The sequence below is a fragment of the Tasmannia lanceolata genome, unplaced genomic scaffold (genome assembly GCF_043159265.1).
Source record: "Tasmannia lanceolata isolate RefF3 unplaced genomic scaffold, GAP_Taslan_0.1 ptg000037l, whole genome shotgun sequence".
Classification (NCBI taxonomy): domain Eukaryota; kingdom Viridiplantae; phylum Streptophyta; class Magnoliopsida; order Canellales; family Winteraceae; genus Tasmannia; species Tasmannia lanceolata.
Window position 1 is genome coordinate 7,943,187 of NW_027518714.1, and position 110,161 is coordinate 8,053,347.

General features: G+C 38.3%; 7 protein-coding genes and 1 long non-coding RNA gene across 19 annotated transcripts; 4 read left to right on the forward strand and 4 right to left on the reverse strand.

The window, feature by feature from the left end:
• The first annotated feature begins 256 nt into the window (after positions 1 to 256).
• On the forward strand, positions 257 to 7,932 carry LOC143861066 (uncharacterized). 5 transcript variants are annotated; one of them, XR_013239869.1, is made up of 7 exons: positions 257 to 375; positions 911 to 1,134; positions 1,235 to 1,509; positions 1,639 to 1,719; positions 1,836 to 1,883; positions 2,270 to 2,320; positions 7,715 to 7,932. XR_013239869.1 is itself a non-coding variant. In XM_077371954.1 (5 exons), exons 1-5 carry the CDS (start codon positions 1,504 to 1,506, stop codon positions 7,757 to 7,759), a joined length of 231 nt encoding a protein of 76 aa, XP_077228069.1. In that variant the 5' UTR covers positions 1,456 to 1,503; the 3' UTR covers positions 7,760 to 7,932. The 5 variants fall into 5 exon arrangements, 1 of the variants encoding a protein (XP_077228069.1); XR_013239867.1 differs by having other exon boundaries at positions 301 to 452; XR_013239868.1 differs by lacking the exon at positions 257 to 375 and adding an exon at positions 459 to 706.
• Positions 7,933 to 20,926: 12,994 nt separating this feature from the next.
• On the forward strand, positions 20,927 to 23,950 carry LOC143861718 (glucan endo-1,3-beta-glucosidase 11-like). Of its 3 annotated transcripts, XR_013239990.1 has the most exons (4): positions 20,927 to 21,149; positions 21,595 to 22,643; positions 23,096 to 23,231; positions 23,763 to 23,950. XR_013239990.1 is itself a non-coding variant. In XM_077372609.1 (3 exons), the coding sequence occupies exons 1-3, from the start codon at positions 21,083 to 21,085 to the stop codon at positions 23,835 to 23,837; spliced, it is 1,191 nt and encodes a 396-aa protein (XP_077228724.1). In that variant the 5' UTR covers positions 20,927 to 21,082; the 3' UTR covers positions 23,838 to 23,950. The 3 variants fall into 3 exon arrangements, 2 of the variants coding, with proteins under 2 accessions (XP_077228724.1, XP_077228723.1); XM_077372609.1 differs by lacking the exon at positions 23,096 to 23,231; XM_077372608.1 differs by lacking the exon at positions 23,763 to 23,950 and having other exon boundaries at positions 23,014 to 23,230.
• Positions 23,951 to 28,459: 4,509 nt separating this feature from the next.
• On the reverse strand, positions 28,460 to 42,117 carry LOC143860853 (polyadenylate-binding protein-interacting protein 9-like). 5 transcript variants are annotated; one of them, XM_077371694.1, is made up of 10 exons: positions 41,489 to 42,114; positions 40,912 to 41,022; positions 40,736 to 40,780; positions 32,177 to 32,249; positions 31,959 to 32,071; positions 31,732 to 31,791; positions 31,539 to 31,586; positions 31,366 to 31,434; positions 29,027 to 29,088; positions 28,460 to 28,580 (listed from the first exon to the last, which is right to left on the reverse strand). In XM_077371694.1, the coding sequence occupies exons 1-10, from the start codon at positions 41,744 to 41,746 to the stop codon at positions 28,553 to 28,555; spliced, it is 867 nt and encodes a 288-aa protein (XP_077227809.1). In that variant the 5' UTR covers positions 41,747 to 42,114; the 3' UTR covers positions 28,460 to 28,552. The 5 variants fall into 5 exon arrangements, 4 of the variants coding, with proteins under 4 accessions (XP_077227809.1, XP_077227808.1, XP_077227811.1 ...); XM_077371693.1 differs by having other exon boundaries at positions 28,460 to 28,934; positions 41,489 to 42,110; XR_013239822.1 differs by lacking the exon at positions 28,460 to 28,580 and having other exon boundaries at positions 29,026 to 29,088; positions 31,516 to 31,586; positions 41,489 to 42,113.
• A 7,451-nt stretch (positions 42,118 to 49,568) lies between these two features.
• Positions 49,569 to 61,021, reverse strand: LOC143860066 (mitogen-activated protein kinase homolog MMK1). The gene is made up of 6 exons (XM_077370577.1): positions 60,651 to 61,021; positions 60,419 to 60,548; positions 59,132 to 59,269; positions 52,538 to 52,870; positions 51,830 to 52,010; positions 49,569 to 49,928 (listed from the first exon to the last, which is right to left on the reverse strand). Exons 1-6 carry the CDS (start codon positions 60,857 to 60,859, stop codon positions 49,756 to 49,758), a joined length of 1,164 nt encoding a protein of 387 aa, XP_077226692.1. The 5' UTR covers positions 60,860 to 61,021; the 3' UTR covers positions 49,569 to 49,755.
• LOC143860067 (uncharacterized) lies at positions 54,618 to 56,782 on the forward strand. The gene is made up of 2 exons (XR_013239571.1): positions 54,618 to 55,395; positions 56,678 to 56,782. It is a non-coding gene; the product is annotated as an uncharacterized LOC143860067 (long non-coding RNA).
• An 848-nt stretch (positions 61,022 to 61,869) lies between the features above and the next one.
• On the reverse strand, positions 61,870 to 77,507 carry LOC143860933 (dihydroneopterin aldolase 2-like). Its single transcript, XM_077371793.1, has 3 exons — positions 77,318 to 77,507; positions 66,427 to 66,631; positions 61,870 to 62,328 (listed from the first exon to the last, which is right to left on the reverse strand). The coding sequence occupies exons 2-3, from the start codon at positions 66,621 to 66,623 to the stop codon at positions 62,103 to 62,105; spliced, it is 423 nt and encodes a 140-aa protein (XP_077227908.1). The 5' UTR covers positions 66,624 to 66,631; positions 77,318 to 77,507; the 3' UTR covers positions 61,870 to 62,102.
• On the forward strand, positions 69,855 to 70,940 carry LOC143860361 (zinc finger BED domain-containing protein RICESLEEPER 2-like). The gene is made up of 2 exons (XM_077370948.1): positions 69,855 to 69,881; positions 70,002 to 70,940. The coding sequence occupies exons 1-2, from the start codon at positions 69,855 to 69,857 to the stop codon at positions 70,938 to 70,940; spliced, it is 966 nt and encodes a 321-aa protein (XP_077227063.1).
• A 2,431-nt stretch (positions 77,508 to 79,938) lies between the features above and the next one.
• Positions 79,939 to 107,968, reverse strand: LOC143860599 (syntaxin-43-like). Of its 2 annotated transcripts, XM_077371320.1 has the most exons (9): positions 107,459 to 107,968; positions 96,920 to 96,961; positions 82,111 to 82,387; positions 81,323 to 81,412; positions 81,115 to 81,192; positions 80,854 to 80,931; positions 80,701 to 80,766; positions 80,529 to 80,609; positions 79,939 to 80,420 (listed from the first exon to the last, which is right to left on the reverse strand). In XM_077371320.1, exons 1-9 carry the CDS (start codon positions 107,647 to 107,649, stop codon positions 80,313 to 80,315), a joined length of 1,011 nt encoding a protein of 336 aa, XP_077227435.1. In that variant the 5' UTR covers positions 107,650 to 107,968; the 3' UTR covers positions 79,939 to 80,312. The 2 variants fall into 2 exon arrangements, with proteins under 2 accessions (XP_077227435.1, XP_077227436.1); XM_077371321.1 differs by lacking the exon at positions 96,920 to 96,961 and having other exon boundaries at positions 107,459 to 107,948.
• Between the last annotated feature and the right edge of the window lie 2,193 nt (positions 107,969 to 110,161).

Consider the following 110,161-nt stretch of genomic DNA (forward strand, 5'->3'; position numbering starts at 1 on the left):
GCCAATGGAGGCGCTATCTCAACCAATTTCTACAAAGGTGTCCTTCAGTTTAGCATTCCACTTATTTTTCCTTTTCATCTACATGAGGTGGCACTTCTTCCTGCAAAAGAGGGTGATATCATCTGTCTTCCTTTATTTATATGATATGATATGATGAGGTGGCTTCTATACTGCAACTGATTCTTTTTCTAAAAACAGGTTTGCGAAATCTATTTCGCGTAATTGTACAGACAGTTTTTAAAGATAAAAATAGAAATCGAATCTCTGAAAACGTAACGCTCGCCACAGGCGCAGAGGCTGACCAACAACACCCATGCTTGTGTGAAAAAAAAAACATTATAAATAGGTGTACAAAAGCCCCACAAAAAACCAACGGTAGAGATCCCACTACACACTCTCCCATCGTTTTCCAAACTCCTCCTTTTCCTCTCTTTCCTTTTTCACCTGCCAAGGTAAGCTCATAAAAAAATAGAGAAAAAAGAAGAGAGAAAGATAAGCAAAAAAAAGCAGTAGCAGAGCTTCTCTTTCTCTTATTCTCCTTCTCTGTAGGAAAATGAGACTAGGGTTAGGGTTTCTGATTTTTTCAGAAAGGAAGAGAAAAAAATGGCGAGAGAAGCGAAAATCATAGTAGCTTCACTTTCTCTCTAGAAGCTCCCGATCTTATTAATTTTCTCCGTCTCTGCAGAAAAATGGGAGTAGGACTAGGGTTAGGGTTTCTGATTTTTTTTTTTTTTTTTAAATTTTTATGCTCTTATTCTCGTCTTATTTTTATTGTTCAATAGAAGCGAAAAATATAGTAGTTTCGATTTCTCTTGCACTATTGAAGCTCCCGATCTGATTCTCTGTTAAATGAGACTAGGGTTAGGGTTTCTGATTTTTGCAGTTTTTTTTTTTTTTTTTTGTCTTTTAGGTTTTCATGGCGGAATCTAGAAACAATGAGAGCCCTGAGAGCCAACGATCGGGAGAGCAGGGCATGCAATCGAACGGTGGACGAGAGATGGATCGTTACCTTCCGATTGCTAACATTAGTAGAATTATGAAGAGAGCTATTCCCACTAATGGAAAGATTTCCAAAGATGCCAAAGAAGCTGTTCAGGAATGCGTATCCGAGTTCATAAGCTTTGTCACTAGCGAGTAATAAAAATGTCTTTTTATTTTTTTTGTCTTATAGATTCTTATTTTCTGCTTTATTTTCTTGATGGATTGAAGCTTTTTTTCTTTTTTCTTTTGTTAGGGCTAGTGATAAGTGTCAGAGAGAAAGGCGAAAGACGGTCAATGGAGATGACTTATTATGGGCAATGGCAACTTTAGGTTTCGAAGATTATATTGATCCTCTCAAGATTTATCTACAGCGCTTTAGAGAGGTAAGTACTGCCCATTTTTATTTTTATTTTTATTCTACTGTTAAATATTTATTTTCATTTTTTTTGTAACTTAATTGGGGATGATAAATTTGATTTGTATTTCTTATTTTGGCGGGTGCTTTGGCTATCGGCTTTATAGATGGAGGTAAGTTGTTTCGGCCATTTGTGCAATTTCTTCTAGCACCTTTTTTTTTTTTTTGATATCAAATTTGGGTTTTTGTTTATTTTTTGGAGAGATTAAAAATTATCTGGGTTTGGGCAATGCTTTTGGTAGGACGAGAATAGGGGGTCTCGATCTGGCGAGCAGTCAAGAAGGAAAGATGGAGCTGAAAGCTCCGGAGACGCGGGCATTCCGGTAGAGAAATATCTTTTTGATACATTTGATTGTGTGTGTGTGTGTGTGTTTTTTTTTTTTTTGTGTTTTCTTTACTGGGTTTTGTTTGATCTATATTGTGTACAATGGGTTTCTAGGTTGGTCAGCAGGGATCTTTTGATCCAGGAATGAACTACCAATCCCAGGTATGTGATGGAATTCCCTATATTTTTTCATTTTTGACGTTTAAGGATATGACTATTGTGGAAAATCTCTGCTATATAGTATTTGAGAATAGATGCATGATTCACCGATGATTTTTTTTTTTTTTTTGAATGACACTATTCACCGATGAGTTTTCAGTATTTGTGGTTAATGTGATGTGAAGTACTTTGAAAGATTAAAACCTTTCTATGAGACTAGGCAATGAAGATTGTTATTAAAGGCTCATGCAAATCTCTTGATACTACATATAAAGAGAATACTGGGTTGCCATACTGGAAGTTTCCACGTTCACTCCTGTGTTATTTGAGTTTGTGTTCTAAATAGATATTGAAATGTTTGATTAATTTTGTGTACAATGGATTTGTAGGTTGATCAGCAGGGATCCTTTGATCCCGAAATGAACTATGTTCAATCCCGGGTATGTGATGGATTTCCCTATGTTTTTCCTTTTTGACATTTTGAGTATTGTGGAAAATGTCTATCTATACTATATATAAAGCGAATACCGTGGTTGCCATACTAGGAGTTGTCATGTTCACCCTTGGATTACTTGAAAGCCTTATGTTCCCTCTGTCCATATTACATTTAAGATCATTCCTCTCGCACGCTTTCTAGAAAATAGAGCAAAATGTTCTTAGATTTGTATAGATGAACGATAAATAATTACTTTAACATCTTCAAACTTACTATAATCCCATATATCTTTTCAAAATCGAGTCTCTTTCACTTTCTCAATTAGGGGGGAAATTAAAGGAAAAAAACGAGAAATGCTACGAAGACGCACAACCAACACACATGTTCTGGTTGGTTTAATGAACTGATATTTCACTCAGTTTCTCATTAAAGCAATTACATGTGGCACAAAATATTTTTTTTGTCGTCCCGGTGTTTTCGGTATTTGTTGCTCATATGATGTAAAATAATCAGAAATATTAAGCACTTGGTATGAGACTCGAAATTGAAGATTGTTATTAGAGGCTCATGCAAATCTATCTATACTATATATAAAGCGAATACTGGGGTTGCCATACTGGGAGTTGCCATGTTCATCACTGGATTATTTGACTTTGTGTTATAAATAGATATTGAAAGCCTTATGTTCCCTCTAGTTTTGCCCCTATTACATTTAAGATCATTCCTGTCGCTCGCTTTCTAAGGAATAGAGGTAGACGTTCTTAGTTTTGTATAGATGAACAACAAATAATTAATTTAACATCTTTAAAATTACTATAATCCCATATATCCTTTCGAAAGCGAGTCTCCATTTCACTTTCTCAACGTGGGGGGTGGGGGTGGGGGGATACAAAGGAAAAAAAAGGAGAAATGCTAGGAAGACGCACAACACACATCCTTGGGATGGTCAATCATTTTTTGCCACATTTTCCAGTTGCTTTTATGAACCGATGGTTCACTCAGTTGCTCATCAAAGCAACTACACGTGGCAGATTTTTGTTTTTTTGGTCGTTCTGATCTTTTCGGTATTTGTTGTTAATGATCACTCAGTTGCTCATATTTTTTAAAAGGCAACTATACGTGGCAATTTTTTTTGTCATCCTGACGTTTTCGGTATTTGTTTTTAATGTGAAATAAAGTAATCAGAAAGTTTGAGTCCTTGGTATGAGACTAGACAATGGAGGTTTTTATTACAGGCTCATGCAAATCCATCTATACTATATATAAAGCGAATACTGGGGTTGCCATGTTCACCCCTGGATTTTTTTTGACTTTGTGTTAGAAATAGATATTCAAATCCTTATGTGTCGCCTCTATTTCTGCCTCTCTATCTGTGTGTGTGTTTATATATGTATAACTACATTATATCTTTCCATATTGTAGTTAAGATCATTCCTCTCATGCGGTTTCTAGGGAATAGAGCAAAATGTTCTTAGTTTTGTATAGATGAACAATACATTATTACTTTAACTTCTTCAAAATTACTATAATCCCATATATCCTTTCAAAATCGAGTCTTTTTTTCACTTTCTCAACGAGTTATTATCATTATTTTTTGACTTTTGATGTGTGTGTGTGGGGGGGAGGGGAGGGGGGATCCAAAGAAAAGAAGAGAGAAATACTAGGAAGATGGTCATCCAGCGAACATCCTTCGATGGTCAATCATATTTCGCCACATGTTTCGGGTGCTTTAATGAACTGAGTGACCATTCACTCAGTTTCTCAGGCAATTTTTTTTTCGGTCGTCCCGGGGAGTAGCCTGTATTGGAGGGGCACTTCCTCATATACTTCTCGAGAAAACAAAAGAAACTAAAATTTTCCTTTACATGTACCTATTTTTTTTTTTTGAATGGTCCTTTACATGTAGCTATTAAATACCTTACATAACAAAAATACTAATCTCTACCATAATATGAAATAAATATACGAAACTATTCTATGCATGGCAACAGAATCACATAAAAAGAAGAAACCTTCTAAAAGAAAACTGAAAAACATGACTATCCCATAGTCTAAACCTAAGGATATCTTGTCACCCATGCGCATGTCATGCGTATGTAAAAAAATCTGTTGAACTGATGAGCAACCACAAGTCTCACCCATTGCAGCTCTATTAAATACCTTACATAACAAAAAACTAATCCCTATCATAATACGAATTAAATATGAAAATATTCTATGCATGGCAACAAAATCTCATAAAATGAAGAAACCTTCCCTATATAAAAGAAAACTGAATAGCATAACCATCCCATAGGCTAAATCTAAGAATTTCTTGTCACACATACAAAGGAAAAGGAAAAAGGGAACAGAAATAGTTGTCTCTAAGTCCTACGCATGTCACGTTTACGTAATCAAATCTGTTGAACTGATGGACAGCCACCAATCTCACCTGTTGCAGCTGTTCCCACCATAATTGGATGATCCTAGAATGTTGATGAGATAAGGTGTTTGTATGATTCCATTCTAGCTTACAGGTAGTCCAAGCAGTCCCATTCAACCCGGTCGTATGCTTTTTCCATATCCAGTTTACATAGAACTCCCTCCTTTCCCATTTTTGTGTAGAATGTGAGAGGGATCTTACCTTGTGTGTCTGGTGTATGTGAGAGGGATCTTGATTGATGGAATATATCCACTCAGTATGTGGGGTTAGGGGTGCAACTTGGGTTGGGTTGAACCCGATTTTTGGGCGGGTTGGGTTGACCAATTTCGGGTTGGGTTCGGGTCTGGGTTGGGATTTGGCAACCCGACTTAAATTCGGGTTGGGGACCAGGCAACCCGACCCCGACCCGTGAACCCGCCAAAGATAAACACAGTTTGTCAGTATACATGTTTTTTTTTGGTAGTTTTTGACCTTTTGTTGACTTTTTTGTTTTTTCTTTCCATCCTTACAATTATAATACTTATTTAATATTTCCTATTAACTTATTTCCAAAAAGTAAAGGCAAACAACAAACTAAAGTAAAAAGTAAACAGGTGATTGTCATGGTCAACCCGACCCAACTTGGGAAATCGGGTCAGGTCGGGTTGGGTTCGGGTTAGGGAAAAATCAATTTGGGTTGGGTTGGGTTAGCCAAGCCGGGTTGAAACTCGGGTTGGGTTGGGGGTTGAAGTCTTCGGGTTGGGTTGGGTTGGCCTCAACCCGACCCGAGTTGCACCCCTATGTGGGGGGCACTTAGCAAAGCGCTTTTAGCTAACTTGCCTTTGTACTTTATGTGTGTGTGCGTGTGCGTGTGCGCGCGCGCGCGTGCGTGCTGACTAGGAAGGTGTGGATGTCCCCCGCCCCGTTTCGGTTGTGTCTTACATTGGATTAGCTGCCTAAACAAGATTCTGAAGTTCGACCATTTGCATATTCATTAGTGGGCATTATGTGCGTCTCGATAGAGGGGACGGTGGATCACATCTTTATCCACTGCTGTGTCATGACTCATGAGGGGATGGATTGATTTATTTAGGGAAAGCAGGCAACTCATACCGATCCGAAGGTACAGAATAAACTCTGGCGATATAGCTTTCATCTTTACTCTTTTTGGCATGGCTTGGGTTATGCTAATCCATATTGCCAACCTGTTGGAGGCAGAGGACCCAAGAGTACAATGCAGGGGCTGCCACAACAAATATTTTCTACGATGATCAATTGGAATTCCATTCAATTGTTATCGATCTATGTCAATAGACCTCCTTGATGTCCCTCTCTTATTCCTCACTCCTCGTCTGCTGATTTCTTTAATCTGAACTTTGATGGGTCAAACTTAGGAAACCTGGTTCCATGAGCTTTTTGCCATTTTCCAACGGCCTATTGGCCTTCTTGGTCCGACCATATCTATCCAAACAACGACGAGATTTCTTGAGAACCCTCTCTTAGGTTTTTTATTTGTTCCAGTGAAAAGGTGAGACTAGACACCTGTTTTTTTAATTTATTTATTGGGCCACAACCTTTCACATTGGTGAGCGTTTTGGTATGAACTGATGTTGGCAATCAACACACATGCGCACGTGCACACACGCACACAAGCAAATATGATGTTTCATGTTCTTTTTGCCATTTTCCAAAGGCCTATTGGCCTTCATGGTCTGACCATATCTATCCAAAACAACGACGAGAGTTCTCAAGAACCCACTAAATTTTCCTTTATGGTCTTGTCAATATAGATTCTATTCTAAGGATCTGCCAGATGGTTTGGGTCCGTTGACACCCCTGACAACCATGTGCAATGCATCCAACTCTAGGCCAAATTTATGGTGACAAATTCTTGGCCCTTGTTTCATTGGATGGCCATTCACATGTACTTTAAGCACAGATGTAATTAATTCTTGAAAAACTTATCCAGATAGCACAAACAAACTCATAATTAGACGAACTTCAAGATTGTGAATGCCATATTTCTGTGCTGCATAGGTTGATTTATAAATAATGTGCATGCTTACAAAGAAACAAGGTCGCAACTCGCGAGGAACAATGGTTTCTATTTGATGGCAAACTGCTTAAGGTGTTCTCAAGTGCAACTGCATCTGATGTCTATAAGCTACTTTGCTGTTTTTAAGGGCCAAGTCTGATTTTTCTTTGAAATCTTTTAACTACTTAGCAATAAAGATATCTCTCTAGGAATCAAGTGAGTTGTATGTAGGACTTCCTATTTCCATTGACGTTTCTCATTTTATTTTGACTTAAATGGTTTAACTAGTTTATGGGATTTGTAAGCTGGGCAAAGGCAATCCTATTTCTTGTTTGTTGGAAGAAGTAAGAATAGCTAGAAGAGCCATACGATACAGTTTTTACCAGATAAGTCCGCAAGAAAATCATGGTTTCGGAGATCCTCTGATATGAGGAGGCTTGGGGCTAGCTCCGGGCTTCCTGATTGTGTATGTCATATTACTTTGTGCCTGAATTTCTCCTCCTTATTTAGTATTGCTGACAGGGGCATATATTGGCTCAATATTACTCCACTCATTGCATGATTTAGCCATCTCTTACATGATAAACTTGTAAATTCTATTTTCTTTTCCCCTATATAGGCTCAGTAGTCCTTGATGCCAAGACTTATGTAATTTCAATCATTTTACAAATCACACTTAGGTTATGAATCACCTGTTTATCGAATGCACAGTTCTCAAATAGGATGTAAAGCTGGGATTGAGGCCAATTCACTGTAGACGTCCATATTAGATTAACCCAATGATATTGGAATTGTATTCACATTGTGGTTTCTAGGTGCTTTGTGTCACTGCCATGAGGTTCTGGGCTCATCCAGCTAACTTGAAAATAAAATGAAGAAAATCTGCTTTTCTCTAGTTTCTGTTGGTTCTGTATAATAATAGATGGGAGTTGATTACATGCTACAATTGTCTCATTTTGCAGATGAACGCGCAGCATCATATGGGCAATATGCAGGGGAAGAACTAGCTAGTTTCTTTCTGCTTGTGTTCCGTGAGATAAACTTAGTTCTTTCTTATCATCTTCTTCCTTCTTCAGTGAACTCATAAACATTAAAAACATGTTACTAAATAATATAATATTATGTACTTGATGAACCTTATAAAATATTACCAAATATAAGCTTAGAAAATTTACAGCGATATGAGCTTGTATGTTGGTTCCTGTTTGCGTTATCATATTTGGAATGACTTGCCATTGGCAAAATTACTGGAAATCTCATTATTGAGAAAGCAGCTATGGAGATTCTGTAAAGAATTCGTCTTCTATTGCTGTAAGGGATGTTTTTTTTTCTTTCAGTTGAGTGGTTCTGAAATGAATTGGTCTCTCGTTAAAAACACTACAGGAGTTAAAAATAGACAAGGTGGAGCGAATATTCAGCCAAGGTTGGTCACACCTGGGATTGAGCCTCAAGCTCAATGGTCAAGGCTTTGTTCTTCAACCTGGAGGTCGGAGGTTCAATCCTGGCTTACTTGCCCAAAAAAACGGGTGGGTTAGACCTGCTCTCAATATCCAATGATTGGGACATTTTGTTTCCAAAAACCATACAAGGAGTGGGCTTTAGTTTCCGAGCTAAATGATGTGCCTGCAGCATAATGATGTGGCTTCAACATCCTAACCTTACTGATCTCATAAAAATTGGGTGGTCTCAAGTTGGTCATTTGCTTGGGTTTTCTTGTTTAAGAAGTTCAAATTTGTAGTCTAAGCTCCTTTCTTGGAAAGAATCTGCCTATTGGGATGTTAGATCAATAATCTCTTATTGGATTGGAGGCTGTGAGGTCCAACAACTATCTGGGTCAATACAACCATAATCTCCACAAAGAAACCTTGCTTGGCCTCTATTTTTACACCCGGAGGAATTCTTTTAGAAGCGGTTATCCTAACTTCACAACTCAACTCAACTCAACAAAGCCTTTGTCCCAAACTAGTTGGGGTCGGCTAAATGAATCCTTTAGAAAAAGTTCATGAAGAAGGTGAAAGGAATCTACCGGGCTCTAATCCTAGCTCTAGTTCGGGACAAGGTCATGTTCTCTTTTATGTTCCTAGCTATCAAGTCTTTCCTCTCTGTTTCTACCCAAGTTGTTTTAAGTCTGCCCCTACCTCTTTTTACTCCGTCAACTTGGCACGAGTCGCCTCTTCTCACTAGAGCATCTAAAGGCCTATGTAGGATGTGTCCAAACCATCTTAAATGACGCTATCTCATCTTCTCCTTAATTGGTGCCACCCCACCTTTTTACGAATGTCTTCATTTTTAATTCTATCTAACCTTGTGCACATGCTGCTTCTTGGCGGCCCAACATTCTGAGCTGTCCAACATGGCTGGCCTCGCAACTGTCTTATAAAATTTTCCCTTCAACTTGGTAGGGATTTTACAGTCGCATAGAACTCCTGAGGCAAGCTTCCACTTCAACCAACCTGCTCTTATTCTATAGTTAACATCCTCTTCAATATCTCATTCCTAATGTGGAAATGAACCAAGATAGTGAAAGATATTCCTCTTAGGTATCTTCTGTCCAGTCATATTTACTACATACTTGTCCCGCTTCCTGACATTACTAAAGCTGCACTCCATATACTCTATCTCGGTCCTACTTAGTCTAAAACCTTTGGATTCCAAAGTACTTCGCCATAACTTTAACTTAGCATTTACTCCTGCTTTGGTTTCTTCGATTAGTACTATGTCATCTGCAAATAACATACACCATGATAAGCTCATCCATAACTAGCGGAAAAATATAAGGGCTTAGAGCTGATTCTTGGTGCAGTCCTATTGAAATTCACTAGAAGTGCCATCCGTGGTTCTTACATTAGTTACTGTTCCATCGTACATATCCTTAATCACATCAATATATCTAATAGGCACTTTTTCCTTTCAATGACCTACCACATAACACTCATGGGAACCCTTTCATACGCTTTCTCCAAATCAATGAAAACATATGAAGGTCCTTTTTATTTTCTCTAAATCTCTCTATTAATCGCCTAATCAAGAAGATAGCTTCCATAGTCGATCGTCCGGGCATGAAGCCAAACTTATTCTCTGACACCTTAGTCTCTTTTCTTAGTCTATGCTCAATTACCCTCTCCCAAAGCTTCATGGTGTGACTCATTACCTTAATTCCCTGGTAATTGGTGCAACTCTGAATATCCCCTTTATTCTTATAAATAGGTACTAATATACTCTTCCTCCACTCATTAGGCATCTTCTTAGTCTTTAAAATATTGTTAAATAATCTAGTTAACCAAACCAAACCCACATCACCCAAGTATCTCAAAGTCTCAATAGGAATATCGTCAGCCCCCTAGCCTTATCTAATTTCATATTTTTCAAAGCTACTCTTACCAGAATGTTCGGATTCAACGAACAAACCTCCGGTTTGTATCACAATTGTCCCTGCTAATCTAACGCCTCCATTGAACTGCTTCCCACCAATGTGGTTCTCTCTCTCTCTCTCTCTCTTAAAAAAAAAAAAAAAAAAAAACACCTAGAGATTTGAGCTTGAAGATGTTTTGGTAATCACTGTTTGAAAGGTAAGTTGTACCTCTTTTTAAAATTCCCTTCAAACCATTTTTAATGATATTGATCCCTCTTACAGGTGGTTTCGTACAAAGAAAATGTGAAAAGCGTGAGTTTAAACCAAAATGTGACTTACTAGGAGTAAAATTTTGTTATTTTATACCATTTACCCTATTTGGAATAATTTTACCTTGTTTAATAGGGTTTGTTTTTGTGTTATTTATAGGGTTTTATGCTGTTCAATAGTTAAATTTGCAGTTTGATAAACTTTTACATCAATCGAAAGTAAAATTGGTCAAACATACTTTTCAAGGTCGTTAGTTTTAATCCAAGGCAGTCAATTGATGGATTGTGCATGTAGATTCTTGTTGATTTAATTCTTTTTTCTTTGTATTTTCTAGATTTTTTATGATAATTCTTTGTTATTGCTAGTTGCTTAACAAAGGCTGAAATTATTACATGGGGATTGAATTAAAGAAGCTAATAATGATAAGAAGCCATGATTTCAAAGAAAAGACTGATTGTATCTTGGACGAGAATGGTGCTTCTTTCCTTCAATAATCTTAACTAAACGCAACTGATGTAGATGACATACGCCTGACTATCCTGAGTCATAATCGGCGTCCTAAGTCCTTAGACATAGGTGGTAAATCTATTAATTTTTAACCCAATTAAGGTTGGGAGACTAAGGAGAGAACCACATAAATGTTTAATTAGTCAGTGCCAAAGCACCATTGGATGGAAGCCTTTTCCACTGATGTTTATCATATCATCGACGACAATTCCACATGGAAAATGTTCTCATGGGCCAAAAAGAGAGAGAAAGTCACCCCACGCCCCCGCTGATTAGTCTCTTCTTCCACCATTTGTTTCTCAATATTTTCTATACATAGGTCCCTAAAAGGGAGATTAAGTCAGCCCAAATCATTGACATGCATTTTTTGCGTACTACTGGTGCTATGAACCCAAGTAAGGCTAAATTCATATTTCCCCACATGTCCGCTTAAATGAAAACATCTTGCCGGCCACTTGCTGATTCATGACCTCTAATTCCCTCTCAATTGGCTCTTGAATCCTCCCATGCCCATCTTGCCTATCTCATCTCGTCTGCCTACAGGTCACTGATACACCATCTTTGGGGAGAGTCATTCTATCCACAATAGATAGAATCAAATAGAGATAGATGAACAGAGCCTTAATACAAAATGCCAAGATCTTTTAAAGACATTTCGTGACTTTTAGGGGCTGTTGGGATATCAATATTTTAAAATCTTAGATGTTTTCTTAAAATTCTGGATGGGAAACGAGAGAATAAGGAGACCATCCGTCATTTTCTTATTTCTCGCCCCTCTTTTCATCGAGCGAGAGAGTAAGAGTTTGTGTTTCCAGGTTATAGAAATCTTGGGAGGGGGGAGAGATTTCTAAAACCTGGATTTCTTACTTAATTCAGGATAACGTATTGTAAAATCTAGAATTTTACAGTGCTTTCAAACTAAAATCTGTACAGCCCCTTAAAATTTCCTAGGCCGAACTTTGGAACTACGGTCAGGATCGACAGACTCATTCATTCCCACTCCATTGTGTGTGTGTGTGTAGGGGTGGTTATTCGGTTTAAAACGAACCGAATAGACCAAAATTTGGTAACCAAAATAATTTGGGTTACCAAATTTCGGTAACCGAACCAAATTAAAATTCGGTTATTTGATAACTGAATAACCGAATTGTGGGAGAAAAGAGGGGGGAAAAAAATCAAAATCTTGGTTTAGATCGGAGGGCTAGGATCATCTGATCGAAATGATTTTTGAGCACAACCTAATTAAGTTGTGATCAATCAAATGGACGGTTTTAATCATCCTAAGGAGTGCACATATAGCACTTTTTTTTTGGAAAAAAATGGTTTTCATCCATAATTTTGGTTATTTCGGCTATTCGGTTAACCGATTTTTTTTTGAGAAATCCGAAACAGAAACCGAATAACCGAATTTCCACAAAAAAAAAAAACAAAACCGAACCGACCAATTCGGGTGGGTTATTCGGTTTTAACCGAATAATGCTCACTGTGTGAGAGAGAGCTAAAATCCGTACAGAGAGACAAAAGACAAAAAGAGCAAGACTCAAGGGTCAAAGCGAACGACTTATCTTTGCGGTATACACATACAGACAAAAAAAATGGATAGATTTGAATTAAAAGAATCTCGAAATTTTCGAAAGAAAAGTCTCTTAGTACCAGGTAGACTTTGGTGGGTGCTTCCGCAAGACCTTTTCCTACTTGTAAGGGATAACCTAAACCTCTCAGATTTTCTTAGGCACGCCAAGATGATTTTTATCATTTCCTTTTTGCTTGCTTTGACCTCATCTTGGTCCTTCTAGACAGCTTTTCATGGTCAGCATAGTAGACCTTCTAACAGTCAGCTTCTCTTTCTTTCAACGTTCTCCCTCTCTCAAATCCTTATAAAACCCATGTCAGATCGATCAGAATAAAATAAACGAACCCAAGTGAAGAAAGCTCCAAATTCGAGTTTCTTATATTTTCTCCATGTCTCAAAAAGCAAGAAAACCGATGAAAGTGAGAATTATCACGACCCATTTTGTGGAAACAGATGCCTTGAACTTCAAATCTGTTGTTCAGAGTCTAACAGGAAGGAACTCGAATGTGCGGCCGAAGGAAGAGGGTGTGGAGAGATCACACCTTGACAGGAAAATGGTGATGCCTTGCGATAAAGAAGAAGCTTTGTGGGGTTCTACGCCAGAGGGAATTCTCGCTAAGGAAGAGGATTCACGGGGTTATATGCCTGAGGGAATTCACGGTAAGGAAGAGGATTTGTGGGCTTCTATGCCTGGAAATTTGCAGTTTGATGAGATAGATAGAATGTGTTTGGAGCTGCAACCAGTAGATGAATTCCTTGACTTGTGGATTGATTGAATTGCCATAGCATTGCTGCTTCTAATGGTATTACAAAAATTTCCGCACTAATATCTTAAATCGTCCCCGTCTCTCTCTCTCTCTCTCAGCACTGCCCTATATGGGGGTCTATTTAAGATATATGGGGGTCGATTTATCAATGCCCTAATCTTTATATTGAGAAAGTTTCAGTGTAGATAAGCTATCTTTGTTCAAGTATAAATAATTAATTAACACCAACTCAACAGCTTAGGCTTTTAGAGTAATTTGTTGTTTCACATGGTACCAGAGCTTGCCGTGAACTTTTGCCTCACGGTAGGTCGTAGGTTCAAAATCCAACAGCTCCTTGATGTTAAAAATCCAAGTGGATGGGCAACCCAAAAGAGGAGTCACTTGTTCCAGCCAACCCAAAAATGTGAAACAATCTGAGTATTTATAAAATGGATATGTAAGCCTGAGTATTTAAAGAACCTTTGGTGGCACTCCTAAAACAAGCGAGAAAAATTGTCTTCCACTATAGCGCGGCAAACACAAGATTACAAGAAGATAATCGCCAAACCCGTAACACAATCCTTGCATGCTCAATACCATGGTTTTAAATTTCGGTTTCGGACCCCACCGAAATCAAAATTTCGGTCGAAATATTTAATTAATAAAAAAAAAAACAGGTTTTTAGGTGAAATTTCGGAAAAAACAAAATTTCGACCTAAATTCCAAAATTTCGGACGAAATAAAATACCATTTCTATGGGTTCTCATCAAGCTATGAACCCATGTATACCCATATATAAACTTGCTTACATGCGTAGAATCCTCAATCATCAAAATCATGCACTTTCAAATTAGCATGCCTTTTAGCATTAAGTGGGCCCCCATTTCTTCCTCTTCTCCATTAACATCTTCCCTGCAGTAACATATCTATTAGGGCCAGTTTGGATACCTCATATATTGTATTTGGATTTGGAATTGAGTTTTGAATACAAAATGAATAGATCCGGCAGCTCATGTTGAGAGAGAGAGAGAGAGAGAGAGAGAGAGAGAGGGGGGGTGGGGGGGGGGGGGGTGGGGTGGGGTAAGGGGTACTTTTTTTTTTATTGGTAAAAGTAAGGGGTACTTCCTAGTGGAGGGGAGAGGTTGAAGAGCAAAGAGGGTGCAGGAAACGGCCAGATCTCTGTGGATTTCCAATTTCTAAGTTGAAAGTTTCCGGTTATCAAATGTTTGACATGAGAAAAGAAACAGGACGTAGCGTGAGAGACTGAGGTATATGGTACGTGAAAGAAAAAGAAGAGTAGCAGTGGGACGAAGTCTTGAGGCAGTATAAAACTTCCTTAAAATATTTACTGTGGAAAATTTTTTCTTAGAATATGTACGTTTTTAAGTTTCCACAATTTAGAAGGAACTAATATGGTTATGTCTTACTTCTTAGAGTTATCATCATAAATTGAATGTCCTTCTAAATAAAATTTCATCCTTGCTGTTTCAAGGTATTTACTTTCCAAACTTCTCCAAAAAAATGTCAGCAATCCAAACAGGGTGTTAGGGCATGGCACATTCAGGCTAAGGCCTATAGCAAATGAATGTTTCTGAATCATTAAATATGCTGACTTGGCCTATACTTTTGCCTACTAATTTCGGACCTTTTTGGAATCATATGCATGGAAAAGCATATATGCACATGATTTTAAAGGATAATAATTAGTCGATAATGTTTATAATTATTAGGGTTGGGCCTGTAGGTCAATGATCGAGGCTTTGTATCTCTGAGGTCGCATGCAGGTTTGATCCCATTACTTGCCAAGAAAAAATGTTTATAATTATTCCACAATTGATACAAGGGAAGTGATATATTTGCTTCCCACTGCCTTTTTTTACTTGGGACAGCCCGCTTTGGTGTAAAAGAGTAGTGATAAATACACTAGGGGGGCTGCCCCAAGTAAAAAAAAGGGTGAATATATCATTTCCTTGGATATAATTAACGACTTCCAAAGACGTTTTAGGCTTTGTTTCTTTGCATGTAAAATGAGGGTAAAACTTATTTATAAACCAGCCTTTAGGCTTTGTTTCTTTGGACATAAAAAGTGCGTAAAGCAATTTTAATGCCCATTTTTAAGTGGAAAAATGGGGCATAAAATTTGTTTTTTTGCCATTTTAAGTGAAATATTTGCAAACAAGATGAAGTTAAAATAATTATAGTGCAAAAGAGTATTTCTAAGAAGACATCCTTTGTCGGGGATGCATCTTACAAAATAACCTTTTAAAAAAAAAAAAATGACAAACATATATAACCATGTGCAATTGGCAGTATAAATAGGACTGTTTGAGACAACATTGATACGTGAATCTTCAAATAGGACTGTGTTTGGTTGCACAAAATCTCGGCAGCCGTCGAAATTTGGCTTGGAATTGGAATGCAATTCCAAATTTGGTAGCCAAAATGGCATTGGTCTCCGCTTTGACTATTTTGGATGTCTCTAATGCAATAATTGCATGTCTGCTGAGGTTGATTTCTTGTCTCATCTTTATGACTTTTAAATCAAATTCTTCAAAAACAAGGAATTTTGCTTGAGTTTTCTAGGGAAAGATGCATCTCTCTCTCTCTCTCTCTCTCTCTCGGTAAAGACACCCCCTAATTATTATCCTACTCTCGGAGTATATGCCGCGCAACCAAACACTAACACTATATCATGTGTTGCTCTTATGTGCCTCTTATGATTTGTAATACAAGACTAAGACTGATTATTAGACTCAAAATTACGTATTCTGAGAATTGATTTTGAGCCCAAAACTAGCTATTGGAGTCAAATTTGTGTTAAATTTGAGTCCAATAATCAGCTTTCGACTCACAGTCGGTTCTCAAAATCCCAAACAAACAGGCCCTTGACTATCGATGGATGGACACAAAATTCAATCCCGATGAATTATTTACTACCAAACAAAATGACACGGAGATACGATTGTTGTACGGCTGTCCAAAACAGCCTCCTAACATTGCCATGCGTTAAAATAAAAGAGTAAGGTTGTCATCTTATCAAAGAAATGAGGGTAGATTTGTAAAAAAATAACTTGTCATAACTGTGGGTGTTTAATTTATTAGGGACGGCTGTTAGAAACTTCCTTACAGGGGCTTGTCTTCCTAGCAGCTCTCACTTAACAAAGGGAGAAAATGCAAGGATGTGTATCTATATGAGCCACTTTTCCACTGGGCCCACCTATGTGTGACTATATACAACCTTCATGTGAAAGGTCCTAAGAGTCCCTCCTCTAATGGACCTGTGAAATTGGGCCACTGGCCACACATAAGCACTCAAAATGGATGGCTAGGATTGCCAGATGAGTACATTTTTTATGCTTTGGCGATGATCATATGAGTAATCCCGATCATGGCAGGCCCGAACAGGACATACCTCGCCAATGTCTTCTACAAAAGCAACTCATCCCATCGATCAGAGGGTAGAGATGGTTATACACCCAGTCTGGGTGTATAGTATATGCACAAGATAAAGATAATGCTTAAGAATTTCCTACCTAAGTGTAAGAAAGAAGCCGATCTTCGACCATAGACTTTACAAATTAGCACATGCTCTAGAAAAAAGGGTGTATGCGTGTGTACCTAACTACGAATTCACCAAATTTACCCCCTTTTTTCTCGTTTCTTATCTTCGTTTTTTTGTCCCCTGCTACTTTATGACGAGACAATGCTAAAGCTCTTTTCTACCTTTGGAAAAAGCATTGACTAGATGACATGGACACGTTGGTCTTAGACAAATTTAGGTTATTCGACTAGGACAGTGGACGTGAGTGATTCTACTATGAACGTTAATTCCTTTCGGTGCATCTCCAATATATTATATCTAATTCTCTCTTAGTTGGTCGTTTGTTCTACAATTAGACATTGTTAATTTGTACTTTATAGCGCGGCGGTTTGTCTGTTTAATCTGAACAGTTGGTCGTTGCTGTCTTTTATCAACTTTTGTTTGTAGGCCGTTGATCAGATGGTTGGGGGGTTGATTTGGTTCTCTCGGTGCTAAATTTGTAGTAACTCGGAAAGCCCATAACCAAGTTGACTCGGGGTGCTTTTCTAAACAATGTCTTTGCCATGTTTTAAAGCTTGCACTCTAACCAAAACTACCATGGTAAGACCTACGGGTGTGGTTCTTTGGCTTAAAGGCTTGGGTATGCTACCCATTGATGCGAGTTCGAATCCCTCCTGGCTTACCAGATGCGCATGGTTTACAGTTGATTGCGCGCTTCCCTAAGGAATATTCCCGCCCTAAAAATTGGGGTGTGGATACCCTATGTCATTAAAAAAATCCCAAGGTAGAAAGTGAGTCGACTCGGATGAGAACGAATGACTCGGTAAGCCTATAACCAAGTTGACTCGGGGAGCTTTCTAAATAATTGTAAGAATTTTTGGACAATTATAAGAATTTAAAATGTCAAAAAGGCAGTAGTTGTTGGGCTCTTTCCTAACAGCCCCATTTTAGGCCACGTGTATCACGTGAAGGCGATCTAGATTGGATCCGATGATCTCTGGCTGACTATGAGTTGATCTGGCGAAATGCAATTGAGAACACCTTGATCAGATCAAGCCTCCTTTTATGGTTTCACCAAGGAAATCTAAATCATATCAATGATTTTTTTTTTTTTGAAATATTTCATCTTAGACATGAAATGTCTTTTTAGGGCATGGAGTCATTCCATTTCATGATGTCCTACCAGATCAACTGTCCCTATTACATTTACATGTTCCATTGCGTGGACCCAAACAGGAATCATTAGTATTTACCCCAACATTGGTTGTTCAGTGCAAGTTATCTTTGTACACGTTGATGTTGTAGTATAAATCATTAAATAACACCAACTCTAACAGCTTAAGCTTCTGGATTAATTGATTGTTTCACATGGTATTAGAATTATTTTCTTACCGTTCCTGGATTCAAAACCCAACAACACTTTGATATTAAAAATTCATGTCTATTTGGAGGAATTGGTTTGTTTCACATACAATGTGTCACATTTGTAAAGTAGACCATTCCTTACTAGGTTAGTGGGCTTATCTCTCAACAATCAAATACATATAATAACACGTCAAAACCCAATATAAACCCCCGGCATTGGTTGCTTGGGGTGAGAAAAGCTCAAAAGAAGTTGATTTTGCAATGCAGAAACCTCATCCCCAATCTCCTTCTCTTTTTTATTCCTGTGCAGACGTATGCTTTTCAAAGCACCTTTTTCTACGTTGCTTTTGCTCCCTTTCCCTAATCACATGCATGGTTGGGGTGTGAAGTTTTACTAAATAAAAACATTGAAGCCTCTGGACCCGGAAAGCAATATTGGATAAGGAGACTTATGTCCCATCACCACGCATTCCATTATCCAAACCAACTTTCTAGTTATGACAATATCAAGCAACTTATCTTTGGATTTTCATGAAATATATTCATTGGTTTGTCTCTTCGACTACTTCTGTCATTGACCAAGACAACCCTATTCGTTTTGGCTTATGACATGAGTCATTTATGAGGAAAATTATGAAAAGGAAGTGAAAGATTACATTTAGATCCCCTACTCTTTAGAATAGGGTCTTTTTCTCAGAAAGCTTTTTCGATTAGGCTTTTTTGAGTCTGGGTTGATCATGATCCAATTCGAGTTGGACCATCGATCCATCCAGAGTGTCCTAGGTCCTACTTATGTTGTGCACAATTAGGGCTTAGAGAATTTGGTTGTTTCACACTTTCGTAGTTGACCCATGAAAGGCCCCTGATTTTTTTGGAGTACCATATATAAAATGAGGAATGATAGATGCAAGAGCCCTCTTTATGCAAGGAATAAAGAAGGGCCCTTGAATAGATCCAAGTCTTTAAATGCTACAGAATTCAGTTTCTCAACTGACTTTTAAAACGACGGGCCCTTGCACAAAGAGGGCCCTTGCATCTATCATTCCATATAAAATATATGTGAAATGATGCCATTTTTTATTATGTGAAATGAATACCTGATTTGTTTCACCAGTACCATAAAAATTGACTAGTTTTTTTTTAGGCTAAATGACTTGTTTTGATAAAGGTACTCCCCTCTTTCGGCACTTCCTTGTTTTGATAATGGCACTTTCCACTTTATTGAACTATCAATCGATGATAGATTTTTTGAAAGAGGTGATATTTCGACCCTATTTCCAGCAATATCAACCCTTCTGTTTGTCTTTTTCCCAAAGTGACTTTATTTCAACAAAGAACAAAGAAATGTAGTGGATATGTAGTATTTTAAGAAAAGGACAATCAAAAGTGGTGGAGATGTTGTCATTTTAATGAAAAGGCAAACAAAAGGGGGCGGAAATATTATTTCCATTTTTGAAATTAAAACAGCTTTCAACAGCTACTCAGAGAAGTGTAAACTGAAGAGAGAGAGTTACTATAATCAAAACAAGGGTTGCTGATATCATTTCCCGAAATATATTTAAGGGAAGAGCAATGATATATCCATCCCCTTTTCAAGCATTTCCACCCTTCTTGTTTGACCTTTCCTGAAAATGAAGTCATTTCTAGGAAAAGACAACAAGAGAGAATGTAAATATCATTTAGGGATTTTTTTTCTGATTAGTCCGTACATGTCAAAATAATTGCTTATTAATCCCTAAGAAAAGCCTATTATCTTAGCAGTCCTCCTTTTTAGAAAATATTTGCTAAAAGGTCCCTAAAACTCACCAACGTTAATTTTCTCGGTTAAAAAATTTTAAATGGCAAATTTACCCCCCAACTCATTTAATCCGTTTCAGCGTTTTTAGATTTCCCTTCCAACATTTTCGAAAAATAACATGAAAATAAGCAAAAATATTATCTCTTCCAATATTCTCATCAAAAATCCGTCAACCAAAAAATCATTTTAAATAAATTGAAAATCCTTCTAGAATAAATTAAATAAGGTCGGTTTGAGTTATCTTCTCACGGATAAATAAAGTAAGAAATTTTAGGAATATTTTTCGTTTCAAACTTTTCCAACAAATTCCTATCTTGGTTGGATTGCAAGAAAATATCTCTGATGGAAAATTATTTCGATGGAATTTTTTTTTCAATGATTTAAGAGGGGAATTATGTCTATTAATTTAGAGGGAAAGTCAAAATGGCAACTTTGAAGGATTTTACAAGATTTTTGAAGAGAATATTGGAAAAGATACTACTTTTTCTTATTTCCTAAATTTTCTCCGAAAATATTGGAAGGGAAATCAAAATAGGCCAAAACGGATTAAAAGGGTTGGGGGGTAAATTTGCCATTTTAGAGTTTTTAACGGAGAAAATTGAAGTAGGTGAGTTTTAGGGAATTTTTAGCAAATATTTTCTAAAGTAGGATTGCTAAGATAATATGCTTTTCTTAGGGACTAATAAGCAATTATTTTGCCATGTAGGGACTAATCATAAAAAATCCCTATCATTTATATAGAAATAATACAGAAGATTGAGTTAGTACCTATTGTTGTGTTTGGGTAAAAACAAAACTCGTTTTACTTCCTATAACAAACAGCAAAATTAGGCTCTTTTTTCTCCATGTTGCATTCTTAGTGAAATATAGACAAAGGGCTCTTTTAAGTTTGATCTAGTTTGCCTTTCTTTCATGTGAAGAAACTCGAGGGGTATTTTCGTTATTTCAGGTCGTTAGGCCACCAAAAGAAGCCGTCGTTAGAGGGAAATAGCCAAAACATAAACAAAACATATAAAAGGAGTTTGAGGGAAGAGGGAGAGTCTTCTTAAGGCAACTTTAGCTAGGCAAAGAAGAAAATTGCAGGCAAGCAAAGAAACGAATTAATAGCTTCTTCCCCAAGTCATCTCTTTTTTTATAAGAGATTCACTCTAACTTCTTCTCCTTCTCTCTCCCCTAAAATGACATCTATGTGCTTCAGCTTTGCCATAGTTCGCACCTTTCTTCTATTTTCCCTCTTATCCTCAGGTACCATTTTTCTTCCTTTCTCTCCATATTTACTTGCTATTGATATATTTTAGCTTTTTGGCTTCTTACCACCTTCATTTCAAGGTTCTATCATAAAATGGCTGAAAATTATTTCGGTTTTATTTGCATATTTCACTTATGTGTCAGATTAAGTTTTCTTCTTATTTGAAACCAAACTATTCATCAATTTTGTCCTTTTCTTTATTTTTGTTTTCTAGATACTTTCTTGAGCCCAAATTTATGTGGGTTTTTCTTATCATTTATGCAAAAGATATTTCATGCTTTCCCTTTTCAATGCTAACACTCCCCTCTCTCAATTTTCTACGTAAAAAAAGCCATATTTGTTAGAGGTTTTGTGTCTCCCATATAGAAATGTCCAAATGTATGTAAGTTATATGGTGTTGTTATGCTTCCCATTACTGACTTTTTATTTTTAATTTTTCAGATTTTGGCTTCTTACAAGGAGTTTCAACACTAGGCATCAACTATGGCCAAGTAGCCAACAATCTACCATCACCAGACCAGGTTCTCACCCTCATAAACTCCCTTAAGATTACCAAGGCAAGAATTTATGACACTAATCCGCAAGTCCTGACCTCATTTGCAAACTCCGGCGTCAACCTCATTGTAACAGTCCCAAATGAATTGGTGAGTGTAGTCATGGACCCCCAAAAAGCCCTTCAATGGGTCACTACCAACATAAAACCATATTTTCCGGAGACCAACATCACCGGAATAGCTGTTGCAAATGAGGTCTTCACAAGTGGGGACACACAACTCATGACAAATCTAGTCCCCGCCATGGCTAGCATACATAGTGCACTTGTTCAACTAGGCCTCGAATCGTTCATCCACGTCTCTACTGCGAATTCTCTAGCAGTTCTCGCCAACTCGTACCCACCATCCGCCGGAGCATTCAGTAGCGACCTCGCCGGAATAATGAGACCATTATTGCAGTTCTTGGCAAACACAGGTGCCCCATTTTGGATCAATGCTTACCCATACTTTGCCTACAAGGATGACCCAAATAGGATTCCTTTGGACTATGTTCTTTTCAACCCTAATTTAGGAATGGTGGACCCGTACACCAAGCTACACTATGACAATATGCTTTATGCACAAGTGGATGCAGCTATTTTTGCCATTGCTAGAATGGGTTTTGGTGGCCTGGATGTTAGGGTTTCGGAGACTGGATGGCCCTCATCAGGGGACCAAAATGAACTTGGTGCAACATTAGAAAATGCAGCTATTTATAACACGAATTTACTACGGAGGCAGCTGGGGAATGAAGGAACACCACTAAGGCCTAACCAAAGGCTGGAGGTTTATCTATTTGCTCTGTTTAATGAAGACATGAAGCCCGGACCGACGTCTGAGAGGAACTACGGTCTGTTCCGACCAGACGGAACCATGGCTTACAATGTCGGCCTGATCGGAAAGTCACCTTCTTCTGCCGGAATTGCTTCTTTTGCCCTTACCTCTTCTGCTACTCAGGTACTAATTTAAGGTTAATTACTTTTCCTTAAGAAAAAAAATTATTAAAAAGAATCCAAAAGTGAAAAAACTATTAAAAGAAAAAGAGAAAGTGAAGTTAGAGAATTTGTATTTAGGTGTTAATTGACGCCTTTTACCAAGTGTAAATTGGCTTATAAACAAATTAGTAATGATAATAAATGCACACAATTTTTTTTTTTATCTTGTGTTTGGTCCTTGTAAATTTGATTATGAACAACCTTATGCTAAAATATGTCACGAAATATTTCCAATTTAATTAAAATGTTCTAAGCTTGTTTTATTCTAGATTATTAATTAAAATATCTTTTGCTGGTAACATACCATTTACATGGATATTTAAATGAAACAGGAAGCAAGAAAGGAATTTGGCAGCTTGAGATATTGGATTTTTGTATCTCTATTGATTTACCATGCTTTAATGAGATGAACAGTATAGCAATAATGGCGTGCTTAAGGAGATACGTACGCATTAAAAATGTGCAAAAGAAGAGTTTCCTTTTAGTGCAAAAAACACTTTAGAAGACTGAAGTTTCCTAACAGAGTGCAACCGTGCAACAAACCATCCAGGTATGAGTCTAATCCCGAAACTTTAGGAGCAAATTTGCCACGATTTTTCATAAAATAGGGAGAAAGTTCCTCTCATCCTTTGTTTGGCAACCATACAAGCCTAGTACAGAAAAATGGTATCTTAATTTTGAGAGAGGAAGAGATTTTAATATTCTCCTTTACCCAAAAAAAAAACAAAATGAAAAGTTACAAAAGGAGTTTTGAACTTTTGGGTAATGAACAATGATGTCTGTTGAGAATCAAAGGGAAAAAATAAAGCACTATCATTTAAAGCTTGTGGCGATGGCATTTTCATGCAATAAACAACAAACAAGTTTTCATGCAGCATGTCTCACATACTCAAGTTACTTTTGAGTGCTCTTATCTTTAAGAGAAAAAAATTGTAGCTCTCAGATAAAAATATTAAGATAGGCTAAAAAGGAGAGGTCAATTTCGTCATTTAGTTTGAAATTCTGTGGATAATATATGTTCCCTAAAATCAGGAGGAATATTTGAATTTGAATTTGAATTTGTTTTATATATTATTGACAGGCACGGCACTTTTCTTCAGTAGTGGAAGTGGATGAGCTCTACTTTCGGACGTGGAATGCAGTCCCTCGCTTTTAAATATTGCATTCTTCTCTCCATTTTTTCTTCTGGCTTTCCTTTTTCTTAGGTTCTGTAAATTCAAATAGAAAATCAATACAGAAAGCATTCTACTTTCTCTTTTATTTTTCTCATGTGAGCAGCATGTCACTACCTTTATTCCCTGAAAGCAAGACTGATCAGCATTGGATCCATTTCAGGACACCCTTTTCTCTTTACAATTTGGTGTGTGAATGTTTATATTGAGAGAGAGAGAGAGAGAGAGAGAGAGAGAGAGAGAGAGAGAGGAATGAGTGCTGAGAGTTGCCAGATGATTAAAAAGTAAAAGACAGGTGAGTTTGTGCAGTACCATCATTGTTGTGCAAATATCAGTGGCTAAATATTGCGAATTTGCCGTTTAAATAGCAGGAATTATATTTAATATGTGAATTTTGCGTTTGGAACATGTAGGGCCCTCGACGTCATGGATAAAAAGTAAGTGATAAGAGGATGATATTATGAGATCCTTATAAAGCTTGTATGAGGGCCTAACCCATGACGTTAGCATATGTGGACCATTCATCTTTTCTAGTCGAATGGGTGGGCTCCCTTCCAATGAGTGGCGTAGATCATTTCTAGTTGAAAGAGTGGGCCCTCTTTAGATCATTTCTAGTTGAAAGAGTGAGCCCTCTTTAGATCATTTCTAGTTGAACGGTACCTTACGAGGGTGGGCCCTCTGTAGATCATTTCTAGTCGGATGGCACCTGAGGAGGGTGGGGCCTCTGTAGATCATTTCTAGTCGGATGGTACCTGAGGAGGGTGGGCCCTCAATGTCATTTTCGTAAATTTCACAAGGGATGGCTCTTCGTGTCTTTAGCATATTCCTCGTGTCGATAAACCCAAACAAAAAGAGTAAGAGAGGGCCCACTCTCATTTGACACCCCACGCTTATGGCACACGCTCCAAAGTGCATCCCATAGAACTTTTTATAATTATATGGGAAATGATATCAGAAATCCCTAGTTTTCATCGTGTCACTCCTTTGATTGGATGTTTATAACATTTTTAATAATAGGAAAGAGGGTGTTACTATTCAAAACTAGGGCGTGCGGATATCCTTTTTGCATCCCCTTGTTTTAATAAGACACCCCTTTCTTTGATTCATCTTGGTCCCATTTGCCAAATGAACATCCCATTCATAAGATAAATGTTGTACAAAAAATCAATGATTCAGGTTTTGTCTGCAAAACCTTAAACATGCTCGATCGAGGTCGTAGGGTCAACGAATCTGATCATGTAGACGTTGCACAAACGGGCCGGGGCCCAAAAAATCTTCTAACAAACACTATTCTTTTTTAAGAAGGTCAAACACCCCATGATCCAAGCCGTTCATCTATTCTACATTATGGGAGTGAATGCTCAAAAAATGCTCCCTTGTGTATGCTTGCAAAACAAATTCTACACTCTACTTGTGTGTTTGCTTGCAATTCTGTTTGTGCAAAGGAAATCTGCAGGCACATTAAACATATAGAAGCTCAGGTGGGAAAATAAAATTTATTTGCAGGAAAGGAAACGTGAGAATGCTGCGAAAAAGGGTGGAAATATCACTTCCCACATCAGATTATACAAACAGAATCATTGCTTAGCCAAGAATGAATAAAAACATGAAAGCACAATAGCACACTATGGTTATAAGAAATAGCCTAGAGAAGTACGAATCAATGGTGGGATATTAAAACCCAAAAGCAAAAGAAGAGGCACATGTGTGCCACGAAAAGAGAAGGAGAAAGTGAGAAAGATAGGGTCACTTTTACTATGATGGTAGCATGATGGTGCAAAGACACGCCCGTATGTTTTTATAGGGTTATATAATTATGATGATTTGGCCAACAAACTTTTTCAATGTTTATGAGGGCGTCATTTAGAAAATAGCCAAAAAGGTTCGACCATTCATCTCGGCTCCTCTTCTTCACCCACCTGGAAGGAATTCCACCCTTTGAGTTGGGTCAATTAATATATGAATATGAAATGATACTTCCACCCCCTTTTCTAGCATTCCCACTCTCCATTTCACGTCAATGTGTCGGCCTTTCTCTTGATTTTCAGGAAAAGCCAGAGTAGAAATATCATTTTCCTTTATTAATGAATGAATTTCTCCTAACGCCACTTAGGGGTGCAACTTGGGTCAGGTTGAACCCGAACCCGACGGATTCAACCCAATTTTTGGGCGGGTTGGGTTGACAAAATCCGGGTTGGGTTTGGGTCCGGGTTGGGATTAGGCAACCCGACCAAAATTCGGGTTGGGTTGGGTTGGGTTGGGCATCAGGCAACCCGACCCGTAACCCGGCAAACATTAACACGTTTTTTGGTTGTTTTAGTTTTTGACGTTTTATTTTTTCTACTTTCTATCCTTAAAAATATAATTCTCTGGAGAGATGGCTGCTGTTGTGTAGATGAGATGGAGATACAGAGGGTGCATATCCTTGTGATTGTGATTGTCATGTTTTCATTGCTTCATTTGCAGTTATTTAATCTGTGCATGTGTTCTGTTAGTGTTTTTTTCCTTGGGTTTTGAACTTGGATGCCATTTCCCATCCTAAATATTTTATCTGAAATGTCTAAACCCGACCCAACTTGGGAATTTGGGTTGGGTTGGGTTGGGTTTGGGTTAGGGAAAACCCAATTTGGGTTGGGTTGGGTTAGCCATGCCGGGTTGAGAGTCGGGTTGGGTTGGGTTAGGGTTGGAGGTTGAGCTCCTCGGGTTGGCCTCAACCCGACCCGAGTTCCACCTTAATGCCACTGTGGGGTTGCGCTTGGATTGCCAGGAATCAGGCATTTGAATCAGGATTTGATTCTAATTCCGGCATTTGGTAAAAAAAATAAAAGGAATCAAGGTGGCGGAATTGACACTGGGGCAGAATTAGAGGGGAAAATGCCAGAATCTGTTTCCCGCCTCAGGATGTGGGATTCTGATTCCACCCCAGTTGGAATAGAAATTTTATTATGATGATAGAAGTGTTAGATACTTCAGAAATTTAGTTTATATTTGAAGCCAAAAGAGACTTAACAAATAAGGAAACAAAAGCATCTCTTTAAGCAATTATGTTCAATGGAGGAAACCCAAACGTTCTCCTCTCTCTCTCCCTCTCTCTCTCTCTCTCTCTCTCTCTCTCTCTCTCTCTGAGGTTTTCTTAGAAAGTTTTTTTTTTTTTTTTTCAACTTTCAAAATTAATCTTTAATAGAATCAAGGTTCATCCCAGTTTGAACCATGTTCATTTTCTTCTAGCACCAAAGATCTTGTACCAGGCTAAAGGAACTGGAGCTACATTTCTTTTCAATTTTGATTCAAGATTTTTTGTGTTTACATGACCTTTTTGAGACAATAAAAAAATTAACAAATTCTTTTCCTCAGTACATACAAAATTTGTCAGTAGAAAAAGGATAATTTTAATCTCAGAATTAACTACTTCATTTATTAACTTGATGGAAATAGAAATGCATGTTCTACTCGAATAGAATCTATAACTTCATATCCTCTTACTTAGCAGTCAAAGATTTAACCCCTTGGAAAATGCTGATTCATTCCAATTGTCCAACCACAATGCACTGTCAAAACAATTTTAAATATTTTCAATATGTTAACCTCCTTGCATTGCTCATGGTACAATCTTCGTTACATTCAGCCCGGCTTCTCATAAGCACAAGCCATGAGTGAGCCACTGGTTCACGATTTCCAAGTTCTCGTTAAAAGAAGTAAAAGCCCTAGAGCACAGAACTAGAAATCCTAGAAGGGACACTGTAGAATTGAAGCCAATATTTCATTGTAGAAGAAAAGACTTACCGAGTTGAGATCACTATCTATTACTAATATAATAGAAAAGAACTATATTTTCTATGAGGAATGATAGACTAAAGGGCGCCCTTGCAAAAAAAAAAAACCCAGCAACAAAGGGCCCCCCATCACTGCATTTATTAGCCCTTTAATGTCATACTTTTCTGTGCCGTTATAAATGCCCTTTTGGTGAGATTGACCAATGGGGGCACCCTTCATTTTATCATTCCTCCTTTTCTACATATATTTTCAGGTTTCGTTGCTGCAACAGGCATTAAGCAATCAATCAGATCAAGGTAACCCACTATGTTGTAGGTAGGCATAAGGTCACACCATACTGAGGGAGGGCATATGGAGAATGTGACGGTGAAAGGTGAGACTGAAATTTCAGAAAATAAAAAAAGGAAGGAGGAGAAGAAGAAAGAATGTCCATGATAGCCGCCAAGATGTACAAGGAGGCCTGAGTGTGGTTAAGTTCTTTCTGCACTGCCTTCCTATGCCCAAACCATGAGAAGGCTCCGGACAGAGATTTTCTTCAACCAGGGGGATGGAGGGTCTTTCTTCCTCTTTGTTTACACTTTCTACGCTAACGTAGTTAGCTGTTAAAGGCTGTCACAATTTCCAGAAGCTTTCAACAGCCAATTAAGAAAGTGTAAGATTAAGGAATTTAACGCCATTATAAAAATAAAAAAACAAGGGAATGCAAATGTCGTTTCCCTTCCCATGACTAATTCCTTTTTTTATAGCAAATGTGCAGCCCATTTCTATATTTATGCCATTTCTAAGCAGTTCAATCAAGCAACCAACCAAACCCACATAAAAGACTAGCACAGAAAAGGAATGTGCCATAAACTTAAATAACCCAGTTGGCTGAGCTAACCAACCATGGTCAAGATGCAGTCTCCTCAACTCCAGCAGAATCAAATTAGTTTGGTTGATACAGCTTCTGATATCTGTACCATAGATAAATCTAAATAAATAACTACAGTAGCTAAGTAAACCAACTTACCTACCATTTCCAAAGGCATGATTTGGAACAAACAAAGAAAATGGAGACGATAAAAACTACAATTGGGTCATGTTCAAACTTCAAAGCTTGCAGACGGGTCAAGTTCAGTTTTTAGAAAATGTAATTTGCCGATCAGAAAGAAGGTTATATGCTGAAACAATGGTCTTCACCACTCCTTCAACACAACAAAGTCTCTCAAGCCAAAATACACCACTCAATTAATCCTTTGCCAACCCCAAGTCAAGGCAGCATCGCCCGTGGGACACGAGGCCTCACTGGTGTCTTTGAAGGACTTACCCTAAATAACACACAAGCTCATAAAATCATAATATATAAATCACAAACCGCATGACTCAAATAACTATGTGCACCACTACATAGGCTGCATACCTAACAGGGAGAGATCCCAAAGGCATCCCACTGCAATTCAGCGCACCAATGGCACTGTCCGCCTGCCACGAGGGAAAAACGTAAACAGTTGAGAATATGAGTAACCTAAACATGTAACTATGTAAGTTGGAGAACACAAGTAGCTTCAAGTTTGTATCACTATCAGGGCATGAGTACCGTGCTCCTGGGCAAACATCTAAGGTGAATTGCAGGAAACAATTCCATCACTAATCATGGCCGACTTGGTCTTGTGCTATAGGAGAGAGCAAACGCTTGAAAACTTTCTTAAATGTCATTTACCCTTTATGGATTAAAGTAATCAATTTCTGACAAGATGAACTTTTAATCGAAAGAAACAGTTAAAAGATGTCAGGGTTTATTCAAAATTCAAATCAGGGTCTGTAATCTTGGAAAGGCCACCCCGTATGCATACAGTGACTGATATATTAACAAACAAGTGAAAAGCCAGGTTAATTGATTTAATTCCTTCTTCTTCTTTTCCAGAATAGGGGGAGTATATGTTCTTTTGAGAACTGTATTGCCAGAAACCTGATCTGGGACTTCGTCCAGGTACCATGGATTGTTACCTTAAAGTACAAATTAAATAATCTTACTAAGTATACATTGAAATATGATTCTGTTACGGAATGAACCAATTATAAGTGCAACAAATTGGTTATTTTAGTAACCAGTAATAGTATAATCATCATAGAGAAGGTTATCTGGGTATGTAAGAATCTAAAAAACAAGGGGTAGAGAAGAGAAGAATTTAAACCTTATCCCCCCTCCCCTCCCCGCCCTAAACCTAATGAATGACAATAGCTCAACTTAATACACATTAACATTTTCAATTAAGTGAAGATACTATGATCTGTGATGCTTATTTGAGCCTATGCATATAGATTCTATTATGCACATGGTATAGGAGATTCACTCCAAACCATACATACAAAAAAACTTGTAAAATTTCCCATTTGTAATGGGATAGATAGATTTCTGATTTGTAATGGGATTACACAGGTATGTGAAACATCAATCAGATATGAGACAAAAATAAGATTGTCAATTCATGATCCAAATAATAATAATGAATGCTACCAAGAAGTTGACTGTTTTTTTTTCTGGTAAGTCCTTTATATTATTTCCTTTTTTGGTAGGTACATATTTTTTCCTTTGGGTAGGTCCAAGTGTAGTTTTGCAAACTTCAAATCCATAAAACCAGTTCACAAGCAAACAATGGACAAAAGAAAATAAGTTAGTTTACTCATGAAGAATTGATTACAAACAACACTTCAATTCAAACATCACAAAGACATCTTTCAAAAACTAAAATTTAATGCCACAGTTAAAATTAGAAAGTTTATACATATTGCACATATGATCCACACCAAGGACAAGTGAATAAGAGCCAGTCTGATTTTTTTTTTAATATTTGAAATGTCCAATTATGTTTGGGATATTGTGCTTTATTGTCAAGTCATTCAGAGCATGTTGAGATGATCTTACAATGTCTCAGAAAACTAAAACACTTGTTTAAAATCAAATAATCAAATTATTATTGTTGTTTCTCCATTCAAAATGTGGTACTTACTACACATCTGAGTTCGTGACTCCACATTGACCATCTGAAGGTTGAAGATGATGCTCAAGAAAAATGCTCATAGTTGGTTCCCTTAGAGTTTCTGCTTTCTATAAAATCCTAATTTCCACCCTGTTACTTCCTACCTCAAATGGCTCGGATCCACGGATAGATATAAAAAATGGTGGCGACTTATTGAGGTCACTCAACAAGATCAACTTATACGAGACTAGAAGAGGTCCAAGCAAGTAGAAAAAGGCCACATGGTAACAGGGACAGGGCTTCTCAATTGTGGAAGGAAATTAGAGATGGCCCTCAATTGTGGAAGGAAGTCAAACACATCTACCGTAACTGAGTTCTTTGACCACATGAACGTGCAAGGAAAACCATGTGTCCATAACAATTTCAGTTAGGGAAATGATACTCTTACTTGTTTCAATAATGACACTCTACTCTTTGCTTTAAACTTTTTAAATTGATTGTTGAGGGCATTTTGGTAACTGTAACAAGCTTTAAATGCTAATTAGAAAAGTGTGAAGGAATGGATGTAGTGCCATTAATCATTCAAAACAAAAGGGTGTAGTGCCATTATTGAATCAAGGGTGTGAGATTATCATTACCCTTTTTGGAAATCTGTCAGTGATTATCTATGCATCTGTGTAGTTATCAAAGATAGTGCAGCATCTAAACCTCAAATAAAAATAAATCTATGCATCTGTGTAGTTATCAGCCATTTCAACAGCATAATACGAATGCTTACTGAAACAAACTCAACAAATGCTATGCGTGTTGAGTGCATGTGATCCCCCAGAAGCCTCAGGCGGGAAACCTGTACACGACAAACAATTCCAACTAAATGGAGAAGCTCCTCACATGTTTAACTCTTTTCAGGAACCGATAAGAAAAATACCAGGTCTAAGACAGTGTGCTGACCTCACCACAGATGGATTGGAAGAAAAATTTTACATCTGTTTGAGATACCTGCCCAAAGAAACAAATCTGTGAACTGGAAAGTTGATTAAAAACTATATAATCGCTAATAATATAAGTGCACATGCCAGACTGAGGAAATAGTAAGCTTCATAATAATTAAATTTAAATTTAAAATGAGTGATAATGCATGTACCTTCTTATCAATATTAGTACAATAGACCGTCCTTGCACACATTTCCCGCTCATCCTCTGACTATACAGTCTCAATCATAAAAAACCAAGTTAATGAAAATCTCTTCCTAAAGCTAAACAAGAAACGATGGCAAATTATAATATGAAATAAATATGTAGCAATGTAGCTTAGCCGCCATAAAGAATCATGCAAAACTAAAATGAGCAAGGGAAAACACTCATGCGCACCCTTGGAAGAAATGTGGGATTCACAGGCAAGATGGCAGTTTTTGAAGGCAAAACTTTGACAGGATAGTACCCAAGCATGGTTCCAGAAAGGTTTAAGGCTGCCCTTGCACCTTCTGTTAACACAAATTCCAACACAATTATTTGTAAGACCTGATAAACCACTTAAGAATTCATTTTGCAGCATATTACAAATATATTTGGGCCATGAACCAACTTACGCTCATCAGCAAACTCTACAAATGCAAATCGAAGAATTGAATGAGGGTCGCCGCAAACACGACAATCAACTACCTTCAGTAATAAACATTTCAAAAGAATTAGAGAGCAAATTTGCATTATCAGCAGCCCAATTTAACAACATATGTTTCCAAAAGAAACCTTTCTTAATTCTTCGTTCTGATACTATCTTAATATTAACTGTCTACCTAGTGAAGATCAAATCCTTGGAAAGGGAGGCAAGCATCCATTAGAAAACACTAAAGTAAATTAAATTAACTTGAGTATACCAGCGACAAACAAAATGTAAGCCATAAACTGAAGCAAAAATATGGATCAATTCAGCACATTATTCATGAAACAAGACAGAAAAGGAGAATAATGGTAGTCTTCATTATTCTTCTGAAAAACATTGTACTACTAACGAGGAAATAATATTTTATAAAATTTAAGCTTCTGTCAGCGGAAACTCCTGCACCATGAAACGGGATAAAACTGTCGCTACAGCCCATGTTTTGAAAATCAGAATCGAATCGTAAACTGAAATAGGGGTCGAATCATATCGGATCGTAAATGGTAAGATTCATTCTGATATATATATATATATATATATATATATATATATATATATATATATATATATATTAAAAGGGAAATGATATGGAGACCGAGAGTACCACCGAGTAGGGGACCTGCACTGAGAATGTGCCATGTGTGCAAAAAATTGAAGTTTTTGTTGATTTTCCTGAACTTAAGGGATTGCTCACGTCACTTGTGAGGATGTGGCCATAATCAATTTGTTAGGTCCCCTTTTCGGTGGTACTCTCGGTTTCCCTAGCATTACTAAAAAAATTATAAACCAATCAGAGAATAAATAAGCCAATTATTCATTTTTCATCCAAATCCATTAATTTAAATAGAAACTACAATGACTATTTATTCAATATCATAATAGGAATTATTTGCAAGTTAACTGGTCATGTATTAAACATCTATTTCCTATCCAAACCAATGCATATTGGATAATTTTAAAAACAATAATAGGCACAAGGTCATATCAATTCTCAAAGTCTCAACCATCAAATGACAAATATCAATTATAAAAGCGACAGAGTGGCCGTCCAGACTACAATGAGTACAATGGCGAGATCCATGGCCACAAGAACAATGCCCACTCCCTAAACCAGGACTACCGCCAGAGCGTACACCATGGAAACAAAAAGCTCCTCCATACTGAATAGGAACACTTGTAGGAGGCGAACGCGAGGAGAGAGGAGAGAGCCATAACAGAGGCGCCTCAAAAGGGGGTAACAACAATGAATCACCAACAAATAATCAAACCAAACTACACTAATCGTCAGTCACGAGATCGGTAGATCAAACAAGAGCTAGCGGAGAGAAATCCGATAGAAACCACATAGCCCGATAGAGAGAAGGAAAGAACTACCCAAGCTCAATCAAAGCTCACAACAGACAACAACGAAGTACCATGAAAGGAAATCAGCCGAACAACATGTCTTGGATAGAACACAGCACAACTTGGCCTCGGAATAGAAAAGAACTGCAAACGTGCAAGCAACCAAAGAACGGGACGATAAACAATCAAGCCAACAACATAGCATATGGCCCTGGAAGAAACGTGAGCCGAGAGCACAAGTAGCCAACCACCAAGGTTTGGGGCCCCACAACAACAACGGAGAGGGGGGGAGATGATTCAGACCATGGAAAGAAGGGCCGGGGGAGAACCAAGGTTTTAAATCTCGGTTTCGGTCATCACCGAAACCGAAACGTTTCGGTTTCGGTACGAAATTTCGGACGAAATCCTGTAAAAATTTCACCGAAATTTCGGTGAAATTTTCGAAATTTCACCAAAATTTTGTACTTCACCGAAACGTTTCACCGAAATTTTACCGAAACATTTCGTTTCGGCCGAAATTTCCGAAACGTTTCGGCAAAGTTTGGTACTTTTCCGACTCACAGTGAATTTCGTTTCGGTTTCCACCGAAACCGAAATATTTCGGCCTCCACCGAAACCGAAATATTTCGGCCGAAACGAAATATTTCGGCCGAAACGAAACGTTTCGGCCGAAGTTTAAAACCATGGGGAGAACCAAGGGCAAACAGAGTTTCAAGATGAGGATGTGGATTTAAAAGATAAGGGGTCTAGAGTCTACGCGAAAGGGGTGTGGGATTTAGGGAGTACAGAAAGAAGGGGGGTTGAGGACGGCGGCAATAGGGATTAACAGAAGGATGTGGGGTGATAGCGGAACAGAAAGGTGGGTTGGTGGTGATGGGAGGTGAGTCGAAGGGGGTAGAAGGTGGTGGGGTTAACGGAAGGTGGAGTGGCGGGGGCGATAACAGAAGGGGTAGGGATGGATAGCAACGATGGGAGGTGGAGGGATGGCGGCGGTTGGGGGGTTGGAGCTAGCCACGAGGGTAACAGAAGGGCATCGGGAGGCAGGAATAGAGACGGGGGGTGGGATGGCGACGGCGGCAAGGGAGGGTGGCTGAAGTAAGAAGAAGGGTTGGGGAGGTGGTGGGGGTGGATAGCGGAGACTGGGAGTGACAGAGGTGGTGTTGGCCGAAGAAGGTGACCAGAGAAGATGGGTTAGGGTTTTTTTTTTTTGTGTGTGTGTGTGTTTTGTTGTTGTTTTCTTTCTCCTTCCCTTCAATCCAGGATCAGCTATGATACCACATTAAATCTCACATGATATTCGAGAAAGAAAGAAGGAGAGAAGTGAGGGAAAAGAAGAGAGTCCCACTTGGGGAGCTCGCATGTAACATGATACACACACACAAATAGGGTTACATGTTTGAAGTCCAAAATACCCTTCTAACAGCATGCAATTGAAAACTTCGTATAAAGATTTCCATAAAGAAATGCATTTCACATCCAATATGGAAGACACTCCCAAATCGTAGTCATCATCCAATCTGTAATCACCTTTGCTATTGAGGAGAAGGATTAATAAAACCACTCCAAACTGGGTAATAGTACACCAGAAGGAAATAAGTACAACAATGAACCATTCTAGCATTCTAGACACATGAGCTTTAATTTGAAAATCCACTTTTATACCCAAATGCTTCTTCGTCAAAAGGTAAGGTTGACCAAATCCCTACACGTAGGACTCTGTCACCATATTAAAGTTGCACAGCTTTGTGAAACTTTTCTTGTTAACGATGTCCATTTATGGCTACTTATAGACATCATTAATTGAACAAATGATAAATTGATAATTACACTAATGAAATATATTTTTCTTGACATAATTAGGTATACTAACTAAAGTCGAAAGGATGACCAATAACTAAAAATAAAATCAACTAGCAGATCGTTGAACCGTGATGCAGATGCCAAGTGGTTCTTTCAAGGTAGACATTATTTGGTTTGAATGGAATTGCTATCTAAGCAATACCCAAGCCAACTTAATCATCCATAGCCATTGAAAAGATACAAAATTAGTGAGCACCAGAAATTATACTCAGACAGTGATGGGTGGCTGGCTGAGGGCACGAGTCACCTAAGAGACTAACTCCTCATATAAAAAGTGTTAAACGTGATAATGATTAATGAAGACAAGAAGAAGGGGAAAGAAGAGAAGGGGAAAATAGAGAATTCGTAAGGTTCAATCATCCACGCGAAAATCCCAAATCCATTATGTCTTTATTTCCCGATATTACAAGCATGCCACTCATAAGGGAGCCCTATGATGGAGCCCACTAGACACTTCCACTTCCACACTTCCCCTCAAGCTGGAGCGTATATATTACTCATGCCCAGTCAGGAAATGAGTTTCCCAACCATCCATCTATACTTCTTGTCTTCAAAAATCAACACTGGCTTTAAAATCCAATTCCCCGGAACGCGATTCCGAATCGGGAATCTCGACGCTTCCCCAAAAAGTGGGAATTGCGCTTACCCAAAATGGGAATCGCGCTTCCCCGTCGTTTCCCATCATTTTAATTTTATGAGAATCACAAAAATAGGAAACACGCTTCCCCGGCGCTACTCACGACCCTTCACGCCAGCCCGGGAGCCTTCGCTTCCCGCTCTGGCAACCTTATTTTAAACACCATAGTGCTTGAAGCTTTTCTTCTAACATGATCATCCATGATGTCACAAGTGGGCAAAAGTTCCACAACATTTTTCCACTTTCTAGCTAAGACAAAACCTTCAATGCAGCAGTGAAGGAATCTATTGATTTTCTCTTCATCCACTAAAAACCAAACATAGAAAATACATGGTTTCAAACTTCTACAGCAGACGGACAATGAATGAGAAGGTGATTGACTGATTCATCCACATACAAACACATGCTACGAATGTTCTGCATTCTTCGATTCCTATTAATAAGGTGTTCAATTGTTAAGTATTTTGTCTTGCCTCTATCCAACAAAACACCAATAACCTAGGTGGAGCTGGAATAGACACACAATGGGTCAACCGCCATCTTAGCCCCTCCCGATCCCCCGCTTACCAGAGCAAGATACATGGATCTAACTAAGAAATCATCATTCTTTGTTCGAATTCAAATCCTATGGCCATAGAAATGCATCCAAACAAAGTTATTGTTCATTGACTCCATTAACGGAGCAACTGCATTAATTTCCCAATCCAAAAATCTCCTTCTAAAAGATGGGGTCCAACTTATACTTGCATCATCACGCTTAAATTGGGTGTTTAGCATTGCATCCTTATCGATAGATAATTGCAATAGCGATGAGGAAGTGACTTGAGAGGAAATTCATTGAACCAAGAGTCCTCCCAAAACCTCGCCCTATCTCCTCTCCCAACCAGATATCTAATCCATTTAATAAAGCTTCCTAAAATAGCATCAGCGCTCCTCCAAATTCACCTTCGCATCTCTCTAACCGAGAGGTATCCACCCATTTCTTTTCATGTCATACTTCTTTACGTTGATGTCTCTCTATAGACTTTACCTTCCACCCCAAACATCTACAACCATTTTCTTAAAAAGGCTTGATTCATCTCCTTCAATCTTCTAACCCCTAGGCCCCCCTCCCGCTTCGGTTTGCACACTTTTTCCCAAGCTATCAAATTGTATTTAGAACTTCCTCCCATCATTCCATAGGAATTTCTTTTGAATACTTTCCATTCGGACAATGACATTGCATGGGTTGGAAAATAAAGACATATAGTAGATGAGGAGTTAACAACTTTACTCGTTCTTAGGAATCAGATTTATAAACGATGCGGTCTCGCCAGTAAAACTCCTTAAACACTTAGAGAACATCCTCCTTGGTAAACTCCCAGCATGCTGGAAAAACGAGACATGTGATGTGGTGCATCGTCTACATCATCCTTCATAGAAAATACCACATTTTAAATCTCCTTTTTAGTTTTCAAAGAATTCTTCTAGAAACCTCTGCTAATCCTTGTCAATGGCTTCAAACTCCATATCATCTAGTGGGCTTGAAAAACGAATCTGAAGTGTAAAAGTCCTTATAATAGTGGATTATCCCAATGGCTTATATCAATGGCATCTTTCTCTCCCCACAGGTCATCAAGTTGTTGTGCAGATGTCTTGTATTCTGGCATTATACAGGTCACTGATAGACTATTGTGCACGACGCACACGCAGGTCGAGCTGCGTGGTCAGCTCACTAGGGGTGCAGAGGTCAGCGCGCCCCTACCGAGGTTTTCAGGGCAGCGTCCCGGAAGGAAAATTTATTTTTTGTGTTTCCCTAAAGGTGTATTGTGGTAAATTTTTTCATTTAGTGGCATTGATATACATAAGCCACATGTTAGGGTTACGGGATGAGATTTTTCTTTGTGTTTTATTGGCCAAGAAGAAGAGAGTTTGTAACCCTAGACCGAAATAGTGAAAACTCTTCTCCCGTGGATTTAGGCACACTACCGAACCACATAAATCTTGTGTTTCTTGTGTGATTGTGTTTCTTTCCATCATTTCTTGACATTTTCTGCAAATCGTGTTTGATCCTTATTCAAGAAGGTATTTCTCAGTTATTATACAAAATTGGATATACAATTGTGTCTTCTTCTCACATTCACAATATTTTGCAAGAACGTTGTATTTTTATCCCCTTCCTTCAATCATTTCACCCTTTGCCATTTTATTTCTTCTTGGACAACACGCTTAGCCCGTCTCTTGCCTCTTGGCACTTTCGATTCTCTTCTTCTGTCAGTTACCTTTCTTCCTCCCTCCTATCGCCAGTTACCTTTCTTCCTCCCTCCTATCTAGCATTTCAGTTACCAGCAGCACCTCTTCTTGGTTTCAATATTTCTTATTCTTCACCCATGCCTTCTAACTTTTCCTTCAACTTTCGAAAATTATTAGCTATTGTCTGACTAGACCACCTATATGGGTTTTTCGATTGCCACCATGCTCTGATCTGATCTGATCTTTTGCCCCTAGTTCATTTAACCACATCTCAAATTAGAATGGAACTAATCACAACAGTGGAAATTGTTTAAGTAAAGCAAATTATAGTATAACTGATACATCTCCAAAACATCATGTGAGGCTTGTTCTCCTTTATCAGTAATGTCATTAAAATAAAATAAAAAGTAATAAATATACAAGGTAAACGGAAACAAATTTCTAGTTAAATGTTTTAGCCACTAAAAAAATAATAAGGGGTTGGGCATTGGTTCTGGATAGCATGGGTGTTCCCTACTAAGATTATGGATCTTTTCTTGGGTTGGGCATTGGTTCCGTGGAAAAAAGAAAGGAAAATTTTTATGGAACGTATCTTTCTTAGCTACAATATGGGCCCTGTGGAAAGAAAGAAACGCAAGTCTTCAAAACTCAAGCAAAGAGTCCATCCTCCTTATACTTTAAAGTGGTAGCATTGACCATATCTTCGGTAAGGACCATTCCTTGCTTCAAATATGCCGCAGCGTGGAGCAAAGGCAGAAGATTGTGCAGGATTGGGTGCCTCCGGCCCATGGTTTTTTGAAGCTGAATTTTGATGGGTTTGGGTTGGGGAACCCTGAGCACATTGGACTTACGGGCATCCTAAGAAATGAGTCTAAGGGAGGTTTTTTGGGCGTTTGCAGACCTCATTGCCACTGCAGATGCTAGTGAGCCAGAGATGCGTGCAGTGCACCAAGGCATCAAGCTCTTAGATAGAGATATCATGGATAACGTAGTGGTAGAAGGGGATTCTTTAAACGTTATACGTTGGATCACTGGCTCCCATGATCATCGCATTTTGATAGATTCTTTGATGTGATTCATGATCGGACAGGGTCGACATCTATAGCTTTTCAACATGTTAGAAGATCTGCAAATGGTGCGGCTGATAGCCTAGCTAGGGATGGGTGGCAAAAGGATTCGTTAGAAAATTTTTATTCTTTGCCTCCTTGAGTCTGTTATTCTTCTCTTTTTTCTGTTGTTTATCATTGCTCTTCCTTTTCTTTGTTCTTGTACCCACCATCTCGGTCTCTTTTTCGATTAATAAATTTGCTACCATTCAAAAATAATAATAATAAGAGAAACAAATCATGAAATCGCACAACAAGCAAAATAAAGTGTATAGGATGCCAAATAAAGTGTATAGGATGGCAAATAAAGTGTATAGGAAACATTGGTGACAAGATTACGTTGTTTTCATCTTGTCACACGTGCAAATCACATCAATAAAAAGCCTCAGGCAGATCTTCTCAAGTGCTGAGTAAAAGTTAGCCAAGGTTTCTTTACTAAACCAAGGCTTCACCTACTGAAAACTATGTGGTATGCTTGCAAAAGGACTACAACCCTCACATCCTTCTAGGTATTTCATATGAATTTTAAGTTGTTACCATATTCTAGCAGGGTCATGGTTTATAGAACATTTCATCATATCATTACACAAAACAAGATAACGCGATTCATGAGCAAGCTGATTGTAACAATCAAAGATTATGGTGTAAAACATTAGATAAACCCAAAATCAGCCTTATATACAAGTGCACCTATCCATTACAACAGCACCTTCACAACATCGAGTTTAAATTTGAATTAACAATTTAGGGTGCGAAGACAGAGATCAAACAAAAAAGGAATGACATCACCAATGAATAGCATCTTCATTGTTTCCCCTTTGCAAATTGTTCATAATCAAACTAGGATAAAACCCTAAAAACCCAAAGAGTGACATCATTCTGACCATCAATACCCAGTATTATCATAGCATTATTGTGCTATTCTTGCCAGAGGAATGTGCGACATTCTCCATTCTAACAACTCATTACCATGAATACATGCACAATAGGGAGAAAAAAAGAAGAAGAAAATGATAGGAGGCGCACAATGGGGACGTCCTCTCCTAGACGACCAATAAGAACATGTGTCCCAGTAGCATTAGTGTGAGCAACTAGGTGAACTGGTACTCGGTTGCTTTAATTGCTTATTAAAGCAACAGGGACGTGCGGTCTCTTCTCATTGTTCGTGCCAGGGTTGAGTCCTGGTTGTGCATCCCCCTAGCACGACTCAAAATTAAAAAATTTCTTTTGAAAATGATCAAAATTAAAATGCTCTTGCAATCATTCTTCCTACAAATAAGACAATGTCTCAGCAAGTACACAAATTTACCTGCCCGCAATTAATAAATAATGCAGCAAGCCGCTCCTCAGTGACCTAATTCGACGGATTAAAGAGTTAGATTAGTATAATCACTCTAAGATCATAATGGGTATTAAAAAACAATGGATGGAAAAAAAAACCAAAGAATCAATAAACAAGAAAAATGTCTTTTTTACTTCACTTACGTTCTGATCGATATCCGAAACATATACAGTTCGCCTAATGCTATCATCTCTCTGAGCCCTATGATTTCTCCCATTTGCCCTCCTCCTCCAATGGTTGTAGTTATTCCTTTTCTGTCAAAGTCCCAAAATTAAAAATAAAAAATAAAAAATCAGAAAAATAACAGAGAGGGAGAATCATCAGCCCAAAGTGTACAGAAAACAAACGACTTATCTCTCCCCACACTGACTTCTTATAGATGAAATATTTTGATAAAACACCATACATCGATTGGAAAAGAAAAGGACAAAAAAAAAAAAAAAAATACAATGCAAAGAAGCCAAAATTTAGAAAACGCTCTCCTTCTCTATAAAAATAAAACAAATGAAACAAAATAAACAAACAAATTATCAATCCCCACACTGATTTCTTTGAGATGAAATATGTTGATAAAACACCATATCAAATGGAAAAGAAACGAAAAAAAATCCAAAACTTAGAAAACCTAATAATGTAAACAAAATCTCCCATCTCTATAAACATAAAACAAATTATAGAAAACATAAAAAAAAACACACAAAAACATATAATCGCTTATACCCTTCGATTATACGAGGATCCATCACTGCTCGAGTCCTTATTATCAACAAGAACAGGATCGTTCTGCAATCGATGATCAGCAGAATACGAAGAAGGGAAAAATTCCTTCGCAGAAGGATTCAATTTGGATAGCAAATCAACGAGCTTTCTCACATCGCTTTGAAATTCGTCCTTCGAATCTGTAGCCACAGCAACGGAAGAAGAATGATGTATGAACTGATCATCAGATTTAATCGCATTCTCCGCAACCGTAGCCATGGATCAAAAACCCTAACCCTAAAGCTTCTTATTAAATGATCTCTTCTCTCCAGAAAACGGGAGAAATGAAATGTTAGGGTTTTAAAAAAGAAATTAAATAGAAGAGAGGATGATTTTATTTTTCAGATTTTCATTTTTAAGAAGGGAAAGGAAAAAGATTAAGGAATGGGTTTTATTTGGGGATTCTCTCTGTTTTTTCTTTCTTCTCTCTTTTTGGTGAGAAGAGAGTTGAAAGTTGATGAGCGTGGCACGTTAAAAATGGGCGTGTTGGAGGGAGCGAGGGAGAGAGAGAGAGAGAGAGAGAGCAAACGTAAGGTGATGTAAGCAATAGTTTGTTACTTTTGCAGGTAGAGATTGTGTCATATGTAACTACTAGAGGAGGATTTGTTGGGATTGGGGATTTTATATAGAAAACTAATTAATTGGAACATTTGTAAATGCTGTGTTTTAATACTACTGGAACTTAAGTACACAAAAAACTTTTTTTAATGTATGTTGATTTCATGAGGTGTGGATGGTAGAAAGTTTTGATGATGGGGAAGGACAGTGAGAGAAGGTTGGTTTGTTTCTCTTTTCAACACTACTCTTTCTCTTGGGAAAGTTACTTTGGTTGTGATGAATACATCATATTAGGCATATAACATTTTTATATATATGAAGTGTAAGGGAAGACCTAAAATGAAGTCCCTCTTTGATTAACCTAATATAAAATTAGGGTAATGATATTTTCTCCTCCTCTTACGGATAAAATCCCCCCCGTTTAACGTTATTCGTTAAATTTTAAAGGCAAATAAAAACGTTAAAGGGGGTGAATTTATCCTCAAGCAGTGAACCATTCTCACAGAAACCGTTAAAGGGGGGATTTTTGGTGGTGGTGGCGGGGGGATATCATTTCCCTAAAATTAACCCAATGTAATAGACGCCCACCCTCATAGTTGGGTGGTTTTGTTTGAGAATGGCTAGCAAAATGGAAGTTCTTCTTGTAAAACAAGACAGGGATCCTCTAATGTGACGAGTGTGCAAGAAAACAAGGATTACAGCTTGAATCCCCACCAAAGGCCCAAATCGTTGATCATTTTCGCTTTGGTCCTTATTTTCCATTTTTTGAAGTGTTTTCCTTTGGTTTTTCAAGCTTTACTTCGTTGTCTATGCAGTCTACATCACTAAATCATCCATGAGTTTTAGTTTTGACTTATGAAACATTATAAAGTTTTCCTTTTTCTTTTTTTCGGGTGGGTGCGTGCGTGTGTGTCGGGGGATTGAATCTATAACCTCAAGGTCGAGATGCAAAGCCTCAACCAATTGAGCTAGAGACCCAACCCCAACATTGTAGGGCACGTTTGGCTGTCAGGAATTGTTTTTCATGATAAATTGGGCGTCTCCGAGTGAAGATCAGGATGAAATCGGCTAAAAATCCCGAAACAAAATCCAAGAACTAGTGTCATACTAGCACTTAGAATCTTTATTTTACAATTCTCTAATTAGCTATTAGTTTTGGAGGCTGTTGAATTCCCAAAAGCCATCAACAGCTAATCAAAGTGTTTAATTAAGTGAGTCGTGTTGCTATTACCAATGCAATGGAGTGTTGATATCATGATATGTGTATGTGTGTGTAATTATAGACAAAACAAAAAGTCTAAAATTTAAGGGATGTAGTAGGTTTACAATTTTCCTTGAATTAAGGAAAAGTTTCTATTTTAATAAAATAAGTCTGTTTAATGTAAAGGAGCATTTTAGTCATTTCTGCATCATAGGGGCATTTGTTGTCTTTTCCCCAGTCATGCCATTACCTAAGATGATCTTATACAATACTGGGACCTTGAAGGTGGTCTTTTACAAATATCTAAACTTGAGGTGGTCTTTTACAAATATCCCTAAAATTATAGACATTTCAAGCATTTTTTGAGTCTTTTAATTTTATCCCTTTCCTTTTGATTTTTTTTATATAGAAATCATTGTGAGATTTCTCAACTAGATGGATCTTGCTAACTAGTTTACTTCAATTTTGAATAGACACGTTCCGAACTGTTATTTTTCAATTCTTGGAGCTGCTAGACAAATTTAAAAACATTCACAACTTTAGGCATTACTATTATTTTTCTTAAATCCCTCAGGGAGAACTTCTATGTATAGACAGCTTTTAATCATAATTTCATGTTCAGTAATAACATCTTTGAACAAACTCTATGGCATTTTCGAGTTTATTTACCCATGATTTTTCCACAATTTGCCTTATCTTATAAAAATGGCTAAGTAAAAGAACCTTATGTTTAAGGATAAACACATAGAAATGTTGATCACCTACACAGTTTTCATTCTATATCTATGTGATTCAGAAGTCCTCTCTCTCTCTCTCTCATCATTTTCTCATTACTATATTTAGCCATGGCTCTGCCTTTCCCAACGAAGGAAAGGTCATTGCATTTGTCCCTTCAAAAGCAAGCCAAAACAGCCCATTTACTTTCTTTGCACATCACTTTGTTTGGAATCTATGCATTAAAGGCATGTTCCTCCTCCCTTGCCGTCCATTTGAAATTCATGCTGTCTTCAATTTTTTTATTAGCTCACACCCTTTTTCCTCCTTATGGTGAGAAGTCTCTCTCCAATTTCCATTGCCCTTTTTCCTTAACAATGCAATCTCTCTCTGATTAAATGATTTCAATTAATATCTTTATTTGATTAAATTTACTCGGCCCACACGGATCATTGAAGTTGCCATGCAATTGCTCTGATCATCGGTAGAAGCGATCGGATCATTTCAAGACTGCCCGATTTCGGCCAATGGTAGCGGGCCCATACGGACTACCTTCCTTTTCTATTTTACTTTATGTTAGGATGATTAATATTGAATTATAGACGGCATTTAGAATAGGGAATGGAGACGTATAAATAACTTAATCAAGAATCTTTGTCTAACTACAAATAATAAAATAGTAACCAGCATACACACATCAATCGAATATTAAAACCAGTAATCATTGTCAAAAGCTATGAGATATGAGTTGGAAAACGCTAAAATAGTTAACATTTGTCAAATTTCTCTATCACTCGGCAATTTCATATATTATGTGCAATATTAATATAATGATGCAAATTTCTTGTCGAGGATTAAGTTAAATATGCATCCAAACATTTTCTAATCATAAATTTCCCATGTCAGACAGGGAAGCGAGCAAGAAATTGTTAGTAACATCAGGCCCCATCGCTCCAAAATGGAAAATTGGATACGGCATTGTGTTAACGTTAACATAAAAGACGGATTGTAAGATGGGCATCAATGACTACATTTTATAAATAGAAAAGATGATCAATGGAAGGTTGAGGATGCTATTGACCTTTAGGTTCCATTTCTTTCGACGTAAAATGGGCATAAAACAAATTTTACCCCCATTTTTTACTTAAAAATGAGCATAACTTTTGTTTTAAGTCATTTTATGTCAAAGGAAACAAAGGGGTGCGTGAAGATCTTAAGGGGTGCCAATGGTCCTAGATGATTTAAAAGAATTAAAGGATCTGAATGTTAATGGACAGAAATTGGGCACTGCGTTGGATGTGAAGCATGTACATTTTTATCGACATCCTAAGGTCCAAAATTATTTAGAATCATGATCCAGACGTGGCCACAAAATCTAATGAAGCTTCCTAGATCCGAATGGAGGGTGCCTAGGTATGAAAATACCTTCTATATTTTTGTTCATTTATGTCTATTTATGAAAAAAGCTTTCCATTTCCATGACTATTTCTCTCTCTAACCCCAAACCGTAATTGTGTATAACCAGGGGCGGAGGCACATATAGCTTGAAGGGGGCCATGGCCCCTCATGACTTGCAAAATTCCTTTATATGGTGCATGGATCCGCCCCTGTGTACAACATAAGTAGGACCCAGGACACTCTGATGGATGGCCTGATTTGAAATGGATCATGTGACCTGACTCAAAGTAAGAATCAAAAAGTCAATCAGAAAGGGATCCGGGTAATAATGAATCTGAAATTATTGTGACCAAGACATAGGTGGATTCAATCCGAAGTGGATCCATTGGAAATCCTAAGGCCCGGTTGGTTTTAGATTTTGATAGCCAATTGTGAGTCCAAAACCTTTTTTTTTTTTTTTTTGTAAACTAGGGTTTGATGGGGACCCCTACCAATTTATTAAATGAAAAGAAAAATGATACATTTAAGTATGAAAATCATCACCCCTGTCCTTGAGACACACTAGATAGGGAAAACAAAGGACTAAAATGATCCAAAAAAACAAACAAAGGACGCAAAGAACTTGATGCCCCTAATGATCCGGGCGGTTCATCATCTTACTCAGCTTTCTGATTCTCTGGCTCTTCCTCAACTTCTGTTCTTAGTGGCTTGTCCTCTGTTTCTGGTGTAAAAACCGATTATTGTACTAAAAAATCACGTTTAATTTTGAGTGCAATTATCGGTTTCGGACTCACGATCGGTTTTCAAAATCTAGAACGAACTGGGCCTAAATAGGTTATGGGTATGATGAGTGCTGGCAACAATGCAGGCCGTCTAGATGTTGTCTCTGTAGGTCCCCATATCATTTTCCAATGGTTATATGTCCCACATGTAGTGGGGCCCACTTCATGAAAAGTCCAAATCGAAACAAAAGTTGGATGGAAAGTCGGGTTTTGGAGATGAGGCTTGACCACATAATCGGGACAGTTTTAGAGTGATCCTATATTCCTCCTATCCATATTTCGATCAAGAAAACACTTCCAAAAAGGAACTCCGTTCTGAAAATAAAGAAGTGAAAATGACCACAGAGTTGGCCATTTTCACACTGTATTTTGCATTGGTTGGGGATTCAAGCTCCCTTCTTTGTTTTTTAGCTCACATGTGTGTTAAGGTGGAGGATCGTTAAAATGGATTTCTATTTTGCTTGCAGCCCTCTTTGAACAAAGTTCAACATAGACCGGTCCAACTTTCACTTCCAACTCCAAGTCTCATACACGTGCTTTAAAGATTAAGATGTTTCAAGTACATTGAATTAAACTTCAATATGATGCACAATGTACGAACAAACGTGTGACAATACAAGCTCCCGTGCATTAACCAAATTGTTTTTTGGTAGGTAAGCTGGGATTGGGATTGAACCCCGACCTCTTGGTCAAAGAACAAATCCTTACCATTGAGCTAGAGGCTCAATCCTACAATATAACTAGTTATTATAAGGTAAAGATGGACATTGTAAGAATCAAGAGCTTAAATTCGTAAGTTCCGCTATGTTTGGTTGCTCAAAAGTGAGAGATCAGGATCTGCCCAAAGCATGTTTAGTTGCCATTTTGGGTTGAAACTCCCTCTGACCTCCAAACATTTTCCAGACATTATTATTGGCTTTTTTCCTAAGTGGCATCACTATTCCCTCCTCTAATCTTCTCTCCAAATTTCACCATTTTGGTGGAATTTGGTTGGAAGAGGAGGAGAAGATTTTTGTTTAATTCTCTTTTCTCTCTCTTCGACACTCTATTTTGGTAATGAAACCCCTACATCTCAATCTTCTCATGGATTGCCGCGCAAGCAAACCTCTCATAAAAATTCAAGGTCCCTTCGTCCCATTATCACAACATGATCGTGGATATCAATAGCCTTTATAATATATATATAATTGGAAATGATGGCCCCACTCCCTCGTTCTGATATTAGCTCTCTACACCTCATTAATCACCTTTTTTTATTGGCTATTTAGCAGTATGGGTGCAAGTTTGGCCCTGTCAGCCGTGACCCCGAACAGGGTCTGGGCTGGATTTTCCAACCCTGAGGACGGGTCAGGGTTCATTTTTAGGCCCTAACTCAGGGTAGGGTCGAGTTCAGGGTTGACACCCCAGGTAGCCTGACCCTAAGTTTTCTATTATAGAATTGAACCATCTGTGCATGTTTCTTTTGCTAATGTTTTCTATTATCTTAGATTGATGTTTCTTTAGATTATTATTATTAATTGTCTCTGTTGCCCGTCATGTTGTTGAATCCATATTGTCTTATTTTGTTCCCTATCTCTGTTTATTGATTATTTTGTTCTATATGATATGTAGTTGTTTTATTTTTGGCACTCTTAACAGGTATTTGCACTAGGGTCAATCAGGGACGGCCCGGCCCAATCAGGGTAGGCTAGGGCCGCACTGAGCCCTGTAGGGCGGGCAATGGGTTGAGGTTTCCTGGCCCTGACTCAGGGTCAGGGCGGCTTAGGGTCGAGATAATGGGATCCAGGGTTGGGCTAGGGTTTTGAAAAACTCGACCCAACCCGACCCTGTTGCAGCCCTATAGCAGCATTTTGAAAAGGGAAGTGATATATCCACCCCTTTTGATTACTTGGGACACCCAACATCAAATTACGTGGCAATCAGCCCCATCGAATCCTTCTGACAGGAAGTACATGAAATTCTTAGATAAAAAAAACTAATTCCTAGGTAAAAAATTTCGCAGAGAAACGTTTTTCCTGCAATCCAAACAGCACCTAAACGAATAAACACGACTAATAAACAAGATTAATAGTTTCTGAATTTGAAGTTTTGGGCATTTTTCATTTCAAAAGAATATTTGCTATAATAAAGATAATACTTCTAAACAGGTTATGTGTTTCGTTAAGATGAGGCAGACCTGTAAATAAGACTGTTTCCGGCCTACATTGTACAAAATAAGAAGAACCACTTCTCATTCCGACGACTGCAACAAACATGCAGGTCTTACTCGCCTTTTTCTGCTCTCAAAATAGATAGGGGAAATGATACCCACCTCCCCCCGCCAAAAAAGAAAAAGAAAAAAAAGGGGGGATAAAATCCCGCCCGGAACGTTATTCGTTGAGTATTAAAGGCAAAGAAAACGTTAAATGGGGGTGAATTTACCATTCCCTTTCTTTATTTTAAACCTTTGTGATTTGCCGCTGACAGCTTGCTAAGAATAACAACTGCTATAAGAAAAGGATTAAAGTGGGATGCCAATATAAAATCAAGGGGTGCATATATCAAGTCTCCAGGAAGTGATACATTTGCGCCCTTTGCTTCACCGGGCCACCCCCTCGCCCTCCTATTGTATATATATGACCACTGTTTTTAAAAGCCTACTAAGGGAGAAAGCAAGTGAGAGAAAGTGTCACCTCGTAGTAGCCCCCACTTGTACTAAAGAAATCGAGTCTCACTGGGTGGACAATTACTACTAGGATAATTACTGCTTGGATCACTCCTAAGTCCTAACGACCAATTTTGTGGTGGAATAATGTGGGTAATCAAGACTCTGGATCTTGTAGTCCATCAGGTGGTTACCCACATAGTCTTGGTCCAATGCCAAACAGACGTATCATGTAATTATAGAGGACGGTGCTAAATTTGCACCCCCCTATAGGATAATTTTCACCCCTAAACGCTTTTTGACGTCAATTCACCTTAAAGTGGTACGAATTATCCTCCAGGGGGTGCGAATTTATCACCTCCCATTATAAAAGGCTAAAACAATCAACAATTTAGCTTTTCTTGGCAAAACCCAATGGGATCTTATGGATCGAGGTGAGGTGAATAGAAATGGGCTGGACTTGTGGTTGCGAGTAGAATCACCAGATCCAATCATCCCTACATTACACATAGCCCAAGAGGCCGATGAAAGGCATTTTTCTAAAGGAAATACATCAGTATGCAAAAAGTACAAGTATCAGCTACATGTTTGATGAAACAAATTTATGTGTAAATTGGGGCATTGCTATGGATGGGCAGAGCAAAAAACAGAGACATCAAATGATAGTAATCCTTTGATTTGAGTGTTAAAAAAACTTAAATGGGTGATTGCAGAACACAGAAACCATGGAAAAAGACAATCAAATTTATAAACCACCCATACGATCACTTGAAATAAATTAAAACGGAAGTGTACATGCCCTTCAAATCATACAATTTCAGATTCACCTGACTGGGTTTCCGAAATAAAATATTTACAGAACAAATCAATTACCATTTACCACAAGATACGCAATTCAAGAAGCCAACAAGAAATGAAGAGCTGCAAACATTCACCGTTGATACTCGGGGTTAAATGCCAGTGCCTCACGGTAGATCATCTCTTTCATCTGTTCCTCTGTCAATGCGTGCTGCTCAAAGTCGAAGCTGAAGGGCATCAAGCAGACTGGCTCATCGCTTATATCATGCAGAGAGGCCAGGTAGGGATGCGCCAGTGCATCTTCCACTGTGACCAAAACAAAACATAATATACATTCAGGAAAGAGAAAAACAAACTCAGAGGAAGTCAAAGGCAAATGAAATTACTAAGTAACAAAAGGGAGCTTTCATGAGTCCCAAGGATTTTGGATCAAGGGCTATTTAACATGAATTTGCAATCTAATTAGGCCCTGTTCGTTTAAGATTATGGCAACCGATTGTGAGCGCTAAACTGTTTATTGTGCTCAAATTTAAACGTAATTTTGAGTCCAATAATCAGTTTGGCACTCACAATCGGTTGTCATAATCTAAACGAACAGTGTTAGATTGACTCAAACCAGATTGCATGTCACAAGCTGAACTCACAATCCAATCAGATTGCATGCCCAAACTAGCTCTAAGAGAATAAATGACTGAGCATATCAAAGCATGTATGAGCATTAAACAAGGATTCTAGTTCTGAGAAAGGGTTGCACAATCTGCTGAGACTCAAAATGGATCATCAGCTTGTACGATGAACTGTGTTGAATGATACATTTGGTACCCTATTTATATTCACTAGAAGTTACAAATATTGTTTTGTCCAATAGGAGTTACAAATGTTGTTTTGACCAAAATTCCAATTGTATACATGACAATCATAGTTATCTATCCCAAATCATAACGATACAGTGACAATTCTAGCCAGCCACAACAAGCTATTTCAACCAAATTGGAAGCATAATATTCGTATTTGTTGTCCCAATGGAACACTGGATTGAGGAAAACCCGTAATATTTATCTGGTGGATTAAAAGGGAATCTCCTCGCCCTTGGTCTTGTTTTTTAGGTATCAGGATATGGACATATTTCTTTTGCATATGCATATGCATATGCATATGGTCGATACCCATATTCTTCATGAGGAATACTCATAAATTGGTCAACTTTTGGGGTTGAATAATTTATAACCTCAAGGACTCACAATTATATGCCCTGATTGGTAACAGTGCAGGGCGTTGTCCTTGTATAGCTGCCATGCGATTTTCTTCATTTTAGGCTTTTCTCTTGACAAAAAAGAAGAAAGAATTGGGCAAGACATGATTTCCTGTATTTACATTTTTTTTTTACTTTTAATAGTGATGAGTGGGGCTTTGTTCATAGAAGCGTTTACTATTCCCACATCGATTGAAAAGACTCACAACTGATATTGATATTCCATTAACAGTACATTACAGCCAAGCTAGGTTAATTTTATTGCCTATGATGTGTCACCATTAAAAACACCCAATAGAAGTCAAAAATTTTCTCCCAAAAACTATCAGAAACACATGAAAAGTAATTATTAGAAATAACAGCTTTCTCAGTTAAAAATGATAACTTCATCCCAAACTATCTGAACAAAATTGACTTCTCCAAAGTATAAACTGCAGCAAAACAAAATTGCTGGAAAATATTTTATATAATGTGTAAACATTTTTCATTTACAAGTTACCAAGCATTATTACCATCCATTCATTAAATGATAAGAAAGTAAAGGAATTCTCCATAATCTGAGGGAACAACTTTCAAACAATGCCAGTACAATGGTTGAAGAGGATGATAGTATGCCAAATGGACATGAAGAATAGTTTTAATGAGCCTGCTTGACATGCTTTTTGGTGAGTGTAAACATATGTTAAAATATGTTTAATATTTTACATTGTGTCACAATCTGTCAGATACTCGGAGCCACAACCCAGTAGATGCATGGGTAGTCATTCTAACCATAGAGGATTGCACAGAAATAGCAATCAGTGCAATTTGACAAATATTATTACCAGCAATTTCCTTTTCAACAATTTTTAAGTGTATAAAAAGATAAAATTAAATTGAACAAATACCAAGCACTACCATTTCAAAAAATAAAAAAATAAAAATACCAAGCACAGAAAACAGGAAAGATCTTTACCGGTAATTCTCTGTCTAGGATCAAATGTCAGCATTTTCTCAACGAGATCAATAGCAGCAGGATGAACATGTGGAAACTTCTCAGTAAATGACTTTCGGGCATAGCGAGGAAGTTGCTGAATGTATCTTCTGGCATTTTCGTTCACGAAACCCAAATCAGTATCCGTCGGTGTGCCAATCATCTGTACGTATAACAATAATTGCTAATGATGAACTGTGGATGAAAAAACAAAAACGAATACGTGCTGATGAATGCACTCTCAGGATTTCCAACAAATTCAAGCCTTTAAATTCCAAGTAAAGCTTTCTACTTTGAGAAGGGCTACTTAGGTTACAAACAAATTTGAGGAAAACCCTCCATTTTCTTATCTCTTCCTGATAATATTCTCTCCACTTTTATCCATTTGTTTATTTCTTGCCAATTGAATTCAACAGTTATCCTAATTATTCCCTATTTTCTGTCATTCCTCATTCAAAAAAGGAAAAAAAAACAGCATCTATCCTTCTACTCATACACCTTAACTTCCACTGGACGAAGCACATCATCAACTCTCGTTTTCTTCAAAATTTAGGATGCGTAAGAATTTTTTTTTAAAGGAAAGGCCAAATCAAGTATTTAATTCTCGTTAGAATTGGACAATAGAAGTCCTCCAAAACCAGAATGCATATAAAATTGGAAAGAAACATTATTCAAAAACTGATGATTTACCTCCATTAGTAATCTTAGCTGGTGCACATGATCTCTCCCAGGAAATAAAGGCTTCCGATCCATCAACTCCATGAAAATACAGCCCACGGACCATACATCAATTGCCGCGGTATACTCTGATGAGTTTAACAACAACTCTGGTGCTCGATACCATCTAGTAACAACATACTCTGTCATGAAATCCGTTTCAGAAGTAATACGAGCAAGCCCAAAATCACAGATCTTCAAATCACAATTTGCATTCAATAGGAGGTTGCTTGGCTTTAAGTCCCTGTGAAGAACATTTGCAGAATGTATGTATTTCAATCCACGGAGGATCTGATACAGGAAATACTGCAAAAAAATGTCAAGAAGAAGGTGTTAGTTCATTCATAAAGCAAGTAAAGCAGTCACCTCTGAAAGAACAAAGATTGGATCAAACAATGACATCATGAAAATGGGGTTAAGTGTGCACATACACCACATGCATTGCCACAAAAGTATGCATGCACTCAGAAGAACAGCAGAGAGCTATGGCGGCCCGGGCTTCTCCAAAAGACTATCCAAAGAACCTAAGAGTAGTCCTTAGACCATTTATATGATTGAGTGGATTGGAAAGAAATTTTGGAAAAAACTGGACTTTATAACAAGGCTTTGCACTCAGACATGGATGACACACAAGTTTGTTTAATTAAATGGTTCAGTGAGCTATTCATGATGATCATCTGAAGCATATAAGATGTACAGTTCAATATTATAGGTTTTAAAATACTATACTAAATTAATACATAATGTGAGGCCACAAACAAATCCATGATTAAGTTGCCTAGTAAGGGATACGATGTATCCTCATCCACTAATTGGATCACCATAGTCAGAAACTCTGCTAACACACCAACAACCCATTGATGCTTCCATGAGATTAATTTAATAGAGGAGATCTCTTCTATAGTTTCCTAGCTCTGGTTCTTCGGCTCAAAATCCTCACCCCAGGACATAATTTCAATTGAAGAGAATCTTATTCTGATATCTGTGTAACACATACTGCTGAGTCTGCCTTCTTCACCTTCAGTGGTACCTATGTTCTTCCTGATATTTCTAGTTCCACCAAACATGATTAGGCAACGTCTACCTACTTCCAAGCTGACGCCCAGGGCCCGGACCACGTTAGCTTCGACCTACTGTCTTACAATTTATTTGCAAACTTTTATTTCAAGGCATTACTTTAAATAATGCTGTGCTTTGTGCTTTTCTGAACCCACTTATCAACTATGTTGCACTTTTAATTCATAGGAGTGTTGGTTACTTTTCAGGTGATCATGAAAAAAGCTCATGTCCCTCATGAGGATAGGGTCTTAGTTGAAAAAATGGTGTGATCTGAGGGAAGTAGAAGAGTAGGGAAAGATGAAGAAGAAGGTGTAGGAGATGAAGGAAATAGGTAAAATATGGGCTGCTGCAGTCAAGACTGCTAGAAACAGCCAAGGAACCGATTTGTTATGAGACAAGGAAAGAAGGAAGGATGATGATATGTTAGACATGTTGAGTCGCGCTTGCTTGTTCTCAAAATCGATCTCAAAAGTGGGTATCATCAGATATGAATAAGGCCTGGCAACGAATGGAAGACCACCTTTAAGACTTGTGAGGGTCTCTATGAGCAGCTGATCATGCCCTTTGGTTTATCTAATGCACGCAGTACGTTTTATGCGTGTGATGAACCAAGTGCTCTGACCATTCATAGGCAAGTTCACCGTCGTATATTTTGATGATATCCCCTATATATATATATATATATATATATATATATATATATATATATATATATATATATATATATATATATATATATATATATAAAGCGGAATCCTATAAGCTGTGGTGCTACCACGTGTCAGCCCCTCTATCCTGCAATTTTAAAAAGCCCTCTTTATCACATTTTGTCAAATCTTCTATTACTAAAAGCTATTAAATCTCTTATTAAAAGCTATTAAATCTCCTTTTATATCTCTTTCTCCCTCCTATCACGTAATTACAAAAGAGTGTTGCACCGTTATTGTTCCAAACAATGTTTCAGCCATTTGGTTTCCCCATTTACCTCCTTAAATTGGTAATATAAGTAAATAACGTGCCTCATCCCAATCAATTACCATCTATTACCTAAAAATTAGCAATCTCTCTCTCTCTCTCTCTCTCTCTCTCTCTCTCTCTCTCTCTCTCTCTCTCTCTCTCTCTCTCTCCACAACCCTAATTAAATCGTTTTCAATGTATTGTTTCTTTTCTTTCACCTTCACAGCCCTTTCAAATTCCCCACCACCAAGTGCCTCTTGAACACCCAATCTCTTTAACGGTTGCAACCCTATATTATTTTCCCATTAAATGGATTGAATGCACCACACCCATGAGCATCTTTGTATGTGTATCCTTTGACTTTCATTTTCCTCTCATAAATGGGATAACCCTACCTCTCTCAGCTAAAACCGAAGACCCAAATCAATGGGTTCGTTCCCCATTTCTGATCTTTTCTTTGAGCCATCTTTTTTTCCCCTCCCTAATCTTTTTATGTCTTCTTTTGCAGTGCCACGAGGCTGTCGACTGATCACTCTTCGTTGTCAAAAGCTGGGCAGTTCTGTATTTAATAACTTAAATCTTGGTAAATACTATTATTTTGGTATGAGATGTGGGTTCAAGTTGACAATTTTTTGCCTAGAGTATGATATTCTATATGGGTTGTAGAATTTGAGTGATGGGCATATTTTGGGAATTTATTTTTGCCGGATGATTATTTGTAGTCATTTTTTTGGCACATATGATTAGTTTGGATTTCTCTCTGAAATTGGGTTGTGCTTCGCCGGCGATGACCACCTCATACTCACACGATCAAGGTATAAGGGTTTTTGCTCTGTATGTTATAATAGTCTAACATCTGTTTTTTGATATTTGTATTTGTCTTTAATGGTTATATGGCAGTTGGGGTTTTTGATTAAGCATGAAACTTAATTTTAATTTAAGGGTTTTTAATTAGGGGCTTTCCCTATAAATTTTGTTTGTTTTGTGCAGGAAAATTTTAATTTTGCTGATTTATACCACAGTCCATTGATTATTTTACTCGACCATTTTCTTTGTTTTGTTTTCATGTTTTTAATTAGGGGCTTTCCATCTATTTTCGGCTTTTTTAATTGATTATTATTTATCCTTTCTTTTCTTTTTATTACTGTATCTGTAATCAGATTTTTCTAATCGAGAGATAGAATAAACATTTAGGATCTTATTTAAGTTAATTTTAGCTCCATCTTTATGATGATTGAGAAATTTTTGGGCATTCTGCAATCCTTTAATAAAGAGTTATCACCTAAAGGTTATTCGTATGGACATGACTTTCTTAAATTTTCAAATCTGGTACATGGCTCTTTGAAGATATCTTTTCTTAAATTTTATATTTTCTATATCTATATACCAAATGTCTGTTGCTTTTTTCCCGCCTATGCGTGCTTTACCTTCAATTTGAGGCTCCAATACATTATACATGTTAGGCTATTCAGCTTTCTTCAATACTTTCCACTAAAATAACATGTTAGAATCAAAAAGAGAAATCAGGGTTTTTTTTATTGGTTTATATACATGATGTTTCAGAAATGTTTTTAGAGGGACCTTCAATTTATGATGATACTCTAAATTAGCCATAATCATATCATTTTACTCTAAATTGTGGGAGAACAAAAATATTTCGAGAAAAAAGTTGTGTCAGAGATGTTTTTTCCTGCAATACAAACGTATTATTTCTTCAGATTGGCTTATCTAATGCAATATTCATTTAAAATGCATGTGTGCTTTTTAAATGATTTGATGCTTCACTGGGTAATTTTTTACCATTACAAGTTAAATTTCACAATATTGGATTAAGGCATAAGCATATGTTTGTTTACACTTCCTTCTGAATTGAAGGAATTCTAGCTATATTCAAGTTGTTTTGGGTATATCTATTATTCTTTTATAGCTATTTTAGGGAAAAGTATCAGACACAATTTGAAATAGAAGACCATTGATATGATTCTTTGATAGCCATTTTTAGCCACATTAAGGAAAGGAAAGTCATTTCTAAAATTTTCCTAATTCCAATTGATGCAATAGAAGGACATTGATGATTTTCACTTGGGCTCTCTTTAGATTGCAGGAATTTTTTGGAAATGTTTGGAAAGGTCAAAGCAAGTTCCTACAACTTTTTATTTTTTGGAACGATTTATGAATCTATAAAAATTTACATTTTTTACACAGCCTGTATTTGAAACACTTCTTTTGAATTATAAGAAAAGTTTACCGGCCTTGATAAAAAAGATGATATATCTGTTTATGGTGGTATTTGTGACATTTGGGGTCGAACAAATATTCTTTGATGTATAAAAACTCTCCAAATTATTCATGGATTTTCTTGGAATCTAAACAAGATTGGTTCAACGGCTTTATTTTCTAGGTATGCATGTCATAGAAGCTTTAATCACATGTGGGTTGGTTCGCTTAATTTTCTTTATGAATGCTTATTTGTTTGTTTGTTTTTCCCGTTCCCGTGCAACGCACGGGTTTGCAACTAGCCTTCATTTATAGTAAGGACCCCAGCAAGCATACTCCCAACGTGCAGAAAGTTTTCGAAGCCTTAAGGGAGAATGAATTGTTCGCCAACCTCAAGAAATGCGTATTCACAGATAGTCTAACCTTCTTGGGATATATTGCGTCAGCAGAGGGCATTAAAGTTTACCCTATCAAAGTCGAGGCCGTAAGGGGTTGGCCAGTGCTGGCATCTATCAGTTGTGTGTGACGTTTTCATGAACTAGCATCTTTCTATCAGCGATTTATTCGCAACTTTAGCTCTGTGATCACACCAGTCACTGAGTGTTTAAACTGTGGTGTATTCCACGAACGACAAAGTGGTAGTTAGGAATATGCTCCACAAAGTCATACTTCTAGAGGGCCAAAGGGCAAAAATCCATGACATAATATGATGAACGATGTGACCATGGAGAATCCAATACACTTCAAAGAGACAGAAGACATAGTACCACAAATCACAAGCAAACCAACAATGAAAAAAGAGATGGTCGGTGGACTCGGCATCAAAAAGGTAAAGAGCACATTGGTTTACGATAACTTGATTCAATCTTCCCTGAAGATACAAAGGACAAGAAGGTGAGGAAACATATAAGATCTTTGGCGTTTGGGGAAGAATTGAGTATAACTCACGCATTCGTGTACAAACTAGTGCAGAAATTCTGATTCTTTCTCATTTTCTTTCATTCAAACCATTTATAAACAGCGTGTTGTAACAAAGAAATTCCAATGACCATTTGATATGATTCGAGCAGGTCCTAAATAATAAAAAATCTTTCCCAGTCAGAGATCCAACTCTCCTCCCACTGGTTGGGAGCTCCCAGTTTCATGTTCTATTTCACTCCCCGATGGGGTTTTTTCACTTTTCCCTCATGGTACTACCTCGCTATCGGTCACCCAGGAGTATTTAGCCTTGCAAGGTGGTCAAGGGGGTGGGGCCTGTAGCTTAGAGGATTAGAGCACGTGGCTATGAACCACGGTGTCAGGGTTCGAATCAGTGTTTAAAAATGCAGATGTGAAGCGGGATGCGGCAACAAAAATCCTTGTCGACTCAGCGCAGATGCGGCCAAGAACGCAGTTGACACAGTCATAACTCGGGAGAGTCAAAGGAGTTTTTATTGACTCGGTGGGGCAAAACGTGAAACGCGGATGCATGCAAAGCGGAACGAGACCAAGGTAAAAGAGAGTCGACTCGGGCGAGTTCCGAGTCGAGTCAACGAGTTTTTAAACACTGGTTGAATCCCTCCCGTTTTCTTCACTCCGCAAATGAGAGATTTATTGCGAATGCGATCCACTGTGAGGATCTTATCTCAACAAGCAGACCAACAAAAAGCGTTAATCCTTAGAGGAGCTTTAGATTTCCAAACTCACATAAAGTAAAATTAGAGGCTAACAGGCCTATAAGATTAGTTTTTAATCGCCATTTCAAAAAAAAAAAAAAAAAGATTAGCTTTTAATCGAAATATACTTTTTTCCAATTTTTTTTAACTTAAAATCCATGAAAAATAAAGATTCATACTCTATCCGTACGCAAGTGCATCAAATCAACAATTAGTTGACACATCTGCACAATAATTGACGAAACAAGCAAAAACATTTACCAAGCAAAATTGTGAAAGCCGAAGCTTCTCAATCCACTTTGATTGAAATTTCAACATAACGATCGAAGTTTTGTAATTTAAATACTAAATCGGTAGCATTTGAATTCACAGGACCTAAACGTTGAATGTCAAAAGGATTTCATTTCTGTAATGACGGAATGGAAATATGTTCGTCATTTCGAGTCAATTTCTGCCAATGTTTAAAACCATTCTCAAGGGGATGTATCTAAAGTGGAGTTAAGCTTATTAGTATTTTATATTTCAAAAGATATTTAACAAGGCTGGCTTTACAAAAACATCACTGGCCAGGTAGGCACAATATGAAACAGATATGAATGCTCCAATACTATGAAAGGGAGCCAACAATTAAATTTACACTTAATAATAATTCTAATTATTATTAAAACTCAAATGAAACCTGACAGTGCTCCTCTGATAAAGCTTGATTGGAGCGAATTATTTGATGAAGATCAGTATCCATTAGCTCATAAGCAATGTAAACATCATTAAATGTCTCCCGAAGAGGCGGTGGTATTATATCTCTGATCGCCACAACCTATACGATAAATGAAAATGCCACTGGTCAGCAAGAGATTTCATGTGAAGCTGTAAGCATATAACCACAGAAACGACACTAACGTTCAATAGTAGAAAATGAAAAAAAAAAGTTATATGGAATGACAAAGATATTTGAAAACAGATAAACACAACAGATTTTCAGCTCTGCACAACCTATCCTCTGCAGTTGAACATATGATATGACCCAATACATGATGTACAAGATACTGTGTACTGGACTTGGTATGTGTATATTGAGGAGAACTCTGCATATCTTGCTATATGAGTATGTTTGATCAAGACAGACAGTTGTTGCCATTTCATGGTTAAAAAGTAGAAGTGTGAAGTCTTTTCTTAGGATATAAAGGCGTGTGCATCACTTCCACCTATTTAAACGTACGTTCCTTTCAAAGAAAATCAATCATTAGCACCATCCATCCCCCCTGTCAGCACGGTGATGAAACAGGGCAACGATCCTAGTTCCTTCCAGAACAATTTTTCGTTTATTTATGAATGTATGTTACTCCTTCAAATCCGTCTTCAGGTTCATCATTTATTGCTAGGAAAAGTTGTGGTTCTGTAACATCAATGTCACCACCCCGTATAGTCTCATCCACATGAGGAGATGTAGCAGTTTCTTACAAATTTCCAGCCCCCTCTTTAAGTGACAAAATTGGTAAAAGAAGCTCTGTAGCAGTTACTTGTGTTGCATGACATCGATGATTCTACATTTCACAAGTTTAAAAGATAAAAAAAGAACACCCTGACAATAAGTACAACGCCACGCAATTCCTAATTTCATCCCCAAGGCAATCAGATTAAGCTACGTTCAGTGCTTCAAGTAAACGGAACTCCATCAAAGGAGGCATAGAAATTCAAAGAAGAGGATGTTGATGATTTAGGTATTAGCTTTCTGACCATGCTACAAATTCGTAATGATGCCCTAGATTAGTAGGTTTGATTTGAGATCAATGATATATTCTACAACCAAAATCATATTACACATGCTGATCAAAGACCTTTTGCAATAAAAAGTAAAAAACCTCTCTCGTCTAATGGCAACAATATGTACAAAGCAATCTATAGAAACAATTCAAAGAAAACAAATAGGGAAAAAGAAGAAAAAAAAATATCATCACTCACTGACGTTTTCATGATCCATATGCCGGAGAAGCTTGATCTCCCGCAGAGTTCTCTTCGCATCGATTTTGTTATCAAAAGCGTTTGCAATCTTCTTTATTGCAACTTGCTCGTTCGTCTCCGAATTCAAAGAAGAACTAAAAAGATCACAAAAAGAAAATTGAAGAAGGAATCATCAGAAAGAGGCATAAATTTTTTCAAAATTAGGGCAAAAACTGAGAATTGGAAGGTGTAAATACCATACGATTCCGTAGGCACCCTTTCCAATGGGCATGATCGGAGGCCTATATTTGGAGGTGATCTCGAAGATATTTCCGAAGATATTGTACTGGATGAAACGGCCTCCGTGGCTGAGAATCGCGGGAATATTCTCGATTCCGGCCGGCAACATCGCCGGCGGTTGTCCCGTCTCGGACATTACGGTGTCGGAGGCCTGAGCTGCGTCCATTTCCTAAAACCCTAGAAATTTTATACAATCTATTGAGAGAGAGAGAGAGAGAGAGAGGTCTCTGGCAATTGCAGATATGAATCTCTCTCCCTCCTTGGGTTTGTTTTTTCTAGTTACTTTTTCTTTTTTTTTGGAAATGTTATTAGTACAACTCTATTTTGATATTGGTTCGTGAGAGCATTTTGGGAAATGTAATAATAAGTTAATAACCTTTTTAACGTCTCTTTAAATACTAAAAGACAAGATGGGTTAGCGAAAATATCAAAATATGGTTGTGTTGATATCGTGTTTTTCTTTTTTCTCTGCTATTCAGGGAAAATTCGGGATTTAATACGGAGAGATCGAGAATCGAGGATCTTGAAGCATCAACGGAGTATATTCTGTTGATGTAAACAGACGGTTGAGATTAAGACGGCGGCGCCAAAATGTGTCAGGTCGGTCTGCGCACGGAAGGTAAGCCGGCTAAGTCGCGAGCTGATCGATGACTCACTAATTAGTTTATCGAGAAATCTATTTCTCGATTTATTTCCAGTTTGAAACTTTGAACTTTGAACAAATAAACAATAGAGTAGTAAGTTTGTTAGGCGATGAAATGGAATTATTATGGTCTTTAGCTTTGACCCGAAACTGCTGTGATTAGAATTCCGTTTCACGTGTAGACACGAATACACGATACCGTGGTGGTTAGACTTAGAGGCTGTCTCCCCTCCGTTGCGACGGACAAACGGATTCTTTATGGGCTGATTTGTGCATGCCTTTTTTTATAGATACACCCCCCTCCTTTGTTCGTTTGTTTATTTTAATTATAAAGCTTCAGTAGGGCTTTGTTTATTAGTTTATTTCCAGCCCCAACGAGCCGTTTGCAGGACAGGTTCTTACTTGTTGGACCATAGGATATCCAGAAGCGAGGCCTAACAGATGGACAAATGGGCGGTTCAAATCAATCAAAGGTGGCCCACTATGCCGTCGTGAGCTCACCACACCTTAACCCTACCAAGGCTTTCATCAAGTGACATAATGTTTGGACTCTCATAGTAAAACTTTGTTATTACTGATCCTTATTACAGTTTGATGAAGGATCCCCTGGTTACTGAAGGTGAGGACTGCTTCTCCCAAAGATAACCAGAAACAATATTCTTCCAACATGAAATATAAAAAAAGGGACCGACCAATATAGAGTTTAATTATAGGCCGGCCAAAGTTACAAATAAATAGATAGAAATCTCAATATCATTTTCCTTTGCTAAACCATAAAACTTCCCCCAACAGAGCTGGTTTTATCTTTACTGTATCTGAGTATCTCCACTCCCAAATAATCAAGAGGGCCATTAACGGCAACATGAGGTTTCCCAACCTTCACACGGACTGCCGATATCTGAGGAAACTTTGTTAATGTAGTGTTTGCAATGAGGTGGGCCACTGACTCCAGAAGATTCTGGGATGGTCCTTCAACAATTTCCTTCACTATGCTGCAATTTCACAAAAGGAAAAAAAAAAACTTGAGAATATAAACATGTACAGAATGGTTAGATACCCAGGCAACTTATAAAAAATCCCATTTTCATGGATAATATTTTTTTTTTTAAAAGGAAATGTTTTCTCCTGGAAAAGCATTTCCACAGATAATAAGCTACCCAAATGCTAGCAAATTCATTTTCCAGGGAATCTTGTTCCAATAAATGTCATGTTTGGCGACCATGAAATATTGGTTTTCTAAGTGTTTGAGAAGGCTAGGGAGAGAGTTGAGATGGCATGAATGACGATATGGTGCGTAGAAACTGAAAAATAGGGAAAACAAAAACTCTATTATGACCCAAAAACACCAGGGATAAAATAAATCTCATGCCAAACAGCCCCATTGAGTTGTACGGGCTAATTAAAGACTTCAAGATAAGAGGGATGTATACTGCTAATGCAAATAGGACTATATATCAGGTCCCACGATGGAACCATTTATCCGTAAAAATAGGGGAAAGTGCAAAATAAGACCGAGTTTGTACCAAACTACAAAAAAAAACCCTACTTTCTAAAAGGTCGCAAACCACTCAATAAACATTCAAGAAGACCAAAAGACATTGCCTGTAGAACCAAAGTTATGATGTCCCAAAAGTAAGAGGAACGTCGAAAATAGCACCAACTTGGTACCAAGCTACCAAAGATGCCATACTTATACCAACGATGCCATACTTATCAGAATGCTATCAAACCATAAAAATTCAAGGGAACTGTAAAATAAAACTGACTTTGTACCAAACTGCAAAAAAGCCCACTTCTCGAAATATAGCAAACTACTCAGACAACATTCAAGAAGACCAAAACACACTGCCTGCAGAACCAAAACTGTTTTGATGTTCCTTGGCTCTCAATCAACTGGGAGTTTGGTCAACAGAACTCCAAAGTCCACCTGGAACAGGTGTAAAGCTTGGGGGCTGTTTGGATACATGGATTTCCCCATCCTGAGATTTCTACAACCTGGAAACACGTCGATCTCCTACTGTCTTGCTCGACGGAAAGAAGGGTGAGAAATCAGAAAACGACAGCTCTTCTTCCATCCAAAATTTTGAGGAAATCCAAGATTCTAAAATCCGCTTATCCAAACGGCCCCTTGATGTAGAGGAACAAAGTAAATGATGAATTTGGTCCATGGGCATGACACAATATAGAGATCACCGGCATATGAATTGCTTGAAAATATTCTAATGGTTTTTTTTTTTTTTTTTTTTGAGATATATTCTAACGGCTGAACACGAAATGATGTAGTGACGGCGTGGGAAATTTTACGGATTTTTTAACGGTGAAGATTTATTCATAAAAAAAGGAACAAATGCCCCTCGACCAAGATGGTCAAGAACAATACCCAATGAAAAATAGAGAAAGAAAACCACAATAGACCCTCAGGGGGGGAAGGTGATAAAACATCTCTAAGGCCAATCTATCAACCCAAAAGCAAGTGAGGCGATCCACCTCATTATGGGCTGAGTGGGAAACATGCTGAAAAGTTGTATCCCTCAACCATATCCATGACCTGAACAGCATCAACGAATCTCCAGAGATAATTGACGTCATCTCAAGCCCAACAGATGACATTGAGTCACCCTTAACGAAGAGCAGGTCAAGAAGGCGCACATCTACAAGGTGAATCCCACTTAATTAAAAGCGCAACCTCAGCAAAGTTAGAGTCCTACTTCTCCAACCAGCCCCCCAAAAGCACATCTGATCACGTTGTCCTCACCAAGAATGAGACCCTCAATACCCACTGGACCCAGATTTCAAAGACTATATCCATCGAAATTCAGCTTAAGGAAACCGAGTTCAGTGTGTTCGGGTATGCAGGTAGACCATCTAATAGACAGGTGGCTCGGCCCTGAACAGACTCGACCTAATTTCCTCCGAGTAATGATGAAGAGAAGACTCAGAAATAACACTAAAAGTTGGGAGAATTGCCGCCCATCTAACAATACCAGAAAATATCTGCTCATAAATGTTGTGGGCCCTTCTAGAAGACCCCTTGGAAAGCCTCCTATTTCTTTCTTTCCAAATAACCCACAACCAAAGGATTCTACCTTTGGTAGGCCAGCGAGGGAACGATCATTCCTCAAAAAGGTCGGTAATACGGCCAGTGAGGATAATGCGGACATCGGCCCTGTCTAATGATGTGGACCCCATCCTGAACGAGGCTGAAAAGAGAAGAAGAAAATTACAGCTTTGCCAAGTCCAGAAAGCTTAAGGAACAATCCATGAAGGCTTCCATGGGTAAAAGGGTAAATAATGTCTAATGACATGGTTGTAAATGGAGGGTGTAGAAAGGGTATGCAGGGAGTAAGGGGATGACAGAGGTCATTGTAATTGATAAGGTAGGGACCAAGTACGCATGGCAATCAGCCATGTGGAAGCTAGCCGAGACCATGACACTTGTCACTAGCATAAGAGTCAAGCTCTTGCTAAGTGGTAAGTGGAGGCCAGACACTTGTCATGGGCTAAAGCCTTATTTTCTAATCATTTGTCAAGTATCTAGTGGGGATCAGACCAAAAGGTCACTTGTCAAAACCTCACGACTCCATGCTTCATGGAGTGACAAGTGTCCATTAAGGGAACTACTTGCAAGAAGCTTCTAGGCCCCTTCCTCTTCCTATAAGGGGTGAGGGGGCAATAAGCAAGGGAGTTTTGGTGATGGATTTTTTGAGACAGAGTAGCAGGGAATTTTAGTTTTCTCCTTACATTTTGCTAGGAAAATAGAGGGGAAATAGTTGTGAGGAGAAGGGAGAGCTCCCGGAAGGTGTAAGGGCTCTACTCTCTTACTTGTCCTTCTACATTGAATTCAATAGAAGAAACTATTTTCCTTCCCTATCTTGTTACTTTTGTTTTCCATTTGAATTTCTTTCGTAAATCTAAGATCAGTACATAGATTTCTTTTTGTTAAATTCGTAGAAAATACTAGCAAAATTCCAACCAAGTCCTAGCAAACTTCTACCGAATTGCTAATACTTTAGAAATAAACTTCCCTCATATCTGGTCATTCATATGCTCTCATCCCTGATCCACATCAAAATTGGTATCAGTGCCAAATCGAAAGTGATTTTACTCCACTTGCAGGCTATGAATCCTCCGATCTTCCTACCAGTATGCACAATCATCATTGTGGCCTTGCAAGCACACATGGTGTGAATGCCCCACTCTCTCTTGCTAGGCGTGCAGTATGCACTCATCTAGAACAGGTTCTCTTGACCGACAAAGTACAAAAGTGAGGTCTTGCCATATGTTCCTTGAATCTTCCAACTTCAGAAATGTGGCATGCTTGAATGCCCATGCACCTCCGCGGAAGATACCATCAGCCATCCAGTTTCTGGTCTTAAGACTTTGAGAGCAGCAATCTCTGCAGCAAAACTGAGTTCTGATAACTTATTGATTTTTTAGGAATCGGTTAAGATGCAGAAAACTCTGATCTTTATAAAGCAGAACAAGCACGGACCAAGAATTTTCAACAACAATTACCTAAAGAAGCCCCATCACCCCTATTTGTAGGAAGGGGAAGGGGTCTAGAAGCTTCTTGCAAGTGGTCCCCTCAATGGACACTTGTCACTCCATGAATCATGGAGCCATGAGGTGGTGACAAGTGTTCTCTTCATTTGGACCCCACTAGACACTTCTCAAATGATTAGAGAATAAAGCCTTAGCCCATGACAAGTGTCAGATCCCCACTTGCCACTTAGCAAGAGCTTGACTCTTGTGCTAGTGACAAGTGTCATGGTCCCTACTAGCTTCCACATGGTTGATTGCCATGTATCCTAGGTGCCCACCTTATCAATTCACAATGAAGGTAAATTTGAGAGTGCATACACCTCAAGCTTCATTATTTATGTTTGGGATATCTACCTTAATGCCCTTGATAAATCAGCTTACCAAGGCTAGCAATGGCGAATGTGCAATGATACACATGGTAAAATAGAGAGGCGAAAAGGGGGAAAAACAAGGACCATAAGTCCTTAATCTCTACAATCATTCTCAACAAATACACTAATTTAGCATCTTATATTATAAGAGTACTTAAGATGAGTAACTATTCTCACCGATAGATATCAGTATAACTGACAGTGTCGGACAAACAATCAGTTTTACCAGCTTCACGGAGATCCATCCATGCATCCACATCTACCAAGAACTTCTGACCCAACTTCTTCTCTTCCGCCCGCACTCCATGAAACCCATGGAACATCAACCCCCTCAATATAAGCTTGTCTCCCTTCACCAACTCTTGGTCTTCCATCAACACGCCTGAACATAAATGGTTAATGTTTAGCTGTAAGACTAAATAAATCCATGTCTAATACTACCATACATTTTGTCTATGAATTATAACTATTTAACGTATCCTGTTATAGCGGATAAGATAGCAATTCATGGTCTCAGTTCCCTCAGAAATTACAGAAATTGAAAATTTCCCCTTTAGGCGAAATATTTTAACAAGCATGGTTCCAATATGAAATACAAATGCATTGAAATGATTTCTACAACTAACCATTAAAAAAAAATGATATTTACAACTATATTTGACCAAACATAGATTAAAATCTAGCCAAATATTTATATTTGTTTTGAGGCTGAAACTATTTTTTCCTTGGCAATATATGAAATGATTTACAAATTTTAGAGTAGGGAACCATATCACAAATACATCAGTCACCAATCTAACCTAAACTAATTCAGCTACTTAACTGTCTCCATATGTACACTATGGCCGTCCCATTTCATCTTCAACGAGAAAATTATCAACAGTTGAATCCAAGAAAGCATAGTTTCATCATGATTTTAGCTTTAGAGCCTATTCCACCCTATTACCTTCAGGTAAATGAGGGAATGAATTTTTAGGCCTTTTTTGAAAGGAAAGATATGTTAAAGTATAAAAGATAAATAACGCCTTTCTCCAAAAGCTTAAGCTTTTGGAGAAGTTGGTAAGTTAACATGGTATCAGAGCCAAAGGTCTTGACTTCAAACCTCCCGGATAGCAAAAATCCACATGCAATGGTCGGCCCAAAGTGGGACCACATGTGCCACGTGTTTACCAAGTGGGCCACACGTGCGGGGGAGTGTTAAAGTATAAAAGATAAATAACGCCTTTCTCCAAAAGCTTAAGCTTTAAGCTTTTGGAGAAGTTGGTAAGTTAACAAGATATATTGAAGAAAAAGGGAGAACAACAAAAGAACAAGCCGACTGAGAGGGTCGACAAAAGGAAAATAAAAATACAAGAAAGGAAAAAATGATACAAAAAGGCACATCATGGGGGGAGGAAGTCAAACAACTCAAGCTCCTGCCTCCCCACTTCTCCTCTAGCGAGACCGTCCGCATCAGAATTCGTCGACCTTCTGACATGCTGAAATACCACTTCTATTCCAAAAATTCGATCTCTAATCTCATTGATCCAACCGACGAATCTCCAAGGGAAAGATTTTCCATCCTTCAACCACCCTATCACATTCTGCAAATCCCCCTCCACTATCACCTTAGCCAGGTCAAAAGACTTAGCTATCGGATTCCCTGTAAAGCCGCTCTGATCTCCGCTTCATTAGAATCCGCCAAGCCTATAGGTCGGAAAAAGCCCAAATCACGGCTCTCATCTCATCTCGAAGAAGACCACCAATCCTTGAAGGACCGGGATTTCCGAGGCTAGATCCATCAAAGTTGATTTTTAGGAAACCCGGCGGTGGGGGACACCATTGAGGGCCACCCTTCTTAACACTCTCAACGCTGGAGCAGACCTCCATCCATCCATTCCAAAGTTCGTAAGCGGATACAAATCTAAACTTGGGAAGGGATCGAGCCCAGGAAATAATAAGAGCGATAGCCATGGTGGAAACATAATGGGGAATCCTAACCATTCCTTTAAAAATTCTTGTGTTTCTCTCCTTCCAAAGCGACCAAAACGTGGCCAACAACGAGAGCCTTGCCTTTCTTACGCCACGGGGAAAAATCCCACGAAATAATAAAATCCGCCAGCTTCTTAGGAAACACCCACTCTAAACCAAATCATTGCAGGATTCTACTCCACACTTTGTGAGCAAAGCTACAATGCAAAAGGAGGTGGTTCACCGATTCCCTGGCCTCCAAGCACATAGCACAATGATCCACTATCAACATGTTTCGATTCCTAAGATGATCAATGGTAAGGATCTTATTGAGGACTGTCGTCCAACCGAAAGCGTAAACCCTGGGAGGAGCAGGAATTAGGGTTGCAACTTGGGTCGGGTTTTACCCGGCCCGCATCAACCCGGCCCGAAAAAAGCGTGGGTCGAGTTCAAAGTGGCCGGGTAAGTAGTTGGGTCGGGTTTAACTTTTCAAAGCCCGAATGATTCTCGGGTCGGGCCAGTTTTAAAGGTGGAAAACCCGGCCCGACCCGAAAACCCGCATTTATTCCTTTTTTAATATTATAAGTTATAAATAATAACAACGCAAATTGATATGGGTAATTCAGTAATTCTCATCTCCCCAAAACACCAACAAAAAAAGGAGAAAGAGAAACCAATCGTAAGTTCGTAAATCATAACCCTATCCCTCTCCCTCTCCCTCTCCTCTCTCTCTCTCTCTCTCTCTCTCTCTCTCTCTCTCTCTCTCTCTCTCTCTCTCTCTCTCTCTCTCTCTCGGAGCAGACACGAGAAGGGGGTTTTCTAGTTTTTTTTTCAGTTTGGAGGAGAATCAAGGTTTCTTCATAGGTAAGAAGTTAAGAGGAGAAGTTAAGATTAGGGTTTCTTCAATTTGGCGGGGAAGTTAAGATTAGGGTTTCTTCAATTTTGTCACTATCCTTTATAGGTTTGTTGTGGGTTTAAGAATACATGCCCAGATGATGGCATTTGAGGTTTTAAAATTTGGTCCTAGCAAGCAACAATGCACTGTTCTTTAGATTTTGAGAACAGATTGCGAATCCAAAATTGCTTTTGAGAACTAGAATGCTTTGAAGGGGATTTTAGAAATTATTGTGTAAATATAATTGGTTTCTAGAAGGAGATTTTAGAAATTATTGCAGTGAGAATTTGTGTTAGAAGGGGGTCTTCAACCCTCTCTCTTCTCTGCAACATTGATTTGTAAAAAAATTCCAAAAACCCTCTCTATTGCTGGTTAATGTCAACATGATGGGGAACAGATTACCCGGTGAAATTTCATGTATAAATTGTAACTTGATGGGGTTAATTTCAACATGATAGGGTTAATTCCAAAAATCATCTCTTACGGTTCAGATTTTTTTTTTTTTTGGTCAAAAAAATGCCAAAACCCCTCTCTATCACCTGTTAATGTCAGCATGATGGGGTTCTGAACTTTGGATTACACATTGAAATTTCATGTATAAATGGTGACATGATGGGGTTATGTCAACATGATGGATGGGGTTATGTCCTTCATGTACTCATTTTTTCTTTAAATATCTGTTCTTTTTATGCAGGCCATAACTGTGTATCTCATTGTCTTTGTGTAGAGCATCCAGATGTTACATCAATTTTAAATAGAAATGGAGGATATCGACAATGATATTGATGTAAGATTTACTTTTTTGCTTATTATAGATATGTATCTATCTCATTCTCAATTATGTAGCGTCCACTTAATCGTTTAACCCTTTTGCTTGTTATCAAATAATTACTTTTGTATCATATAGGAATTAAATTCTTCTGAGAATGCTGTTAATACTATTAGCACTGCTGGAGGTTCCACAACGAATACATCTAAGAAAAGGGCGTCTTCGGTCACATCTTATGTGTGGAAACATGTTACAAAGGACAGAACAAGTGTAGGAATGACTCTGAAGGCTATGTGTAATTATTGTAAAAAATCCTTAGCATGCCCAACCAGTAGTGGCACCAGTAGTCTTATAAGGCATCTGAAAAATACATGTATACCGTACTCGACAAGAGATAAGAGGCAAAAATTATTGGCTTTTAATCCAACTAGAGAGGGTGATGATGGTGAGGAAGGGGCAGGTCTTACTCCTTGGGTGTTTAACCAAAACCGAGCTCGAAGAGAATTGACAATCATGTTAGTCATGCTTGAACTGCCATTTAATACTGTTGATAAGGTTGCTTTTCGAAATTTTATGAGGATAGTTCAACCTCAGCACAATATTGTGTCACGCACAACTGTGAGGAAAGAAGTATTGAATATCTATGGAGATGAGAAGTCTAAATTGAAAAGATTGATAAGTACATGTCAGAGGGTTTCTTTACCTGCGGATATGTGGACATCAAATCAAACTTTTAGTTATTTATGTCTTACTGGACATTTTATTGATGATAGTTGGAAGTTGCATAAAAAAATTCTTAATTTTTGTATGGTTCTAACTCCACATAGTAGAGAAGTTATGGCCGATGTAGTTGAAATGTGTTTGATTGAATGGAGCATTTGTAAATTAACTACAATTACATTGGGTAATGCTTCGAGTAACAATGTACTTGTGAGAACACTTGCTCTAATCCTTTCTAGAAAAGGAATGTTACTACAAGAAGTTCGGTTTTTCCATATGCGTTGTGCAGCACATGTGATCAATCTCATAGTACAAAATGGGTTAAATGAGATAAAAGAATCAGTCATTGTCATTTGAGGTAGTGTCAAGTATGATAGAGGTTCACAAGCTAGAAAGCAACAATCTGAAGATGTGTGTACGAGCTGGAACTTCACATTTCTTATGTTAGAGTCCGCCAGACAATTTGAGAGTGCCTTCACCCGCTTAAAGGCACGAGATTCCAACTTTGCAAGAGAAGCTCCTACTATCGATGATTGGAAGAAGGCTAAAGTTATTTGCACTTTTCTGAAAGTTTTTTGTGATACAACAAAACTTTTCTTTGGCTATAAATGTACCACTTCCAATCTTTATTTTCATTAAGTTTTTGAAATTCAAGTACGCTTGCGTGATATGGCAAATCATGATGATGTATCTATTAATTTAATGGCTAAGAAGATGCAAATTAAGTTTGATAAGTATTGGAAGGAATGCAATGTGATGTTTGCTATTGTAGTGGTTTTGGATCCCAGGTATAAGATTGAATATCTTAGCTTTATGTATGATGAAATTTTTTCCAAGGATGAAGCTAAAGCACAAGTTTCATGTATTAAGCGGGAGAAATTTGCAATTTATGATGAGTATGTATCCACTTACAGTTCAAGGCAAAAGCGTGTTGTACACTCAATGGAAAAAGAGCCAGAAGTGGATAGTGGAACTTGTAGTGGTGAGAGAAGGATTTCTAATATGCAAAAAAAAAAAAAAAAAAAAAAAAATTCAAGATGAATGCAACGAAAAATAATGTAGGGTCGTCATCGGAGTTGGAACAATACCTTGAAGAAAAAAATCATCCCACTCATGACTTCGATATTTTGAGTTGGTGGAAAATTAATAGCTCAAAAAATCCTCTACTTTCTCATATGGCTCGTGATATCTTAGCCATTCATGTATCTACGGTTGCTTCAGAGTGAGCTTTTAGCACTGGAGATAGAGTTCTTGATAATTATCGAAGTTTATTGAGTCCTGGGGTTGTGCAAGCATTGGTTTGCACTCAAGATTGGCTACGAGATGATACATGTGAGGATACGAATGAAGAAGTTGAAGTCTACCAACATGAAAATGATATTGAAATCATTGAATCAGGTACTTTAACAACTCATTTGCTTTGATAAGTATGAATATATTTGAAAAATTCTTATGTATTTTGATTCCTTTTTTGAAGGCCTCGCTGAACCTCTACAAATTACGTAGCATGCAACAATCTTGCCATATCTATACCATATTTTGAGATGGGGTAAACTTCATTTGTGAATTTTTAATCATGTATGTTATTTTTAATCATGTTTCCAAAAAACACTCACATATTCTTTTTATACTTTTCTAAATAGTTGAGTGATCCTCTTTTCTTTCTGGTTGCAGAGTTGAATGATGTGTTAGGCGTCGTTATGTGTTCACCGCTCCGGAGCTTGATGACTAAGATTGAATGACACTTTTTGTAGAATGTCTCTTTTTGCATTTCAAACTCTCTTATATGTGTCACAGTTGCAGTTGTGATTTTGTTAGTTGTGATTATGTGTCACAGTTGAAGTTGTGATTATGTGTCACAGTTGCAATTGTGGTTATGTTAGATGAAATGCCACAAAGATGGACCATTCATTTTCTTTTGTGTTCTTTGAAGTACTCCTCTGATATATATAATTTATGGTGATGAGAGCTTCACATTTTGGTGCTTCCAAAGCTTACATACTTTTCTTGATTTAGGATCTCATGGTTACATCCAGGTTAAACAATCTTCACAAGTAAGAGCATAGGAATGGCGTGAACTGGTGATCAACTTTGAGCATAGGAATGGCGTTAACTTTGAAGTGTTGCGAAATGTAAGTGCTGTGCTATACTGCCAAGTCTGCTATGTACGTAATCTGTTACATCTTTCATCGGTTATATTGCTTATTAGTTATTAGTCTCCTTTGTGCTACTTGTTAGTTTCCTTTGGCATGATTCTTTTTTTGCAATTTAATTATATACATGTATCTGTATTGTATATAAATATGTATACTTCATAGAAACTGTTGGGGGGATTTGGTGGTCAGTGCGATAGGTTTTTGGGTGATAATTTGGGGACCTATTTCTAACTTTTTGTTTGCCTCTGCTCACTCATCTGCGATAATCTAGCACTTTGAATATTTGAAGATTCACCTACAGCTAGATAGTCAATCACCTTGTATAAATTGTTTGTTCGAATTTTATACATCAGATCATGATAGGGTGTGTCTCTTATATTTGTGCTGGTTGTGGCTATTTTTGCATGTGCCACACTCACGAGGTATTTGATTGATATGATTGAGATCATACTATTGCATTGAGCCATATCCAAACTGCCATATCTGCTTGTCGTACCTGTTCATTACTGACTTCTACAATTGTTAAGCTTGCTTGTGGTCCAGACTCTTTTGTGGGGTTTGTTGTAGGTTCTCCAGTTGCTAGTTGCTACCTTTGTGATATTTTCATAAAAAAATTATTGAATTGATGTCTTTGTACTTTGTAGGGCTGGGTTTAAGACTTTAAGTGAACTGTCGTCATCAAAAAGGCGATGATATTAAAAAACCCGACCCGGCTCGGCCTGAGAAACTACCTTGGGTAGGGCCAGGTTTAAGAATCCTCGGCTTTCCACAAAAAAAAACCCAACCCGAGATAGTTTCTCGGGTAGGGTAGGGTTTTAGAAAACCCAACCCGCCCAACCCAAGTTGCAACCCTAGCAGGAATGCTCCACACTTTAGCCGACTGCAGAGATCCTGTGCAAGGAGTGAGCTGACAATAGAACGATTTGATGGAGAAATCACCTGAAGTGCACCAAATCCAAACCCTTTTGTCTACCTCAGCACCACATATATACTGCACATCTAACATCCCCATAAGTCAAGCAATTCTGTCTAGCTCCCGATCAGAAAAATTTCTACGAAGATTGAAATTCCAAGAAATACCATTCTCCCTCATCGACATGTAATCTGATACCCAGGCCTCCTTATTAACTACTAGCACGAATAAATCAGGGAACAGATCTTTAAGAGAAGAGTCGCCACACCACTTGTCGGCCTAGAAACTAACCCCGGAGCCAAAGTAAACCCTGAATCGAATTCCGCTGTAAACTTGAACCTAACCTTAGAATGTCTCTCCACACAGACACTCCTCTTTTCCTGAAAATGTCATCAGACTCCCTCCAGGAAGAATTCCATACTTCTCCTATTACACTGACCCACATCTGTTGACTATCCTCCCCAAATCTCCAAAGCCATTTGCCAAGGAGAGATAAGTTTACCTCTTTTAATCTTCTAATCCCCAAGCCACTCGACTTTAGCGGTTTACAACCTTCCTTTCATTTCACAAGAGCCATTTATTGTTTAATGATACTTGAAGGGCATTTGAAAACTGATAACTGGTAAATCGGGATATTTGCTAAAACCGCTTTAATTAGGGTAACACCCCCCCCCCCCCCCTCTCTTCCAAAGGAAACCAAGTTATGCTTCGTAGTGTCTAGCCTTCTTTCCACTCTGTCAACGATAGGGTCCCACTGATTCTTTTTAAGTCTACCTACCCCAAGAGGAAGACCTAGATAAGAAGAAGGGAAAGAGTCAATACCACAACTCAAGAGGTACGCCAACCTTTCCAAATGGACCTGAGCCATGTGAATACCAAGGATCTTCGATTTAGAGAAATTGGATCTCTGACCGGTGATAGCCTCATAACATCTTAGAATCGCTTTCAGCTTCAACACTTTATCAAACGAGGGCACACTAAAAACTAAAGTGTCATCTGCGAATTGAAGATGGGAGACTAGAGCTCCATCCTCTCCCAGCTTACAACCTTAAATTAACCCCATCTCTTTGCCCTTGTCTAAGAGTCTACTCAACATCTCTGCAACCATAACAAAAAGAAAGGGGGACAACGGATCCCCTTGCCTCAACCCTCTAGATGACTTGAAAAATTCCTTCGGCGACCCATTCACAATAATGGAAAACCAAGCAGAGGATAAGCACATGTAAATCCAGCTCCCCCATCTCCGACCAAAACCCATTCTGGTCATAAGGTAGACCGAGCAATCCCATTCCACTCTATCATATGCCTTTTCCATGTCAAGTTTGCAAACCACTCCACCCTCACCACAATCCACCACTTAGTTGGCCACCAAAGCACAATCTGTAATCTGCCCCCCCCCCCCTCCCCAAAAAAAAAAAAAGATGATTGGTTTGGAGAGATCAAAACTGGAAGAACCTTCTTAAGTTTCTCAGCAAGAACCTTCGCTAACAACTTGTATAGACATCCCACAAGACTAATAGGCCAGAAATCCCTCATACAAGATGCCCCTTTAACCTTCGGAATAAGGTAATGACCGTAGCACCGGTGCTTCTATCTAGATGGAGCCCGTCATAAAACTCATAAAAGAATCGCATAATGTCTGTTTGAACATACTCCCAGCATTCTTGAAAGAAAGCAAGACAAAATCCATCTGGCCAGGCGCCTTATCCCTCCCCAAAGCAAAGAGAGACAATCTGATTTCCTCTTCAATGAAGTGTCTTTCCAGCCATTCCTGATCCCTCTCCCCAAGAGAAGAGAAATCAACACCTTCCGGTTGTGGGCGCAATTCGACATCCGAAGAATACAACTTCTCATAAAAATTGAATTTTTAGGCCTTAGAGATGAGGTGCTATCCAATTTTGTCAGCATTGCGTAAAAGTCTACGGAATATGTTTTTTTTTTTTTTTTTGAAAAATCCACAGAATATGTTGTATTAAAAAAAAAGACACATGGCAATCCAAAATACTAGGCCGAAGAGTTTAAAAAAAACATGATATTAATAAAAGAAAAGAGATATGACAATCCAAAAGCCTAGGCCGAAGAGTTTAAAGCACAAGTAGAGAAGAGTTTCAAAAACCTAACAGGATCCTTGGCTAGGTTTCAAGGAAATTTGAATAAAATCCTGTGATCAAGAGCTTGAGTTGCATAGACTGTTAGTGCATTTTTTTAACATGTAACTAAATTTTATTAAAGATACAGTAAAGAATAGACACCTAGCTAGGATTATTCTAGCTAAGATTACTAACACTTCAACCATCAATTGCATGGGAATATGCACCTGAAAAAAATGAAAAAAGACTAGCATCTTCCTAGTGTAACTTTGCAATGTTGAAAAATAAAAGCATAGGTTGGGACAGAGGAAATGGGTATCTGGTAGCAACTGCATTTCATATAAGTGGAAAAATTGCCATCCCAAGGGACTAGCTCAGATGGCTTGAGCATGACACAATCTCCACTGTACGTACTACAATGATCAGAGCCTATTATTTAATGGGCTTCACCTTGTTTGGACCACCAAGAAGTAACACTTGCTGTCTTTTCCTTTGTCTACTAAGATATTTCAGTTCACCAGGTTATCTCTTGTCTGCCCATGGGTTCAACAGCACTTTGAAAGATTGACCTATTCGAGAGTCTTTAGATCTATGCTTATTTTCAACTCCCCGAAGCATTTCGTCGCTTGCTACGCTCTGGGTGCATAGGTATCCACCGTAAGCCTTTCCTCGTTTGAACCTCGCCATGCCGTCATCCTCAGAGGGTGCTAAATGGATGGATCTTATCAACGTCCAAGAATGATAAATCATAGGTCGAACTACTGAGTCAGAAAAATCGGGTGCTATCATATACCTTTGTATCAGCTAAGGGCCCAAGCTGGAGATAAGTGGACTCAAACCTCTGACATTCACCATAGGGTAAACTACTGCCTATCAGGCTAAGGGCCCAAGCTGGAGATAAGTGGACTCAAACCTCTGACATTCGCCACAGGGTAAACTACTGCCTATCAGGCCTCCACGACTGATTCTAGCATAGAGGCCAACGATATAGAATAACCACCACAATAAGAATCCAAACTCATCATGGAAATTAACCAACTTCAACTCCCACAAATATAAGGACTCTCTTAAGTTGCAATGTGAGCCCTGAGGTCACACTTAACAACTTAAGTGATTAATTACAAAACAAAATAAAAGAAAGCAAGGACCTGAAGTCTGAAGAGCTAGAGAACAAATCCTATACATAAGAGTCAAATATTTTAAAACTATATTCTGTAACTAAAAAACAAGGAGTAAAAACATAAGAAGATTTAAAAACTCAACGAGCTAAAAGCCTAAGCATAGGGGAAGAATCTGAAAGGGGGAAAAAGAAAACTAGTATCATACTGAAGAGAGCGTTGGAGGGGTTTTATTAGAGCTTATCCTTTCTGGTTTTGTTGAAATAAAGCAAAATACATCCAAAAAAAAAAAAAAACAAAGCAAGAACTGAAGTATGAAGAATCAGAGAAGGAATTCTAAATGCAGGAGTAAAAAATTTAAAACAGTAAACAGAAAGATTTAAAACACAACAAACTAAAAGCCCACAATGATTTTTACCCCGTTAAAGGAAAAAAAGAAGAAGGAGAAAATGCATACCTCAACTCGATGGCTCAATTGCCGCACACTCTAGAATTTACAGTCGTCTTCGTCTTGCTCTTGAATGAAACCACGAATCCACGGAAGAGGATAGGGTTTAGTTTAGAACACGTAGAAAATTGAGAATTTTACGATCCACGATAAACAGTAATTTCCATTGAGACATGTCTGTAAGATCAAGGCCGTTGATCGTCTAGAACATGACCAACATGGCATTGAAACATATAAGACCTGGCAAACGGGTGGGCCGGGTTTCGTCAACCCGTACAGGTCCGGAGTGGTATGGGCCGGTCAAAAATGAAAAGGACTTTTACGGGTCACAATTTGGTGAACCCGGACGCACCCATACGGGCCAGGTGGACCTGTGGGTCGCCCTGTTTTTTTTGGCTGTTTTTATTACCACACTATAAGAGGATGATCCAAACCGTTCATGTGATGGGCCATAACGTAAATAGGTTGTGGCCAAAAAATCATTTCCATAGGATGATCCTAGCCCTCTGATCTATGGAGGAATTGCATATTATTATTTATGGAAACCTCGATAGATCTGAGTGCTAGGATCATCATATGGAAACGATTTTTGGGGCACAACCTATTAACATTGTGTTCCATCACATTGACGGTTTAGATCATCTAATGATGTGGTCTGTACAGTACTTTCTGAAAACTACGGGATTATAAGGGCTTACACCATATAAAATCTCGATCATTTGGGTTTTTACGGACACCCGCGGGTCCACCCGGCCTGGCCAGTTTTGATGAGACCTGGATCAAATTTCAACTGGACACTAATTTAGTGATCAAGACCCGAAAATTACAAGCGGGCCCGGTGCACCCACGGGTCCAGGTCACTTTTTGCCAGGTCTCCAAAAAAGAAATGGATTAGATTTTCTTGGAAGAAACATAAACGAGGCTTGATCAAGGCTTAATGGATCGATGACCATTATGATTTAAACAGCTGTCAAAGGTTATTACAGTTCCAAAAAACTCTAATTGCCAAGTAAAACATAGAAGACAAGCTGAGCTTGTGCAATGATTAAAACATTGTAGTGCAAAACCTTCAAAAAAAAAAAGTGGATTACCAAAGGGAAATGTTATCAGCACTACTGTATTTTGATGAAGGCACTCCTCGCATTTCCCTTACCAAATCTTTGTTAATCTGTATGTAGGTTGGAGTTTTGGTTGGTCTAGTTTTCTAGAGGTTTTGATTTGTTCTTTCAGTTCAAATTAGGGCATGTGGGTTTTAAACTATTTCTTTCCTTTATTATTTGAGATATGAAGTGTCCTGTGTGAGGATGCAGTTACTGAATAGTGTTATCTTTTACCATTGAGTTTTTATAGTGTTTTTTATCGAAATGACTGATGAAACTACTCTAACTCTAATATGACTCTTCTTGTAGTACTATCCCAGTCTCAATCGTTCAAGATGTTGTATGAAAGGCATATGTACAGGTAGACATTTTTTTTCAGCATCCGATTTCTCTACTGATTATCTTTCTCCAGATGAAGCCACCTCATTCTACTCGCCCTACACAGTATCCTTTCTCCTTTTGTCAATTTAAACTCATTATTTAGTAAACAGTCATATGTTGGCTTGTCGATCTGCGTCTACTATGGTAGCTATTATGTTCTTGTATTTTATCCTCGTTTTACTTATCAATATAAGGTGTCCATTTTGTAAAACTTCAGATTATGCTGTGGATTATCGTGGTGCGAGGACATAAGAGGAAAAGGGCGTGGAGCAAGTTGTAAGAAGTGCTTTTAACCAGTAGTCATTTCCATTATTATTGCGACACATGAAAATGTTACATTGTTGCAAGGGCAGTCACGGGATTCTAGAATTTCCTTATGTTTCTGCTTTGAGCAGGAGGAACAAAGAGTTATAGAGGCAAAAATAAGGATGAGTAGGCAACCGGAAGCTGGTAAGTTGCCGCTGTATCAGAACCAAAGGTCCTGAGTTCAAACCTCCTAGATAGCAAAAAACCCACATGCAATGGCCAAAGTCAAAAGAGGGGCCACATGTGCCACATGTAGGCCAACCCTAGAAAGAGGGGCAACACGTGTGGTGGTGGTGGTAGTGATTGGGGGGGTTAAAAGTATAAAAGAATAAATAATGCCATCTCCATCAGCTTAAGCTTTTGGAGTAACTGGTAGTTTAACAGGATGAAGAAGAACGAATGCTGAAAAGACAATAGATCAGTTGTTCGAGCATAAGTGTTTTCCGTCTGCTTTTGTTGAGAGTTGAACTGAAAACCATAAAATGTCAAGAGTAACATTGATGAATAATTTACCAGGCAAGATTTTAGCAGAACATGCTTCTTAGTTTGAATACACAAAACAGTAAAAACCTAGCCATTTATCTATTTAGAAAGGGCTTGAATGGTTATCCATTTATCTATTTAGAAAGGGCTTGAATGTTATAACCATTCTATTTTCGCGTGTTAGTTGTTCTTCTTTAGATGCACCCAAATTTGGTCCTCATTTGCTAATTAGATTATTTTAGGTTGCCATTAACTCAATCATTTCTTAAGCTAATATCAAGCCCATTCGAACTTTCCTTCATTTCCCTCTAATTTACTTGCAATGAACTTTATAAGTGTCAGTATTGGGACCAAAGCAAATCAGATGAAAGTGGAAGTCATTGTACTCAGGAATCAAGAACCAAATACAAAATGTTGGGTGCATTTTTTATTGCATAAGATTGTATAAAAGAATTGGTACAATCATAGAAGCTGTGTCTCCTGTAAGAAGTGTGACAAAACAATCTTCAAAACCCGAGATTGTTGATCAAAATCCTCGTATCCACTGCCACAATCTCTGCAATGGATGAATACAAACTATGTATGTGTTTCCAGGGCAGCCAAATCCCTATGTAGCTCTTCCAACAAGTGTTACCTACTCTAGCAAATCGCCGGGTACTGTACGCTTACTACAGCAAGGTTCCCAACACACTTGCCTGCTTAAGCATGTAAAGCTATAAGGGACACTTTGGATGTCAAAAAATTATCGACTTCAGAATGAGGAGCAGCAGCATGATGAAGCACATGATGATGAGCACTGTAGCACACATCACCATTCCCCCCTTCTTCTGTGTTCTCTCTGCCTGCAAATGAAGACACCTAACATGAATATATATGATAGGAAAAGCTATCTGAGCTTAATCGCAATGTACATAGAAGAGAGAGAGAGAGAGAGAGAGAGAGAGAGGGACCTTCTGCAACTGTTTGTATCCCTCTTCCACAGAAGCTGCGACATTTTGGATGTTGTAATCAATTCGATCAACAATTGTCCCCTGCTCATGGTAAATGGGTTCAGCGACCACCCAAAATGATGGAGAAATTTACAACCCTTATAAAGGGATTTAGGGGGTTGTAGCTTCTAACCTGGTCTATGACGAGGACTGAGAGATCCTTCATTATTTGAGCGAGTTCATTCACTGATTCAACAACCTAAGCATTGCCCAGGTTAAAGGAGAACAGGACAAGGTTGACACCATATTAAGTAAAATAAATAAATAGTCATTGACAAAGCTTTACCTGTGTGATCTCTCTCTCCCTTTCTGCTGTGAATGCCTCACTCTTTTTAAGCTTCGACATTTGGTATTCATTAAAGCCCTAAATTACAGAATCCAATCAAATCAAATTCGGAAATTAAACAGAAAAGAAATAAAAAATTATCATGTAAGGAAAAAAGGAATTGTTTTGGACTAAACCATGAATCTTGAGGATCTGCTAATTTTTGTGATGAGGATGATGCTTCTTAAATTAAGCAGAAAAGAAAAAAAAAAAGTAGCATACCATATCACCGAATTCATCATCTTCTAGTTTAGATTTACTTTCATTCAAATTCATCTCCAAGTCAACCCCATCTTGACCCTACAACAGAAAATAACAAGTCCTCAGAATCAAATAAATGTGTAAGATCAGAAATGATAGGCCTCCATAAATTTCAGATAAGAAAAGCCATATGTAACCCATGAATCAATTGAACAACAGGAAAAGCAACCTCTTTTTGCTGCTGGAGCCGTTTCAAATAAGTAGACTGTTTTTTACGAAGCTCCATGGAAAGGTTCTGTAGGTCGGTTGCAAGAGACCGCTGTAGAAGAAACACTCATGTGATTGATTATACAAGCTCTAATTGCTAAAGGCAAGAATTGCTTAGCTAAACATCAATAAGGGTTCAATTCAACCCAGACAGAAGGATGATCTTTTCTTGCATGGAAACAAACATTCCTGAAAACAAAGAAATAATGGTTCCAGCACTATAAAAGCACAGAAATCCATTCCCATGGCATAGTCAACCATGGTCATATATTGCATTCTTGGGAATCTATCATTAAAGAGGCTGAGATCTCAGTAGATACAGGAAAAATCCTGGTATTTTAAAAAATAATAATAACAGTAGTTTTCAGGGGAAATGATAGAAAATCCACTTCCATATTTCTTCAAAATCTTACTGAGATGAAATTGTCAACTGTGGAAATATTGTGAGATATATCATTCATCATTGCCAAGACAATAAAACAAAGATTTAGTTTTTCAGCTTTCACTTTATTGCTCGAGAAATCATCAGACTTGAAAGGTTTGTCGTGTGGATGTCGCAAAATATTAGTTGTGGGCCATAAAACAAAACCCAAGTCATAACAGCACCAAACTCAGCTAATAATCGAGCACTGCCACCACATAAAGCTAACAGATATCAATGGCCTTCAGACGATCGCCTAAAAGAAATATTACATAGATTTCATGGAAATTTTGCATTAACAAAAAATGTACTAATCATTATCAGTTTACCTGTACATTTGCTCTAACATTAGAATCCTCAGAAGGACCAGTGGCAGAAAGTTGTCGTAATCTCTTCTCAGACCTCTTCAACAAATTTGTTATCTCCTGAGTAAGAACCTCAATCACATGTTGATCTTCTTTGCCATCTCCAAAAGATGGCATTAAAGCCTTGGCATGGGCCTTCACTAACTCTGCCATTTTTGTCCGTGCCCGTTGAATATTAGCAGTTATTTCCTCTGAAACATCCACCCAAGCTGGAGGTAGACCCACTGTAACAGCACCCCAACTGCAAGGAAAATAACTACTTAATTTGACACTATAGCGTTTCCTATTAAAAGATAAGCAAAAGGCGAAAGGGAAAGTTTCCAACTGAAATTCAGCTACATTTGATCAAAGAATAAGGAATGGTATCAGGAATTGTCCAGGGTAATGAACATAACAAAAACAAATGCTGAGTGAACCACTAGTTCCCAGTGCCATTTCAAAAATAGACAACCTGTGTTACTAGGATATGCATGCAGGAATGAATCCATGAGATTCAAAATGAGAACCAAACTCCTTGACCCTAGAATATTGAGTCAGCAATTAACTTAATTACACTTGTGCTTAAATTAAGAAGAAATATTGATGCAGGACAGTACCTAATTTAGGGAAAATCCTACACTCCTAACAGGATAAGACTTTAGAACAATTTAGGGCTTACACAAAAAACTAAGAGAACACTTAACAACTAACCTAGGGCTGAATTAACGCATAATTAATCTATAGGCAGCAACAATAATGAGACTTAAATAGCATAGATAACTGTAAATATTGTAATTAAGCATGAACTAAACCTTATACAAATCAATCAAAGCGATAAGGATTCGTTAGATAAATTAATAATATAAAGATTAGTCTGAAACTAGGCCTACGCATGCAACCAATTAAAATAACTAAAAGATAATGTAACACCTATCAATTAGATGTAACAAAAGCATGAGAAACTAATAATAATCAATGAAGAAAACAAAAAAAATTGTCCAACAACAGGAATTGGGTCAAAACAGTCTAGATTTAGGTCATAGGGGTATTTTGGTAATTTCTGCAAATCTAGAAATTGAAGGAAATTGCTGTCCAAATCTTTGGTAAAGGTTTAAGTAGGTAAAAGAAAGGTAATTCTAGGGTTTATGTTCTGATTTGATGGTAAGTTTAGGATATGGATCTTTAAAAAGGGTTTTCGGGCTTGAAAAGGGTAAAACTTGCAATCGGGTTCAAAAAGGTTTTGAAAGTTGAGATTCTTATGAGTTTTAGGTGAGGTTTAATCCCTAAAACAATCCCTCAAAATCTCAAAACAAGATCTTGAAGAACAAGCAAGATCTATTGATTTTGAGTTTTCTAGTTTTAGGGTTCAAAAACAAAGAGAACATGACCTTGGATAGGATAGAATCGAAGAAAATGATCCATGCAGACGAACCCAACTAGTGTCAGGAGTAGACTTAGTCATTTTGAACCGGGTAGATCCTTTTATCTTCTTCTTGAGAATTGTCTAAAGGATTCACTAACCGACCCCAACTAGTTTCGGACAAAGGCTTAGTTGAGTTGAGTTGAGTTGAGTAGGGTTCAAGAACAAAGAAAATAGAAAATCTGATTTACTAACCTTGTTTGTGCTGATTTGATTGAAGAAATAGAAGAGAATAGATAAGAGAAGATGGTTCCAAACCACAAGAAGAAGAGACAAGAAGAAAGCCCGCTTTTCAAGCAAAACGTCAATTCTATTCAATATTCAAAAAGTCTCTTACATTGCTTTCATAAGATATATTTATAAGAAAAGAAACCCTAGAAGATAATTTACAGTTAAAAATTAATCTCAACCATTCATCTAATCCAAAGTAAACTAAGTAAAGATAAAAACTTACCTAAAATAGTAATCCCGTAATAGACCTATACCACTTCCTAAAAACACTCATAACTTGCTCAAATTACATCCAAATCGTATGATATTGGGCCCATTAGATAGGTAATTGAAAAACATTTCTAATAATACTAAAAACACGCCAAACGGATGTTATTTGATGCCTAAAAAATAGGCTACAAATAAAATGACAAAAATAGAACGTAAATAATAATAAAAAGATGCCAATGTCTGTGGCCATGCTAGAGTCCCTGCCATCAGCCTCATTCAGGTCTACGCTTGTAAACCTTGAATCTACGCCCATTGTTGACGTCCCCATCAAATATTTATTTATTTAAAAAAATAGTAAAACACTCTACAATGTTAAACTTCAGTTCCATGGATGGGTTTTCCAATCACACAGGTGCATAGCTGTTTAGAACACCAAAAGAAAAAACTTGAAGAGTTTATTGGCTCATTTTCTATCTTGTGCATTTGAGGCGACATGAAAACAACTCTTGAATTGGGATTTGCTAGGGACCATTGCAGAAGGCATTTCGCGGATGGTCTGTCACATGAGAGAGCAGCCACATCATGAATAAAGACAATATCTGTTGAAAAGTGAGGCAATGTGGCTGCTCTCTCATCCAACAGACCATCTGCGAAATGACTTCTGAGATGGTCGCTAGCAAATCCCTTATAAATTACAACAATTATACTACCATGGTGTACATTTGTGTATCCACCACATTACATATGATGCGGTGCAAACCCGGAACCAACAATTTCACAGATTAATGGGCCCCACCAAGGATACCGTATTTTCTAAAAGTGGACTAGATGATGCAAAATGGCCTGGAAATGAAATGGAAACAACCCACAGTTCGCATTCAACAAGCCCAATCAAGAGGCTATTATTGTTTGCTCAAAGAGATTGTTGGACATGGGATAACCATGGTGGCACTCATCAATTGGCAGGGTCTGGTGGACTTATTGTTGTAATGTGTTGTATTGTGTCCTATACATTTGGCATGAAGATCATTTATTCATGTAAGTGTATGTTTTGTTTTTTTAATTGTTTGTCGTCACTAAGGCCAGTTTGGTCGTTGTAATAATGCATGTTAATATAAGGCAAATGAGTGTCATTCTCTCCTTATGCTCTTCACACCACATTTCCTTTTCTTTTTTTTCCTTCTCTACTCTTCTTTAGTTCTTCTTCATTTACTCTAACCTAAACCACCAAACATCATGATAGCAGAGTCTCCTTTCGGCTAATCTTTCTTCCAATATTTCTGCTCGTCTTCATCATAGGCGTTAGCCGAGAGAAATGAAGACAGTTTTATTTTTGAATGGAAATGGAAGGGATTTTTCGCATTTCTGTACATCCAGTTGTCTACACGTCCAGATTCTGTGGAGAAAGGCACTAGTTTGCTCACTGCTGCTTTGACAACCCAGTGTTCTTTTTCACATAAACAAAACACATCTTTTTCTGGGTTGGGTATTTTGGAAGAACTCCAATTGTTTGTTATTTTGTTTCTGCTCTATTACCAGCACTGTTTTAAATTTCAGGATCGGTCAGCACAGAAACGGAAACATTTTGGTTTCGATTGAAAATTTTGGTGGAAAAAGGGGCGGCCCAGTGCACGAGACTCCCGCCATTGCGGGGTCTGGGGAGGGCTAGATGTACGCAGCCTTACCCTTGGTTTGCCGAGAGGTTGTTTCCATGACTCGAACCCGTAGAATGATGAAACTCAGTGGAAATCTTATAAAATCACAGAAATGTATGGAAACATATACAAATGATGAAACTTTAGGAAATACTAGAAGAAGCACAAATACATACATAGAAACCATCACATAAGTAAGAAAGTCATCCATAATGGCTTCATCACATCGAACACCTAGTAACATGCGTTGTCGCACATGTCTGGAACAGTAAAGTCAATAAGAAGTATAATGTAATGAAGTATATGAAAGTAGAATGACAGACTCCCCTCCAAGAACCCTAATTCTATGTCAATACCACATAGAGTTACGATATATTATTGGTCCCATGCCGATTTGACATCCCATGCATAAGATACAATTATTTTGTTGTGCAATTCAATGATGTTGCCTACAAAATATCATTTTCTACATTAATGAAATGAAATAAAATGCAAAGTAAAATGGCTTAAAAAAAACATTTCCCCTTTATGTGCTTAGTCATAGACTCATCACTTATATGATTCTTAGGTTTTGAAATTTGAAATTTGAAATTCCCATGACTGTTTACATAATCACATTGAAATGAAAAGTGAACCCACCTTCGATTCAACTAGGATGGGCCCACAAAAGCATGTTGACAAAGATTAAAAAACACAAAAAAAATTCCATGGAGAAGTAGGAAAAACAAGTTTCTTTGATTTGCAGTATTTTTCGATTTACAGCAAATTAGGGAATGAATTGTTTTTTGTTTTGAGAAAAAATAGCTTTATACGTTGTAAATCATAACATCTTTCCATTTTTTGTCGTTTTGACCATCATTTCGATAGAATTTTGGAAATTTCGGTCGAAATTTCCACGGAAATAATGAAGTTGAATGAATCCATTGAGATTTCTTTTTGGTGGGGATGGAAACGGAAACATTTCAGTCGTCCCGTGTTGGTTTCGGTGGAAATTTAAAGCCATGATTATCAGCCCTCTTGGGTTGTTTTTTATTCAAAAGGCTTGTGTTTGCTTTTAACGTGTATTTTGGGCACTTTTAGAAGCACAACACATGTTTTGTTTTAGTTCTATTATCAGTCTATTTTTGGGTCATTTTTTATCCACAAGCTTGTGCTTGTGCTAGGAAAGATTAGCATCCATCTCTCTCTATATGATTTGAATATTTCTTGAGATTTCTTAACTGTTATCAGCTATCCTTAGCGATTATGGTTTTCAAGTATTCCTTGTCTTAAGGTGTGCTGCCACCATGGAGATTTATCCTACTGATAATTGTAAATCAATGGAAACCAAAAATAACCCCACAACCATTAAGATTACCTCTTCCAACTTACAATGGTCTCGTGCAAGGAAGGAGCCCGGGGGGCAGTTGCCCCCCTAAAATTCAGAATTTTTTCCGTTACACCATAGTTTAGTGCAATTTTTAATAAAGTTGCCCCTTTAATATTCGGTTTTTTTCTTTCAGTTAGCATTTTTTTTGTAAAATTTCACCTAAAATTTTGGTTTTTTTTCTTTCCGAAAATAGTTTTAGACTTTTTAGTTAGCATTTTTCGTAAGGTTTCCCATAAAATTCGGGATTTTTTCTTTTGCATTATCGGTTTTGTCAGCATTTTTTTGGTAAAATTCCTAAAATAAAGGGTTTATTTGGTAAGTCCTTCTCAACCGGCCACTTAAATTAATACCTTCTCTCTTATCTCTCTCTCTCTCTCTCTCTCTCTCTCTCTCTCTCTCTCTCTCTCATTGATAATTAGTTGAACGGCACTAACAAAAGAAATCTCTATAAGAGACTCAAAGGGACTATCACCTTAGCTATGTAGAGATTTTATTTGTTGTGAATACAAGTCCAGTATTTTTCTAGAAGTATTGCGGGCCCATTTCACAGGATGATCCCAACTGTTCATTTGTTGGGCCACAATGTAAATAGGCTGCACCCCGTAAATCATCTCCATAGGATGATCTTAACCCCGATCAACAATGGGATTGCCCATAATATAAACTATAAATCGGAGGGTTAGGTCATCCTTATGTAGATGAATTACGCGGCACAACCTAGTTACGTTGTGCCCCAACAAAGGAACGATTTGGATCATCCTATGCAGTGAGACCCATAGCATTTTTTTGAAAAAAACTTGACTTCACGCACACGCAACATATAAAACTTTAGGATTTATTGGGATTTTCAAAGCAGAAAGCGATCTTTTTTGGGGCCTTGGAATCTTTTAAATCGCTAACATTCTTAGACCACACTATGGATGGTTGTAAAATAGGGGGGCCCACCCATCAGAACATGCCCCACTACATCAAGGTATGATGTGTAAATTGTGGGCTCTACATTATGCATGGGATAGGGGGAGATGATGGGCCCCACCTATCAAAACATCAAGTGTAAAATGGTGGACCCAACATGTTATAACAACCATTATGTGCCCCCTCTTGAGCAAAATCCTGGCTCCGCCCCTGGGCTCGTGCTATCACCCTATAGGTACAAAGCTGCATGAAAACGAGCCTTCTTACTGAGGTTATCCCATGGCCCTAGGACGGCACGATTGACGCAGGAAAGTAGAATGTTGATCAGGATATATATCTATATATAATAAAGAGGAAGGGGGGTTTACTGTTCACCACTGATGGGGCAGCCCTCCCCTTCCTCTCTCAAGTCTGTGGCAAAAAATCTCCTACGTGGCATTGGGAATGAAAAATCATCACTATATACGTTCACTTTCCATGCCTATTTCAGTTTTGTTAAAATTTCTGTTACATCTTAAGCTAAATATTCCGTTTCAGTATTCATGCCTATCTATTATGTTATGTTTGGTTGCTTGGGTTGGCTCGGAAAGTAGTGGAATAGGAAATCAAAGGGAGGAGACAAGCATTTTAATTTTCCTAGAATTACCTCGGAAAATTGTGTAGTGGTGTTTGGTTGCGCGGCATATAATCGGAGGGTAGGAGAAAAAGTAGGGGTGTCATTACCAATATAGGGAGAGAGGAGAGAGAGGGAAAGAGAGAGAGCATCATTCCCAAGAAAATTCAACCATAATTCTTTGCTTTTGGAAGAAGGGGACAAGAAAGAGACAAGCAATTATTACATGAGAGAAATCCAAGGGAATCAAAGGGAGTCCAATGCATTTTGGCAACCAAACGTTGGAATGGGATGCCAAATTCAAACCAAATTCTGACGGCCGCTGAGCTTTTTTGCAACCAAACGAAGCATTAGGAAGAGCTAAATTTTCTGTTTCACTATTCATGCCTATCTTTTAGGAAGAGATGCTTTTGAACTCCTCTTTCCATTCCATTTTTCACATCTCCGTTCTCCCCATAACTCCTCAATAGAGTTTCCATTTACGCAATAAAATCGTTAGAAGCATATCTTAAATCCCTTAAAATCAGATCCGAATTCATAAATTACCCATACGTAAATTTAAACTTTCCAATAACACCATCAATTATTCATACACATTCAATTAATTCCCATTTATGCAATTAATTTTCCTATATGACTATATGTCTCTTCACCTCCACGCATCCAAGCTTCAATGACCCCTCATCTTCCGAAACGCCATTTATGCAATTAATTTTCCTTTTTCTACGCATTGAATACGAGCCGGCCATAGATTGTCTTCAACCTCAATATTTAAATAGTATTTACGGTGCAATCCGCACACATCTGTGACCACGACACGGCCGGACAACCCAGGCCAACCACAGAACGTCACTGTCGAATCTTCTCCGGGACTATGGTTTTTTCCTGAAGCCCCATCCACTGCCAAGGAATTCGTATGATACTGTTCCTTCTCTCCCTAATTCGGTCTCCATCCAAATTTCACCATCGACGCTGCTGCATCTGGTTCCGGTATTTGAGTTGTGTCATGCGGTTAATGTGAGACACACCTCTTTACAACACATTAAAAAAACAAGAAAGAAAAGAATGTGTGTGTAGCAGTTGAACCACAAACAAATTTTATGTTGCAGGTCATCACTTTTTTGATAAAAATAAATGGGGTATGTTTTTCCAATTCTTGATAGCAGTCATTTCTTGGCTTCTTCAACTGTATTAGAAATGAGAATACAAATGATCAATAGATGGTTAATATCTACTTTTATGTACTGTACATTCACATGCTCCATCAAAATGCATATTCACATTTTAGCCTCTTAAGGCCTTTAGTTTGAAGTTTTAACAAGCTAAGGAGGTATAGTTCTCCAACGTTATAGCAAGTGATATATGGTTTCATGATTTCAGCCTATGTAGTTTGCTGATTACTTAGTATCTTTTTCTCTACATGGTTATAATAATATGATGTGAATTACTAGCAATGCAAAAGACCCATTTATCATCATTGACTATTTTTAGTGATTTGGTTGATAGTGTGCAAAATTCAATGTGAAATGATTGGTTATATTAACAAGTTGTCATAAGATACATCTACATACTAATTGGTTACGTTCAGTTGAATACTCTTTCTGAATGAAAACTTCCTTCCATCTCATACTGACTGTGTTTTTTTGGGTATTTTATATGGCTATTAAATTTGTTTTCTGTGTCTCAAACAGGAATCCATTATTCTTTTTGATTTTAGGTTCTAGCGTGTATAGTAAAGCTAGGGTAATGAAAGTGTCTGTTTGTTCTTTTTATTAGTGAAAGTATGAACTTTCAACTCATTCATACTCATAAGATGCTTGAGCATTTTTTGAATTATTAGGTCATTTCTTCTGTTTCTACAAGTCTCAGTTTGCAAATCAATGAAAATTTTCATGTTACATTATACAAACTTTATGACTAGATTGGAGGCTGAAGCTTACATATTTATGAATTGTAGAAGTAAGCCACATTTAAGTTGCTCCTGGAATTCCTTTTTTCTTAAAAGTTCGTATGTTTATCTTCTACTTTTCTCTTTCTTTTTTGCTTATACCAGCCTAATACCATGGAGTTGGGTACATTTTTTTGGTTAGTTGCTATTATAATGCATATTCTAGGCACTTTTTTATGTTGAAAAAACTTTTGTGATGCATCAAGAGAAAAGAACAATCATATCACTTCGTAACAATTTGAATTTTGCTGATCAGAATAACAAGTACTTCACTGTTCTCTTATTTTTTCTATAACCCATGAGTTTTCCTTTCAGTTGCTCTTGATGATAACTATTTGAAGACAACTGATTTCCAAGCCAGTCTTCTCTACCTTTATTTCTCCATTTTTTCAACCCGTTCATCGTGCATCGCACGATTGTTCTACAACTCTGCCTCAAAGTTGAGGACCTAGCTAGCTGCCACATTTGCACCTGGAGAAAATGGTAACAGGGTTTATCAACTCACACAGGCTATTGCAAGCACTGAGCAGAGAGATAATACAATGGGCGAGTACTTTAGCTCTCTCAAGACGTGGGAGAAACGAAGTCACTATGAGCCACTTTCAGATTTTTGCAAAGAAGAACTGTCTATGTTGGCTAAGCAGCAAGAGTGCCATCAGATCTACACCTCCCTTGGTGGACTTGGTCCTGACTTTGAGGAAACTCAAACATTTATTCTTGCTACACACCTTCTTCCTCCTCTCAGCACGGTGTATGGCATTCCGTTCGCTGAGGAAGAGTGTTCTTTCCCTATTATCTCTTAGGATTGTACTGCCTTCATTTCTGACTTTCAGCCCCTATTAAGAGCCAAGGTACATGAGTTTCTGATTTTAGACTTCTACTGAGAGCTGAGGTAGAGGATTTAGTGTTGGTCATGGCCGTCGTGGTTGTGGCCGATTGTCATTTACATGTTTGTACTGTGGCAGGTTTGGTCATGAGCGTTATCACTGCAAAGACTTATTGGATATCCTGCTGACACCTATGGGCGCCCTTCTTCTTGTCCTTCGGTTTCTTCACGCTCATCCACGCACTACTTTTGTTGATTCAGTTATTGCTATGACTATGAGAGCTGAGTTGGATGAGAGCCATGCGATGTTGCGTGCTGGGACTCATCATACTATAGCTCTATACACGCTTCATCTACTACAAAGGGTGAGATCCCACAGCACGTACCGCATTTTCATTTCCCTTGCTGCCTCTTCCTCTCTTTTCTTCTAGTTGGGTCATTGACTGCAGCGAAAGATCACGTGAATGGTGAGTTCCATAGTTTATCTTTGTGTTCTCCACCTTTCGCACCTGCTCTGGTTCGCCTAGCAGATGGTTCCACTACTCTTGTCGTGGCGGTGAGAACCATTCTGATCTCACCATTTTTTTCTCTCTAGAGTTTTGCATCTTCCTCATCTCTCCTCTAATCTTCTTTCTATTGGTAGTATTGCAAAACAATTAAATTATTGTGAGATTTTTACCTTCTCATTGTCTTTCAAGGGCCTACTAAGAGAAGGATTGTTGGTAAAGGTGTTGAGAGAGGAAGCATTCACAATTTTGTTGTTGCATTTCGACTACTGTTGTTGTAGATTATTGTTGATCCATCTATTTTTATTTCTTGTTTTCTATTTCCCACTATCGCCAATCACAAAACTTTTTTGTGGCATGCCAGACTGGTGCTTGTTGGATTTCATTCCCTATGTATTGTGGGGCCTCACTTTAAATCATTATGTAAGCTTGTCAAATTTCAATGTAGTACAAGGTAGTAATCTAAACAAGTTCGTATTATTTACCCTTCTCGCATGCATTCATGAAGCCCTTCCAGTGAGTTGATTCACTCTGATGTTTGGGGTACAGCCCATTGAAGGTTTTTGGTATTTTGTAACCTTTATTGATGACTATTCTCGTACTAGTTAGGTGTATCTTCTTAAATCTAAGGATGATGTATTTTCTATTTTTCAAACGTTTTATGTTATGGTTGCCGACCCCAACAAGTTTGGGACAAAGGCTTAACTGAGTTGAGTTTTATGTCACGGTTCACTCAGTATGGGGTTCTTATTAAGACACCCTGATCTGATAATGGAGGAGAGTAGACTTCTCGTGCCTTTGCTTGGTAGTTTCAAGAAAATGGCATTGCACATCAATTTACTTGCCCATACACCCCCAACAAAATGGGGTGTTTGAGCGCAAAAATCAGCAGCTTAGTACTTTCAAGAGCATGGCATTGCACATCAATTTACTAGCCCATACACCCCCAACAAAACGGGGCGGTTGAGCCAAAAATCAGAATCTTATAAGTGCTACTCGTTCTCTGTTATGTGATATGCATGTGACTAAATCTTTTGGTCCATGGCGCTCCTAATAGCATGTTATCCAATTAATCGTACTCCATCTCGTATCCTACAAGGTCATACTCCCTTTTAGCCCCCTTTTCCTCATGATCCTTGCTTTCTGATTGAGCCTCGTGTCTTTGGGTGTGTCTTTTGTTCCCACCAGGCACAAACTTGATAATATTGTTGTCCACTGTGTTTTTTTGTTGGATACTCTAGCTCTTCCAAAGGCTATAGATGTTTTGATCCTAGCTACTGCCATTTTTACACCACTATGAATATTAATTTTCATAAGGACACTTCATATTTTGTGCCTACATCTAATCTACCGGTGGATGGGTCTGATTTATAAGTTTCTTTTACTATCCATGTACATTTGCTTATCCGTATGCTTGTGAGCGATCGAACTATAGCTTTTACTCTGTCAGTTATTCCTACACATGTACACGGGATAGTATCACTCGTGTTCGCCGCAAACAATATGGTCTTCCCCCTGTCTCACGCCTTCATCTCCATCTTCCTTGCAGGATGCTCCTACAAATATATCTATCACTTCTGATATTTCAGTTATTTCTACTAACCTCAATGTTGTTTCTGATCTTGATCTTCCTATTGCTTTCGGGTGTGTGGATGTGCTTACCAAATATATGTTACATAATTCTATATCTCCTTACAAGGCTTTTCATAGAGGGGTTGAGACTATATCGATTCCCCATACCATTCATGCTACATTGAGTCACCCCTGCCTGGAAGGCAACTAATGTTGAAGAGATGGCCAAATTTCAACGTAACCATACTTAGGACCTAGTTTCTCTACCGCTTGGCAAGAAACATGTTGGATGCATATAGGTTTTGTTGTGAAGTACCACTCTGATAGCAATGTTGAGAGGTATAATGCATGTCTTGTTGCTTGGGCTTCACCCAGAAATGGTCTTGATTACAATGCCACTTTTGCTCCTATGGCCATGTTGGCCTCGGTTTGGGTCCTTTCGATCACCATCAATTAGTGTTGGCCTCTTCACCAACTTTGATGTGAAGATGAGGCGTATATGACTTACACCCAGCTCTCTCCTTTAGGGGGAGGATGGGAAGGTATGTCGCCTTCATAAGTCTATGGTCTAAAGCAATCACCATGCGCATGGTTTCAACATTTCAACAGTGATGATACGTACATGGGCTTTCTCCAATGTCATTTTGATCACACTACATTTACTCATGGAGGCACAGCTGGCAGGACGATCCTTTTAGTTTATGTTTTTTTTTTTTTGAGAACTTAAAAAAATGATAAATTTTAACCTACCAATGCCAACCCCACCTTGGGGTTTTAATCTGCACACCTTATCCTCCCTTCCTTCCCATAGAAAATCTCAATGTATATGCTCTATTCACTTCACTTTGGCCAGAACTTGAAAGAGGGACATATGTTGAGGATTCTCTTAGTTTATGTTGATGATATTTGTTAAATAACCAACTTCCAAAAGCTTAAGCTGTTGGAGAAAGGCGTTATTAATCTTTTATCCTTTAACACTCCCCCGCACGTGTGGCCCACTTGGCAAACACGTGGCACATGTGGTCCCACTTTGGGCCGACCATCGCATGTGGATTTTGCTATCTGGGAGGTTTGAACTCGAGACCTTTGGCTCTGATACCATGTTAAATAACCAACTTCCCCAAAAGCTTAAGTTGTTGGAGAAGGCGTTATTAATCTTTTATACTTTAACAATATTATTCTCACTGGAGATAATACAACCTTTATCACCCGTGTGAAAGGGGAGCTTGGTTGATTTTTGAAGTGAAAGACTTGATAGCATGAAGTTCTTTTTGTGTCTTGAGATTACTCAATCTAACAAAGGAAAATTTCCATCTTAGCAAAAGTATGCCCTTGATCTATTGAAAGCACTGGAATGTTAGGGTGATCCAAAGCCCCTTCTCCATGCTAATGAGGGCAAGCTAATTTCCGATCCTCAGAAGTACTAGAAAAGGTTTCAGATTGCGACATTGGAATGTGTTTTTCAGCCGTGGTGGAAATAATAACATGTTGGTTTCGGATGAAAATTTTGGCCAAAATCGAGTAAAATTACGATAACGTATGGAAGCATATGCAAATGATGGACATTATGGGGTTGAACCTGTAACTCAACGGTTCAATGCTTGAGGTCGCAGGTTCGATCCCAGCTTTCCTATAAAAAATGGGCATTAAGATGAAACTTTAGGAAGTGCTAGAATCATGGTTTTAATTCTCAACCGGAATCGACACAAAACAATCGAAATGTTTCTGCTTTTATCCCCACCAAAACCGAAAACGAAACTACCGAAATACATAAACTAAATCGTAGGTGTAATAGTGGTATATACTTTTCAAAAAAAAAAGTGTAATAGTGGTATACCATATACTATATCAATATGTATTACATAATTATATTTATATGAATTGCATGCGAAATGTGGTGCCTATATTATGTATAAATATTTATGTGACTTACACGCGAAATGTGGTATGAATTGAATTATCAAACATGCGTGATGGAGCGTGCCACTAGGTGTTCGATGCTTTTAAACCATTATGGATGGCTGTCTTGCTTATGTGATGGTTCCTAAGTGTGTATTTGTGCTTATTCTATCATCTCCTGAAGTTTCATCTTTAATTTCTATTATTTGCATACATTTCCATATATTTCTGTGATTTTATAGGATTTCCATCGAAATTTCCAACCGAAGTCGAAATGTTTCTGTTTCCGTGGCGACCAAAACCGAAATTTAAAAACTTGGCTAGAATAAGTACGAATGCACATCCAAACCAAATCACATAGGAAAAAAACACCCATGATGATTTAGAAACATTGAACGCCTAGTAGCATGCGTTGTCGCGCATGTCTTTTTAACTCAATGCATACCACATTTTGCATGTAATTCATATAAATATTCATACATAATACATACACCACATTTCACATGCAATTCATATAAATATAATTATGTATAATATACCACTAATACACTTACGGTTTTTGTTTCGCTATTTGTTTTGGTATCGGTTGTGTTTTGGTGGGGAAAATAGAAATATTTCGGTCATTAAGTGTCGGTTTGGAACCAGCGTCTGATGGGTCATCTTATCTACTTGATAATTACTCGGAAGGATATCCACCTCCGCTGTCAGCGTGGCTAGTCCATGCATGCCCCCCATTCTCCTCACCTTGTTGCAGTACGTCGCATCCTTCGCTACATCAAGTATAGGCATGGTTGTGGACTTGTGTACCATCATCATGGTCACCTGAATATCTCAGCTTATACGTATATGAATTGAGTCGGTCACTAACAGACGCTCCACATCAGGACATTGTGCCTTCCTAGGTGATAATTTAGATACATGGAAGAGCAAGAAACAATCAGTTGTATCTTGCTCTAGTGCGGAGGCAGAATGTAGGGTTGCATCAATAGGTGCATGTGAACTTCTATGGCTTCATTCCCTCATCTCTAAGTTGGATTTAGATACTAGGGGTCCAATGCCTCTCCATTGTGATGATACAGAAAGCTCTGTGTGCATGTGTCTAGTAAAGAAAGTTTACAAAAAGTTACTTTTTTCAGCAGTTATTTTTCAATTTTGTTCTTGTGGAATGATCAACCATAATGAGTTCAATTTCAAGTAGCAAACAAAGAATGTGATTGCTATTCATAGTCGATTCTGACAATACTTGCCGCGCTTACATTACTTAAGGATCAAGGCAGCAGCAATCACTACTGAGTGTGCTCGAAAAGGAAAGTTCACTAAAATGGATTTATAGAAGTTTAAAATGTCATAAAAAAGTTGTGTTCTTCAAGTTGCCAAAAATAGATTGAAAAGGAAAGTTGAAACATGAGTAGCAACTACAGAGGGAGAAACAATTGAGAGCTGACATGGAGGAATCGTTAACAGAAGAGAATGCACAACTACAGTCTACTTTATGGAAGATGCAACTTCAGTTAAAAAAAAACCATTGCTGATAAAGGAGCGAGAATCTGTGAAAAGGAGAGCAGAGCAAATTCAAGATACAACTAATCTCTTGACCAAAGCATGTTCAGAGGTGTAAAAAGAGACTAACTGATTGCCGATATTGCTCTGTCTGAAATTGAAAGGGATACTTCTGGAATTGTGATGATACAAAGCATTTCGGAGGTTGAAGATATTAGCATTCCCCTCGTAAGGAAAATTGCATGGAATTTTCTCTAACAATAATTCTTTGTGATAAAAATATTGCAATGGAAATCATGACCTATCAAGCATAGCAGGATCATCCTCAGCAAGATGCTATTTTTGGCATGAGCATAGCAATGAAAGCTATCGAAGCTAAAACTTCATGGATTTTAAGATCTGGAAGAATGATTAATTGCTGGACTGACATAGACTTGTGAAAAGTCATTACTAATTATTAGAAAGCAACCTCAACATAATCGAGAAACCGTTCTGTCAGAGAATTAATTAGGAATATCAGTCGGGCGTTTATGACTTGTATAGTTGATTCAATATAGCATTTTAAACGAGACATCGAGCCCATCAATACTGCAAGGTCTTAGTTTCCGGATGGCCGAGTTTGAATGAAAAAGGAAAAAGGTTGTAGTACAATTAAATCTGCTTGGCACTGTACGAGAAGTATTGGAACAAAAATACAATTGAGCCAAACATATTCCAAAGCAGCTAACAAAAAGTCAATTGAGTGAAACATATTGGAAAGCAGCTATGTACCCAAAATTTGTTGTCAAGTGTTGGCTGATTTTTAAAAGAAGAATCTTCATGGAAGGGAATTCGAAGGTTGCTCCAAGAAATGTTTAAAGCATGAATAAGAGAAATCTCCCTCTTACATTTTCTTAAAACACTAGTTAGATACAGAGATTTTGACAACATTTTTTTTTGAAAATGGAGATATTTGGACAACTATTTCCATCTGGTTCTCTAGATATATCTATTCGACTGTTGACCTAATCAAAATCTTTCTAGATGGTTGGCCAAAGAGAGAGAACCACACAAGGGGTTATTGGAGCTGGGAGGCAAGGCGTCAACCTTGTGGGAACCATGATGCAAGTGATTAAAACCACTTTTGAAGATAAATCTATGTCAGATCAAGGTAATAATCAGAAATCACTAATTAAAACCAAGTATACTGTCACAGTCAACCTTTTGAAGTTTAAGTGATAAACTGATAATTTTACTGTTTCTTGTTTCATGGAAGTTAATGAGTTTATAGCAAACCTGATTTGGACTGAAGTTATCTAGTCCAAACAGCAAGAGGAGTGATCTGAAATCAACAAAGATGGGGCTGTGAAAGGCAACGCCAGGGATATAATTAGCGTGGGTGAATAGTATTGCATTTTGCAAAAGGCGTTAGAAAAGTAAACTAACAATTACATAATATTTCGGAAAGGGTTAGACACACTGTGGGACACGTCTTATGAAAATTAAATTGAATCAGATCCTAGGTTTTCAAACAAAATCATCAAAGAAAATAACTCGTACTTGAAGCTCCATCTGTTGGTGAGGTCAGTCACCAAAGAACTTGAAGGTCTTTGATAAACAAATTACTCATATCATAGAAGCTCATATTGTTCAATCACCAAATAACTTGAAGGTCCTTGAATAACAGATTACTCGTATCATAGAAGCTCGTTTTTCATCCGATTATCCAATGGGTCATATATTGTTATCCTAGCTTATCTATCAAAAAATAATCAAGCTGATATTGCTTGCAATTCTTATATAAATATTGGTTTGTAAAGATCATCATCACTTCCAACATAGATGGAGGTCGGCTAACTTGGATGCGGATGTGCTGGCAAAACAACGTTCTGAATGTAGAGAGCTCTTTATTAGCGATAAATACCAAATTGTATAGTGTTGTTTCTTTGCTGTTTGTTTGTGATTTTTGCTTGGTTGAGCGATAAGTTGACTGTTACGGTTCGGAGTGGTTTAAGGGTGTTGGGTAAGTTGCCTTGTTTCCCACGACTAGGCTTTCCTAGTTGTGGGGGGAAACCAAAAGAGGCAAGTGCTTTTAGGTTTTGTGGAAAAACCTAGATATGTAAAAAAAAGTGAAAGGGGTTGCTTCTCTTGGCAAGATGGGAGAGAGAGAGGGCGGGAAGGGAGATAGAGAGTGGGGAAGAGAGTTTTCTATCAGTATTTCTTAGGTTTTTTCTCATAGTTTTTTTCCTCTCAGATTGTCCTTGTGTACGGTATTCGTTGAGAGGACAAGGAAAGGGTTGCGGTTTATGGGTTTGCAGGTTAATCCCATTGTAATCCTTGTATTTTGATCGTGTTTTCACCTATGGATGTATGCATCTTGGTTGAACCACATAAAAACTCAATGTTCATCTTGTGGTTTGCTTTTATTTATACTTTTCAGATTTTGTCATATTTCTCAACAAAGGGCCTAGCCCAACGTGTTCCATCAGTCTCGTGACTTTCGTCATATTGGTTAGCTCTGTTCTAAAAGGCAGCTACCCAGGCAGCCTAGGCGCCGCTTAGGCGCTGGGCACAGCAAAAACGCACCGCCTAGGCCCTGGGCGTTTAAAAAAGCGGTCTCACCGCCTGGGCGTTATTAGGTGGCCGCCCAGGCCCTGGGCGTTTTTTACTTTTTGTTATTATTTAATGTTTAGTGCTTATGCATAAAATGGTTTGGATTGTTATGTATTCAAGTATTTGTATTTTATATAAAAAATGCAAGATATTATGAAAATATATTAATATCTAAAAAAAATGAAAAACGCCTCAAAATGCCTGGGCGCTGGGAGGTCAGTCAGCCGCCCAGCTCCGCCCAACGCTTTTTAGAACATTGTTGGTTAGGTACCTAACATTTGGTATCAGAGCAGCCACCGCGTTGTGTTGCATGGATTGTTTGCCTCCCTATGCCGAATTCGTTTCGACACGCGAATCGGGCATGGAATCGTGTGGGACACATCCGGTTTCTTGTCGTAGCCGTGTCCCACATGAATCTTGTTCTTCAGGAGAATCCAACACAACACATCCTCTCTTAATAAAAACCCTAGCGCCTCAACCCTCTTAATAAAAACCCTAATGTCTCAACCCTATATATATATATATATATATATATATATATATATATATATATATATATATATCATATATATATCATGAGAAAAGAGTTCCTACACCCTAGTGTAGATAAGTTATCTACACCCTAGGCTTAAAATACAGTGGTGGCCACATTGTTTGGGTGATCCAAAGCATTCATTTGATGGGCCCTCACATAGATAGTGTATCCCCAAAAAAATCAGCTCCGTATGATCATCCCAACCCTACAATTTGTGGAGGTAAAAATGGACGTGTATAAACCTTCACAAATCTGTCCATTTTTTGCCTTCACAGTTCGAAGGGTTAAGATGATCCTATGGAGCTGATTTTTTTGGGCACACCCTATTGATGTGAGGGCCCATCAAATGAATGCTTTGGATCACCTAAACATTGTGCCCCCCACTGTATCTTAACCTAGGGTGTAGATAAACTATCTACACTAGGGTGTAGGAACTCTTCTCTCTCTCTCTCTCTCTCTCTCTCTCTCTCTCTCTCTCTCTCTCTCTATATATATATATATATATATATATATATATATATATATATATATATATATATATAAGGTTGCAACGGTAAGGTTGCTCCATCGTGACCTGGCTGTCACGGGTTTGAGTCACGGAAACAGCCAATCTGCAAAGCGCAAAGCAGGGGTAAGGCTGCGTACATCTAGCCCTCCCCAGACCCCACAATGGCGGAAGCTTCGTGTTAATAAAAATTATTGAATCCACAAATCCTACTTTTGGGGTTTGCTGAATGCGGCACTTCAAATCCGTGTCACATTTCGACACACAAATCCTAATCCATGCAACACAGCCACCACGTCACATGTTTGAGTCGCATAAGAGGTGACCTATGGAAAGGACTACTCGGAATGGGTCACCTAGTAAAAAAGCTGGAGTGAAAGCCGTAAGAGTGAGGAGTTACAGAGTGGGATGCACGGAAAAGGCAACCCATGCAAAGGGCTACGTAGAAAAAGGTCATACAGTGCTTAAAAATGCGGATGTGGCTCGGACGCGGACAAGAAAAATCCTTGTCAACGCAGCGCGGACGCTGCAAAGAAACCGGTTCACGCGGCCACTCGATTGACGTGGTCATAACTCGGGAGAGTTAAAGGAATTTTTATTAATCTGTAGGGAAAAAATGCGGAACGCGGATGCGGTGAAACATGGAACGTGGCCAAGATAAAAGGGAGTTGACTCGGGTGAGTCGACGCGGCCGCGGAAGAGTTTTAAAACTATGGGTCAGGGTAGGACTGTCAATTGGGCTGAGCTTGGGCGGGCCTGAGGTGCTCAAGCTTAGCCCAAACTCCACAACGGGCTTCGAGCCGAGTTCGGGCTTTCCCATCACCTCTTATTTTCTGCACGAGAAAAGACTATAAGGCAAGCACAGAGTAAGGAGACCGGGTACCAGCTCAAAGACAAGTTAACAACCAAAAACTTGTTGAACATTCCATCCAAAAAAAACCTGTTGAACGTATTCCTGTGTAAGTGTTGAACTAGAAAACCATTTAATATCATAAAGAATAACATAGAATGTTTAAATACCTATTTAATTAATATCTACTGTTATTTTTAAGGGCATAAAAAATCCTGAAAAATTATATAGTAAATATATTATCGGGCCCGGGCCTATAACGAGCTGGACGACCCTTGATCAAGCTCAGTATGGGCGGGCTTTTAGCGGGCCGAACGGGCGGGCTTCGAGCTTGCCCATCCCGATTGACAGTCCTAAGTCAGGGTGAAAGTCTCCACAGAGTGTCCCGTTGAGGGCAATGGATGCAAAAGCACCGTGGAATGTTACTGTCTAAGTGGGAGCCTGCCTAGGTATGAGACTAGGCGGGACCCAACCTACTATGGTACAGGTTTAAAGGGCTTAATCTAACGCATTCTCTAGGGCTTTTGGCGTATTGGCTAAGTACCTGTTATGTGCATTTCTTATGATATATGTGGGGTGGATTATGATGTAGTTTTTATTTAGTTATTGTTGTAATTTTTATTTAGTCATGGTTTATGGGTTTTAGCATAGTGGGTGTTGGTTGTTGCTTATGTATCTTTTAAGTGGGAAAATGGGTAGTTCATGTGTAACTACCTTTGTGTTTGTATTTAATTAGTTGTATTTCAATGAAATGGAGGAAGAAGAAATTTACAGCACAAATGAGACTTTGTTCTAGGAGAGTGATAATTCCTCTCGAATCGAGCCATTAGGAGGTCAGGTTGCCTTGAATCAACCTCTCTCCCTCTTTTCTCTATTTTTATTTTGTTTATTTTTGTTACGGTAGATTAGGCACATAACAATTGGTATCAGAGCCGTCGATCTTGCGCCATGGTTGCGCCTTCGGAGTTCTAGGAATCGATACGTGAAGATCTGGAGGAAATTAAAGCATTGGTTTCGAAAATGATTGAAGGATAAAACGATTTGGAGAGGGCTTGGAAGAAATCAGCAAAGCGATTAAGGAAATGCGAAAAGAAGATCAAAAGTTGAAACTTGAGCAACCTATTGTTCGTAGGGCTGCAACAGGGTCGGGTTGGGTCGGGTTTTTCAAAACCCTAGCCCAACCCTGGATCCCATTATCTCGGCCCTGACCCGCCCTGACCCTGAGTCAGGGCCGAAAAACCTCAACCCATTGCCCGCCCTACAGGGCTCAGTGCTGGCCCTGGCCCGCCCTGATTGGCCCTAATTGGGCAGGGCCGGGCCCGGCCGGCCCTAATTGACCCTAGTGCAAATACCTGTTAAGAGTGCCAAAAATAAAGCAACCACTTATGTGTCTTTTAAGTGGGAAAATGGGTAGTTCATGTGTAACTACCTTTGTATTTGTATTTAATTAGTTGTATTTCAATGAAATGGAGGAAGAAGAAATTTACAGCACAAAGGAGACTTTGTTCTAGGAGAGTGATGGTTCCTCTCGAATCGAGCCATTAGGAGGTCCGATTGACTCGAATCAACCTCTCACCCTCTTTTCTCTGTTTTTATTTTGTTTATTTGTGTTATGGCCGGTTAGGCATGTAACAGTACTTAACATGAACACTCCCATTTATGCATAAGACTATTAGGATACAGAAATAAATGAGAGATGTTTTTTTTTATGGTAAATAAGAGATGTTATTAGTTACCACGACGGCCTAGGAAGCACGGGTACTCTCCCGGGGCTCCCGCACCCGCACCCGACACGTATGGGGTGCGGGTACGCCCCGGGTACGTCCGGGGTACGTACCCCCTTTTTTAAAAACAAAAATTGGTTTTGCGTGTCGGGTGCGCACCACGCGTACCCGACACGTCCTGCTTCTTCCTACTGCTTCTCTTTCCTCTCCTGTACTTAATTTACTTAAGATTTACATGTAAATAACGGAATACCCCCCTTTTGGATTTATTAAAAATAGTTTCAACACCCAAATCTAAAAGGAAAAAAAGTCAACTCTCCAGTTCTAGTACAAAATTCAAAGAAAAATGGTCGGTCAAAATTTTAACTTTCTTAACTTCCAAACGGTGGGGTATTTTTCAAATTTTAAAAATTCATAAAATCTATTTTGTCCAAACATTATTAAATCCCAAAAGTCCGGTAAAAAAAATCTCACAATTTGGTCTCTAAAAATTATTCATCTTGTCAGGCACTGGTCAACACACTAGTGACAGACTTTTTTTTCTAATGAATGATGTATTGATGCCTCATGTTATGAAATATGGAACTTAATCACTTAAGAAATGAAGAGTAATATTAGAATTTTCCATTTTGGTGATGTTATTGTTATTTGATTGCTCTACAATTATTTTTTTTTAATTTTTATAAATATATAATAAAATATTAAAATATATTATTATATTCGGCGTACCCGAACGTACCCGCACCCGGTTTTTTTGGCAAATCACGTACCCACGTACCCGTGTCGTGTCGTACCCGCACCCTGTACCCGTACTCGTGCTTCATAGACGACGGCCATGACCAACACTAAATCCTCTACCTCAGCTCTCAGTAGAAGTCTAAAATCAGAAACTCATGTACCTTGGCTCTTAATAGGAGGCTGAAAGTCAGAAACGAAGGCAGCACAATCCTGAGAGATAACGGGGAAAGAATGCTCTTCCTCAGCGAAGGGAATGCCATACACCGTGCTGAGAAGAGCAAGGGACAAATTTTCAAACTGAGGTAAGATTATTGACTTTACAAGGTGTGACGTTGTCTTGGGTGTGCAATGGCTTGCCACACTTGGTCCTATAACCTGAGATTTCTCAAAATTAAGAATGGAATTCAAGATTGGAGGACGACGTCATGTGTTACGTGGGGGTAAACTGGTAAAGGAGGTTCGGTGCATATGATTTCTAATCACCAGATGGGAAGACTTCCAAGGAAATCTGACCAAGGGGCAGTTGCACAATTGTTTTCTAACAACGACCCCTACTGAAGAAGTGATGCCGTTGGACCTTGCTGATCTGTTGAACAACTACATAGATGTATTTGCGGAGCCAACAGGATTACCTCCGGAACGCTCTCATGATCACTGTATACCTCTGTTGCCTAGCAGCCAACCCACAAATGTCCGCCCCTACCGGTACCCTTATATGCAAAAAAATGAAATTGAACGTTTGGTAAGAGAGATGTTGCAAGCTGGCATTGTGCGACCTAGCACTAGTCCGTATTCATCACATGTGCTATTGGTACGGAAAAAAGACAGCACCTGGAGATTTTGCGTTGACTATAGAGCGTTGAATCGGGTTACTGTCAAGGATAAATTTCCTATTCCGGTAATTGATGAGCTGTTGGATGTGGATGAGCTTCACGGTGCACAATTTTTCTCCAAGCTAGACCTACGCTCGGGATACCACCAAATCAGAATTCATCAGCCAGATATTCCCAAAACAGCATTTCCCACGCATGAAGGGCACTACAAGTTCCTTGTAATGCCATTTGGACTCACTAATGCACCATCCACTTTTCAGAGCTTAATGAACCAGGTATTTAAAGCCCATCTTCGCAAATTCATCCTTGTATTTTTTGATGACATACTAGTCTATAGCCCTACCTGGACAGACCATTTACATCATTTGGAATCTACGCTTCAAATACTTCGGCAAAACAAGCTCTATGTTAAGCGTTCAAAGTGCTCATTTGGGTGTACACAGTTGGATTATTTAGGGCACATTATCTCTAGCAATGGAGTAGCAACAGATCCAGCCAAAACTGAAAGTATGGTTAGCTGGCCAAAACCCAAAAATCTAAAGGCTTTACGAGGATTCTTGGGCCTAACGGGCTATTATCGTAAATTTGTGAAAGATTACGGGAAAATTAGTAAGCCTTTAACATCGATGTTAAAAAATGATTCTTTTCTTTGGAATGAAGAATCTGACTTGGCATTTGAGAAGTTAAAACATGCTATGAGCACAACACCAGTCTTAGCCCTACCAGATTTTTCACAAGAATTTGTGATAGAATGTGATGCCTCGGGAATCGGCGTGGGTGCAGTATTATCTGCTTATCGCACAATGGCAGACCTATAGCATATACTAGCAAGGCCTTGTTACAAAGGAACCTGGGACTTTCAGTGTATGAAAAGGAAATGCTTGCTATAGTACATACTGTTAGCAAATGGCGTCCTTATTTGGTTGGCCGACATTTTCAAATTTGGACGGATCATCAAAGTTTGAAATATTTTATGGAACAATGTATAACAACGCCAGGGAAACAAAAATGGTTAACCAAATTAGTGGGTTATGATTATGACATTGTTTAGAAAAAAGGTGTTGAAAACAAGGTCGCTGATGCTCTTTCTCGCAAGATAGAGTATGAAGGAGAATTGAAAGCAATCTCGTCACCACATTCAGATTGGCTATCTTCAATTAAGGAAGAATGGGCGAGTGATTCTGAACTTCAGCAACTAATGAACAGATAGAAACTGATTCATGACCACCATCAGGTTATACATGGACAGCGGGTGAACTTAGATATAAAGGGAGACTTGTTCTCAGTTCAAAATCTTCCCTACGAGAAAGCATCATGCATGAAATGCACGGAACACCAACTGGTGGCCATGCTGGGGTGCTTAAAACTTTAGAGAGGCTCAAACGGTCTTTTTATTGGCGAGGCATGAAAAGCTGAATGTGATACTTGTCAACGCAACAAAGGAGAAAGTGTTACTTATCCTGGCCTACTGCAGCCTCTACAAATTCCCACAAGAGTTTGGACTGAAATTTTAATGGATTTCATTGATGGTCTGCCCAATTCTCATGGAAAAAGTGTTATTTTTGTGGTTGTGGACAGACTTAGCAAATATTCCCACTTCATACCAATGGCTCATCCTTATACGGCTTCAACTGTGGCTCAAGTCTTCATAGATTATGTATTCAAGCTTCATGAGTTCATCTTACGATGAGTTCATTCCACTCAGCCACTAAAACCACTCCCTATGAAGCTGTTTACGGGCAAAAGCCTCCTACACTAGCTATGTATACACCTGGAGGCACCAATGTCGCTGCATTAGACCAGCAACAACTAAAGGAACGGGACAGCTTTATTCGTGTCATACGTGCAAATTTACAGCAAACAAGGCATAGAATGAAGCAACAGGCGGACCGACATCGAACTGAAAGAGAATTTCAAATTGGGGATTTTGTTTACTTGCGCTTGCAACAATACAAACAGTCCACAGTTGTTGTGAGAGCAAATATGAAGTTAGCACCTAAATTTTATGGTCCCTACAGAATTTTACAACGATTGGGACCTGTTGCATACAAACTGGAGCTCCCGGAGGGTTCTCGCATTCACCCTGTCTTCCACGTTTCTTGTTGGAATGTAAACTAGGACAAAATGCCCAATCTCAAAAGGCTTTGCCATTAGCAAATGGAGCCTATAGTGATGTTGGAACGAAAAATGGTGAAGAGGAATAACTGAGCTGTTACACAGGTGCTTGTGCAATGGACTAATAGTAATAGACCTCCTGAAGATGCTACCTGGGAGACATGGCATGAGCTCAAAGAAAGATTTCCTGATTCCGAACCTTGAGGACAAGGTTCAGCTTCAAGGGGAAGGGAATGATACGTTCCCAGCCAACCACTTCATTTCAGTTATTGTTGTTTTAGTTATTCCCTCTTTGTTTTGTGTGTTTTGTTGTTAGCATGTTTAAGTAGTGGAAGACAGTTACAAGGTAGAGAGGTTTTGTAACTGAATTTGGCATTGTTATATGGGTATGTATTAGATATGAAACAGCAGCATTTGTCTTTCTGTGTAATTTTATGTGTAAATTGTAGTATTCAGAGGATTTCCCCAAGAAGAGGGAACTTCTTGTGTTGATTTTGTCTTCTTCTCAATTCCTGGATGCAACATTTCCTTTTTTTCAGAAAAAATACTAAGAAATTCTACCCATCCCACAAACACTGTTATATCCGAAAATACCTCCATGAATCAAATGGAACAAAATCAATCATAGAAACGGACATTACCTTTCAAAAAAAAAAAATCATAGAAACGGACATTCTGATCTCAAAACTACCAACACAGTTCACAAAACCAGGCCAAAATAAAAAACTATGTAAAGTATAAACACATGAAATTGAAAGAGAAAAAAGGAAACCCTACCTGGAATTCCCGGGATCTTCGGAGCTAAGAGGCGCGTAAGAACGATTCGGATGAAGCAACGACGCGGTAGCCAATTCGATCACCGGACCGCCCGGAGAATATGAAGAAGACGATGAATTCGTCGTGCTTCGAACATTCCGTACAACATCCCTGTATGTTGTGTACAGAAGAGTTCGATTTCTCATCGCCATGGACGGAGAAAAAAAAAAAACAAGACGGGATAAAGGATTAGGGCTTTCTGTACAAAGAAAATGATCAGATCAAACAGTACGCCTCACAAACAACGCTTTCCCAACCCAATATTGGTGCCTATAAGGCTATAACAAACCAGGGTGCTACGTTTAGTCGCCGGAATTTTTTTGATTCTCGGGACTTTTGTAGAATTTCCGCAGCAAACCCACGATTGGTCGGTGGGCCCAAAATAATCACAGGAACCAAAATAACCCCACACGGAACCCTGGAAGGAAAAAATAAAATACTCCTAATAATTCAAGCAACCAAACATGGGATTTTTATTTTACCAGGGTACGTCCAGGGAGTTTCTTTTCCCACCACTCTCCGAGAAAGTTTTTTGTTCCACAAAAATCCAAAGAACCAAAAAAATTCCGGCAACCAAACCGGTGTCTAACCCAACTTGAAATTAAATCGGATCAGGTTGGGACTGGGAGTACACGTCCACACACCGTATAAAATATTGCCGAGTGCGCGTGAAGATTGGAGGACTAGGATCATCCTATGGTGATGAAATTCGGGTGCAACAGGAGTCTTTCTATATGTGAAATTACTTAAAATATCTCAGTGCCAATATCAGTAGCCTTGATAAATATCGGTTAAAATTAAGTGTGCTTCGCCCAAAACCGGCCCACGTAAAAAAGCAAAGTAACCACAGTTTCTTGGGACTCATCTCCAAGAGTTGGAGTCCAAAAAACGTTTCTATAGCTACTTGTAGAGACTGTTGGGATTAAGAAGGGTGCTTAGAAACCCGTGTACGGGTGTGGCTCTTTGGCTTAAAGTCATGAGTATGCTCCTCATTGACGCGAGTTCAAATCCTGGACTTACCCGATGAGCCTGGTTTTACAGGTGATTGCGCGAATCCATAGGGAATAGTCACGTCCTAAAATTGGGGTGGGATACCCTATGTCATAAAAAAAACAAGGGAAATTCTCAAAAAAATGTGATTTTTAACTGAAAATCTCAAAAAAGAGTTGAGTTGGCTAAATTCTCAAAAATGGGTGAAACGTATCCCAGGGAATGTTTTAAGACAAGAATGCCCTTGAGTTGCTTTTCCCTCCAATAAGGTAAGATACAAATCCCAATCAATTTCACCTACCCTTTCTACCTTTTTACCTTCTTCTTCCCCACCTAGGAACCACTATTTACCACTATACAGTGGTTCCGAGGTATAAATAGTGGTTATGAGGTATAAATAAAGATTCACACATTCTATTGGTATTTCATTGGGTGTCAAAGTTGCAATGAATTTATGAACAATGGGTTAAATATTTGTCTAAACAATCGGATATTTATGGTGTTTGATGGTTTAGATGGCCTAATACTCGTTCCCAAGAGTTTAAATTGTGAGATTAAAAAATTTATGCACTCAAAACCATTATAAAAGTGAGAATGAGTGTATTTATATGGTTTTAAACACTCGGAACCACTAATTATACTTAAGAACCACTATTTATCACTATATAGCGGTTCCGATATATAAACAGTGTTCCCGGATATAAATATTGGTTCATACATTCTAATAGTATTTCATTGGGTCTCAAAGTTGTCATGAATTTATAAACAATGGTTTAAATGCTCGGAACCACATTTAGATGAAAGGAACAACAATTAATTCCTTCTAAGCACTAGTTGTGGTTTCAAGATTACTGGGAACCACAATTACAGTCAAAACCACTATAAAAAGTGAGAATGAGTGTATACATAGTGGTTTAAACACTCATAACCACTAATTAAACAATGAGAACCACTGTTTATACCTCGGAACCACTATATACCACTATGCAGTGGTTCCGATGTATGAATAGTGGTTCCAGGGTATAAATAGTGGTTCACACATTCTAATAGTATTTCATTAGATTCATTATCCTTTTTTGGAGTGCTTTTCGGATCTTAGTTTCTGAGTCCGGGGTCACAAGCTATTTTGAGTCGAGTGGGACCATCCATCAAAGTGTCGTAAGTCCTACTTATATTGTACACAGTTAGCGTTTAAAGTTAGGGATCAAGAGAAAGTGGAAAGAAACTCGAGATGATGGACAATTTTTATCCAAACAAAAATATAGAGCGTGAAATGTTGTTTTGAGTATGTTTTCCATAAGCTGATCCTCGCCCTTCAACCTATAGAAGTTTCCATAATCCGAATTTTCTCTATGGATTGGAGGGCTAGGATCACCCTATGGAAATGTTATTTTAGGCAACCTATTTGCATTGTGGCCCATCTAATGAACGGTTTGGACCATCTTATGGTGTGACACGTACAATACTTTTTGAAAATGCTGGAGTATATGGGCTTACACCATATAAAAACTCTTTCTCATGAAAAAACAATAGGTCTTTCCTACCACCGAGTCAAAAGCCAAGCATATTTTGTAATTGAACACAATTTCTAGAAGGGCAGTGATCAATTCACTTCGTATTTTTTTAAAAATGGACTGTACCGCCCACCCATAGGATGATCCAAACCGTCCAATT

What these genes read in the sequence shown, in the direction of transcription:
- LOC143861066 (XM_077371954.1), top strand. An exon ending in CCGGAGACGCGGGCATTCCG is followed by an intron (nt 1,720 to 1,835) that starts GTAGAGAAATAT and finishes ATGGGTTTCTAG; the next exon opens with GTTGGTCAGCAGGGATCTTT. An exon ending in GAATGAACTACCAATCCCAG is followed by an intron (nt 1,884 to 2,269) that starts GTATGTGATGGA and finishes ATGGATTTGTAG; the next exon opens with GTTGATCAGCAGGGATCCTT.
- LOC143861718 (XM_077372608.1), top strand. Translation starts at nt 21,083, where the DNA reads ATGACATCTATGTGCTTCAGCTTTGCCATAGTTCGCACCTTTCTTCTA. An exon ending in ATTTTCCCTCTTATCCTCAG is followed by an intron (nt 21,150 to 21,594) that starts GTACCATTTTTC and finishes TTAATTTTTCAG; the next exon opens with ATTTTGGCTTCTTACAAGGA. An exon ending in TTACCTCTTCTGCTACTCAG is followed by an intron (nt 22,644 to 23,013) that starts GTACTAATTTAA and finishes TAAATGAAACAG; the next exon opens with GAAGCAAGAAAGGAATTTGG.
- LOC143860853 (XM_077371693.1), bottom strand. Translation starts at nt 41,746, where the DNA reads ATGGCTACGGTTGCGGAGAATGCGATTAAATCTGATGATCAGTTCATA. An exon ending in TATTTATTAATTGCGGGCAG is followed by an intron (nt 32,250 to 40,735) that starts GTAAATTTGTGT and finishes TTATTACTGAAG; the next exon opens with GTAGTTGATTGTCGTGTTTG. An exon ending in TCCAATCCATCTGTGGTGAG is followed by an intron (nt 31,435 to 31,538) that starts GTCAGCACACTG and finishes TGTCGTGTACAG; the next exon opens with GTTTCCCGCCTGAGGCTTCT.
- LOC143860066 (XM_077370577.1), bottom strand. Translation starts at nt 60,859, where the DNA reads ATGGACGCAGCTCAGGCCTCCGACACCGTAATGTCCGAGACGGGACAA. An exon ending in AGCTAAGATTACTAATGGAG is followed by an intron (nt 52,011 to 52,537) that starts GTAAATCATCAG and finishes TTATACGTACAG; the next exon opens with ATGATTGGCACACCGACGGA. An exon ending in TCCTAGACAGAGAATTACCG is followed by an intron (nt 49,929 to 51,829) that starts GTAAAGATCTTT and finishes TTTTGGTCACAG; the next exon opens with TGGAAGATGCACTGGCGCAT.
- LOC143860933 (XM_077371793.1), bottom strand. Translation starts at nt 66,623, where the DNA reads ATGGAAGACCAAGAGTTGGTGAAGGGAGACAAGCTTATATTGAGGGGG. An exon ending in AGTTATACTGATATCTATCG is followed by an intron (nt 62,329 to 66,426) that starts GTGAGAATAGTT and finishes GTGAAATTGCAG; the next exon opens with CATAGTGAAGGAAATTGTTG.
- LOC143860361 (XM_077370948.1), top strand. Translation starts at nt 69,855, where the DNA reads ATGGAGGATATCGACAATGATATTGAT. An exon ending in ATATCGACAATGATATTGAT is followed by an intron (nt 69,882 to 70,001) that starts GTAAGATTTACT and finishes TGTATCATATAG; the next exon opens with GAATTAAATTCTTCTGAGAA.
- LOC143860599 (XM_077371320.1), bottom strand. Translation starts at nt 107,649, where the DNA reads ATGGCGATGAGAAATCGAACTCTTCTGTACACAACATACAGGGATGTT. An exon ending in CAGAGCAATATCGGCAATCA is followed by an intron (nt 82,388 to 96,919) that starts GTTAGTCTCTTT and finishes TTTTCCTTGCAG; the next exon opens with TTGGGGTGCTGTTACAGTGG. An exon ending in CAGTCCTCGTCATAGACCAG is followed by an intron (nt 80,610 to 80,700) that starts GTTAGAAGCTAC and finishes TACCATGAGCAG; the next exon opens with GGGACAATTGTTGATCGAAT.